Source organism: Cydia splendana, chromosome Z (genome assembly GCF_910591565.1).
Source record: "Cydia splendana chromosome Z, ilCydSple1.2, whole genome shotgun sequence".
Taxonomy (NCBI): domain Eukaryota; kingdom Metazoa; phylum Arthropoda; class Insecta; order Lepidoptera; family Tortricidae; genus Cydia; species Cydia splendana.
This window is the reverse complement of record NC_085987.1, coordinates 47,082,017-47,194,608: the sequence shown is the minus strand read 5'-3', so window position 1 is coordinate 47,194,608 and position 112,592 is coordinate 47,082,017. Positions and strand designations below refer to the sequence as shown.

Below are 112,592 nucleotides of genomic sequence, written 5' to 3'. Positions count from 1 at the left end.
AGGTGTTTCGGCAGGAAAAGCCTTTGCAGACTTATATTCCTGAAATGAGGGTTCATACCTACCGACTGGAATTGGTTTCCTGGTGGTATCAGATGGGTTAATTTAGGATAACCGATGGTGACCGTGCTTACATAATCTTGTCCGTCAACGTGTTTCAGCAGGAAAAGCCTTGACAGACTTATATATTGCTGAAATGCGGGTTCATACCTACCGACTGGAATTGGTTTCATGGTGGTATCAGATGGGTTAATTTAGGGGTCCGATACTCCCGATGGTCACCTTTGAGAGAGTCTGCCAAGCACTTTCGGCAAAAAAAACTGACAGATTTCGCTTTTCTGCGTCTACCAGTAAATTTCTAGCTGCTTCCATAACTATTATTTCGGTATCAGATGGGTTAAATCAGTCCCCCTTCTACCATAACAATTTATAGAAAAAGTTCATGTTGTGTCAGCAAACAGCAACACTAATCCATAGGTACTATATTATTAATATATATAATATTATAAAGGCGAAAGTGTGTCTGTCTGTCTGTTACCTCTTCACGTTTAAGCTGCTGAACCGATTTAGTTGAAATTTGGTATAGAGATAGTTTGAGTCCCGGGAAAGAACATAGGATAGTTCTTATGTCGGAAATGAGAGTGCAGGGGGGTGGAATTGAAATAGTTAATGAATTGACAAATAATTGAAGTAAGCAATGCGCGAATTGAATGATTGCTATTAGCATTATCCAGGCGCTATACCTACTTTAGCTGCTGTCACTAATTCCGCGCAGACGAAGTCGCGGGCCATAGCTAGTACTAGATATTATGTTGCCTTGCTTGGGCTCTGCATCTCTTTTATTTTTGTATATAAAAAAGAGATGCAAGATCTAAATTGTTTACGAATTCCATATAAAATGTTTATGATGATTAGGTGATACATTGGAAAGTCTGTCAAATATCTCTGTCCATGTAATCCATTTTACTGTTTAATCGTGGGGCAAATCAAAAATAAATGTTAAATAACTTTAAAAAACCTTAGACACTTGTTTTTTTTTTACTTTTTTTTCTGCTTAGGTTCATTATATTATCAATAGTACTGGCAACACTACTATCCCGTCCATCAAAATGTTCCTGTGAAATTTCACGGTAATGTCACGTTTATATTTTGTAATTTTCCACATAAAAAGTGTTGGTACATAGCTGTAAATAGTGTCAAGTAAGTTAATCCACAAGTTCCGGAGTAAATTTCCGTAAGTACATGCCTCTAATGCCTTTAAGTTATCACTTATTTAGAGCAAGCAAGCGGCATATAAGAAACTTGTACACACCAGGCTATGGACTAAACAACAATTTTAGTACTCTTATTCTATCATTTACAGGCTACAAAATTGATAGCTTTAAGATCCCATTCTCAAAATTGCTTTACTTATGGCTAAAATACGTGTAAAACCTTTTATTTATGACGTGGTTACGAAGATAACTTACTCAATATTAATTTAGCTTGGTTACTAAGGATACTCAGTAACTATAAATGGGTGATAATCCTTAAGATCTTTAGAATATGGCCCAAGTCGAAATATAAAAACAAACTAAAAGAGGTTGCACCACACTTTTTGGTTATGTAGTGCTACAGGTGTCCAAGGGCTGCAGTAACCGCTTACCATCAGGCGTTATGTCTGCTTATTTGCCTCCTATATTACAAAAAAATACATATATTATGTGTAAATGGCGCAGGAATTGAAAATTTTCTCTCACTCATACTAAACAATACACAAATTTAAATTACAGCCAGGTCAACACAGAACGAACATACACACGAGGCAATTTCCTCGCGCACAAAAGGGCCAGTGTAGATGTGCCTCGCGCGCGCCGCCTCGGCCGAGGCACGTCTACACTGGCCGTTTTGTGCGCGAGGAAATTGCCTTGCGCGTATGCTCACTCTGTGTGGACCTGGCTATTGCGACACTATTGCAAAAAAAACTTTACATTACTCTATGTCCTTCCGTGGAAGTGAATGTATTTCTATACCATTTTTTATCTAATTCACTTAAGTGGTTTTGTGAAGAGGTAACAAGGCAGACAGAGTAACTTTCACATTTCACAGACAATTGGTCTGGCCTAGTGGGTTAAGCATAGACTATTTTTGATGTTCGGAAGAGAAGACACTGTCTGCGAAGGCTGGAATGTGCTGGCTGTTTCCTATGTATATGTATATAATATGTAAGTATGTATTTATCTCTCTATAAGTATGTATATCATCGCCTAGCACCCATTAGTACACTACAAGCTTTGCTTAGTTTGTGGCTAGGTTGATCGGTGTAAGATGTCCCCTAATATTTATTATTTATTTATAATATTAGTAGAGATTGTGGGACCCCACCATTAGGGTGTTTCATTTTTCCGAATTTTCGATTTTCATCTGAATTTGCTTGAATTCTTGTTCTAACTGATAAAAAAATATTATACATTAAAAAAAATTAAAATCGGTCAACATTTAGAGGTTGCACAACATCAACAAAGATTTTTCAAATAACCAATGACTACAGCGGAGGGTAGAAAATGGTTTAAAAGCGACTACCATCAAGGCGGAGAGTAGGGTGATACCGACCCTTCTACATATATAAATACATTTTAAAGTTAGTAGTAAACTTGGATTTTGGTTACTTGATAAATGTTCTAGTTAAGATTTTTCAGTTTCCACCTGTTTCCAAATGAAAAGTGCTTTTATCGTGTTTTAGACCCAAAATTTAGTTTTCTCATTCGATTTTAGTATCAAAGTTCATTATATTTTGTAATTTTAGAACATAGTTCATTTTCACGCAATGTATGGGGTTCTCACTCTACCTTTTCAACTTGTGCAACCTCTAAACGTTATTCAATTGTTTTGAAAATTGAAATAGATAGTTTTTAGGGTAGGGAGACTCCATTGGTGAGCAAAGTCACGAAAAATATTACAACTTTTTTTTCTCCATACTAAAGTGAAACAGCCTACCCACCATCCTTTTATTCTGTGTTGATCTATAGCCCCCCCAATGTGCCTTGAAGATTACACACACACTTTTTGAGTAATTGTGAGCTGTGTATTTATACAGGTGTGGATATAGGGGTGTAGCTAAGAGCTCAAAGCCTCTCCCAAAAGCATTTGAGTGCCTCTACAAAAATTTTGTCTTTACCTGAACATACCCTCATTACGTCCCCCCCAACCCAAACGGGAAACTGTTGGTTGAGGGCAGCAAATGACCATTCGTTGTGGAGATCCTTGGGGGAGGTCTTTGTCCAGCAGTGGACGTCTTTCGGCGGAGATGATGATGATGATGAATGTTTCAAGTCTTCCTTTGTCTTCCACCTTTCATAGTGCCACTTGTACTATCCCACTAGCCCAGAGTCAACCGGTTAAACCACGGAAGAAAGAATGAGCGCGCCGCGGGTTAAACCGTTAACCCAGTGTTAAATTGTACTGGTAGCCATGGTAGCTCCAGGTTTAACCAGTTAACCCCGGGTTAGTGAAATGGTGCAAGTGGTCCTTAGCAAATAAGCTCCTATACTTTGAATTAGTTGTACACAACATCTCTTCCCTCATTTACAGACATAGTCCGGATCTGAAGTTAGTTCAACAGAGCAGGACACTGTGTATTCAAACATGGGCAAAGAGTAAGTACAAGCTATCACCTAACTTTTTAACTTACATTGTCACATTAGACTATCTTTTCAAGTTTTCATATCTTACTAGCGATCATAAATCCCTTTCTAGTTACTACTGAGCGAAAGAGACGAGAGGCACTATTTCGCGAGATTTGCGACTTGATATGCGTCTGATAGCTAAGCGGAAATATGTATACATTATTTCACCATGTTGCTATGGATTAATGTTAAGAAACGTATACATATTTTTGGCCTCGACTGTAAATAGTTATAGCCCACAGCTTTGCGAACTTGGCCCCTATTTAAGAGTCCCCAGCAAGCTCGGCTGAATTTCACCTCCCTGTACAATATACAATGACATGAGGTATAGTCCTTTAACTAGTTTGTATAACAAACGAAATAGACCGAAAACAAGTTTTGTATAAAAAACCTTAAATTTGCTGTATTTTTTAAACTATGGTATCTGAATTTACATAAACCAATTGCAATACTAGATACTAGATACCTTGTCCTATTATAAGCACAAAGTTTCAGAGTAATCTAGCTAGTGGTTTTAAAATGAGAGCGTAACTACGTTTGTATGGAGAACCGAGCTTGCCGGGGACTCTTGACGCTCTTGACTCTATTAAATCTTACTTTCTAGGTGATGGTCTTACAATATATGTGCATGACATTCTATGTGATGGCTCCTCTACACGATGGCCCAGCGCTACGCCAGCGCTGGGCCAGCGAGATGGCCATGCGATGGTTGGAACGCAACTACACGATGGCGACATTCAGTTGTGATCTATCCGGTTTCCAAGATGCACGTGGACCCATTAGCCGTTGCAGCAATTTATCTATACGCCACGTATCAATATTTTCTTCTAAAAATTAAAAAAAAAAATGGCGTAGAAGCTGCAGGAGTTTTTTGATGATACCTACTTCCCGAAAAAAAATTAATGTTAGATTTTTTTAAATAATTAAATATTTTTTTAAATTTCATGTTTATACCTTAATTTCCTTAAATTATTTTAGAGCATATTATAATTTTTATTTAATTTTGTTACCAGCTTACCAACATGTCTGTGCAAATTGTGCAATGTAGATACTACGTATAGTTAGATATGTATCTAATATTCATTTATTTAAGTATTGGTATGTATTGTTATATTTATTTATTTTAATTGTAAATGTACTGTCTGCGTAAATTTCTTATTCCTTAATTACGTCCATAATGAGGCCACGTACTCGTCATTTTTAATTAAAAAAAAACCGTAAATTGATACTGAGCACAAACGTCCACACTCGACCGCGTTTGAGCACGCACTGTGGATTGGGCCACGTGTAGATGCGTACCGCCATCGCTGACCCACTCACACGAAAAACCGACACCGCGGCCATCCCATCGCCATCCCGCGCGCCATAAGCCATCCGACACCACCACCCTCTCTACCAGTTGGCCCATCATATTGGCCCACTATGTTGGGCCAAACGAATCAAGCTAGTTTTATAACATAATAGAATCACACGAGTGTTTTAATGCCTAATCTAATTATGTACAGTTACATACACTGCTTTATCTACACACATATTATAAACTTTCTATGATATATTCATTAACCTCATACTACGAATACAGCCGACATTGGGGCACTTTGCTCTCTGGCGGAACTCGCGGATTTGAGGTGGCTTCTCCGAAATATCTTGATCGCACATTTTACACGAAACTTTTGCTATAAGGTGCAGCGGAGCAATTTCGACTGCGGGTTAATTTCAACTAATCGAAATATCTTCCATGTTATTAACTAGAGTGCCATATAATTATGTCCGGATAGCGAAAAAGATGTGTTGTGAGTGACTAGTTAATAATGTAAAACATGGAAGATATTTCGATTAGTTGAAATTATCCCGCAGTCGAAATTGTCCCGCTGCACCTTAGTTACTTTAAAAACAACAAAACATATAATTTTTTTACTTACAAACGAATTAAAATTTTATATATTAATTAAAAGATAAACAGTACGTCAAAATGACGTCAAATATATGGCGGTAAATTAAAACTTTTCACGCACGTCACGCATCCGTAGTTTTTATTTTAATTCTTAGCCAAACTAGAGTTGGGGTCGATAGCCATCGTTCGATTCCAACTATAGACCGACCGCTTAACTCAGTCCTCGCCTGCGCGGTGCGGGGGCGACGCCACCCTTAGTCGTCCCGCCCCGTCGCCCCCGCACCGCGCAGGCGAGGACTGAGTTAAGCGGTCGGTCTATAACATGCGAGATTTATCAAAATTGTATTCAATTGACATTTCATTTTGAAGTTTTGAACAAAACGTGTTCTCGACTATTGTATTAGAATAGGGGTCAAATCAAATTGCTTTTTTTTATAGTAAAGAATGAAGCTATTACGACGTTTTCATAGATAAGAAATATGCTGTAACAAAATGCTTAGAGTCAAACCTAGAAAAGGCTGCAGCAATTTTGATAGCCCACGCAGTGCAAATGTTATTAATACGTCAAAATTTGATAGAACTTTGACGTTTAAAATAACACTTGCACTGCGTGGGCTATCAAAATCGCTGCAGACTTTTCTTGGTCTAACTCTATCTTAATGTTGGCCATTATTTACGGATTTTGAAGGTATCATAGAGGGTTTATGATATGTGTGTAGATAAAGTGTTAGACGAAAGTATGTTTACCCAAGTTGACAGAGACCTTCGCTAACACTCGGTCACAAAGCCAATTATAACAACAACCTTTGAAACCAAGCCATGATTTAATAAGTTTTAACATGAAATTGTCCTTTTTCCAGAAGCAAACTCGATGCCGATAAGGCTCTAAACGGCTCCAACGTCGACGACGAAACGCGAAAAAAGAAAAAAAGCAAAAAACACAAAAAGCACAAGCGGAGCGAAGAGGACGAAGACAAAGCTTACAAAAAGAAGAAAAAATCAAAAAAGGAAAAACATAAAAGCCCCAAACCGGAAAGTGAGACATCTCTCTCTGATGTGGAAGAACTTATAAAGAAGAGCAGAGACCGAAAACCTCCGCCAAAAGAACCTTCAATAGTTAAAGAGAAGAACGGTGACACTAGAGAAAAAGATGAAGCTTTAGAAATCATATCGTCAAATTCAGAAACAGAAAATTACCAAGAAGACTGCGCCAGCCCTGAACTAAATGTGATCGAAGATGATCTAAATCTTGAAGAACTTATGAAACAAAAGGAACTACTACAAGCGTTCCTTGTCGCTTACTATTCAGATAAAAGTGACGAAAGTGATAGTGAGAAAAAGAAAGATGATATCATATGTATCAACGATGATAAATCACCGGTTGCCAAAAAGTCAAAAACGGAAGAGAAAAGAAAAAAAACAAGCAAGGACAGATCCGCGGAAAGGGAAAAGGAACGACATAGATCAAGAAGGCACGAAGAAGATTTACGAGAGATCATTAATAGAGAGAATAGGAAAGAGATGGAGAAACGGTTAGAACATAGGGAAAGGAAAGAGCGCGAACGACGGAAGCTTCACGAAGCTGAGCGGGAGCGGGAGCGGGTGCGCGAGCGGGAGCGGGAGCGGGAACGCGAGAGAGAAAAGAAGAGAGAGCGCGAACGTGAGCGGGAAAGAGACAGACGTGATAAAGTGGTAAAGCGGGATAGAGAGAGTGAAGTCAGGCGTCGAAGGTCTAGAGAGAGGACGCCGCCGAGACGGTCGAGGCGGCCGTCGGACAGAGATAGAAGGTCGAGAGAGAGACATAGAGATCGGTCGAGGGATAAGAGAGGAGGGAGCAGGGATAGACGCAAGGTAAGAAATAGGTACTAGTTTTTACAGTAAGTACATCTGGTGCTACATTACGATACGATACCTACATTAGGTACTATAATGAGCACATTACGTAACTACGTCGAAAATTTAAACGGCCATATGTACTGAAAAACGTACGATACACGTGCGAATAGGTAATTCGCAACTCGCTTGTGCATAGAAGGGCTATTTAGAGGACATTTGATGTGTGTAACTGAAAAGGGAACATTTTGAGCCTAGCTTTTATGCCTTAATCGTTTTTAAAAGGATGAGATTGTCAACTTGTAAAATTATTCCTTAAAGAAAAGCATAATTTGGAACATTTGATGACTAAATACGTGGGAAGTAAGATGTGGCATTCCATGCTTAAAGTGTCATGTGCATAAGGGCCCTTTATTGTGGAAAGCCACAAATGATGGGATTTTAAACTGTTTTTGTGAGTCGTTTTTTTTTTGTTGTTCAAAGTTATTAAGCAAAAGTATCAAACTATCCATACTTACTAACAATAAATTAGCCTTAGTTCCTTGGAGCTTGGGACGGATGTTAGTGTGGGATGCTACCTGCGTAGACACACTGGCACCGTCCCACCTCCAACGGACTAATGTAAAACCGGGGAGGGCGGAGGAAAGCGCCGAAATTTTAAGACGTAACAAATATAAGAGCCTCGGTAGAGAGTACCATTTCGTACCATTTGGAGTTGAAACTCTAGGTCCATGGGGTCTCAGCGCGCATAAGTTGTTCTCAGAAATCGCGAAGCGTCTGGTTGTGACCGAAGAGCTGGCGGCTACCTCGCACAACGTATCAGCATTGCGATACAGCGAGGAAATGCCGCCAGCATCCTTGGTACAATGCCTCAAGGGCCTATTTTAGATTTAAACTAGTTATTAATTTGTTTTAGTAATACCACTGTATATATCTTGTTTGTAAATAAATGATTTCTGAACAATAAATGATTTCAGAACTCTGGCAGCGAAGTGGCGCACCTAGTGGCCAGTTCATCCGACGAGCTGGACATTTCCATCAACACTGATGATGAGGAGGAAACTGAGGAGCAGATCATCGAGCGACGCCGCAAGCAGAGAGAACAGCTGCTCAAGGTTGGTGCACCAGGTTGTTATGTAGACTGAGGAGCAGATCATCGAGCGACGCCGCAAGCAGAGAGAACAGCTGCTCAAGGTTGGTGCACCAGGTTGTTATGTAGACTGAGGAGCAGATCATCGAGCGACGCCGCAAGCAGAGAGAACAGCTGCTCAAGGTTGGTGCACCAGGTTGTTATGTAGACTGAGGAGCAGATCATCGAGCGACGCCGCAAGCAGAGAGAACAGCTGCTCAAGGTTGGTGCACCAGGTTGTTATGTAAACTGAGGAGCAGATCATCGAGCGACGCCGCAAGCAGAGAGAACAACTGCTCAAGGTTGGTGCACCAGGTTGTTATGTAAACTGAGGAGCAGATCATCGAGCGACGCCGCTAGCAGAGAGAACAGCTGCTCAAGGTCGGTGCACCAGGTTATTATGTAAACTGAGGAGCAGATCATCGAGCGACACCGCAAGCAGAGAGAACAGCTGCTCAAGGTCGGTGCACCAGGTTGTTATGTAGACTGAGGAGCAGATCATCGAGCGACGCCGCAAGCAGAGAGAACAGCTGCTCAAGGTCGGTGCACCAGGTTATTATGTAAACTGAGGAGCAGATCATCGAGCGACACCGCAAGCAGAGAGAACAGCTGCTCAAGGTCGGTGCACCAGGTTATTATGTAAACTGAGGAGCAGATCATCGAGCGACACCGCAAGCAGAGAGAACAGCTGCTCAAGGTCGGTGCACCAGGTTATTATGTAAACTGAGGAGCAGATCATCGAGCGACACCGCAAGCAGAGAGAACAGCTGCTCAAGGTCGGTGCACCAGGTTGTTATGTAGACTGAGGAGCAGATCATCGAGCGACGCCGCAAGCAGAGAGAACAGCTGCTCAAGGTTGGTGCACCAGGTTGTTATGTAAACTGAGGAGCAGATCATCGAGCGACGCCGCAAGCAGAGAGAACAGCTGCTCAAGGTCGGTGCACCAGGTTGTTATGTAAACTGAGGAGCAGATCATCGAGCGACGCCGCAAGCAGAGAGAACAGCTGCTCAAGGTTGGTGCACCAGGTTGTTATGTAAACCCTGACCAGTAATATATGATCATTGTCAAGAGGGCGCTGTTATTCACATGTATAGGGTGACAGTGCAGTATAGTATGAAAAAAATAGTTCTAGTGAAATTACGTAACATGGCGCGTGATCATATATTTATTGGTCAGGCTTTAAAGTGACTTGTTGTATGGGGATAACTTTGTAGTACTGATGTGCCGCCGCGAAAGTTACCAAAATTGTGAATCTTCTCATATTTTTGTATAGGAATCGACATTTTATATTTACAAAATGAACTGTGAGGTAGTGTGAGAAAGTGTCATATTTTACCCCGGCGTGGTCGTGTTAGGTAGTGATGGGTAGGACATCAATTTAAAATGAGTTTGTATGAGTACCTCATTTTCTAAAATGAGGTGCTACAATGTCTTACTTCAAATGAGGTGAGGTACTAGCATATTTTCAGCGTCGACTATTCTATTAATCCAACGGGCCAATGGTGACAAAAATATTTAATGTATATACATATTTATGTATTCATCACTTCCTTTATAAATAAATAAATAATAATAATTAAGGAGTGCAATTCTGGAGGTTAAGAATATAACTTATAGGAGAAAGATCCCACATAGTAACTTAATTTGCTGCTTTTATGAAACTTGTTCTAATTTAGCTCTTTTTTATTGTTAGATTGTTTAGTCCTCCTCCTTGCTACTTGATATAATTTTAAGTATAATAATCCCTAGCGAGAGCGACCCGCTCCGGCTTCGCACGGGTTAGCAAATTATACATACACCTAAACCTTCCTGAAGAATCACTCTATTGATAGGTGAAAACCGCATGAAAATCCGTCCAGTCGTTTTTGAGTTTATCGCGAACATACAAACAAACACACATACAGACAGACGCGGCGGGGGACTTTGTTTCATAATATGTAGTGATATATTTCATAAGTCTTGTACCTATTAACCATAAAACTACCACATTTTTAACAAACTAAGGAGAACAAATTCAATATTTTCACAAGTCATTATAATTCGATTTATTTATTTTACATCTCAAGTTAGGTTATTTATAATATGAATATAGAAGTAAAATATAAAAACACTTACAAAACGATAAAAAAATACATATAAACACATTATAAAAAACCTAACCTAGGGTGCCGCCAGCAGCGGGGCAAGGCCCAAGCTACCGGTGGTCAGGGCCGCAGAGAGAGGAACCGGCGGACTATCCGCGCCGTGTCCAAGATCACCGCCTTCTGCATCTGACCCTTGATCCAACCACCTAGCGAGAGTCTCTCAAGATGTTGGTCGAGACTCTTCGCTATTAGACCGTTCACTGAAACGACTATCGGGACAATGATCGTCAAATCAACATCCCACATGGCGGTTATCTCGTGAGCCAAGTCTAGGTACTTACTGGACTTGTCCTTCTCGGCCTTCACGAGATTCTCATCATGGGGGATGGTGATGTCAACGAGCACAGCCCGACGTTGCGATCGATCTATTATCACTATGTCAGGCTTATTGGCTACAATAGTCCTGTCAGTGATGATAGATCGATCCCAATAGAGCATGGCACGACCATTCTCGAGAACAGGCGCAGGTAAGTACTTGTAGTACGGTACTTCGCGGTCCACAAGGCCATATAGAAGAGCAAGTTGCTGGTGAATAATCCTGGCTACGAGATTATGTCTGTGCAAGTACTCGCCGTTAGCAAGATGAGAACACCCGGAAATGATATGCCTGAGTGACTCTCCGGGACGGCGGCATGCCCGACAAATGTCGACCGTACCGTCCTTCAGGATATATTTCCGATAGTTGTTCGTCATCATCACTTCGTCCGCAATTGCACAGGCAAAACCCTCGGTTTCTCCGAAGAGGTCCCCGAATCGTAACCAGTTCACCGACGCGAGCAGGTCCACATCGGGTCCCGTGAGGGCCTTGTAGAACCGCCCGTGTAGCACCTTACTCTCCCATGCCGCCTTGCGATCCGCAGTACTTAGTACCACAGGTTTGCGCCAGTTCTCGTTTGCCAAGGAGAGCGGCGTGAGGTTCCTGTCTACTGCCACTACATCACGATGCATCCCACACTCGTTGTTAAGGAAATAATTCCTAAGATTGTACACCTCGCGGTTATGGAGATCCTTGGCGTTTAGGAAGCCTCGGCCTCCACACTTCCGTGGGATGTACAATCTCATAACTGACGAGCGTGGGTGTAGCATGCGATGCGCGGTGAGCAGTGACCGGACCCTCCGATCCAGGGCGTCGAGCTCGGTCTGAGTCCACCTTAGTATGCCAAAGGAGTATGTGAGTAGGGGCATTACCCAGGCGTTGAAGGCGCGCACTTTATTGCCTCCTGACAAAAGACTGTTAAGGACTTTTGTGAGCCGACTGAAAAAGCGCTCCTTCACCGACCGTCTAATACCCTCGTCCTCAATACCCAACGACTGTGACATACCAAGGTATTTATAGGTTTCTGATTCAGAGATAGATCTGAAAGACATTGTCTCAGAGAGTTGTAAATTTCTTGAATTTACAACCCTCCCCCGCTGTACATACATAACCGCACATTTATCGACACCAAACTCCATGTTGATGGCACTACTGAAAACATCGGTGATTTTCAGTAGTTCCAACAAGTCTTGGCTATTTGGTGCAAATAATTTGAGGTCATCCATGTACAGAAGGTGAGAGATGACTTCACCCTCTCTCCGAAGCCGGCAACCTAGTCCCAAATCTTTCAGCAGGGTGCTGAGGGGATTCAAAGCTAGGCAGAACCACAGGGGACTCAGACTGTCGCCCTGAAAGATTCCTCGCTCAATCCTTATAAAATCCTGCGGGCCAGGGCGGTCATCCCCGCCTCCTGGTTGACGAAGGACTGTGGTCCACTGCCTCATACACGCGCTTAGGAAGACTCTCAAAGCTGCATCAACTTTATACAACTCTAAGACCCTCCCCAACCATGAATGGGGCACCGAATCATAGGCCTTCTTGTAGTCAATCCAAGCGGCTGAGAGGGCACCCTTGTTCCGCCGGACTTGTTGGCAGATGGTCATGTCTATAAGGAGGAGCTCTTTAGTACCACGGGACCCAACCCTACATCCATTTTGAGCGGAAGCCAGAATATTGTTTGCGACAATGTGCGCGTTGATTTTTGCTCTCAAAATGGATGTAAGGAGCTTGTAGAGTGTAGGCAAGCATGTGATGGGTCTGTAGTTCTTAGCTTCCGTGGTACTACCGGACTTATAGAGCAGGAAGGTGACACCAGTTGTTAAGGAAGGTGGGAGAGAACCAAGCTCGAGGGCTTGTTGAAATTGTGCTGCCAAGCAGGAGTGCGAGCATCGGAACCACTTTAGCCAGAAGTTGTGCAATCCATCCGGCCCAGGACTTTTCCAGTTCTGGGCCGTGCGGATGGCACAACTGACGTCATCGGGGCTGATGGTGACTGCCCCCATAGGTTCGATGGACTCGCACTCACGCTCGACAACACTCATCCAACTCCCCTCGGTGTGTCCGACAGGCACCGACCAGATGCTACGCCAGAAGTCAGTCATGGCAGTAGCATCCGGCGGCTGCGTGTCGGGCGTACGAAGGTTGGTTTCCTCCCACTTTCGGTACACCTTCCTTTGGTCACTTTGAAAAAGGCGATTCTGCTGGAATCGATCCACACGCTCTCTGTAGCGGCGAATACGGTTTGCCCATGCATAGACTTTCTGCTTTAGAAAGTCGATGCGCTCTGTGACATTGGCCATGTAGTCGCGGGGCCTGATATCCGTCCCCGCGAACGCCTGGTTCACAAAGCGCATTACTCGGGGGCGATTGTTGCCCCCCCTGAAGCAGATCAGCTTTGCGATGAGAGTCCTAAACGAGCTGATACGTCGCTCGATCCGCGCTTGCCATGCAGGGACACCTCCGACGGTCCTAGGTGCACGTTCAGCGTCCGGGAACTTGACGCGAGCAACACGGCACGCCGCGATGGCTCCGCAGTACATGATCGAGTGCGTATCATCTAAATCTTTACTAGTCCGTAAATGTGGCTCTAGTAAAGCGTTTAGGGCTCCCATTAGCGCTAGATTCCGTCTATTCATAGGCAGACGTGGTAATCGGGGCCTAGAGTTGGTTGTGGCGCGATACTGCGTAATCGCCTCTTCCAAAGTCCTCCTCAGTTGCTCATTAGCAGTTGTACTCACATTCTGACTCGCGAAGTCCCCCTCGTCGGTACAGAAATCAACCCGTGGCGCCCCCGGTGCCAGGTCGGGTGCGGGCACCGGATCCGGCGACGTGGCGGGCAGATCTCGCACCGAGGTGGAGTCCGCGCGAGCAGAGAGAGCCTCCTGGCGAAGCCGATCAAGTGTCGCGTCATCCAAGCGCTTTAGCCGCTGAATGACGCGCACCTGATCCGATAATCGCTGCTCCGACACGGTGATGGTTGGTTCAAGAGCCTGAAACAGAGGCAGTATTCTCGAACGGTAGGCGGATAGCTGTGTTCCCCCCTCTGTAGCCCCATAATAGGCGCGCATGACATTCTCGTTCATGTCTCGAGTCCATCGCATGCGTCGCACTATACCACCGGTAGCGGGAGCCGTGGGCGGGGCAGGATGTCCCGCAGGCCCCAAGCGTGCCGGCAGCGGTGGCCGCCCTCGTCGCGCAGGTGGTCGTGGCGGCGGCGGCGGCGGCCCGCTCTCGTCACTGGACCCGTCTGTGTCAGGCGCCGTTGCGAACTCGTCGCCTGACGACGATGTGGACGAGGAGGTGGACGAGGCGGGCGGGGGTGGTGGGCGTGCGCTTGTTGTTACCGCTTTAGCTCGACTCCTTGTAATCATCTCTAGTTTCGTAGTTTTGCCAGTGGTGTACTCGAATGACAAATGTCAACACGGTAGTAATGCGACTGCGACCCATGGTCGCGGTGTTTATAGGCAAATATACCAATTGTCCGCATTATTTACTAATAACTCGGTTGACACAGAGCAAATTATCAGTATTTTAGGGCAAAAACCACATGTAAAAATATAATTTACGAAGAGAAATGTAAAAGGACGTCTGTCAGTGTCAGCGGTTTTTTTTTTTTTTTTTTTTTTTTTTTTTTTTTATTAACAAGTCATTATTATTAGGGCTTGCAAATATTCGAAACTTTCAGGTATTCGAATATTCGACTTTATCTGACGAGATATTCGAATATTCGAATAATTATTCGAATATTTAAAAAAAATAAGAAAAGGAACGAAAAATCGGTTTATTATCGTTTTATTCAAAAGCTTTTTTCACATATTGCTAAAATTAATGATATTTTGCAGAAATCCACTTATTGATTAGATTTTATCATCCTACTCTGAAATACCCACGTTTATAAAAGCAAGTAAGTACCTAAAACGCAAAAATTAGACATTTTCAATATTTCTTGATAAAACTTTTTATTATAAATGCGTCGTTGCGTGAATTAATATAACTTTAACCATCCAAACACGTATGTAAGAGAGAAAACATTTTAGTAGGTAATCACTAATCATTTTCTGATTTAAATTAACTTCTTGTCGTTAAGAAGCCTGTAAAATGGCCTTTAATTCCATTGTATTTTGAATCTTTATTGACTTTATTAGTCTTGGCAAGTTTAGTTTTGATTCCTAATGGTCGGCTGTTATATAATAAGTTATATAATTGGTATTGGAATATTTAAGGGAAAAAGTTGGCTGACTACGGGGTGGATCATTCGTTAGCTAAAGGTGCATGGTTAGATTACTTAGTTCGGTAGGTTTGGTATGATCAAATTTGTGAATTGCGATAAAGGGCAAGGTTTAGACTTCGAATATTCGCTTAAGGTACGCTTTTACTCAATAAACAAAATGACCCTTTATCTTAAAACTTACGTAAAGTTACTTGTACCTAGAAAAAGCATTAGCCGCACCGTAATAAAACATACTTTTTGATTTCGTTTCCTTTGAAATTGAGTTAGGTTCTTAGGTTTAACTGTATTCACGATTCACGAAGCCTATTGAGAGGAATACAGTAAAAACATTATTTCCTTCGCATTTGGGTACCTACGGTTCCTCATTCACTGTTAATACCCGGCAAAATACACAGAAACTGTAACTATAACGGATGAAAATAGATTTTACCTAGTAATAAAAAATATTCGAATATTCGAAACCTGAGCGGCCGAATATTCGAATATCAAAACAGGTCGAATATTCGACATATTCGAATATTCGAATATTCGAATTGCAAGCCCTAATTATTATATAGAAGTGACAAACTTACCACCTCAGATAATTTAACAGTAATATCATCAATATGATATTAAACAAAGCACCATTCGCGCCGGCCGCCGCCGGCTACATTTACATTTCATTTTTTCATGCAAAAGGCACCAAGGAAGATCCGCGGGTAAATTTAATGGCGAAAACGATGTCCATATTTTGTTATTTTGGTATAATTATAAGAATTATCACTAGGTATTAGGTATTAGAGAACTAAAATTAGCTATAACGACGTACGAACAAAATAAATATAAATATGTCAAAATCATAAACGTTTACAAATAATGTTAATAAAAAGTATTGCAAATTCAAATCGTTATAATTTACATCTACATGTTTATTTTACCTATGCAAATTATACTTACTTTTTATTTAATAAACTTGAAACTTATTGAAATGATCATATATTGTGTACGGTACAGTAATTTATTTCAATAATATTTTAGTCACTAAAGGATTACTGTTTCTAAGCAAGCTTCGTAAATGCCTGTCTGGTATACAGAGTGCGTACCGCGATCCATGTTCGTCATGTTACCTCCCTGTCACGCTTACGTACGAATTTACAAGTGCAACAGAGAAGCAACACGTCGAACTTCCTTTTGGTGACTGATTCCTCGCGCCATTTTGACAAGTAAGTTAGGATCAAAAAGGCTTAAGATGTATGAAAGCTTGCAGCGCTTACGCTTGTTGTCTTTCGTGTTTAATTTTTAACGTATTTTCGGTGGTGACGCGAGGCGATATTGAAGTACGGCGCGTGTCTGTCTCACTCCCTCTTTGGGTATTTCTAGTTCATTGTTTCATTTTGAAAGGATTTTTGAGGTGTAGTGTTCATTAGGGTGGGTCACTCGTGTATGGAGAAAAAAAAAGTATTAGTTATCCTTCGGGCACAGTTACAAAAAGTTGCGTAATAATGCCAATATACAGTATTTCAAATGATTCTGTAATCGGAATTCATTTTCTGCCTCCGGATCCATTTCAAAGTTTTCGTATAAATATTATTATATTTTGTATGGTCTGCGGAGTATATTTATGTATCGTCTCTTTATTCAAACTTTAGCTAAAAAGTTATACCATTATTAGCTCGAAATAGCATTGTAAAGGTTCAGAGCCAATAAATAAATAAAAAAATACTCAAAAAGAAACATTTTTTTTCATAATGTCCATACATTTAACAAAAACTTTGACTACAATCCGGAGGCAGTAAAATTAAAGCTAAAAATAAAATAAAAATACGTGCAATAATTAATTACCAAATGGCACCTTTTTTTAATTGTGCCCCGTATTAAATTAAAAAAAAGTAAAAATGACCCACCCTAGACTGTTCATGTCACAGAGAGGCAGTGAGTGGTACAAACTCAACGCATTTCTCGGTGGACCTTTTGTCGTTGCAATAAGGTTTGTAGTTCGGCAGTTGACAGTGTGGGCCATTACTCGTTTCTTCATTTGAGACATTTTGAGTTTTGAATGTCGGCGAGCAGGCGAGCACCTCGTGCCATCCAGGGACTCTTTTGCAAGTTATGAGGAGTGTATGAGTTTTTGAGGTTCGCGAGTGAATTTGAAAGGATAAGAGTTTTTTGAAATTTGAAGTGTGTGAATGATTTGTGTGGCAAGAGGTGTTTGTGATGCGCGCGAGTAAATGAGTAAAATGAATAGAGGAGTGAAGTAAGACATTTTTGCGGTATGAAGTACTGCGACAAATTAACAAAATGAGTGGTACAAATGAGGTGCCTCACGAGTGAGCGACTCAACACTAGTGTTAGGTAGAACTGCGACCCTACAGCGCGCGAGCCGAGCGAGCGAAGCGAGCGTGCCGCGCTAGCGGCCGGCGAAGCGCCAGAACCGACTTATCATATATATAAAATTGAAAAACCAGAACGGGATAAAAAACGAGCGAAGAAGAGAGATGGCGCCTTACAAATTTCTAAAAAAGTTTTTGACACGTATCTCGAATACAACGCACGTATGATAAGCAAAAACTGTTTAAATCTATTATCTACATATGAGAATAAAACTAGAACATAAAAACTATCGCTTTCGATGCGTATTTAATTTACAATAAGGAAAAGAAATTTTCATAACAATCTTCATTTTACGACTTCGTCCATTTCTCGGGAACTCTCGGTTGCTTTCGTTTGGCGGTGCTACAGATTAGACCAAATAATCCGTAAGTTAAAGTAAACTAAATTATGTTTGTCATGTTGGTATACAGGTATTTCTGAGTTTTTTTACACGAAGTAAAATAAAAAGTGCTACCAACCTAAACCTTAGTCCATAGCCGAGTGAATTATGCCATTTATGACATATCAATCAAATTAATATTATCGTATGATTATCGTGTTAATAATTTGTATTTTATTGTTTTAAAGCCGCCATCTTGGATTAAAAAATGTTGCTGTTATCATTTTATTAATCGAGCATTGTGTGAATGTCGTCAATTTGGGAAGTGTTTCCGATAAAGCATTAAGCCGTGAGCTGCAGTTCCACGTGTATTAACAACTCTCAAGCATCGTAAACCATTTTAAAGAAAATCTAATACCAGTTTTGCAAATTTTTTTGGTTTGTTATGACAACTGACAACCCTACGTGTTGACGACTTTTGAAATTGTCATGTAAAAGTTTACAAAAAACTCTTTAATTAATGTATTAAAACCTCCGTACATGAATGCAATGATAAGGACGACAATAATTTTGTGATAGTTGTCTCAGTTTTTTACCCCCGTACCATGACATGCCCTGTACCATGTGCGTTAGCGATATAAGTAACGACTATTACGCAGTACACCCATTACATTGCGTGTGCGGATTTTGGAAATTTAATTGAGCAGTTAATTCACATAATTATGATTTGCTAATACGCGCAAACAACTGCTAATGGATCATATTATTATCAGTTTTAATAAATGCCCGCATGCCGGCAGCACACTGTATAAAACTCTCTTGTCAAACCCCACTAATGAATTTAATTGAAATCTGGGGAAAACCTTAAACCACTTCAAATTGCGCAAAATAAAATCATAAAAATGCTTTTCAACCGACGAAAAAAAAAACGGAGGAGGTTCTCAAGTCGACGCGTATATATATATTTTTTTTTTATGTATGACCACGCATAACTTTTTACAGAGGTGTTCGATTTTGATAATTATTTTTTTATTGGAAAGGGTATACCCCGAAGTTGGTCCCATATAAATTTGGAAAAAAAAAACCAACCTTAAGGGTAGGAAAATAGGGGATGATTGATTTTAAGTATTATTTTTTCACTCACCGATTGTAACGTATGACCATACAGAGTAGTCGTAATAATAATAAAAAATTGGAAAAAAGTCCTACCCTAAGGGTGGGAAAATAGGGGTAATTTATTTATATTACAGAACATAATAGTTAAAGTAGGATTATTAATATAACTGTTAATAGCTAAAGCAAGGTAGGTAGCTATTTTAAAAGTAATCAAAAATTAAGCATGTAATAATTTGTAGCCACAGAAAATTATAAAATAAAAACTTTTTAACAAAAAAAATAACCGCCGAAAAAAAACTAAAAGGAAATAAAAAAACCGGCACTAACACGAAACGAGTCGACCAACAAAAACAATAGCACACTGAAAAGAAAAAAATAATTATTTTGTCTTCAATAACGCAAGTGAATACCTATGAACTATGTATATACATACTTCTGAAATCAATCACACAAATCTGCGTATTTATATATTTACAATCTGGATTTTTTGGAGTCGGTGCCAGCCTCAAACAAACTTGAGCACCTTAGTGAAGCACCTGCACCGACTCCAAAAATAACAGATTGTAAATATATAAAATACGCAGATTTGTGTGATACATATAAAACGCCGCCGCTTTTACATATAAAACGCTCACGCCCCGCCCGTAAAACTGTGTGGCGGAACCTTAAATATAGCTAACACGTTCTTTTAATTACAGAGGCTAGGCGGCGCCAAAGACGAAAAACAGGAGAAAGATCCCGAACCCCACACGACGCCACCCAAAATACCCGACCCCAAACCGGACCCTAAACCCGGCACGCCGGAGCCGAAACCCGAACAGAAAGAGAAGGAAGACATACCTAAAGAAGATAAGAAGGAGGAAGACAGAAGTCACAAGGTGGAGAAGAGGACGGGCTCGGAGTGGGACATGTTCGCGGATCAGGATAACTTCGACGTTGATGTAAGTATTGTACTTTTTGTAGTACGCTGGGATGCGTTCGGTTTACTATGTACCCGTACACTGACAGTGTCAAAACTGACATACGCAAACATCTATGTATTCATTTACTTTCTGATACATATCGGTCGCACTAACATGCGAGTACGAGCGAGATGCTTTGAAAGTTAGGTTCGTTATTGATAGCGTTAATGTCAGTGCCAAACTGGTGGTTGCCACACTGATGCGTCAACTAAATCGCGTCAGCGATTTAACCATGAAGAGGTAACAGAGAGACACCATTTCGCATTTATATGTATATTTTGGTATGGTCCGACTTTCAATCCGGAGGTCGTGGGTTCAAATTCTGGCTCGTACTAATGAGTTTTTTGGAACTTATGTACGAAATATCATTTGATATTTAGCACTAGCTTTTCGGTGAAGGAAAACATCGTGAGGAAACCTGCATACATCTGCGAAGAAATTCAAAGGTGTATGTGAAGATTGTGAAGTCCCCAATCCGCATTGGGCTAGCGTCGGGACTATAGCCCAAGCCCTCTCGCGCATGAGAGGAGGCCTGTGCCCAGCAGTGGGACGTACATATATAGGATGAATTATCTCCTTTATTCAATTAGGGTCTTAGGTTAGGATTTTACAATGTGAGTATAAAAGTAAAATTATAAAACACTTACAAAACATAACAAAAATATATAAACACATTATAGAAAACCTAACCTAGGGTGCCGCCGGCAGCGGGGCAGGGTCCAAGCTGCCGGTGGTCAGGGCCGTAGAGTGTGGAACCGACGTACTATACGCGCCGTGTCCAAAATTACCGCTTTCTGCATCTGACCCTTGATGCAACCACCCAGAGAGAGTCTCTCTAGGTGTTGGTTGAGACTCTTCGCTATGAGACCGTTCGCTGACACGACTATAGGAACAATGATCGTCGAGTCAACATCCCGCATGGCGGTTATCTCGTGAGCTAAGTCTAGGTACTTGCTGGACTTGTCCTTCTCGGCCTTCACGAGATGGCTGAATTATTATTATTATGAATATATGATGGATATAGTTTCTGGTGTTATCCACAGAGCCCCACAGTTGGCAGACCGCGAGGCAAGAATACTCTAGAGAATCCCTCTCTCACAGACAATTGGGATGATGCCGAAGGATACTACAGGTATAGTTCATCTTTTCAAATTGACCTTAATATTATATTTATGAGTTATTACACATTAACCCCCTTATTCATAAAACTTTACCGGCCTGATTTAGTTAAATTATGTTCTATCCCTTACAAATATATTTAAGTCAAAATGACAGATAAAGACAAACGATCCTTAGCTAATTCAGGTCAGTAATGCCGACCGACAGTTTTGACGACCGGTCTGGCCTAGTGGGTAGTGACCCTGCCTATAAAGCCGATGGTCCCGGGTTCGAATCCTGGTAAGGCCATTTATTTGTATGATGATACAGATATTTGTTCGTGAGTCATGGTTGTTTTCTATCTATTTAAGTATTTATACAGGGTGGAAAGGCACGACGATCCTTTCCGGAAATGGGAGATAGTTTAGCCTAAGCTCTATATTTTCTCCATAGAAACTATGTTAATATGGGCAACCGTTTCTAAATTATGACCTTTTAAACATCCACGCAAAAAACTACTTTGTTCTAACCCTAACAGGTGACAGGGTCAATGAACTTACTTGTAAACAATCAGTATTCGACAGGAAATTATGCTAATTTGTTGCCATCTAACCATTTTTAGGTCTGCTTACAGCACGGTAAGAATCATTGCAGGATTTTCGCTTTCTTAGTGGTTCCACTTGTTCAATACTTGAATGAAATAGTTATGTTATTCCTTAATATTAATAATACTAACCACAACATTGCTTATATACAACGACAGTTCAAATGGTGACATTGACAACCACTCAAAAGTACGCAATCGTCTTATAAATATCTCTGGTTTCCTTGACTGATAAAAAGGTTTTAGTTTCTTAACACGTTGCACAAAATTATTTTCGAATAATTGGAAACTATCTAAAATAATTAAAAATAACAAGTAGGTTGTGTTAGTTGCACCAAATGAACTTGCAAAAATTAAATACTAAGAATAAATCAAGAATAAATACTTCTTAAATACCTAATTAACAAACCTTCTTGCGTGGTAGGAAATAGCCAGACCGTCTGATTTTTGAAATTAAATGTGCCACAAATTGCAAATTACGCGATAAAACCTAGTTCCAAAATGCCCTTGGGAGCCCGCGATTACCTAAATTTGCTTATGTTATACGGGGAGTGTAATTATAATGCCGCCGAGACGTTACGACGCTACAGACAAAGATATCCTCCACCACACCCAACTAGCCGTATGTCAATTTTACGGGCCATTGATCGCGTGGCAAATAATGAGCCCATAGTACCACGAACGGGCCAAAACGACCAACGGGGAGGAGGTGTAGTTCACATTGCACCAAGACTTGAAGAGCGAGTGCTGCGGTATTTCGAGCAAAATCCAAGGGCTAGTTCGAGGCAGGCAGCCCGACATTTCCGCCTAACTCATACCGCAGTACTCAAAATCTTGAAACGTGCACGTCTTCACCCTTACAGCATTCAGCGAGTTCAAGCTCTGCTGCCCAGGGACTGCCCTGTACGAGCAGCATACTGCCGTTGGCTTTTAAATAAACTGGAGGAAGATCGCCTGTTCATCCGCCGCATTATTTGGAGCGATGAAAGTTTGTTTTCCCGTAACGGCATGTGGAATAGGCGAAATGAACATATGTATGCAGTAGAAAATCCGTTCGAATACCGACATTCGGGTCACCAATATCGGTGGTCCGTTAACGTCTGGGCTGCAATACACGGGGATACACTGATTGGACCTGTTTTTTTGCCTCCAACTTTGAACAGAGCTGGATACTTGGAACTGTTGAATACGGAGTTGCAGAATTACCTTGACGATTTACCAGTGGCCGAGCGTAGAGAAGTATGGTTCCAGCAAGATGGTGCACCGGCCCATTCTGTTAACGAAGTGCGGCTAGCCCTGAACGACGAATTCGGAGATAGATGGATCGGCCGGTTCGGACCGCATCGTTGGCCACCACGATCTCCGGATCTGACGCCTCTAGACTTTTTTCTTTGGGGGACTATCAAGGATATAGTGTACAAAACGGAGAGTGACAACGCCGAAGAAATGAGGCAAAGGTTAACCATTGCTTTCGCCAGCCTGCGCCGTAGAAACGTTCGAGAGCGAATATTAGCAAAGGTACACCGACATACTCGCGCACGGGCTGCAGCCTGCATTATTATGCACGGAGGCCACTTTGAACATAGAATGTGAATTTATTCAGTTGTAAATAAAGTAGTTATGATAATAACAACAACAACAACCTCTTTCATAATAAATATCTCTGGTTTCCTTGACTGATAAAAAGGTTTTAGTTTCTTAACACGTTTCACAAAATTATTTTCGAATAATTGGAAACTATTTAAAATACGTCATTCATACATCATTGCGATACTGTCAACGATCGGAAAAAAGTGTAAAGTCCCGAGCTTTCCCGACGGTGATCCTTAATCTAGCCGTCATGTGCACATGCTATAGGGTTATCACCACAGTTAAAAAGAAGTATTTTTGCAATTTTTATTTTTTACTCAATTAACGATTCTTACCATTACCAATCGTCTCTGTATCACTTAAACGACCTAATACTTCCGGGAAGGATCGTCGTGCCTTTCCACCCTGTATATTATATATATCGTTGTCTGAGTACCCACAACACAAGCTTTCTTGAGCTTACCGTGGGGCTTAATCAATTTGCGTAAAAATGTCCTATAATATTTATTTATTTATTTTATTTATTTAATGCGCTTATGAATAACGCCATAAGAATCATTAATAAATAAAACTATTGAAACTGATTATATTTGCGTATATTGAATTCATACTACATCGTATCATGACATTCGTCATGGACATTCTTAGTATAGTAGTATTAGTTTTCAATTACAAATACATTCAATTGTATTTCTAATTTAATGCATGTTATTATAAGATGTAATGTTTTGAAAAGATGTGTCTCGCCGAGTTTCTTGCCGGTCCCTTATTGGGATACCCTTCTACAATTTAGGAGGGAATTATATCTTCTCGGGTCAGAGGTTGGGTTAGAGCCGGCATAGTTTTATCGCGTATCTTTATCTTTACTTGAAAATAGTTGTAATGTAGAACTAGCCTTATGAACCAATTTTGTATGTATAACTGGCCTTAAAATTTACAGTTTATGATGGTTCATTATTTTGTGAGTGGGTAGTTTGTGCACAGTGTAGTTTTTCCTCAGTCACCCGTTGACCAAGAACGCTGTAAAGGGTTCGAAACGTCGGGATGTAGTATGAATTCAATATACGCGATATAATCCGTTTCAATAGTTTTATTTCATGAGTAACTATCGCGGTAACCGAAGACAGAATTATTAATTGAAGATGGGCTCAATGTACATTCTGACATAAAGGACTCCGAGGGACTTAGTTTTTGGCTTAGTTTTATTATATTTTGAAGTGAAAACTTCTTTAGCGGCGCTGTGCACTTTTTGAGGTGGGGAAAAAATGTTAAACTCGAGACAGCGTAAGGCGTGAGGCATAGGGCGTAACCCTCTCTTTCTACCGCGCGGCAAAAATGTATGCCTGAGCCGGCTGTTTCGTTTAGACGGCGCAGGGCGCTTGCGTGACGTCATGTGTGACGGACAATGTCATTGTTTTTTTATTTAAATGCCATCTAGTGAGTTTCCCTCAAACTGGTATTAATATAACTGTAAGTAGTACTCACAGTGATGTTCTTAGGGGTTTCAAGTAGATAGGACTAGATGGCGTTAACCTCACTTATACACAGTGATGCAGACATTTTGCACTAAATGGCGCTGTTATTAATATTTTGAGTTACAATGTCGTTTAGTTTTCACTTCTGCCGGCACTCCCGGAGTGCAATCCGTTGTTTTTTTTTTATTATAAGAATGCCCCTTTTTAGAGGCATGTTATATGTTTGACTCCAATGTCTGTCTGTGGCATCGTAGCTCTCAAACGGATGGACCGATTTCGATCCGTTTTTTTTACTTGAAAGCGAGTTTCCTTGCGGTGGTTCTTAGCTATGTTTGATAAAAACCGATACGGCAGCTCTTTTCCTATATGATGTAGTTGTAGTATTGTTGGTATTAAAATGGTTTTATTTGGCATAATGCGTAGGGGATTGTTAAGTTGTTTAATTTTATAGTTATACTGGTGACGCTGACTGGTGACTCAGCTCAGATAAGAAAGCACATCAAATTTTATGAAGGCATCTCATGACAATCAGTCAGATTCATATAATATGTATTTTCATTTCTTTTATTGACTCTATTTTCTTTTACTTTTGTAAGAATTTGATATGTTTTCTGAAAGAGCTACGTATTTGTATGATTTCATGTACATATATGTTTTTTTTATAATATTTATATAAAGTTATATACTTACTGAGTATAATTGCATGAATTCTATAGTAAATTTAAATTGTATTTTTCTTATTTACTCGTAATGCATGTTAATTATAAGATGTAATAATGTTTTGAAAAGATGTGTCCCGCCGAGTTTGTTGCCGGTCCCGTATTGGGATACCCTCCTCCAATTGAAGAGGGATTTAAATCTTCTCGAGGCAGAGGTATACGTTTGGAGCCGGTATAGCTTTATTTGACGTTCATAAGCGCATTGTAAAATGCCTACTTGAATATTAGGTCCTTACCTATGAAATTGGCGTTTTTGTTCATAGATATAAGTCTGATCCTAGTTTTTTTTTTTTTACAAAAGTACATACACAATTACAATAAAACTACAGTGCACTCAATAAACAACGATTTTACATACAATTAATTGTTATTTTTTATTGTTAAGTGTTCAGAATTAAGCCTTGAAAATAGGTCTTTTCATGTGCTGTCGGTTCGAGTATTAAAATTACTTATATTTTTCTAATGGTACCAATTTTCAAGAAATGTAGATATTGAAAACATACCTTAAAGGTGTCAAAAATTACTGGAAAAATTTTGTTTGGTTTGAATTAGCCATCAAAAAAATATCCGCAAAATTAATTGTATGGAAATTCGTGTTTCGTTGAAATTCTCCGAACAAAACGCCAATTTCATAGGTAATGACCTAATAAACTATTTTTTATCTTTATCTTATCTTATCTATATATATTGTTTGCCACCAGAGTCCGCATCGGCGAATCGCTGGACAACCGTTACACGGTATACGGGTACACCGGGCAGGGAGTATTCAGTAATGTCATAAGGGCGCGGGACCAGGCGCGGGGCGGCGCTGACGTCGCCGTCAAGATCATACGCAACAACGAGATCATGTGAGTACCTAACCTAAGTGAGCTGTATACACGTGCTCTAGATACACGTACGGGTATAGTATGAACAGAGAGCGAAACTTTGGTGCCGATGACAGACGTATGACGTCAAGCTAAATACAGAGTGTTATTATCTAGATTATAAAGCCTCTTTAGTTTACTGATATTGAAACTTGAGTTGAGAGTTTTTATACGTACTGGACACGTATAAAAACATAACTAACTGTCTTTGTCATGTTAAAAACAAGATTGTTGGAAATGACAACCAATTTCCATTTACTTATTTGTTTATTACTAAAATATAACCGAAATATTATTGTTTGAAGTCGCTATGGAGTCTATGCAGCCGTATTTTCAGAAATTTTCTTTTCTGATTGTAAAAAATTAAAAAAATGTACTGCTCCTGCTGTGACCAAAATTTAACAGCAAAAGCAAGCAATATAGAGAAACATTTGAAAACAACAAAGCATATTGAACGAGAAGGAGAGAAAATGACACAATATGATTTTAACATGGATTGAACAAATTTTATGATAGCTTCGAATATACCTTGGAAACAATTATGTACAAAATAAAAACTGAGGTGTTACAATGTTGTTTTAAAAAAACATCCTATATGCGACTTAACGTCATAATGACTGCATCGGCACCAAAGTTTCGCTCTCTGAGTATGAATTTTCTCAAATGATTTTTACGCCTAAGACCCTAATCTCTTAAACAAAAACTATTGTTTCTTTTATGTGAGCGGTTAGCTCCCGTATTAGACACGTGGCAAAGCAACAATGTCCTTTAAAAAGCAACTGTATCGTGATAGTATTAAATTTCAAATAGCGTAACAATCAGATGAAAAGCTTTTGTACAAAATTAATTTATTTGATTTGCTTCGTTTTCTACAGCTCACCAAGAGATCCTGGGATATATCTGATAAACATTACGCGTCTACGCTATTTAAGGAATTATCCAAAAATATAGCAGACGCCACTGGTGATCGTAGAGCTGGCAGCTTCCTCGCACAAAGAATAAGTATTGCGATACAGCGAGGAAATGCTGCCAGCATCTACGGCACCATTCCGCAGATGATTAATTTGTAGTTTTTTATTTTAAAATTAGTTTTATTTATTTCTAGATTTAGTTTTTAAGTTTTATAGGTTAGGTAGTTATTTAATTATGTTTTATCAAAAAGAATAGATAGAATAGAGGGGTCCTGTCATTGTAAATTTTGTAGTCACTGTAAATTTACTGCCATCTATCGACACACGACTAAAACTCAAAATGAAAACCTATAAAGTTATCAAAAAATGTATATATATGGATAAATGATTTTATTATTTTTATATCATTTTGATCCATGTTCATTCACTGATATCTATGTGTTATAATTGTTAAATATGAAACGGTGTCGTCACGCCATCTAGCCGAGGATAGGCTAAAGGTGTATGCGGCATCTATTTGAGAATGACTTTTACTTGAATTCCGAGGCACGTTTTTTCCTTAGACTTTATTCGTCTTATACGAAGTTACATATGTCTTTGGTTTTATTTATAATCATAATCATAAATCATAAATCATTTATTTTGCTTAAAACATGGTACAATAGATGGTCAACAATTATAACTGAAGCACACATTTCACCAGTAGCTGGCATGCAAAATTTATACCTACAATATTTGAAACTAACAAAGTCATAACAAAAAATTATAATTAATGGAATCACATAAAATAATAAAATACATTAGTAATATTACACATTAGTCACAACACATAAAACGCAATAGTAGGGATTAATTTCAATAATTAAGAGATTCGAAAAATGTCAAGAATATAAAAGAACTTAAGACTACATACCAATTTAACAATTATAATAATCAAAATAATCACTGACATGATAGAAGCATTCGTCTATTAACCATTTTTTTAACCTAGTTTTAAATAAATTAAGTGGTAATTCTTTAATGTCATCATGTAAACGATTATAGATACTAATTGACATACATAGGGCATTCTTGCCATACAATTTTGTTTTTTTTGGTGGAATAATAAGTCTATCAGGGTACCTCGTGTTAAACTTACATATATCTTTCTTTTTACTGAAAAATTCCGGATGAAGTTTTACAAATAGACAAACTTCATAAATATATATGCCAGGTACAGTCAAAAGTTTTAATTCCTTAAAAAGCGGCCTACAAGATGTTAAAATTTCTACATTACATATAGCTCTTATGCACTGTTTCTGAGCTATTAGCACTCGTTCGGCATGGCTCGAGTTACCCCACAGAAGAATTCCGTACCTAAGCAGAGAACAAACGTATCCATGATATGCCTGTATTGCAGTTTCTCTCGTGCTTACCTTTGTCAGTTTCCATAGAGCAAATGCAAATGAGTTAATTTTACTACATACATTTTTAATGTGACCGCTCCAGGAACATTCATCGTCCAGCCATATACCTAAAAATTTTGTGCAACATGATTCTGTTAAGTTTTGATTTTCGTACGATACAGTTAACGAGTGTTTATTGGCATTTTTATTTACAAATTGTATATAAGTAGTTTTGTCAATATTGATATTTAAGTTATTTCTACGTAACCATGTTATAACATCAGTAACCGTATTGTTAATGTCATTATTATATGTGTTAACATCATGGCATGGTATGACGATAGATAGATCGTCAGCAAAAAGCGTACACGTAAAAACAGTTACATTTGGTAGGTCATTGACGTATAATAAGAAAAGAAGGGGTCCCATGATGCTCCCTTGTGGAACACCCACATTGTTTACATTAGTGGACGATTTGTATTGAACTGTGGTATTGGAAGAGTCAATTTGGGTTACTTCCACGAATTGTGTCCTACCATATAAGTAGCTCTTGAGCCAATCGTTGGGTACACCTCTTATACCGTACAGTTCACATTTAGCTAGAAGTGTTTCATGGCAGACAAAATCAAAGGCTCGGCTCATGTCAAAGAAAATGGCAGTTACAGGCATGCTCGTGTTCATATAGCTGAGTATGTTATTTGACAAGGTGAAAGCAGCCAAAGTAGTCGATTTACCTTTCTGAAAACCAAACTGTTCAGTTTTAATAATATTAAATCTATTCAGAAAAGATGTTAAACGTATATGAAATGCCTTTTCAAAAATCTTAGATATTACTGGAAGCAGTGAAATTGGCCTGTAGTTTTCAACACTTTCCTTGTTACCTTTTTTGTACAATGGTTTAATGAGAGATAATTTCAAAGGTTCCGGGAAAATGCCAGCCGAAAAAGATAAATTTACTAAATAACTTATAACTTCAGCTATTTCTTTTTTACAGTCCTTAATTATTTTGGTTTGTATTTCATCATAACCAGCAGAGTTAGTTGAGTTGAGATTAGTGATGATTCTACATATTTCATTTTCATCTGTTGGCGTTAGGAACAGATTGGCATTACTTCTATCAATTAGAGAGAAATCAGGTTTAAAGTTGTCATTATTAATAGAATTCGTTAGATTAATATAAAAGTCGTTAAAAGAATAGAGGGTAGGTATGTATATTAAGTTTGTATGCATCTTTATTATGAAATAAAATGAATGAACATTACTCGCCTGTATGTTTGTATATAAGATAGATTTTCAATAGGGGGTATTACTGCAATGTTCTACCGCCAGAGTGCAGCACTAGCGCCTATAAAATATATGCGTTCACTGATAGTAAACCATAGAGTAACTTATGCATACTGTGACTTTAAGCTGTTTTTTGACTAGTTTTCACAGACAATAAAATACTACATTGATTCATCAAGGCGGTTTGTTAACAAGGGCCTACCGGGAAATGTGAAAATCGAAATGAAGTCCCTGCAAACACTCCCGACAAATGAGAGTAATTTAATTTTGCACTAAATTCATTCCAAATGGGTTTGAAATATACTTCCACCTTCAAAGCAATTTATGCTATGTCTCATCAATCTCATCATGTCCCTATTTACGTGGAATTACTCTTGAACTGAATTCATTTATAGTCCCCGGTTCAATGATATTGTAGATGACGGCCTCCTTTGATATCGATATACTTTTATACCTTTTTCTATATTTTTCTGTTTTACTGTCACTAATGTCATTCGAAGAAAATTACACCTATATTTTGCAAGATTTCCTCGTTTTTATTGCGAATCAAGTTCACGACCTTTTCATTGGTCTTCGAGCCGGTCCTAGTGTTATGTTTGAACCGCGCACAAAGTAAGTTTCGAGCTACAAAATGATTCGCACTCCTATAAGGACAAGAAGTCTCACACGCGCAGAGCGCGATGCAAAACCCGAGGTAATAAGAATGTCCAAGTCTTCGCCCTCGCACTCAACGACTATTCGACCAGCAGACACGACGTTCGTCGCCGGTAGCAGCCACATGGAAACCTCGGCGCACACCGATGTGCCGCACCCGCTGCCAGCGCACAGCATGGTATCTAAATCCTCGTCTGCCATACGGAAAAGGTTAGAATATGAGCGCGCTAAAGAGAAGATTCTGATTGAAGCCAAGACTGCTAAGGATTTAGTAGATTTGAAGTATGAGGCTGAACTAGCCGACCTAAAGTCAGAAAAATACAGTTCACACCAGAGTAGTAAAAGCTCACGTCACAGTTCCCGCATTCGCGACGCCAGTAAGAGCACTCGTCAAAATGTTGAAGACTGGATGGAGCGTAGCGCGCGAGAACTTGATCCGTTGCAGCCCGCCCCCGAGGTTGATGATAACCTGGGCAACCAGCCGGCACCTCCCCTCGCCGACTCTAATGGTACTATCAAGTTACTCGCAGCCGCAGTAAAGAATTTGACGATCGCCTCCACTAAAGATAAGTCACACGCCAACATTTTGAGCCGCATATGTACGCCGCGAGATTTACCGAAATATTCCGGCGATCCGCTCGAATGGCTGCAATTTAAACAAGCGTTTGAGGAGTCAACTGACGTTTGTAAATTTACCCCGAAGGAAAACTTATGGAGATTACGTAAGTGTCTGCAAGGACAAGCGAAAGAAACCGTGTCAGCCCTGCTTATGACCGCCGCCTCTCCTGATCGTATTATGGCGACACTTGAACTTCGTCACGGCGACCCCGAGTGTATTATAAGCAGACTCATTCATGACATTAAGAAGCTTCAGGCCATGTCCCAAGAGTACCAGAAAGATATTGTCAATTTTTCTGTCAAAGTCCAAAACTTCGTCGAGTCTGTGAAGGCAGTGGGGCGCGAGGAGTACGTGCAAGGGCTTAGTATTGTCCCTTTGTTAATATCGAAACTACCTCCAGTACTCGTTTCAAAGTGGTCGGATTATAGCTATCCACTAATCAAGGACGGAGCAAAGTCACGTTTGAATATTATGTCCGACTTTCTCAACATGGAAGCTCTCAAGATTACCACGACCGCCAACGTTCATCTGCAAAGTTATCGCCCTGAGCAGAATAAACAAAAGCAACACGATACTACTACTAAAGTTGCACCGAAAGCGCAAGCAATTTTATTGCAAACTGACCAACGCGACGACGAAGGGAAGAACGATAAGTGCCTCTTTTGCCGCACTCAATGTCATAAGTTGCCTGACTGTAAGAAGTTTAAACGCGCTTTACGTAAAGACAGATGGCGCCACGTTAAGAAGTACGGACTTTGCTACAAATGCATATCGCAACGCCACGATCGTGAGACTTGTTCTGCGCCTGTGTGCGACAAGGATGAATGCGGAGGTGCACACCACAGTCTATTGCACTACGTAGACATCAACAAAGATGGCAAAGCTTCAACTTCGCGCCCGGTTGACGTTAACGTCAGCGCCTTGCCGCAGCCCGAGTCAACCTCAGTCACGGAGTCACCATCGAGTTCCACAATACAGTCATCGTCTGTAACAGAAGCTGCGACGTGCTCTATAAATACTGAAAAGCGCGTACTATTGAAAGTAGTTCCTGTCAACATTCACGGACCGAACGGCGTGTTTAGTACGACTGCCTTTTTGGACGACGGGTCTTCAGTTTCGTTGTTCAGCTCCGAGTTAGCAGCGCGCGCCGGCCTCACCGGCCGCAACGAAACCATGCGCGTGTGCGGCGCCTGGAAAGACGACGAGCTTGTGCACGAAGCAACTCTACTGACTTTACGTATTTCTAGTGCTAGTGGTAGTACACATGATGTAAATGTACGTAGCGTTCAACAATTAAGTATACCTGTACAAAATGTTAACTTAGTAGACTGTGACAAGTATGAGCATTTGAAAAAACTTAAAACTCAACTTCCTTTTGCTAAGATTTCTAAGCCAGAGTTGTTAATAGGTCAGGACAATTATAATTTACTTGTACCTTTAGAAGTATGCTTAGGGCCTGATAACGAACCGTCAGCTACACGCACCCCCTTAGGTTGGTGTGTTCACGGGCCGGTACATGTGCCGCGCGCGTCGAGGGCCGCACGATCAGCGCACGCCACGCTCAACCTCTGCGTGGTGCCTGAGGAAGACGCCGTCGCACACGCACTGCGTGAGCTACACGACGAGGTACGCCGCTCGTTTGCGATCGACTCTTTGGGAGTTGCAGGTAAGCCTAGAGAGAATGCTGACGATGTGAAAGCGCAGGAAATGTTAGAGAAATCTGCAGTGCTCGCTAATGGCAGGTGGTCAGTGGGTCTTCCGTGGAAAGATCCGCACGTCAGCTTGCCCGATAGTTACCCTAGCGCATTTAAGCGGCTACAGGGTGTAGAAAAGAAAATGCTAGCTGATACAGCTTATGGACTCAGGTACGAGGAACGTGTCAACCATTTGTTTGAAAACGATTTTGCACGGGAAATGGCCGACACGTCACTCACGCCTAATACATGGTACTTGCCACATTTCGGAGTTGACAATCCGAACAAGAAGAAGCTGCGTTTGGTTTATGACGCAGCAGCTAAAAGTCAAGGCAAGTCTCTAAATGACTTTCTTCTCACGGGTCCGGATTTACTCGTTTCCTTGTTCGGCATTATGGTTCGTTTTCGAGAGGATAGGGTAGCCGTAACCGGTGACATAAAAGATATGTTTTTGAGAATTAAAATTAATCCCGTAGACCAGAATGCCCTTAGATTCCTGTGGAGAGGTAGGAACCCCACAGGCCCAGTGAAGACGTACGCGATGACGTCGCTGATTTTCGGCGCGAACTGCTCGCCCTTTATTGCCCAGTACATTAAGAACAAGAACGCTAGCAGGTTCGAGTCTACGCTACCAGCTGCCGTCTCTGCTATACGCCGCCAGCACTATATGGACGACTATATTGATAGTCTGCCGGATGAAGCTACCGCCATCAGTATGGTAAAGAATATTCGCGATATTCACAGTGCGGGAGGTTTTGAAATCCGCAACTGGACGTGTAATAGCGCAAATGTGCTCGACACTATACCTAAGGATATTTTAGGTAATACAGCTGTGAGGTTTGGACTGGACGATCATGATGAAGGTGAGCGCACTCTTGGACTGATGTGGTACCCTGCCAAGGATGAACTGGGGTTCGATGTGTCATTCAAGCGCATTCCCGACAGCGTCATCAAAGGCGAACTGAGACCTACGAAGAGGGTTATGTTGCGTGTTATTATGTCAATTTTTGACATTTTTGGGTTCTTGTCACCCTTTACTACACAAGGCAAAGTTATGCTGCAGGACACCTGGCGTCTCCATATCGACTGGGACGATATTATTCCAGATGAATTGTATAAAAAATGGTGCAGTTGGTTGGAATTACTGAAAGTTATTGGAGAGATTCGCCTGCCGAGATGGTACCAGTCGTGCGCTTCCAGGTGTAAAATGGGAGATGAGTTGGCCACTACTTTACCAAGCTCTTCTTTTCATGCCGTGACCGAGCAATGCTACAGTGACTTAGAACTGCATTTATTCAGTGACGCCTCACTTAAGGCAATCTCAGCGGTTGCGTATTGGCGTTGGAAGAGTAACGATCAGATATGTGTCGCGTTTGTTGCCAGCAAAAGCCGAGTATCTTCGGTGAAACCTCAAACTGTGCCGCGATTGGAACTTCAAGCTGCGTTGCTAGCAGCTCGACTCGCTGACTCAATCGCGAAGGCACATCGTTTGCACGTCACACGGCGATACTTTTGGTGCGATTCAAGTACGGTGCTACACTGGATTGGCAACAACACTCGTCGATACAAGACTTTCGAGGCTAATAGATTAGGCGAGATCGACGACCTGTCACAAGCCTCTGAGTGGAGATATGTGCCAACAGGACTGAACGTAGCGGACATTGCTACAAGAGAAACGTTCAATTATCAGTCTTTTCTCAATGAGTGGTTCAAGGGACCCGAGTTTTTATACAGCGATGAGACTTGCTGGCCAGCGAACGTCCTGGAACCCGAAAATGAAGTCGGCGCTGAAGCTTGCATGACCGTAGTACAAAACTCACGTACATGTTTCCCGGTTCCTGACCCTGAGCGCTTCTCCTCGTGGCTACGATTTCTGCGATCTACTGCTTGTGTTCTCAAGTTTACAAATAAATGCAGAGGTATCGCACTTGACGACTACGCTCTGATGGAACAAGCAAAGCAGTTAATCCTGCGGCAAGCTCAAGAAGATTCCTTTGCCAGTGACATACAAGCAGTAAAGGCAGGAAAAGACTTGCCACGCGATAGTCGGCTGAGAAATCTATCTCCATACTTGGACGAGAACAATGTTTTACGCGTGAGCGGCCGCATTGATGCTGTTGCTGACGTACCTCAGGAAGCGAAAAGGCCCATTATTCTTGACGGACGGCATCCTACTGCCAAGCTTTTGGTCAAGCACTATCATGTAAAGGCTGCCCACGGACACCAAGAAGCGGTAGTAAATGACTTAAAACAAGAATTCTGGATAATTCACTTGCGACCTACCGTCAAAAATGTTGCGTCTCATTGCATGCTCTGCAGGTTAAGAAAGGCTACCCCGCAGGTGCCTCGGATGGGTGACTTACCTCAAGCGCGCATGGCGCATCATCAACGTGCCTTCACCTTTTGCGGGATCGATCTGTTTGGGCCCATGGAAGTCACAATAGGCAGACGTCGAGAAAAACGTTACGGCGTTTTGTTTACTTGCCTAACCGTTCGTGCAGTCCACATAGAAGTCGTTCACACACTTACTACTGACTCATTGATTATGGCGCTTCGACGAATGGCGTCTCGACGTGGGTGGCCGTCGCATATTTATTCCGACAACGGCACGAACCTACGCGGAGCAGACGTCGAATTGCGAAGATCCATACAGGAGCTCGACGAAGAACCACTTAGAGCCGAAGCTCTTAACAATCAAGTTCGCTGGACTTTTATTCCGCCCGCCAGCCCCCATTGGGGTGGGGCGTGGGAGCGCTTGATTCGGACCGTAAAGCGATCTCTTCGTGTCATTTTAAAAGAACGAGCGCCCCGAGACGAAACTCTCAGCACTCTACTAGCGGAAGTAGAAGGTATTGTCAACGGTCGACCACTAACACACGTGTCGGTAGAGCCGGGCTCCTCTGACGCGCTTACGCCCAACCACTTTCTTGTAGGCTCTTCATCCAGGTTGCCAATACATGGCGTATTTGACGATTCAGACTTAGCTTTAAGGAAGCAATGGCGAATAGCGCAGCGATTGGCCGATATGTACTGGAAGCGGTGGATGAAGGAGTTCCTCCCGCTTCTGTTACCGAGAAAGAAGTGGCAACAGGAGCAGAAGCCACTGGGAGTCGGTGACCTAGTGCTTGTCGTTGACCCTGACTCGCCTCGAAACGTGTGGCCACGAGGCCTAATAAAAAGTGTCCTGCCTGGAAAAGACGGTCGCATCAGGGTAGTCGACATCAGCACCGCTACCGGCGTGCTGCGCCGGTCTGTGGCGCGCGTGGCTCCTGTACCCTTAGCTAATTAGTGCTAGTTTGCGCACTAGGGTGGGGAGTGTAGATGACGGCCTCCTTTGATATCGATATACTTTTATACCTTTTTCTATATTTTTCTGTTTTACTGTCACTAATGTCATTCGAAGAAAATTACACCTATATTTTGCAAGATTTCCTCGTTTTTATTGCGAATCAAGTTCACGACCTTTTCAGATATAAAAGACTAGAGATGCACCGGATATTCGGTTACAATCAGGTATCCGGCCTATCCGGCCATTATTTCAATATCCGGCCGGAAACCGGATATTGCCTTACTATCCGGCCGGATACCGGATAGTGCCTTACTATCCGGCCGGATACCGGATAGTAATATTGCTTGATTTCGGAGTAAACAAATTGGATTTAAGAAACAGTCACGGTCATAATCGTACTTGTTTATTCTTTTGAAACAATTTAAACATTCCACTGACTTACACGCGCACTCATTTCGATTCGTACCTAGAAAATGAGTCCGTGCGAACGTTAATTAGGAAACTGGTCAAATCTGCACAATGCGCAGCTGAAAAACCGAAATGTAGGTATAGTTCCGCCGGTCGAATATTCGGCGGCCGGATACCAGATATTCGGCAGATGGTCAGGCCGAATATCCGGTATCCGGCCAAACAACTATCCGTTGCATCTCTAATAAAGACACACACTAAGCTCTTGTTTCGTCCCAGGCACAAGACCGGTCTACGCGAGCTGGAGATCCTGAAGCGTCTGAACGACGCGGACGCGGACGACAAGTTCCACTGCCTCCGTCTGTTCCGCCACTTCTTCCACAAGCGCCATCTGTGTATGGTCATGGAACCACTGTCCATGAACTTGCGTGAGGTAACTAAACATGTGATGCAAAATAATTGTCCCACCCGCTATCGCAAAATATCTTTGTCCCTTTCAAAAATGTCCCTTCGTCAGTTCCAATAATGTTCCTTTAAATAAATGTCCCTTAGAAACATGTCCATATTGAAAAGTGTTCCTTTATCGCTTTCGCAAATTATGACCATTTGTCTCTTTGACCCTGTCCCTTTCTTACTAATGTCCCTTTCGCAACCCGGCCTTCCTGTAAAGTGTAAATGATCCTATAGTAGCCTATATAAATATTGAAGCGTCTGAAAGTGGGCGATAAGTTCCACTGCCTCCGTCTGTTCCGCCACTTCTTCCACAAGCGCCATCTGTGTATGGTCATGGAACCACTGTCCATGAACTTGCGGGAGGTAACTAAACATGTGATGCAAAATACTTTCCTTCTTTGTCAATTACTTCATTTCTAATTGAGAAATCTAATAATATGAAGCCGTTACCTAAAAACACAACTGACCTACATTTCGAGACCAAAATAATTCGAAATATATGGTTATTTCGACGTTTTTGCAAAAAACTGGTTTCGATCCCTGGTTCCACCCGCTTTCGCAAAATATCCCTTTGCAAAATTCCCCCTGTCCCTTTCAAAAATGTCCCTTGAGTCCCTTTGTCTGTTCCAATAATGTTCTTCCCTTTAAATAAATGTCCCTTAGAAACATGTCCCTATGGAAAAGCGTTCCTTTGTCGCTTTCGCAAATTATGACCATTTGTCCCTTTGACCCTGTCCCTTTCTTAATAATGTCCCTTTCGCACCCCGGCCTTCCTGTAAATGATCCTATAATAGCCTATATAAATATTGAAGCGTCTGAACGCGGGCGATAATTTCCACCGCCTCCGCCTGTTCCGCCACTTCTTCCACAAGCGCCATCTGTGTATGGTCATGGAACCTTTATCTATGGATCTACGAGAGGTAAGTACTTTACCGCAAAACTATATATGTGGCACGTCCGCAAATATCACTTTTACAAAGTGAACCGGCGGGGACATTGTTTTATAAGGTGTATTTACTAATACACTTTATAAATTAAACAATCAACCATTAGATCAATATGTACGGGAGGTAAATACGGAGCGTGCTTGAACTATAGGGGGCAGCGTAGGAGCGAGGCGTAAATGGTGTAGCCCACAAGATGGCAGAACCAACTATGCACAAGAAAACGTACTAGAACGGTAGATGGTAGCGCATGCTTTGGCAATGTACATGTTTATGTTTCCGATTCAGGCCACAAGATGGCAGACCATGTCCCTATATGTTACATTAAAAATGTCCCTTTGTCTCCTTCAAAAATGACCCTTTTCCTTTTCGCTAAATATCTCATTGTCGTTTTTGCAATATGTTCCTGTGTCTCTTTAACAAAATGTATATTTGCCCCTAAGGGTGGTATTCAACCTGTCCAATTTCTATGTCCAATATTTGAACAAAATTCTTTGATGAGGCCCATTCCACTTAATCGGTTATCTTGGTCCAAGTTTTTATACTATTTGCGTAGGCATTTTCCATTAAATGTCATTCATAATATTTGATCAAATTTCGGTGTTTCTAGCAAATTTGATCAAGTCATCCAATTTCTTTGATCAATGCACATTGGACACTAATTGTTTTTTTTTCAGGTGCTAAAGAAGTATGGCAAAAATAGCGGAATCCACATCAAAGCAGTCAGGAGTTACACTCAGCAGATACTACTAGCGCTGAAACTACTCAAAAAGACTGGGATATTGCACGCTGGTATGTAGAGTAAATGTAGGACCTTGTATATCGTCAGTTGACAAGCAAAACTCACTAATTACTAAAAAAATATTAAACAAAAATCAACCTTATTTCGGTATTAATATGGTTCACTATGGCTATTAACTTGTAGTAGTAATTAGTGAGTTTTGCTTGTCACCTGACGATATGTAGGATTATATGTATTTTTAGTTTTTTAGCATTGAGAGGAAAGGGGACGTCCGTTTCTCCATACAAACGTAGACCCCATTTTCCTCTCTGCATATTGACATTATGGATAGTATTTTTTCATAATTTGATGTGTATTAACCATAACTATGCCCCTAGCTTTGCTTTTTTTTTTTTCATTTTGTATCATTGTAAGAATTAGGGGCGAAAAACAGATTTCATACAAATATTTAAATGATCCTAACCAACTCCTAACTCTTATAATAATTATTGTGGTTGATATACAACAAATTGAGTCAACATATTTTAAATAATGTTAATATCCAGAGAAGAAAAGGTGAATTTCGCGTTTGACGAAATCAAATATAATTTATTTATTGGTAAGTATAAAACAAACTTACAGACGAATCCTCTCTATCATGATTTTACGTCGTCACTATTTAAAATGCCAACTAAAATACAGGTCGCAACCGGAACCGATTGCCATAACAGTTGATTTATATATCATAACTAATTTATATATCATAAAATATTCATGGGAGCACTGTCGGCGCGGCTGGTTGACACCACAGGGGACCCCAGGGCTGCGTACCTCTCTCAACGTATTTACCTTACGATACAGAGAGGTAACGCCGCCAGTGTCATGGGGTCCATGCCGCACTCCGACTTGTTAGAAGGGGTATTCTCTTTGAAATTGATTTAGTGTTTGTAGGTACTGGGTCATTCCACCGTTTCGGGTGTTACACTTGAACTCTTAAAATAAGGTTTTATTCGATATTGTAACAGGAACTAGGAGGTTATGACTATTGATTCATCTACTACTTTGATAATATTTTCTTTTCCTGTACACACATAATTAAAGTATAAGAGCAATAACGAGAGAATCACTAAAAAGTAGCTGTTTCGGGCGTTACGGGAATTGGCCTATACCTTCTGACCATCAGTACCAAAATGCATAATTTAGCGAATTTTGTCAAGTAACCTCCAGTTTTATTTATGTCAAGTAATAATAGTTAGTATAGTCTACTGAAACACCGAAGTAACACTTAGTATCACTTTTCAATTAATTTTAATAAAATAAATTACCTGTTTCGGGCGTTACTCATGGTTCGTTTCGGGTGTTACGAGCACGAAATTAAGACGGATTTATACGAAATTATGGCTCATTTTATTGAAATTATTGTCTTTTTAATAAATTCGATTAAAAACATAAGTAATAAATGCTGAATTATTATAAAATACATTAATCTTAACAATAAAAACTGTTTCTCGAAAATATCATAATTATTTTTCTTTCGATGCGAATATTACCGAAAATATTCACTTAATCAAAAAATGGTCGATGGTGACACCTATTCATTTTGAAAGATCTATCCAACGACACCCCACGTCACAGGATTAAAGTCGCAAAAAAATTAAAAATATTTTGTACAGGAGCAAACCGAAAAATTTTTTTTTTTGTAATTTTTGTGTTACTACTTTGTCGCCATGATTGATTTATGTATCCATGACAAATTGCAGCTTTCTAGCACTAACCATCACGGAGAAAAGCCGGGGACGGACAGGCGGACGATCAACACGTTTCGGGTGTTACACAACTTCAAACTTTAAAACATACGACTAAAGCAGACGCTAAAACAACAACTATTACACATTTGTATAGGTTCACATCATAGCCTTTCTTTGGCAAAACATGTTTGGCTATAGTTAATTAAGGGAAAAGTTACACATACTTTTATCTCTTTTTCGTTTCGGGTGTTACTTTGAGACCACAGTCTAGAATACTCTTCTAAAAACCGATTAATCCATGCTTTTTAATATTTTTAAAGACAAATTATAAAATTACGATATTTTACCTGAAATAACTGCGGGAAATTTGTAACAGTTTACAGTTACTTTCTTTTAATTAGTCTTGCCAATATCGCTGTATAAAATTAGTTTTACGCCTATCATTTAAACGTTGCGATCAAGTACATGAAAAACATATAAAAATTGCTTTTTTTTTCGGTTTTTTTTTCTGACATGAAGGTTTGGTATGTTTTCTATGGAAATAGGTTAGTGTTGACTTCTTAAACTAATTTTCATTTTTGAACCCTTGGTAGCGTTTATTATGGAATGACCCTACTACTACTTGTAGTAGTGGTTTTTTGTAGGTAGGTATACAGTGTGGAAAGATAAGTTGGGCCCTGGAGGGAAACTACCTTAAAACCTTAAGCTGGCTCATTTTACTTAAAGGAAACATTCCTTTATTTTTAAAAAGAAACAAAACTGCATTCAAAGATTTTCTAAAACTCGCTTGCCTCGCCCGGGACTCGAACCGACTAAAAATTCCAAAAACTAAACACTCGCAATTTTATTCTACTAGTCGATACAGTTAATGTTAATGATAACATTTCTCCAAGAAACATTAGGTCTTACACTCGTCTGTCGTGTAAAATATCCAAAATATCTAATATTTAGTACTCAAGATTTTTCTACACAAGCCAAATTTAAGAAAAAAAGAAATATTTTTAAATGCAGTTTTGTTTCTTTTTAAAAATAAAGGAATGTCTCCTTTAAGTAAAATGAGCCAGCTTAAGGATTTAAGGTAGTTTCGCTCCAGGGCCCGACTTATCTTTCCAGACTGTATAATAGTTGTGTTTTAATTTTATTTTATATGTAGGTTTAACTTTAGTTTTAATATTATAATGTTATTAAATGAATGTAACCTAATACGTAAAATATAGTTTCTCAAAGGACTGTCTCATTTCAATCATAGACAGAGAGAATCATACTATCTTTGTCTTACACTAGTACTAGCACCCAAAAGAAAAGAATGAGTATAGTTTTCCTGGTTCTTACTGGCTGACAAATTGGTTTGACGAAAATAATTTTCTTTCCAGACATAAAACCCGACAACATCCTAGTGAACGAAAGCAAGCTGCTCCTCAAACTGTGCGATTTCGGCTCCGCCGCCGTGGTGACAGAGAACGACTTCACGCCCTACCTCGTGTCCAGGTTCTACCGAGCCCCAGAGATCATCCTCGGCGTGCCATACGACTTCGGCATCGACATGTGGTCCACGGCCTGCACTATATACGAACTGTCCACCGGGCGCATCATGTTCAGCGGCAAATCCAATAATGAAATGTTGAAATATTTTATGGACTTGAAGGGAAAGATCCCTAATAAGATTATCAAGAAGGGCATGTTTAAGGACCAGCATTTTGATGCGCAGTGCAATTTCTTGTATCACGAGTTGGATCGGGTTACTGAGAGGGTGAGTTTTGTGATTTTTTTAAGTTTTACTAATAATATTGGACGTAGTTTAGCGAAAGGTCAGGTAGGTTTATCCTTAAGAAATTATCGTTTTGAATGGGTTTTTTTGACAGAAAGTAGACAGAAACGTGGCTTGGGTCCTTTTCCATATTTTGAATGGGTTTTTTTGACAGAAAGTAGACAGAAACGTGGCTTGGGTCCTTTTGCATATTTTGAATGGGTTTTTTTGACAGAAAGTAGACAGAAACGTGGCTTGGGTCCTTTTCCATATTTTGAATGGGTTTTTTTGACAGAAAGTAGACAGAAACGTGGCTTGGATCCTTTTCCATAAATGATTGTTTAGTGTTTATATAAATGCCACGTTTTCACCATTTTGCATACATGTCGCTGAATTTCGTTCATGTAGCGTTCGATTTCGATCGACATACACTTAACACACCATGCCGTAAAGATCGTTTTTCCTAGGATATCGGTGCCGTCATATAGCGGCCGTCTCCATACTAAATAATACGGCTAAATATGGATGTCGTAGTATTTGTATGGAGACGGCCGCTATATGACGGCACCGATCCTAGGAAACCAGAGCATAAGTGACATCGGAATATCAGTTTCCATTTGTAATAATGTGAGAATACAGACTGATTGAATTTCAGATTATAATCCAGTGGCCCTAGTGAAAAAGGGTACAAGTATCTGGCAGCGTGCTTGTAAAAGGGCGTAAGTTCCAAATAACACTTATGCCCTAATATACCTAAGCTTCGCGAGACTTATTATGCCCTTTTTCACTAGGGCCACAGATCCATTACTTGACAGAGTAGTATGATGACACAACTTCATTTATAACTAACAATTTTTCCTCAAATTTCAGGAAAAAGTAGTAGTAATGACCAGCATAAAACCGACACGCGACCTCCAATCAGAGCTCGCGCCCTCCCACCACCGCCTCCCAGCCAACGAAGCGAAGAAGATCACGCAGCTCAAGGATCTACTCGAGCGCATGCTGATGCTCGACCCGGCCAAGCGCGCGTCCGTCAACCACTGCCTCGCGCACCCCTTTATACAAGAGAAGATATAGCATATAGCCGCTCATGTAATACAGAATAAATAATAGTACTAGGTGCAGAAGGTTCACTCTCTAACAAAACGCGACTATTACGACAGATATGACCGCTAGGTGGCGCAAACACGAGCAGGCGTCCGTTCCGTAGCGGTGTGCGGCAACTACTATGGCTAGACACCAAAATTGGTGTGGGCGCATGTACCTAGTACCTACTTGTACTAATGAGATCGTGATTTCAATATTTAGTTGGATGGTGAGCGTATTTTTGTAAATGTAATAATGAAAAAACTAAATATGTCATATTTTACAATGATTACACTAAATTGGTGGTATTATAAGTGAAATCATATTAAGTTAACTAAATCAATCTAAAATGTCTAAAGCTGTTCCAAAAATCACAATTAAATTGACCAGGGCACTGCATAAATCACACTGAATTGAGTGAAGATCACACTAAAATTACTAAATGACACAACCATTCCAAATCAGTTATCTAAATCACACCTAATCAACCAAAATGGCTAGTTGACTACTCGTTCTATAAAATTCCCATAAATCTGCCACCATTGGCTACCAAGGCCTCGCCAGAAGCGAAGAAGATCACTCAGCTGAAGGATCTACTGGAGCGCATGCTCATGCTCGACCCGGCTAAGCATATATTGTATTGAAATGACAGCTGTCATCGTAGCCAAGCTATGTGAAAAATACTATAAACCTAGGGGCCAATTTTATAAAGCTGCCTTTACATTTACCGTTGACACTTGAGAGGTTTTTTGACGACGATTGTTACTCGTAGCTTTATAAAATAAGGTCCTGCAGGCATATTATGAATCGCTTTATCCATGTGATAACTGATAAAACAACTATCACTTTTTAACTCCGCGGGATAGAAAGTGACGGACACCATTTTATCAGTATCACGCTGTCACGCAGACGAACGACCTTCACATCCGTACTGCCGGCGTATTATGGATTGGATGGATTGAGCTTTATCCATCTTTTTCCACGTGATAAAATAACTGTCACTTTTTAACTCCGCGGGATAGAAAGTGACGGACACCATATTATCAGTATTACGCTGTCACGCAGACAAGAACGACCATCACATCCGTACTGCCGGCGTATTATGGATTGGATGGATTGAGCTTTATCCATCTTTTTCCACGTGATAAAATAACTGTTACTTTTTAACACCTTTGGATAGAAAGTGACGGACACCGTTTTATCACGCTGTCACGTAGACAAGAACGACCATCATATCCGTACTGGTCGGATAGAATGTAACACAGCTTATACATATGTGTCGTTAGACTTGAAATGTATCTGAACTTTACTTTGACAACTTTACTTTTAGGTACTTTGACTTAAAATTTATAAAAATTCTTGGCGTTATTGTGCGCGTTGGAGTTGGAGAGTCTGCCACCTATAGTATTATATAACTCGAAGGGAAGTAACGTAAAAGTAACGTAAAAACCCCAAATATCGCAAAATTTTATCCCACCCATCGAGTTTGAAAAATACTATCTAATATTTAAACGGGCAATTCTTGTATATTTATATATATATTTCGGGGATCTCGGAAACGGCTCTAACAATTTCGATGAAATTTGGTATATGGGGGTTTTCGGGGCCGAAAAATCGATCTAGCTAGGTGTTATCTCTGGGGAAACGCGCATTTTTGAGTTTTTATATGTTTTCCGAGCAAAGCTCGGTCTCCCAGATATTAGTGGCTTAAATCAGAAACATAAGTATAAGTACATTAAGAACCATGACTGAAACTTGACATTGACACTTCGACCCAATATAGGTACAGTCATCTGCAATAATATATTACACTTCGAAGGCCGCAAAAATATCTGACACGATCTTATTTGTAGAGCCATAAGAATGTGTCACATATTTTTGCGGCCTTGGAAGAGTAACATATTATTGCAGGTGACTGTACAGGGGGCTCTTGTGCTGCCCATTGCGTCGCCGTAATTGGGCCGACTTTTATTTTGTTGTTCTTTTATTTCAGCGTATGTTCTAAAAAAATCATCGACTGAGTTAAGAATACGTATCGTTTTCGTAACTCTACGAAAAATTGCATACCTACATTGTTTTTATTCCAAATTGGGACATTTATCCCACCCAGAATGAGGAGCTCTTCGAACCAATCAAATTCTATCCAAATCTAATAAAAATACATCAAAATAAAAATCAGCCCAAGTTTGTAAAAAACCCACTACACTGCCAACCCGCGGGTTAATGCTGTACGAATATAGAAATTTTGGAGCTTGGCCATTGACGTATATCTTCTCAGGACTGGTTTACGGGCAATCAGAATGGGGCATGAATGGGGCCAGTACTGCGGTGTGACACCGCTACAACGCGGTTGGTTGATAAGTTCGCATCACGCGCGCGATTGGTCGCAACTAGTTGCGTTAGGCTGCACGATTGGCTCGAATTCGTGAGTGACACCGCTGAATTAGTACCATTTTTAGTGCCCGTAAGGCCCGTCCTGATATACGTCTTTGAGCTTGGCACTCAAAGTGTTACATGATTAACCCTTGTAGTTACGGAATTAAAATGTATATTTTATAAGCTGATATAGAAAATTTGGACTAGATTGCCCTATGTGTTTAACATCAAGGTGAATATACAGGTTGTTTTAATATGATCCAACCTCAAAATCCCGAAATAAAATATAACAACTTTTGTTCGCCTAAGCCTATTTTGGCGTTAGTCTTTCAGTATGGTCTATATATTCACCTGGCGGCGTGGAAAACCCTTTAGTACGGTCAAGCAATTTAATTTGAGCATCATTTTGTAACTTGTCGCAGTGGCAATAGTGTGAGATCCCTAGGGACTTTCATAAATCAATATGAAAATGAGTCACGACAAGGTACGTAATGGTACGAAAATATGAAAATGAGTCACGACAAGGTACGTAATGGTATGTAATGGTACGAAAATGAAATTCTTTGACTGTACATTTCTTCAACTTAACTCAGACGCTAGGCATGGTAGTTGTGCGATTATCTGTAGGATCTAATTTCTTACTGGAAATACGAATCAATTCCATGTTATCAAACAGTAGTTAACCTAAATAAAAAGATCAGACTTCTCACCGAACCGTCTCAGTTAAGCAGTGGATGTAAAGTTAAGTTTAATTATAGTTAGGCGTTAATTTCAGAAGATGTAATGACGTGTCAATGAAGTTACTTAAGTTGGGATGTGTTAGTTGGAAATAATTAAATTATTAAGACATTTATGAGTGCTTTTCTTTTCGAATGAAGTCCCTATACAATTTGGACTGTAATAAGTAATTTACAGTTTCAAGGTTATTAATTCAAAAGCAAATTTTTGACAAAAGCATACGAACGGAGGGGGGATAACATATTCACTGCCAAGAAAGCGCTAGGTGTGTTAATTTTGTGTTTGGAAATGAGGCGCTTGGCAGCTTGGCACTGTAAGTGTTAAGTAAATAGAGTTAGACAAGAAAAGTCTGCAACGATTTTGATAGCACACGCAGTGTAAGTGTTATTTTAAACGTCACACTTCTATGAAATTATGACGTATAAATAACACTTACAACTGCGTATGCTGTCAAAATCGCTGCAGACTTGGTCTAACTTGTTCAGTCGTTTATAAAGCTATTCTAAGGTTATGTATCCATTGGATTACGTCACTGTCGCGGGTACACAAGTCTGCAGGGTTTCCGTCGTATTTGCTAAGTGGGCAGTACTGAATGATGTGCTCGATGTCCTGCACAGGAGCCCCTTTGGAGACTATCCATCCACATTTGTGCAGGAATGCTCGTGAGCGACCGCAGCCTATTCACATGGCACCATTCTTTTCTAGGCAATGAGAAGCCAGATGGTTTTACTGTAGGGCTGATAGTAATCCCAATATTCCCAATCCTTTCGGGAGGGGTTCCAGTCCTCGTCCCATTTGTTCGAGATATTAAAGCTTGCTTTCATTAGGTTTCTGCAGTTCGGTGAGCAGGGTGTCGAGATTTTAACCGGTGTTGGAGAGTTCTCAAATTCAGCGTGGGCAGTTAGTTTGGGGTGGATCAAGATCTTTCGTACCTCATGTACGTCAGCGTCTTATAGTAGGTAGCGTCTTATTCTAATAGCTCGGTAGGTACACAATATTATTTGTATGGCGTACCGAACTATTTGACTACTTTGGATGCTACCTACAATACGACGCTGACTGTACTAGCGTTTGCTGTTTCCTTAAGTGTGGAGGCGGTATATGACCGAGGGTTAGAAGCCACTGGACCGGAGTGCTTTTGATGGTTCCGGAAATGCATCTCAGTCAGGGTTTGCTTTAAGTGTAGATACGTCTACTTTGCGTGTGCACTGTGAAGCCAGATAGGTGCGCAGTATTCCGTTGTTGAGTAGACTAGGCTAAGAGCAGTGGTACGAAGTAGGTACGCCGGCTTTTGCACCCCATGTGGTGCCAAGCCAGTCAGTGCAGGGAGGTTGTTGCGAGTTTGGAGCCTCTTCCAGTCTTCCCCAATTTATCTACGAGTAAGTGCGGAGCATAATTGAGACTGCGGTGCAGGGTCACGGGTTACTACCCTACTCTGTTACTACTACTCTGTTTTTTCACAAGGAACCAAAATTAGAAAAGTGCGATTATCTCTAAAACCACGAAACTTTTACTAGGCATAAAAGTGCATTTTCTAGACCAGCCTAAGGTGCCCTGTCGGTGGTTAGAAAATTACTTATCCATTAATTACTGGGCATCCTGGTATATTGTCCTATTATACTACTCTTTGCTTTACATTTGGAACCATGTATAATCTGTGGCTTTTAGAAGGCAGTATGGATTTAGCCTGTGCCACATCCGGAGCGGAGTAACAAAAAAAATCCCTTGACAGGTTGTGTCACTTGACTTTGACACTGAAGTTCACTGACCTGAATCACAAAAGATTTTCGTAAAATTATACTTTCTAATCGAAATAATGTGCTAATTGAAATGTTGGAAAACAATACAAAATAATGTTATGAAACAAACTGCGATTCATTCTTCTTAAACGTAAGTAATTTTACATGTATATTTTTAGGTTATGTTTACGAAATCGTTCGTGTTTCATAACATTTACGGTCAACAAACGGGATTTATAAATGAAATCAATATTTTTTTCTAGTTACTAAAAATATCTGCTAGTACGTTTAAAGACTATGAGGATAGTCTCTAAACCACTTGAGCATAGTCGTAATTCTACCAAATTAAAAAAAAAGTAAAAAATATACGCTTTTAAGCTCTGGTTTCCTAGGATAGTGGTGCCGTTATATAGCGGCCGTTTCCATACAAAATACGACGTTCATATTTAGATTATTTAGTTGTATTATTTTGTATGGAGACGGCCGCTATATAATGGCACCGCTATCCTAGGAAAACCGAGCTTTAACATCATACATAGTTTTTTTAAATACATTCTTTAACTACTGTGTTTTCTGCATTTTTTTTAGCATGTCGTCAGAGCACGTATCCCGTGTGCGGCAGCTTTACAAGCTGATATTCCGCGTGCACCGCGCGCTGCCTGCAGAACTCCGTGTGATGGGAGATAACTACGCGAGAGACGAGTTCAAAAGGCACAAACAGTGCGGTCCGGAGGAGGCGAGGATATTTCTTAATGAATGGATGGTGTGAACAAGCTACATTAATCTATATACGCTCAAGGAAATTAATTTCTGTACACTTCATTCTCTTCAGTGACAAATAATATGAGAGCTACAAGATTATATGAAGTTGTATACATATCTTATTCTTTGATCATATATTTTACTATTGTGCAAAAAAATCTTTTGTATCATCACCCACACTGTTAACTGAAAGTTTGTACTTAAACCTTATTACAAAAGGCATAAGACAGTTGGACAGTTAAGAGTGTTGCTGGTTGTACAAGGACTAGCTAGCTACAGATTGGGGACTTTACAGCATTGTTTTTCACAGATGTATGCAGGTTTTTCACCAAAGAAAAATCATGGTTCGAATACTGGTGTTATTTTCATTGTATTGGGTAATAATCCATCTGATAACTCACTGCCCTTACTTAAATTCCAGTTTAAAATATCAAAGTATTGTGCAAAGCAAAATTAAGGTTTATAGTTATGCTAGTAACAATTCCATAGGAACTACTCATTAGCTGGGTCCACACGGAGCAAGCATACGCGCGAGGCAATTTCCTCGCGCAAAAAACGTCTACGCTGGCCGTTTTGTGCACAAGGAAATTGCCTCGCGCGTATGCTCGCTCTGTGTGGACCTGGCTAAAACACAATTCCGAGAAACTCATTGATATAAACTAGGGCTCGCGGTCGTGTCCGGGTTTCGTGTACACGTGTTCGGTACCCGTTTCCGAACTACACGTACACGGTTTTCTGACCCGTTCTACACGTGTAGTCGTGCACACGTGTAATTAAGATCCGTGTATCCGGGTACCCGTGTACCCGTGTACACGGTGAAACGGACCTTAAATACACGCGGGCCTAACCCGTCCTTGGCGTGTAGCGGAGATTGTAGTAATGTATATATGGATGTTCAATGTGATTGATATGTGTTGTACCAATTTAATTTATTTTTCACCTCAGCAGCTCGAACAAGGGTACTTTGCTAACAGTGAGCAAAATGCGATTTTGTTAAAGGAAAATATATATTCCGTTCGTGGTAGTTTCAGTCAGAGATGGGCAAAATTCATTTGAATGACGAATTACGAATGAGAATTACCAAATCATTCGCGAATGACGAATAATTTTTTCGAATGATCATTCGTGTTCAATTCATTCGCGAATAATTTATTCGGCGAATAAAATAGCCAACGAATAAATTATTTGCGAATAATATTGTCGAATAGTTAGCTTACAAAATAACTATTTAGCTGTTTTATATCCCAATAGTAAAAAGAAAATGTTTTCTATCGGTTTATCTGGTTGGTTGATTTGAGGTGTGGAAACTGGGAATACGCCTCATGTATTGGCGGTCACGTGGGGCGAGAACAACTGGAAATACACCAATAATGGGGGTATTCCCGTTTGTCCCCTTCGGGAACATGTGGGAAAAGACAAACAATCTTTCCCATTTGTCCCCACTTCATTGAAGCAGGGACAAATAGGAACACACCATTAGCGGGTGTATTCTTATTGCTCCCCGCCGGGAAGAGATGGGAATAGGCGCTGCATATAAAACATTTCCATTTGTCCCTCATGTATGGCGTAGGTCACGTGGATAGGGGACAAATAGGATTATATCAATAATGCACCCATTATAACCAATAATGGGTGTATGCCCATTTGTCCCCGCGGGGAACATATAGGAAAAGAAGCCGCATATAAATATTTCCCATTTGTTCCCACCTTATTTTTGTAAGGACAAAAGGGAACACACTATTTTCGGATGTATTCCCATTTGTCCCCGCCGGGTACAGAAGTGATAGGATTTGCATATAAATATTTCCCATCTGTACCCTCCTTATTGGTGTGGGGACAAATGGGAACACACCATTTTCGGAAGAATTCCTATTTGTCCACGCCGCGTCACGTGACATTGTCACATTGACACGTGTTGTAGGTCACGTGAATCGGGGACAAATGGGAATACACAAATAATGCACCCATCATTACCAATAATGGTCGAATTCCCATTTGTCTCCGCGGGGAACATATGTGAAGACCCTGCATAAAAATATTTTCCATTTTTCCCCACCTTATTGGGGTGGGGAGTGGGGATAATTGGGAACACAATTTTCGGATGTATTCCCATTTGTCTACGTCGGGAACTGATGGAATAGGTGCTGCATATAAATCGTACCCATTTGTCTCCGCCTCACGTATGGCGGCGGTCACGTAGGGCAGGAACAAATAGGAATACACCAATAAAGAGTGTATTCCCATTTGTTCCCGCGAGAAACTTATGGGGGAAGACGCTGCATAGAAATCTTTTGAGGTGGGGACAAATGGCAACGCCAATATCGGGGACAAATGGGAACACCAAAATTCATATAAACATTCCCATTTGTCCCCGCCTCGTGCATGGCGTAGGTCACGTGAATTGGAGACAAATGGGAATACACCAATAATGCACCCATTATTGGTGTATTCCCATATTACTAATAATTACCAATAATGGGTGAATTCCCATTTATCTCCGCGGGGAACATATGGGTAGACCCTACATAATAATATTTTACACAAATATCGGATGTATTCTCACTTGTCCCGGCCGGGAACAAATGGGAATAGGCGCTGCATATAAACAATTCCCATTTGTCCCCACCATGGATGGCGACGGTCAGTTGGGGCCTTTCCCAAAATTTTCCTTGGCTCTAAAATACGCTGCAGTTGCATACCTATTCAGATTTGCCATCTGAGTGTGTATTACAAAAATCCTTCGTGTAATTTATTCGAATAATTCATTTCTTATTCGAAATTCTAAACGAATGGTTTATTCGCGAATAATTTATTCGCGAATATTAATCTCACCATAATTATTTAGATTAAAAATGATTCGAATAATGCCCAACTCTGGTTTCAGTAAGCATAACTATCTACTTTTGTATTAAATAATCATTTAGGTTTATATAACACTTTAAACTCTCGCGTTTTGTACACATAATTACACAAACGGGTCTACCGCGATATAATTTCATTGTTTTTACCTTTAATTCCGACGTTTCAGCTGAGTTGCACCAGCTGTGGTCACGGAAAGACTGACGTCCCAACAAATGGTGACATGGTGGTGGTGGTATTTAGGTTTACTTTAATTATCAAAAAACTACATCAATGAAGAAACTGAAATACCAACAATGAAGTCAACGGTTACTGAGATATTGTTAATTTTAATCTTATGATTATTGAAACAAATTGTACTTACCTACCTATTATTGACATTACAAATCAATCTAGTAAAACTGCAAAGTAGGTAATCGAATCTTCCTAACCTTCCACATATTCAATCGTATGTCTTCATAGCACGAATCTCCGCTACACGAGAGTGAAGGGTCGAACCGGCGGGTAAATAAGATCCGTTATTTCGTGTATCCGTGTACCCGTGTACACGGGTACCCGTGTAAACGTTTCCGAATCCGGGCGGGTTCGTGTAGTTCGGGTTCTTAAGCCCGGCGGGCTTAAGAACACGGGTACCCGTGTCAGCGTGTAACACGTGTATCGGGAGCTCTAATATAAACTGAACCATGGCATATGGCATGCTCGAAATTTCCCTACTGTGATGCAATCTGCCTTTGACTTACTTTATCTCTTTGGGCTTTAATCTTACTTGTCTCCAATTTCAATCCAATGTTTTTTTCAATCACCAGGACTATGCCATAAACCTGGCAAAGCAGATGAAACCACTGCAGCAAGCGAAGAGGAAAGAAGTAGGCAAATACTTGGACCCAAAGCTGCTCGATCACATGAGCGATGAACAGCTGTGCCAGCTCTACGAATTACACAAAGCAGCATCGGTAGCGGAGGATGGTGGAAGTAAGGAAAAGTAGTTTCAATGCACTCAATTGCACTCTTGAGGCACTGCTCGCATGTAAAGGGACCTTGCGAGTTGAAAGGACTGCCATCTTGTGACTTTTAAATGAAACCTTGGACTTGACATGTGACTTCACGCCAATATGCAGTTGCTGCCCCCTTGAGCAGGGGTGCGAAACTCCTGACTTCGGCCAAACTCGGCTCCGCTCGGCTCAGCATTGCTCCGAGCAATTATTAGGGTTGGCACCACTTGACTTCCTTTTGCGTGCACGACCACAGATAAGATAATCACTTGAATTTTGACAACCCTAAATAGCCGAATGGGATAGTGCCATATATTAGAATGGGATAGCCTGAACCGCTGTCAAACTTCGGTTTTGTAGGAAGTTTCCTTTCTGTATGGTAGTACTATTATTTATTCTGTGCCTTGAGTTCATCACTATAGGCCATTAAGAAAGTGCAAATTAAATTATTAACACCTGTAAAAATTTATTGGATATGAGAATTTTCCAAATTAAATAAATACCTATTATGCTGACAGTTTCATGTCTGTACAAGTGTACATAACTTGTGTGGCTATGACGAAGGTTATTGTAATTGTGCCATAGACATAAGATTTAATTTGGACTGTATTATTTAAAAATAAAAATAATTTGGTACTGTTAAGTTAAGGAAAAGTATAATACTTACTTCAGTATAGGTACTCTACAAAAGCACAATACATGCAAAGCGAAGCGAAGTTTAGTTTCAAATAACTGAAGTCAACAACATTTTAAATTACTGTATCTATTGTATTGTATTGTATTGTAGTTCGGGCGATTTTCCGCAACTCGACGTCTTGCGCCTATTTTGCGTGATAGGGGGTGGACTAGTCTTGCCAGCCCAGCTCCTCGAGGAATCCTATCAGACCTTTGATGTTGAGTAGGACCTCGGGGAGGTCACTCGGGGATCCGAGATGTTTTGCCCTGTATGGGGCCAATCCGCTGCATTCCAACACCACGTGAGAGGCTGTTTCTTCTTCCTCCATGCATCCACGGCATAGGGGACTGTCTGTGACACCTGTTATAAAAAGATGTTTGTTAAAAAGTCCATGACCTGTTATGACACTGGTTACCATACTCAGTCGAACCTTTCCTAGTTGAAGGAGCGCCCTTGTGAGCTTACCGTTCATGCTCGGCATGGCTTGCTTGGCCTGTCTGCATCCAGTTTGGTTTAGCCAGTGTTCTGTGTGTAGTTTCCCTGTACGTGCCAGCAGCATTGAGCGTACCTTACTAAACGGTATCGGGAGGATCGGTTCCGGGCCAATCGCCCCCGCACCCGATCCTTGTCTGGCGAGCTCGTCCGCGGCGTCGTTACCTCGGGATCCACTGTGTCCTTTGATCCATTGTAAGGTGATCTTATTGTTCTGACATACCTCCATTAGTCGTTCGTGGCATTCGTGTATAAGTTTGGATGTGACTATATGGCTTTTTAGGGCCATTAAGACTGCTCTACTGTCGGAGAGTATGCGGATGGAGGATCCTACTACCTTCCTTGCAGTGATGGCAGCCGCCGCGTTAATGATGCCCATGCACTCAGCCTGGAATACCGAGTTATGGGCTCCTAGCGGAGTGGTGATTGACATGTTCAGGTCTTCTGAAAAGGTTCCAGAGCCTGATCCGCTGTCTGTTTTGGACCCATCAGTGAAGATTCTCAGCTCCCGGGGATTGAGTCCTTCGTAGTTGTCGTCCTCAAATAATTGTATTTTGTACCTTTTGTCAAAGATGGCTTGTTTGTGAATTCGATCCGTGTCCGCCATGAGCACTGGAAATTCGCTGTATACTTTTTCCAGGCATGCTGTGTGAAGAGCTCCTGTGGTGTTAGACCATATATTGAGGGTTCGTAACCTTACCGCTGAGAGACTGGCCTCTTGTTGTATGTGTAGGTGCAGCGGTGAAAGGTTTAGCATGACCTCCATGGCTGCAGTCGGAGTGGACCTCGTGCAGCCAGTGGTGGCCGAGCATGCGAGCCTCTGGAGTCTTTGTAGCTTGTCTCGTACGTTGCCTAGGTTTGTTCTTGGCCACCAAACCAGAGCACCGTAACAGAGTAGGGGGCGGATTATAGTCTTATAGAGCCAAAGGGTAATTTTCGGGTTGAGTCCCCACCTCCTACCAATCATCCTTCTGCACTGCCAGAAGACTACTCCCGCCTTGTCTATGCGTTTGTTGATGTGATTGTTCCAGTTGAGTTTACTGTCGAGCGTTAGCCCTAAGTACTTAACTTCATCGGTCAGCTGTAGCTCAGTCTGGAAAAGTGTTGGTCTGGTAAAGTTGCCAAGTGCCCTTTTATTGGTGAACATTACCATTTCTGTTTTGGTGGGGTTAACTGATAGGTCAAAATCTCTACACCAGCGTTCTACGATCCGAAGAGCTGCCTGGGTGAGGTCGCATACTGTACTGGCAAATTTACCCGATATTAATATTGCCAGATCATCAGCGTAGCCTATTGTGTAGAAGTGTTCCTCGTTCAGTTTGGTTATGAGGTTGTTGACTACTAGGTTCCACAACAGAGGTGACAGAACTCCCCCTTGAGGGCATCCTCGCACCGCCGCTACGGCCTGCGGTTCACCTACATACCTTATTGTCCTTTGATTTAGCATGTTCATGATCCACTTTACTAGTCCGGGTTCAGCGCCGTGGCTTTCCAAGGCGTTCCCTATACTGGAAAAGTGAGTCTTGTCAAAAGCGCCCTCTATGTCAATGAAAGTGCCGAGGCACATTTCTTTGCCGTGGATGGCCCTCTCAGTGCGGCTTACAACCATGTGTAGAGCCGACTCCGTAGATTTACCTGAGCTGTACGCGTGCTGGTTGTTGTGCATCGGTATGTTCTTTAGCGCTCGGTCCCTCAGGTCCCTGTCGCACAGTTTTTCCAAGGTCTTCAGCAGGAATGATGTGAGACTGATGGGCCTAAAGGATTTGGCAGCTGTGTAGTCGTTCTTACCTGGTTTAGGTATGAATACCACATTTACATCTCTCCATCTCCTGGGCACGTACCCCCAGGCTAGGCAGGCTGCCATGATGTCGGTCAGGGTTTCCTGGATGAGTCCTAGACCCCACTGTAGGAGAGCGGGGAAGATCCCATCCGGACCAGCCGCCTTGAAGGGATGGAAGCTGTCTATGGCCCACCTGAGTTTCTCAGCGGTGACGACTCTGTGCGCCATTTGCCAGTTGTTGTCCGTTGTACTGTATTCCTCGTCCTGCTGATCTGCATCGGCGAGACTTACGCATCCTGGAAAGTGAGTTACCAGGAGAAGGCGTTGGGTCTCTGCAGGGCTAGATGTGTATGTGCCATCGGGTTTACGCAGTGAGCCCAATTGTGATGTGGGCTTGTGCGCTAAGGTTTTCCTTACCCGGTTGGCGTGGTCAAGTGTTTCAATGCTGCTGCAGAAGTTCCTCCATGACAGGGATCTCCAGTACCGCAATCTCTTTTTGTACCTGGCCTTGGCTTCGTAGTAGTTATCCCAGTCCACCTCAGCCGTTGTGTTCATGGCCCTGTTGAAGAGTCTTCTGGTTTTCCCCCGGAGTCTCTCCAGTTCTGGGCCCCACCACTGGTGACCCTTTATGGCAGTCTTTGCCGGTGGTTTTAAGGGGCACGCCTTGTGGTAGCTGTCTACGAGGGTATCAGTTAAGATATTTACCTGCTGTTCTATCTGAGCCGGTTCCCGAAGGTCATCCCTCGGTGGAAGCCGGTCAAGGCTTTCCCCTAGGACCTTCCTAAAAGTGGCTCGGTCCGTTTTCCTGGGATTCCTCCGGGCGGTTGGTGTGTCTCTAGATGCTAGTAGATTGAAGCGAATCCATCTATGGTCTGAGCAGGAGGCCTCCTGGGAGACTTGCCATCCCATAATTAGTTCACTGACCTCCTCCGAAGCCAGAGTCAGGTCGATAATCGTCCTGCATCGTTTGTTTACAAATGTTGGTTCAGCGCCTATATTTAGAATGTTTAGATTAGTAGTCACAAGATATTCAACAAGTGTCTTACCTCTGTTGTTGCTGGTCTCCATTCCCCACAGTGGGTGGTGTGCGTTGGAGTCGGCCCCGATGATTATTGCGAGGCCTGATCTCTCGCAGTGGCTGACCAGTCGTTGTAGTTCGGCAGGCGGTGGCTCGTCCTCTCCGGGCATGTACGCCGAGGCGAGGACTAGGTCGCGACAGCCTGTTGGCTTTGGAACTTGTAGTTTAATCGCACACAGGTCTCTGGAACAGAATTCAGTGAGCGGTTGTGCAATAATATTGTTAGTAGTTAGGATACATGCCCTAGGGACGGCATGTACCGTGGAGTAGTAGAGCTTACCTTTCGTGTCGGACAGCCCGCGTATGTATCCATTGCCCGCCCATGGTTCTTGTAGGAGGGCAACGGCTGTTGGCAAACCTACCAGGCAGCGTCTGAGTTGGGCCGTAGCGGCCACGCTGTGCTGGAGGTTTGCTTGGATGACACTAGTTGGTGTCCATGTTGTCGGTGGTGGGGGCGGCATCTTGCATCTCCCCTCCCTCCTTGAACATGTCGGCCAACCCCGACACTATCCAAGCCGACAAGTCCTCACCCTCGGATGATGACCCGGCTGGTCCCTCACCAGTGCCAAGGAGCTCATCCTCCGAGAGTTCGGGTATCGTCGGCTTGGGTAGAGGCAGGGGGGCAACTTTCTCCCCGGAGACAAACTTGCTCTGCTCGGAGGTGCCCGCGGCCTGTTCGTTGGGGACCTGTACTCCCGTTACCCTTAGGGTGGAACCTTGCAGGGTGGGAGGCTGGTCCAGGTATTTGCCTCCGGGACCCCTGAACCTGAGGTAGACTTTGCCCACCCCACAGTTCAGGGATCTCCCCCTCTCCATGAAGGCGGGGACGAGGTCTTCGGGGATTGTGAAGTCGACAAACCACCCCTGGTCTTGCCGTAGTATTTGTATAATGGACCAAGACCCGACCTTGGCCCATTCGTTCTGGTACCTTAGTCCGTCAGCTGCCTGACGGACGTCTTCCCAGGACGAGTTATTAATGTTGGGTATTAGGAGCCCGCACTTAATTCTCCTTGCCATCTCCGACTGGCGAACCGCCTTAAGGGAGATGTCTGGCAGGGTTAGGGCCTGGACACATCGCTGAGACCAGGCGGCCGAGTATTCGTCTTCTGCGAAGACCCTCAGCTGCCCCTCAGCGAAGATGGGCTTGCCCTTGAATTTGGGTGGCCTGGCTCCTACGAGGTTTCTCCTCGCCTCCTCCACGATTGCTTGGTGCAACCCGCGGAGGATGGCGTTGGAGTGGTCAGCGGTGATCTTCCCCGACTTCGCGTCAGTAATGACCATCGTCAGGTCAGATGCCGCTGCTTGTGCGTACGACAACGGTTGGCTTGGGCTCACTAGTCGCTGCTTTTTGTTGTCTCCTTGCGGGGAGAAGGACTCATCTCGCATCCTTTTAGCAGCGGCTCGTGCGAGCTTACCAGGTCGTCGTTTGGAGGGATCTGCGGCCGAACCCGTAGGGCTGTCGCCCGACGTTCCAGCCTTAAGGGGTAGGGTGGAACCTTTTCCCTTCGGCGGAGGCCTGGCAGCAGCAACCTGCTTGTTCGGCGCCGGTTTGGGTGCCGGCTTCTGGGAAGCCTGCACACCCACACCGGTTGCAGAGTGTGTCGGTGTTGGTGTGTTGTCCAGTTGCTGCTCTCGCGCTAGACGAGCTGCACGCCTCTGGTTCTTGTTTTTCTTCTTCTTCTTAGCCACCCCACCTGTACTGTATCTATCTAAAATTTTAAAATAGTATTATACATTATTATTTATTTAAATAATGATTTCGATATACATATTTTGGGCATGCAATTTGAATGCATAAAAAAATATCTTACAGAAACGTGAAATTAGTTTTTTAAGTGTTTAACTCTTATCTTACTTAATTGTCTTCAAATGCTGATAAATTATGAATTTTAATAATGGTGGGGATAAACATTTGCAAAGCATAGCAAGTATATACCTACCTATGACATACATTCATACACAAAATTTAATACTACTACGTATATGAGCTAGCGTAGGTATGTCACAAAATATCTACACTAGTATATAAGTTATAATGGATTTCAGTAAAGCATGAAATCGATAGTTTAAGTAATTGTTTTTCAATTGAATTTGAAAATTGAACGATGTGAAAATAAACTTTTTACAATGGGTCTTATATTTAAAGAAGTAACAGAGTTTTGAATAAATAATAATACGCAGAGTCGAAATACTCAAAACTGGCAAACATAATGTGATTCAGTTTCACCAAAATACGCAAGCATAAATAAATTGTAAGCACCAAAGGCAAAATGCGCACGCATCTGCATAATAGATAATAATAGTTCAAGCATTGTAGTCAAAATACGGCATAATAAATGCATGAAACACTTGATATAAGATTTATATAAATAAAGAAGACCTTTTTTTGCAAAACGGTATTGTTTTAATAGTAGTTTTTATTGAAATAAGCTATATTATTATAAAAAAATGTGTATCGACTTGATAATTGTATTGTATATTATGATTTTGTATATATTCTGTTATAAACTCCTATGTAGTATTATATAATGATTATTTTACCTTCAACGAGCAGTGTTTCGATACTTGCGTTGCATTTAGAACTAAGTTAGTGAATAATTATATAATTGTACCTTACTTATTGACTCATGATGTACCTAGATATTTTCGTCGTTTTTTGTGAATAAATATTTTGTTTTACTAGTGTGGTTTTATACATACATACCAATGTTAGTATTAGAGTTGCATTTTAGATAGTTCATATGCACATTCATATGGATAGGGACATGCACTTGCACAATTGCACATTTGTAAACATAGCTATGCATTTTTTTTTGTATGCTAGTTTTAAGGTATTTATCTATGGGCCAATAGTTGCCTGAAAATAAATAAAATAAAATAACTTCACATGTTGAACTAAGAATAGATTCTGGTGTTGTAGACAGGAATATTAACCTTTTAACCGCCAGCAATTTTAGATCGAGCGTGCTCGTGTCGCCACCGACAGAAATTGTACCACGCAGAGTAAGCGTCGGTTGCACCAAACTGTTCGTATCGTTAAAGAGTTCGCTAAATTTTTATGTATGGAAAGTTTCATAGTAATGAGCCGGGGCGCGCCGGCTGACGTTGATCAGTCTGTCAAATGTGGTTGGTGCAACTGGCCCTAAGGTTGGCATAGTTACGGGAGTTATAAATGGGCTGTAAAAACCAAATCAGATCTTTGTCTTATTTATTATTATTATGTTTTATGTGGGCCTTTGACTGTCGCTTCGACCAAGCTGTGATCTATTGTGACGGCCCTTTAAAGTTCATTACTAATGCCCGTTGAATCCAGGAAATTCCAGATTCTTTGGGCCGTAATGCTCTGTACCTCATAGGGTTCCAGTATATGTCGCCCTAGGTAGGCACTTCTTTTGGACATTAGTGGTCCGCAGGAGCAGAGGATGTGCATAGCAGTCTCCTCTGACTCTTGGCAGAACCTGCATGTCGCATCTTGTTTTTTCCCAATTTGAAACATGTGTTTGTTCAACTTGCAGTGTCCAGTCAAAATTCTAGTCACCGCACAAGTTTTGTGTCTTTTGAGCCCTAGAAGCTCCTTAGCAGTTTTGCTGTTGAACCCTTTGATTAGAGCTTTCGAGTGTTCTTGTCCTTTTACGAACTTCCACCAATCGATTGCTCTCGTTTTTTCTATGTTATTGAGCAGAGAATATGCATCCCGTTTTGTGGTTCCACAAAACGGTTCTGGGCCGACCAGGGGTTTGTCTGCGCCCTTTCTAGCAAGTTCATCCGCTTCTTCGTTTCCGTTAATGTCGGAGTGCCCTGGTACCCATCTAAGTATGACTTTGTTGGAATAAGCCAGTGCATTTAGGTTTGATTTACAGTTCTGGACTAGTTTTGAGTTTGACTCAAGAGATTCTAGTGCCAGTAGAGCAGCCTGGCTGTCTGAGTTGATGTAGATATGCTGGTGTCTTAGGTTTCTATCCAGGTTGATCTCCGCACATTTGTTGATGGCGAAGACTTCTGCCTGGAAGATTGAGGCCTGTGTGCCCATGCTGACGCTAGCTCTGAGCTTAGGTCTCTCACCATAGATCCCACATCCTACATCATTGCCTTTCTTGGAACCATCCGTATACCAAATAAGGCTTCCCTCTTCGACGAACATTTGGTCGTTAGTCCATTTGTCTCTAGGAGGTATTTCTACTGTGTACAGTTTAGTAAAGTGACATTGAGTGTGCGTGTCATCTGTGGGCATGCTAAGGGTTCTATTTGCAAAAACCCAGGCCTTTAGTTTGGTTAATGCTTGAGAGCGCCATTTTGGCCTGTTTAGCGTGCAGATTCTGTAGACGCACTGCTTGGCCTCCTTTTGCACCTGCAAGTGGAGTGGTATAATATCCAGCAGTGCATCTAGGGCCGCTCCCGGTGTCGAGGAGAAGGCGCCTGTTGCTGTTAAACAAGCCGTGCGTTGCAGGCTGTTTAATGTGTCTATTGCCGTCTTTTGGTTGGTTTTGTTACACCAGACTGCGGAAGCGTAGGTGATAATTGGCCTCACTACAGCTGTGTATAACCACATAGCAATTTTGGGTCTTATGCCCCATCTCGCTCCTGCCATGCGACAGCATGACCACATGGCCATTTTTGCTTTTTGTATGATGTTCCTCAGGTGAGGGTTCCAAGTTAACTTTTGGTCGAAGGTGACCCCCAGGTACTTGACCTCGTCTGAGAATGATATTATTTGTCCATTAAGTCTTGGTTCTGTGAGCTTTTCGAGCTTGCGTTTTCGTGTGAATGGTACTATCACGGTCTTGCTCGGATTAATGGACAAGTCATTTTCTCGACACCATTTGAATATGGTGTTTAGACTTTAGAGCTCCTTGCATTAGGTTGGATATCGTGTGGAGGCATGGGCCTTTGATGATGACTACAAGGTCGTCGGCATATCCTTGTGTGTCATAGTCTTGGCCTGACATAATTGCAAGAAGTTGGTCCACTGCTAGGGTCCATAAGAGTGTACAGTATTGAGGGTTAGAGTGGCTACTCTATTCGAGAGCATGCTATGTACCCATCTGGTGGTGGTTTCGTCTACTCCCTTTGATTTCATACCATTGAGTATGGTCTCTGTGGGCGTATTGTCGAAAGCACTCTCGACATCAAGGAACGCACATAGAGCGGTTTGCTTATCCTCTAGGGTTTTCTGCACCTTGTCAACCAGGTCAAGTAGGGCAGTCTCCGTAGATTTTCCCTTTTGGTAAGCATGTTGGTTTACACTTAGTGGTCTTTCCACAAGGTAATTGGCTCTAATGTGCTGATCAATGATTCTTTCCATCGTTTTAAGTAAGAACGATGTTAGACTAATTGGTCTGAAGGATTTAGGCTGTGAGTAGTCCTTTTTCCCTGCCTTTGGTATAAAGCGTACCTTGACCCGAGTCCATTTATCTGGTATAATTCCCAGATAAATGGACTTTGTCTTATTTATCAGACTGTGGCGAAATTAGCTGGATATGTTATGTCTTATATATCAGACTCTGGCGGTTAAAGGGTTAAACGCCAGAAGAAAATTGGTTGGAAACGCGACTTGTATACGAGAACATCCGGGACACGAATTTTTTTTTGCCCAAGCTGAAACGGAGAACTTCGCTTTCGCTTGGTCAATTAAAATTTACGTACATAATATATAATAATAAAACACGAGAGTAATTTTTCATACATTTATTTGTAAGCACATATAGTACATTACATACAAATACAATGTGTAAAGTTATTGTGATTAGATCAATTGCATAACTTACATAAGATTATAAAATATAAATATAAAGATTAGGTAAAACTGGGTTCTCAGGTATTTCACAATGCTTAAAGGCCTTAAGGCAAATCACGTGTACGAGTAAATAAAATAGGTAGTGCTTAATATCAACTAAACTACTAGAATTGGCCCATGCCATCTCTGGGCTATCAGGATACTACATTATCGTATATTCTGGCTGTGTGCGCAATAGTAGCGCCCGCCTACCGGCCATAGGAAATATTTATTTTACAGTTCATAGATGTGAATTTTGGAGCCCACAAAAGTAAATATTTTAGCTACGTCGAATAATATAGGGTGTATAAGTATTTCCAAGAACTACAAACTTGGGCTGAGCTAATGTCCAACGGAGTAATTTGTAAATATATTAAATATAAGATATATCCATTAAATATCTTTTTAAGATATAAGTAAAGATAAAATTTTAAAAATCCTCGCCTTTTGAACACCACCTCATACTGTCTATCCACAATAATGTAAAGCATACTTAGACCCTTGTCCTTTTAACGTTTGGGGTTAGATTACAGAATGAGAATATAATATACCGAATTAATCTTTAATAAACCTTTTTGTAATATAAAAATAAAGTTATTCTCTAACTCAAACATTTTTACAAAGTGGGCCATTTTATTTCAGAATCACGAGCTCTTACGATCCTTATAATGAAAAAAAAAAGTATTCTCTAAGATTATAATTTCCATACCGTTACCTTTTTTTTCATTATGCTTTGTGTTACGATAACGGAATGGAAAGAACGAAAAATTTATGTATAATTTTTGGAACACTTCCTCTCCTATTAGTATCGAAAGAGCTCGTGAGTGAGTGTTATTAGAAACTAGAAACGTCATACTTTCATAGAAATTTGAATTTCATTGAAATGTGTGTCCACTGTAATAATTTCCTTTATAATTAAGCTGCAAAAATTTTATGAACATACTCGATTTGATTTTAGTCCGTCACCATTTCCGTACGTTTTTAAAAATCTCAGAAATAACGTTTAGTTCTAAAAACATTTTAGTTTTAGTAAATATATCTAGATGTAGTTTAAAGGCCAAATAGTAAATTAATAAAGGAATGCCAAATAGTAAATTTAACTTACTTGTTTAAATAAGGGTCGATTGTACCTATCCATCAAATGTATATTTTCATTTAAAAGTTTACCATTTACTTTTTTCAATAATCCATAAACTTTTGGGTTATTTCTCGAGATGCCACGAATATTTGGCAACTATTCGGTATTCGGCCTGTTCGGCCACTTTGCCGAATATTCGGTATTCGGCTGAATCGTAGGCATCATTCAGCCGAATACCGAATATCTGTTTAGACTTAAAAAGAAAAATTACTCATAAAATAACCAAAAAATAGGTATATTTAATATTTAAAATGTATTCTTGGCAAGTAGTTAGACACGAAGGTACGTTTTTGAGCATTTGTTGATTACAAAATATTTTATTTTTATCATGGGTCTAATTTGATTGACTCTAACTACATTCATTAATTGTTCAACATAAAAATATATATGTATTAGCAAACGTTGTGCTTTGTTGGCGAACAGTTTTCATAATAATTGTGATTCAAAATGTTCGCATATCATGCCGAATATTCGGTCGCCGAATATTCGGTATTCGGTCTAGAGAGGCCGAATATTCGGTATTCGGCCATATTCACTATTCGGGGCATGTCTAGTTATTTCTACTCAGAATCACGAGGATGCAAAAAAACCTGGGTTGTACCGCATTTTACACGTACATTTTGTATGGACCGTCACAAATCTGACACCCAAAATTTGTATGAAAAACTGGAGACTTTTTTCTTTGTTTCATTTAAAAGGACCTACTTGTGATGATTCAGAGTCTAAATAACCCAGAAGTTGATGGTTTTTCGTCAAAAAAGGAAATGGTGCTACTTTTTCTAAAAACCCCCTTTAACGTAATAATTAGCTCCACGTTTCTTTCAACTACTTTAGAATTTTTAAAATAATGCGGAAGTTCCGCGGTTGGGGATGCGGATGCGAATATTCGCATCATCCCTGTTTCGTAGAGTTATACAAAGATAAGTCAGCAGCGATTTCGATACCCACGCAGTGCAAGTGTTATTTTAAATAGAGATGCAACGGATAGTTGTTTGGCCGGATACCGGATACCGGATATTCGGCCTGGTCATCGGCCGGATATCCGGTATCCGGCCGCCGAATATTCGAACGGCGAAATTATACCTACATTTCGGTTTTTCAGGTGCGCATTGTGCAGGCTTTGATCTGTTTCGTAGTGAAAGTTCGCGTGGACTCATTTCTAGGTTCGAAAATGAGTGCGCGTGCAATAGCGGAATGTTTAAAATGTTTTAAAATAATAAACGAGTACGATTATGACCGTCACTGTTTCTTAAATCCAATTTGTTGACTCCAAAATCAAGCAAAATTACTATCCGGTATCCGGCCGGATAGTAGGGTGACTATCCGGTATCCGGCCGGATAGTAGGTGACTATCCGGTATCCGGCCGGATAGTAGGTGACTATCCGGTATCCGGCCGGATAGTAAAAAGAGGGCCGGATAGGCCGGATACCGGATAGTAACCGGATATCCGGTGCATCTCTAATTTTAAACGTAAACTTCTATGAAATTATGACGTATAAATAACACTTGCACTGCGTGGGCTATCTAAATCGCTGCAGACTTTTAGTGGTCTAACTATAGCATCTGTCACCCTGATAGAGCCGGACCAAGATAACTCTGCATGGCATTGTAAAGACAAAGTGTGGCAATTCTATCATTAATGTTAAATTTCCATTAGAATATGGCATTTATAATGACACCTCATCACTTTGTTCTATTTAAATCGGTGCAAAGTTAGTTTAGGCGACCGCTATTGTCATCTTGGTTAGGGCCTCTGAAAAAAATAAAACCCAGCTTTGGGGCTGTCCATAAATTACGTCATCGATTTTTGACCCCCCTCCCCTAATTTGAAATTACGTAATTTATGAATAGCCCCTTTGATACAAAATAATGTTATTAAGGAATTTGAAATTTCACGTGAAAAGAGATTTCTTACTTAATTTAAAACGCCAAGTCGGTGGAAATCTTAGTAATGAAGCGATTTATACTATTAAAGAGCTTTAAGAAAATATTACTAAACTCTAAAGACCACCAAGCTTTAAAGTTAAAGATTGCAGGAATTGCCAATTTTAGCATGCTAAAAGTATAGCGCTCGCTCTCGCACCGAATGATGCTCCCTATGACATTTCCTTTTTATATGGAGTAGCAGTCTCGTAAAATGATTTTAGAATAATTTTTTTAAGTATAGCACAATTATTGAAAAAATATAAAAGAGCACCTTCAGCACTGTCATAGGGACCATCGTTCGACGCAATCAATTTTAGTCTCACTGTCGCATTACTACGACTTACATGGTTTTTTTCTTCGGATTTTTTTTCACAAAGCAATCTAGTATTAGCATATGCCTTAAGGATTGAAACTCCCCGTCGGCACAAGTGTGGATAGCATAACGCCACCTTGGTGATCTTTAGAAATGTCACTTAATAATACTTTTATTTTTAAAGCGAGATCGTTTACAATAATTTTCTGAACTTAATTAACATTTACATTAATTTAATTTTAAATGCATCGAGTATTCGATTGTAAAGCTGGCCATACACATGCGGTTGTAACAAAAAGCCGAGACTTTTTTTTTAACTCAGGTATAACGGCTAATTAATAAAATACAATTAAAAATTTGGTTGTTAATATATTTTTTTATATTAAGTATCAGCGCTTTTTTAGGCAGCATTAAATATGTTAATTGTAAGGAAAATCTAGCTTCAGGTTCGTCACGCACAAATAAATAAGGAGTTCGTACTAAATAAATTTTGGGAGATCTTTTTTATTGTCTCGATCGTAAGTGTTATACGGTTCTAGAATTTTGTGTGAGTAATATGTTAAAAAACATTTCATTTTTTTAACATATATTTTAAAATGACTACTTATGTTGAATCTTGTAGAATTATCTGTTGTTTCAGTATTTTATGGATTTTTACGCGTGTAGGCAGCGTTTACGTTTAATTTTTAGAGTAAGTTCTTAAGCTATGTCATTTACATGAATCATATCTTATACCTTGAATACTGTCCAAAAACTGCGAGTATAATGCCAGTAAATAATTCAAATTAACAATATATATTGTGAAATATCATTAAAGTATTACTTAACTTGATACTTTTATACAGTGCTGTTTTATTTGATCTGTTAATAATGGCAAATATTTAACCATCGATATAATATTTCATTACCACAAAATATATATGTATGAAGATGTCACTTAATTAAAAACTAGTTAATTATGAATATCGATATGAAATCGTCCTCTTTTTACACAAACATAACAAGAATGATGATCAACTGATGATTTAACAGGTTAGCGCACATTTCAGCCACTGCAACAAATAAAAATATTGGTCACAAATCTTCTTCTTCTTCCTCGCGTTATCCCGGCATTTTGCGGCATGGGAGCCTGGGGTCCCAAGAATTGACGTTAGGCACTAGTCTTTACGAAAGCGACTGCCATCTCACCTCCCAACCCAGAGGGGAAACTAGGCTTTATTAGGATTATTCCGGTTTCCTCACGATGTTTTCGTTCAACGAGAAGCAACTGGTAAATATCGAATGATATTTCGTACATAAGTTCCGAAAAACTCATTGGTACGAGCCGGGGCTCTAACCCGCGACCTTTGGATTGAAAGCCGCACGCTCTTACCGCTAGGCCACCAGCGCTTTTTAAATATTGGTAACCAAATGTCACGACTATAACATGTTCTAGCTGTAGTAGCCGTGCTGATATGTTTGAGCAGGTGCCTTGAGTGAAAATAACATAAAGAAATACTTGCCTCAGATAGGTTCAGGTTTATGTAGTTTGACGTGGCCGCGTTTGTGTAAAACACGTCTGAAAAAACAAACGAATAAGTACTTAGTAAAATAATAAGGAAACAGACTGATTTAACTGATTAATTATTGATATGGTTCAATAATTAATGTCGTTATTTCAGATTTGTGAATTTTTATGTTATTTCTACACAGAATCACGAGCTCTTTCGATCCTAATAGGAGAAAAAAAAAACAAGAAGGGTTCCGTACCATAATGCAAAAACGGCAAAAAAAACCGTCACCATCCAAGTACTGAACTGACCCCGCCCGACGTTGCTTAACTTCGGTCAAAAATCACGTTTGTTGTATGGGAGCACCACTTAAATCTTTATTTTATTCTGTTTATATTATTTGTTGCTATATAGCGGCAACAGAAATACATAATCTGTGAAAATTTCAACTGTCTAGCTGTCACGGTTCGTGAGATACAGCCTGGTGACAGATGGACGGAAACCAAAATTAATATTATAAAAGAGGAGGATATTTCCAATCAAACCTTCCATACTTGCAGAACTGTATCTCCATTATTTATACTTTTTATTCAACGCTGAACATAGCCCTCCGCGCCTCATTTTCGAGAAACGCGCGCAGCGTGAATAAACGATTACGTAACATTAAATATAATTAAATATTGAATGAAATTTTTTAAAAATTATGATGTATTTAAAACATGTTAACAAATGTACTACTTGTATAAATTTATCTTAAAGTTATTTTTTCAATATGTTATGCAATTGTTAATCAACAGAATTTTCTCGAACATCCTTCTTTATTGAAAACGAAAAAAATGTATAAATAACTATTGTAAAATTTTGTCGCTTTCTAGAGCCCTTCTCATATACATGTTTAATAATATTAATACTTTTTGAGATATTTGGGAAATAAGAAAAATCTATTTTTTTTTCCCCTAAGTAGTAACTTGCACATCGGTATAGACCGCGGGCCAGGAGCAAATATCGTTAGTCATCGTGTCCCGCTTGATACTTCGTCAGATGATAGTTTAGATGCTATCGTGAATTAAAAATATAGTCAGCCGGTTGTATAGCGGTGGAAAGACCGTCAGTTGATCACATGAATATAAAAAAATATTTTTTTTTCAGTCATCGCCTCCCGTTTGAAACTTTGTCAGATGATAGTTTAGAGATGTTATTATAAATAAATAAAAAATCGTCAGCCGGTTGTATAGCGGTGGAAAGACCGTCAGCTACTTGCATGAACATGTAAAAAATAGGCGCCTACCATTTATGTCCGCAAATCCGTAAGGCGTTTATTGAAATGCCTGATGAAATTACGACCACTATACGAGCTATCACCCGGGAGGCAATTGGTCATGGAAATCTGTTCCTGGCTCGCGGTCTAGTAGGATAGGTTTATCACTACTCCCTGCTACTCCTTATAAAAAAAAGTCCCCCGCCGCGTCTGTCTGTTTGTATGTTTGTCGCGATAAACTCAAAAACTACTGAACGGATTTCACCTATCAGTAGAGTGATTCTTGAGGTTTAGGTGTAAAATTTGTTAACCCATGCGAAGCCGGGCGGGTCACTAGCTAGACAAACTTACTGAACGCTCGATGCAAGTGCATGACGGTGGACACGAAGTCTCCAAACCGCAGCATGCCGTCTTTCCTCATGTATCTCAGAAGCAACAGGGTCATCGCTCTGTCGGGAACAACGAAGCCCACCTGAAAAAAAATAAACGTGACGAAATTAGTGTTATTCCCACTAGTTACCAAGTTGTTACCAGTGGTAAAAACTAAGGTTTTTTTCTTCATTTAGATGATACTGGGTGATTTTGAGGACGTTTTCTCGAATGTCAATAATGTATTTTGATATACTAAAGGTTTTCCTTGGGATCGATATGAAAATAGGAAAAAAAGTATACCCCTGCGCCCTTACGTTTCGTTTACCTACTAGTACTTTTCGCGAAATTGTGGTTAGTCCCATGGGGAAATTTGTTTAGTATGACCATCTTAACAAGTTGTTGACATTCAGGATCACGCCCCCAAATTCACCCAGCGTATAAGCTGTTGGAACTCAATTTAAATACGTATAAATGGCCAGCCACATTAGGGCTCACGCTAGACAACGTCCATAATGTTTATTTGGGGTCGCCGTCATCGAAAAGGAAAGGAATTTCGTACATTATATATTTTGATTTTCGATAATCTGTCTTTAGGAATTTCGTACTTAGGTAATTTGATTTTAGAAATTATGTTACATAACTAAATATACTGGATCAAGCAGATCTTGTCAGTAGAAAAAGGCGGCAAATTTGAAAAATGTAGGCGAGAAAGGATATCGTCCCATAGAAAATTTGAATTTCGCGCCTTTTTCTACTGACAAGATTTGCTTGACCCAGTATAAATAGGTATTAAAATGTAACAAATACCTCTCGTAGCGCATCTCTGAGGCGCTCCGCTAGCAAGACTCCCATCTTCTCGCGGGCGTGGGCCTTGAATACCATCTGCCAGTGCTTCAGGGAGCACATCAGGTCCTTGAAGTTGGCGAGGCTGATGCGGCCGGTGCCTGTTTTCTGGGGGGTGGCTAAGGAAGGTCTATGTACTACCTAGTACGTAGTAGCACGACGAAGTGTGGCTGGATAAGTTATCCAGCTCAAGCAAGCAGCAAGCTCAAGTTTGAGACATAAAAGGCACAGTTGTCATCAGGCTGGTAGCCTGGCCTCAGCTAGATCCAGTGGCTCAACAAATTCATACATGCGACTTATGCGATAAGAAGTGTGAATCTCTAAATCAGCGGTTCTCAATCTTTTTTTTTGACGGAACCCTTTTGGAAAGCGAAATACTTGATGGAACCCTACAATATATAAAACAATCGTTTTTAGAAGTGTGTTTTTTGCATAGTAAAATTTTTCGAGGCGACTAAAGCATAGTGTTCTAAATTCTTGCGGAACCCCTGCAGGGTGTCGCGGAAGCCTAGGGTTCCGCGGAACACACTTAGAGAATGGCTGCTCTAAATAATACGTGGTAACACTATTATGCTTGGATGAACAAAAACATTCAACTATTTACCCCTTTCAACGCCTATCGTGTCCGGCATTTCATAGCAAACCTTGTCTGAATGCATTAAGGTTGATATTCGGCTGTAGCCTCGCGCGTAAGTTGACGTCTTTGGCGGTTACCGATATATTTTTTTGTATTTTCGGCGCTTAGTGCGTATTATAAAGGATACATCAAGCGATAGCACAATCTGTTTGCACGTGTCGATGGACGCGCAGCTCTTGATATAATCGTTGGGCAGGCAGGCGTCAAGCAACTCTTGCAGCTCGAAGGCGTCGATGGTTCGATGCTCGTCGGCTAGCTGGAGGAAGATCGCCTCGTACTGGGCGAAGCTGGACCAACAAGGGCTCTATATGAGCTGTAGTACACGCAAACCAGACTGACGACCGGGATCATATAATATAAATAAATAAACAGGGGACATCTTATACAGATCAACCTAGCCCCAAACTATTAAGCAAGGCTTGAATTATGGCTGCTAGGCGACGATATACATACTTATATAGATAAAATTACATACGTATATACATAGAAAACACTAATAACTAAGGAACAAATTTCTGTTCATCACACAAATAAATACCCTTACCGAGATCCGAACCCAGGACCGTCGGCTTTACAGGTAGGGTCACTAATACTCTCTAGGCCAGACCGGTCGTCAAAAAATATGTCTCTCTCGCAGCCTACCTTCGACCACGCGAGCGGGAATGAGAAGTTTTACGACTCCGCTCGTCAGTTTGGTTTGCGACTACTATAGTTTGACAAGCCAAAGGGATTCTAGTAAAATGTAGGCGCGTAGGGCCGGTCTTCAATAAAAAAAAAATGCGTCTACTACTATAGTTTGACAAGCCAAAGGGATTCTAGAAAAATGTAGGCGCGTAGGGTTGATCTCCAATAAAACAAATTGAAATTTACGTCCTTTTATATTGACAGGTTGACGGACTATATTTCTTTTTTTTCGTGAAAATACTTCTTATTGTGTTTTTGGGTTATCCTACTCAAAATAGTGTCATTGTGGAGAAGACCGTCTATCAGTAAGATCGTCTATAAGCTCTAGCGTCGCTTCTAACTATTTAGAATAGTCTAAAATGGATTCATTCATTAACTTTGCCCAAAAATAAATTATATCGAGTTAGTTAACCACACAAAGATCTTACTATGGATATCATTTTTATACACTGAGCATTCTTTTGAGCGCTCGAGCCTGAAGAAGGACCCATGATGGGCCCGAAACATGTCGCCAATAGCGACTAATACCTCACGTGAGTTAACCGTTGTGATCTAAATATTATTAAGGGGCCCACTGAATTACCAGTTCGCCGGACGATATCAGCGTAGCTGTCAGTTGTTCGGAACCTTTTGCGTTTAACTGACAGGCCGATATCGTCCGGCGAACTGGTAATCTGTGGGCACCTTTAAATACTAACCTGACTGATCGGCTAAGTTCCAAGCCAGGCGGAGCCCTGATGACGGCAGCTTTGATCATCTGCGGGGCGGAGTCCAAGGCCCTCATCCTGATGGTCTTGGTGGAGAAGATCCGGAGCGAGAAGTTGGCTTCCTCGCGTGGCTCGAAGGTGGTCGGCATGATCAGGTAGGAGCCGGGCTGGAGGTCGCATCTGTAACCGTCGTTGAGTTTGTGAACACAAAATATTACCCCTTTAGGGCTGATTTAGACGGCGCGCCACACACACGACATAAAGACAAAGACGTTCTCAAACGCCACCTCGTCGCTTGCGGGATACCGACTGACTGCTGGGAGGGCATTGCATTACAAAGATCGGAATGGCGTTCTAGTGTTCATAAGAAAGTAGCTCAATTTGAGCAGCAGCGTCTGGAAGACCTAGATGCTAAGCGTCATATCCGCAAGACGCGACCTAAGCCCTCCTACACATACACCCGCAACTCGACTGGACGACTCCATTGCGCATCGTGTGACCGCATCTTCAAGACAAAGTTTGGGTTTGCTTGGATTGTTGATGGAGTCGCCATTGCCGGATACGGCAAGGAGGGAAGCTAGCTAGCTAGACGGCGCGCGAACTCGGATGCGATTTTAGTTACATTGCGGACTGTTGGTTACGTCCTATTCAACCGACCTATCAAAAACCGCAATGTAATGAATGCATGCGACTTCTCGCACCGTCTAAATGAGCCCTTTTCATAAAACTTTACGGGCGTGATAGTTAAATGTGTTATCCTATTCTTACAAATACATAATTCAAAATGACAGATAAAGACAAACGATTCATCGCTCATTCAGGCCAGTATAGCGTTTGTGAATAACGCCATAAGTCTGTCACTGTTAAGGGACGCAGATGATAACCACGTTTGGTGTTGTTACTAAGAACTAGAATGACTACAGAGGTCTGAATAGTGCTCGAGAATGAACCCACGTGTATCATGCTTCGAGCGACTCGACCGCTGCGCGCAGTAGATACTTGTGCCGTTCTCGAGAACGTTCTCCATTTAGTTTTGTTTGGGGAATGTTCTTGTACGAAAACATTCCCCATAGTAAACGGAGAACGTTCTCGAGAAAGGCACAACTATAGCGCAGCTTTGCAACGCCGCTTAAAATATTTGACATATACAATTAAATTTTAGCCAATCACAAGTTTTTATTATTATTTAAAGCCTGACTAGTAATATATATATTATATGACCATTGTCAAGAGGGCGCTGTTGTTCTCATGTATAGGGTGACAGTACAGCAGTATAGTATGAAAAAAATAGTTACAGTGAAATTCCGCAACATGGCGCGTGATGGCCGTGCCCCCGCCAAGACGAGACAAAGGGCAAAAGGCAGTGCCATGGTATAATAATATACTCCGCCTGGTACTCTCTTCCGACCACGTGACTGACACAAGCCTACGTCATCGTGCGACAGCGCTATATAATAATATGCAATAGCGCTATATAAAGTGGCAATGTTATTGTGACGTAGGCTTGTGTCTCTCTGGGAAGAGAAGACCATGTTTTATTAGACTATGGGCAGTGCATATATGTTCTCGGCACGTTTCCGCCCATTTGACAGAAACGAAACGGCCAAGCCGTACTGTTTGATCAAGATGTTGGCTTTATACAACACATATACAGTTAGAGCTTACGTAGTTAGGACTCACAGAGTAAAAGTCTTGGTACCTACTACGGGATCTGATAACATTTTAGTGTAAAAGCTTTGTGTGCCTTGGCAACACTTTACATGAAATATTTTTGGTGGGTCATATACACGGTGTAACATGAGGAAACCGAATAATTTTAACAGCGTATTCCTGATCATATTTAGAGACAAAAATGTCCTATAAACTTTTTTGAAATTCGCCTAGTTTCAGAGATAATATTAATTTAAAAAATAAAAGTTTTTATTGTTACATAGTGTAAAAGGCCTTTTTGATGGTGATGTTGCTGCTATGGGACGTAGTCTAAATATCCTTATTGATAGATGTCAAAAAGTGACAAGTAACACTTTGCAAAAAGTAGGTTTTAAGAAAAAAATATGTAAAAATCTATTTTAAGCGACAAGTTTACCGATAACATTTATTTATTATGTACAAATACATTCAAAAATTTGAAAAAAAACAAAACAAATAAAAAATTGTTTTGGCGAAATTGACCTTAACTCATATTACATTTTTTCCTTCTTTTGACCTCAGAAATGCGTGGTTAATAAATTCGGTTTCCTCATGTTACACCGTGTATATTCCTGGCACAGTGTAAAAAGTAACAGTGGATCGACGCCTTTGATGTTTGCGTAAATGCCGACACCGCATAAGCACTCTTGTCACAGACTTTTACACACCAACACAAGCATACCAAATATTTCAAATAAGACACGCTAGCCTTGTAAGTAGTACCGAGCTACTAACAATGGCGATGTTGCAGCTCGGGTGCGCGCGACCCACCCCTCGCCCCTCGCACCCCACACGATTGCCCTGTCTAGACGGCTTAGTCGAATGACTGTATTGTTTTAAAGCCTGACCAGGGATACCCGCGTGATCACGCGCCATGTTGCGGAATTTCACTGGAACTATTTTTTCATACTATATTGAACTGTCACCCTATACATGAAAATAACAGCGCCCTCTTGACAGTGATCATATATTACTGGTCAGGCTTTGTATGTGTAGACTGTGTCCCTGGTCAGGCTTTATATTATGTATATCTAGATAAAAGATAAAATATAAAACATATTTATTCGTGACGTTCACAAAACATGTACGAACATGTACAGACAACAACAGCAAGGAAATAAGACATCAATAAGTGTGCATCACGAAATGGACCCAACTCAGCATGATGCTAGCTGTAAAGCCAGCGCTGGTCTTCCGTAGGGCCCATTCGGTGATGCCACGACAGTTAACACATAAAGATACATATTAAAACATTACAAAGGTCTGGCTACTGAAATATTACACACAGTTTTGGCGGGAAATTCAAAAAATCTTGGGCTGTTCACACTTTGTGTAATAGGAATTATAGTTTTGATACTAGAAAATATTTTTGATTTTCTGTGCACACGTAAGGTACCTAAGGAAATAAATTAAACATACGTTGACGTATCTCACCTGTGACTAACTTGTCTGCTATTCGTATACTGTGAGTTGACGGTACTCTTGAGTTTCTTGAACTGGGTCGGAGTAGCGGTCTCGACGAGCAGCTTGGGCAGTTTGTAGACGCTGAAGCCGATGACCTTGGGCTCCATCACGCTGTGCTGGTTGAGGGACACCACGAGGGTGTCGGTCTCGGAGACCACTATCTGGATTTGGGGGTTCATGTGGAAGAAGTCTGGAAAATGGGGTAAAAAGGGATAATTAATGATACGAATACGACGACGTCATACGACGAATGTGTAACAGTAATCACGATTTCATTGCTTTTAGGAAATCCCTTTTCGGATCTTCACATTTTTGTATGAACTTTATTTGTAATGTAAGATTTGTAAGTATGTACGTTGATGAATTTTACAAGGTTGGATTAAGAGCCCATCAACGTGCTCACTAGCGCCACTGCTAAATAATCGTGATTATTCAAATTTAAGAATAGATATTTTAAAAAGGGGGCCGCTACGTACTGAATTTTGTCTTTACCCTTTGAATACATCAAACTAGGTTTTATGTTGCTGGATTCGTCGATCTATGAACTCAAAACAAAAAACGGCCGTTTTAACTTTGGACGCACAGAAATTCTTATATGTAGATGAATAGGATCCGTGCGTGTTTGCCTCCTTGTGGCCTATATCGGAATATTATTAACATTTATACTTCACGTTAATAGACAGGGGTGCACTTGTGCTGCCCCCTGCAGTTCATACACGCTACCTATGCAGAGCGTCGTTATTTGAGAGAAATACCTTCGAAATATGCATACAGGGCCGTCTTAAACTATGCTGGGCACAATTTGGGGCCCTTTTGAAAAGTAAAGAAAGCGAATTAAACTAATTTTTTTCTACTATGATCTTCTATTTATCATGGGTAATCAAATATACTGTTACAGTCTGTCCTTTTGGGCCCCCCGAGGATGGGGGCCCCGGGCACGGGCCCCGTGTGCCCTGATGGTAAAGACGGTACTGAGCAGAAGTCATTAAAAATATACTCACGGACATAATTCCTGCACCCCCCTGCCGTGACACCCCTCCTCCAGGCCCCCTGATGCATCTTCACCTGCCACTTCATCTTGTCCGCGAGGGTAGGCTCGGGCCAGGAGGTCTCCGCGTCAAGATGGACGGTCTCCACGCGCTGGAATAACCGTTGGAAGTCGACGAAACTCATGGTGAACTCGATGCTTGGCGCGTTGAGGCGCTCGCGGTCGGCACTGGTGATTTTACGGCTGAAAAAAAAAATTATATAAAATAATAAGTTTCTGCCTTAAAACTCTTATTCGTTTTGCACTGTACCAGGCGTGGCTCACTCCGCGAATTCGTCGCTTTGCTACAGGCAGCTAAAAGTACATCCGTTCCGCCCCAATTTTGGGGAAAGCCATAAGCCGCGCGTGGCGCTGTCGCCACCTAGCGGCCATATCTGTGCTGATCGTAACAGACGCGTTTTGTTAGAGAGTGAGTCTTCTCTAGTACTATTATTTATTCTGTGACTATACTAGGTACCAGATGTATTATTATACATATAGGAGTCAACATACTGTTTTTTGCATAATTATTTTCCATAGAATTTTCACGGAAACGCGTGACTCTTTCAGTCACTCTCGGTACAAAAAGTACTGAGGTTGACTGAAGTACTTTTTGTACCGAGACTTGGACCTTGGAGAAAGTTGGACCCACCCATATTGACATGTGATCCTCAAAACAACATCGACTACCATCAATAAAAACTTGTCATTTAGCTTACTTTTCGTGCTTACCATCCTTACTTTAGTTAGACCTACGTATAGTTATTATAACAGTCTTTACAGTCGTTCGACGTGGGGAGACGAAGGGGGTCGCGCGCACCCGAGCTGCATACATCGCTATCATCGCATTGTTAGTAGCTCGGTACACGTCAAGGGCCGTCGGACCATTGTTACTTTTTACACTGTGGTATTATGTTCCCGTTATGTACCGGCGTTCATAAATAATAAAATAGGACTCACTCGGCCTCGTCCCGCTGCGGGTCCCGTGACGTGAGAGGCCGACGCAGGCGCACCTGCTGCACGAGCCCGTCATCCGTCACTATCTGGAAAACAGTAGGTCATTCTCCTTAGGTACAGTCCACGTCAAAGATTTACACTTACAGTATTTACACTTTTGCACCTTACTTTTTGCTCTCAGGTTAAACAAAGATGACGTTCCACGGGAAAAGGTACGTTATCTTACCACATTAGTGAACGTCGTTAATAATAGCGTAAGTGCCAGGCACTACAAGGTACCTTTACTGAACATCTAGCGACCTTCACCAAGGAGGAGTTTTGGCCGAAGAGTGTCAAGTTCCGGCGGGTTCGCGGCCGGCTCCCTGACACTGCGGGGTTGCGAACTGCATCGCTGCCATAATTGTGATTTTAGTTTTAAGATATTTTTTACAACAATATGTCTATAGTTTTAAGGTATAGTTACCTGAAAATAAAATATCACATTTCATTTTTTACCCGTGGAACGTCACAAATAAGCAGGTATACTCTGTATCTTTAGGTTTTTAAATAAAAGTAAACAAAATTTTGCCAGTTGAGGGTACATGAAAACGATCAAATAATGTAGGTTAAATTCAGGTCGTTCAGTGACTGTGGCGGTTATGTAATCGGTGCGGTTACACAATAAATGTCATAACTATCCGAAAATGTACAAATTGTTTGTTTACTTTTATTTAAATTCCTAAAGATACAGATTATAGGTATAGGTAGGTATGTCATTGGACTCATTGGTTTGTTGTTGTCCTGAAATAAATTTGCTAATAACTATTTATATAAATATATACAGGCAATACAGGGTGACCTTAGCCATTGGACAAACCCTGAAATCCCACGTAGGGTTACTTCTCAGAAAAACAAAATATTAAAAAAAAATATCAAAAAAGTTATTTCCAATAATCGACAACAAAAAGAAACACACTGTATTAATCATTGACAGTGCTTTTGACAACTTGTTTGAAAATGTGCGGCTAGATGACATTTGTCAAAAGTCCGAATCTTATTAATGTCATAAATAAAAAAGATAATCAAAACGGTCGAACAAGGTTTCATACTATTTACCTATTACATCAGGAGCTACTAAGTTATTAACACATACAGGTTGCTCCAAAGTAAAAAAAATCGTAATTTTTTAATTTCTTCGTAACCACTACACCGATTGGTATGATACTTTGTATACTGGTTCTAAATACCCTAATGCATATGTACATTTCGGCTTTGTCCAATGGCTAGGGACAGCCTGTATATGTATATTGTAAGGATTTACCAGCCTCGACTTCGATCCAATGATATTATACAACTATAGATAGGTTATACTCATACATAAAGAAAATTGTTAATTAATTTTCGCATGCCAGTTTATCTTTACTAAAGTTATCTTTAGTAAAGGGGCCCACTGATTACCAGTCCGCCGGACGATATCGCCTGTCAGTTAGTAGCAAAATTTGACAGCTCCGAACAACTGACAGGCTGATATCGTCCCGCGAACTGGTAATCAGTGGGCCCCTTTAGAGTTAGATCAAGAAAAGTCTGCAACGATTTTGACAGCATACGCAGGGCAAATGTTGTTTAAATATAAGTCATAATTTCATAGAAGTTTGATGTTTAAAATAACACTTGCACTGCGTGTGCTATCAAAATCGTGGCAGACTCTTTCGGTGAGCGGGAGCACGTGTAGCACGTGCACAATAGGGTATTTGACATTTTTAGGGTTTCGTACCCAAAGGGTAAAACGGGACCCTATTACTAAGACTCCGCTGTCTGTCCGTCCGTCTGTCACCAGGCTGTATCTCACGAACCGTGATAGCTAGACTGTTGAAATTTTCACAGATGATGTATTTCTGTTGGCGCTATAACAACAAATACTAAAAACTGAATAAAATAAAGATTTAAGTGGGGCTCCCATACAACAAACGTGATTTTTGACCGAAGTTAAGCAACGTCGGGCGGGGTCAGTACTTGGATGGGTGACCGTTTTTATAGATAATGGTACGAAACCCTTCGTGTGCGAGTCCGACTCGCACTTGGCCGGTTTTTTTTATGAATGGTTTCTGTCGATCAGGTTTGGTTTGAGGATCAAATATCTGTATGGGACCCATAGTCTTAAAGCAATACAAAAGTCACAAATGATGGTCAAAGTCTGGCACCCGCACTTTACTGACGAAACTTCAACGTGTGTCAAGAACCCTATTCTCGCTCACCTAGGCGCGACTAAAAGCAACTTGTACAATTTTAACCTATCTGGAGTTATAATATCATTGCCATGACCCACTTTGATTTTGAGTGACGTTGAACTAAACTATTGAACTAAGAACTTACATCATCACAGCTGTAGATGCGGTAGTTCATTTCTGGCTCCAAGCCCCTCTGTTCCACGCCCTGTAATAAGAGATCAAAGTTTAGTTACAGTCTATAAAACAATAGTCATTCGACGAAGCCGTCTAGACAGGGCAATCGTGAGGGGTTCGAGGGGCGAGGGGTGGGTCATGCGCACCCGAGCTGCATACATCGCCATTGCTAGTAGCTCGGTACTACTTACAGGACTAGCGTGTCTTATTAGAAATGTTCAGTCTTAAACTTAGCGTTTCATGTTGCAACGTCGCTACGTTCAATCGTCAATATGGGATATAATATGCAAATAGATTACGGTGTTTGTTTGTTTCTTCAACCGTTAGCCGTATTTTGGGAGATTAATGAATACCTTTATTAAGGGTAGTGTGCCACACTAGTGACCACACTAGTAGCGCGGAGTAGGTTGGCGAACGCGTGGCTCAGCTCGCGGACTAGTTGGGACTCCGTGATCCCACCGGTGAGGTCCGCCATGCCGTCTAGTAGGCTCCCGTACTTTAGTGCTGTATCTACTCACGCTAGGTTGGTAGTGTGCAGTGACCACCCTAGTAGCGCGGAGTAGGTTAGCGAGCGCGTGGCCATCGCTCAGGTCGCGGACTAGTTGGGACTCCGTGATCCCACCGGTGAGGTCCGCCATGCCGTCTAGTAGGCTCCCGTACTTTAGTGCTGTATCTACTCACGCTAGGTTGGTAGTGTGCAGTGACCACCCTAGTAGCGCGGAGTAGGTTAGCGAGCGCGTGGCCATCGCTCAGCTCGCGGACTAGTTGGGACTCCGTGATACCACCGGTGAGGTCCGCCATGCCGTCTAGTAGGCTCACTAGGCTCCCTTACTTTAGTGCTGTATCTACTCACGCTAGGTTGGTAGTGTGCAGTGACCACACTAGTAGCGCGGAGTAGGTTAGAGAGCGCGTGGCCATCGCTCAGCTCGCGGACTAGTTGGGACTCCGTGATCCCACCGGTGAGGTCCGCCATGCCGTCTAGTAGGCTCCCGTACTTTAGCGCTTCGTAGGAACCGTGGAGCCTGCAAAAAGAAGAGTCAGGTTTAACTGTTTGACATTGACTATCGGTTTTGTGACGATTGCTCCGAGTTAATGGTACACAGCTAAATAATAACGGCTGTCAGTAAAAGTATGCACCGTCAACACGAAAATTATCTATTCGGTCAAGGAAACCTAGTAGGTATAGGTAGTACCTATAGAGTACGCTAACTCTGTATTGAATTGGCAGCGCCAAGTTATGATTGGCATTTTTTATCAACGATTGTCATCTTGGCTAGGCTCTCGGGTAACTTAGAGTAGGTACGCTTTCTCCAACAGCGCTGGCCATAGCTGTTCGGTGGAGCTGGTCTGCAGGAAAGCCAGCTTCCCGTTGACGGTGGGCAGACGGTCCACGAGGACTTCGAGCCACAACACAAGCCTTATTGAGCTTACTGTGGGACTAGGTCGATCTGTGTAAAAATTGTCCTATAATATTTATTTATTATTATTTATTACTGGGCTAGTATAGCCACCAAGTGGATGCCGCAAAAGAAGCGCGGACGTGGCAGGCCCAGACGGAGATGGCGGGACGATTTAGATGCCTTCATCAGTAACTGGCCGGAAAAAGCACCAACGGGAGTTGTGGAAATCAAGGGGAGAGGCCTTTGCCCAGCAGTGGGACACTATACTCGTAATAGACAAATAAAATAAAATAAAAACTAATAATTAATAATAATAATAAAAAACTGGCCGCACCAACAGAGGAACCTGTCACTAACTAGTCTTACTTACTTAGCGTATCCTAAATTCCCTTCAATTTTCTTCCGAGCTGTTCTGCAGTGTTCAGCAGCTCCATAAGACCTATACCTGACTTACTTGGCGTATGCCTTCTCCAACAATGCTGGCCATAGCTGTTCAGTGGAGCTGGTCTGCAGAAAAGCCAGCTTCCCGTTGACGGTGGGCAGACGGTCGTCCACGAGGACCTCTAGCCACTGGCCACACCACCAGATACGGAACCTGCCGAAAATGAGATCGTGAGATGAACATGTTTTATGACGTGTTTGGGAAATTATAAATAATAAATAAATACATAGGGGATATCTTACACAGATCAACTTAGCCCCAAAGTAAGCAAAGCTTGTAATATGGGTGCTAGGCGACATAGATAAATACATACTTATATACATATACAAAACACCCAAGACTGCGAGGTAAATATTAGTGTTCATCACACAAATAAATGCCCTTACCGGGATTCGAACCCCGGACCCACGACGGCGTTAGACGATGGAGTGGGTAGTGACCCTCTTGGTCGACCAAATTGTTTAAAACACTAAATAGCTTTAAAACTCTGAGATTCAAAGAGGTTAAAAGCCATAAATATCTGACCTGAAGATGCCGGCGTACCCGGCGTCCACCCGCTGGTCGGCTGGCACGACTCTGTAGAGCAGCCCTTTGCTCAGAAACAGGACTGATAGACACGACACCAGCCACTTATCGCCTGTGGTCAAACGGTAATGTCAGTAAAATGTTATTGTTAATATTAAAAAGTCTGTGTTAATGGTAAGCTAACATTCCCAGGGGTACTCACAAAGTTGTTACCACTGGCAACAACCGGTAATTTTTCCCCAAACCGGGTTGGTGGTAACTACTGGTTTCTTTTCCCAGTAGTAACTAATAGTAGTTTGGATAGTCAGAAAAAGAAACTGATTTGGCTAGCAGACAAGTAGGTACCCTATAATAACGTAAACTATAAAAAATATGAAAAATAAAGCAGCTGTTGGTACAGAAAATGTTTAGATTATGTTAATATACTGTGTATGTCACGTAATTATAGTTCTTAAATATTTCGCCGAGCAGATAACACCGTTTATTTATACACACTCGCACCCTGTCGGTTAATGGTAACTATTCCTAAAATTATAAATATAAAGATAAATACGTAATTAAATAGTCATGTCCAAAAAACACTCATGAATAATAAAGACAAACAGCCTCAGGCAAGACTCGAACTTGCGACCTATCGGAACACTGGTCCGATTGCTACTAAATACCAACTAAGCTACGGAAGCTTGCCAGAAGCGTGCGAATCTCTCCATTCCTTCCTTTACGCTTACACGCATTGGGGCGCATAACAACTGAAAATTTGCATGCATGTGTAAGTCGGGTAACAATGCAATATTATGGTACCATGGAGCTGATCTGATGATGAAGACAGGAGGTGGCCATAGGAACTGTGTGATAAAACAACGCAACCTAATTGTGTTTGGGGTTTTCAGAATTATCTCGATGACTATGTTGTCTGTGGAAAGAAAAGTACAGTCAGCGATAAAAGTTTGTACCAAAAAAAACATTTGCCAAAAACTTATTTAATTAGTACACACACACAATATATAGTAGTAGTAGTATCGCTCGCAGATGCTTCATAAAAAAAAAACTCTCATTTACATTACGATAGATAGATTTACAAATCAAATACGTTAAAATTTGTTTAGATTTGACAATCAAATAAATAAATAAATACCTAGTTTTCCTGGTACGACGTCAAATATATCGCAGTTGTCTCTCACGAAGGTAGGGTCGGTATATATTTCCTGTAAGAAAAACAAGATTTTAGTGAAAATGTAAAGAACTAGAAAACCCCCTTGTGAAGCAGACATACTAAAATTATAAATGCCAAGGTAACTGTCCGATTTCGCGCGTGAACAGGTAACCAGACAGACAGACACACTTTCGCATTTACAATATTACTAGTAGTACGGATATAAGTAAAGCCTGACCAGTAATATATGACCATGACCATTGTCAAGAGGGCGCTGTTATTCTCAAGTAGGTTGACAGTTCAGTATAGGTAGTATGAATAAAATTAGTTACACTGAAATTCCGCAACATGGCGCGTGTTCATTTGTTTCTGGCCAGGCTTTAGTAGGGATATTTAGGGGATTCTAAGAGTCGTCCCCTAACCTACTTAGTACAAAATGAATTTTAGTGCAAATGAGAGTGGACACATGAAGACCACATCACGACCTGACAAGTCAAAAAGGGCCCCAATGTCAGAGTTAGACCAAGACAAGTCTGCAACGATTTTGATAGCACACGCAGTGCAAGTGTTATTTTAGTTAAAATAATTAAGTACCAAACTATGAATTAAACGTAGGTAGTAAGGTCCAAATGTGCTTAGAAATATTAAATTAGTATCGTTTTTTACAGTTTTTACCTGTTATCTATTTGGCTAGTGTAAAACATTCCCGCACCGAAAACCCCGATGTATGTTTATATGTATGTTGGTTGACATTTAGTCCCCCAGTAAACAGGTGTGTATGTTTCTTACACCTGGCCTGTGGTTAATGCATTAAGAGCTGTAGGTAGTCTCAGGTCAATAATAATGATGGCCTCTACGTGTTGGATCTATATCCCCACGCACCCCTCATAAATGACCGGGCTTGAAAACCGGAGAGTTTGTAGCGGAGATACAAATAATATATAATAATATGTGACGTTATCTATGAAAAGGGACCTTATTGTCGATGGCGCTTACGCCATTATTAACGATGCTCCGTTATAAATACAATGCCGCGCCACGCTGTGCGGCGTAAGCGCCATCGACAATAAGGTCCCTTTTCATAGATAATGCCCCATATGATGTTGACACAAATAATTTTATAAAAAAATCTAGTTAGATACGTACAAGACATCAATTTTAACTACCTATAGAATTCCCGTGAGACTCGAAGCTCGACCAAATTAAGAATGATTACAGTACATCTGGTGCTTCATTACGACACCTTGTGCTATAATAAGCACATTACGTAACTACGTCGAAATTTTAAGGGGCTATATGAACTGTAAAACGTTGTACGATACACGTGCGAATAGGCAACTCGCAACTAGTGTCGTTTTAAAACATTCCCTTCGGTCGTGTTTTATAATTCGCCACTAATTGCGATTTTCTTATGACAGGTGTCCGGACTTCTTTACAATAACCCAGTCTCATTGTCCACCCAAACTTCAATCCATAGACCGGTAATACTATTCACTTTTTCTACAACCTACCAATGCCTGTTGCGACCGGTTCATGGGTGTCTGTTGTTGCGCCTGTGGACGGCTTCCAGCAGGCTTTCTATATGACATTAAAGCTCTCCAAGGGGACTCTACGTGTTGGATCTATATCCCCACGCAAGCCTATCAAAGGACCGGGATTTATAGACCCGTGAAATCCAAAATAGTGAATTTGACACAAATAATTTTATTAAAAAATCTAGGGTCGATGGCAAGAGGCCTGACGGAATGACGCTGGTGCCTTGGAGTATGGGACGGCCACTTTTGTCTGGGACGCTACGTGCGTAGATACCCTGGCGCCGTCCCATATTCCAGGCACCAAAGTTGCCGCTGGTGCGGCCGCATCCTCGGCCGAAAGCCGGTCAACAGTTTAAAAGTATACGTCTTAGGAACAGAATAAATTCAATGCCTTCCAAAACAGCGTTATATAGGAAAAGTATATTTGGAATGGCTCCACAAATTTTTAATAAAATACCGAATGAATTAAGAAATTTAGAGGATATAACAAGTTTTAAAAGTAAAGTATTTAAATATTTAGTTGACAAAACATATTATAGTGTAAGCGAATTTTTGTTAGACTATAATTAATGGTAACTGTGCACAGCATGTAGTCACAGTCCATTAAAGACAAAAAAATTGTACGCCTTACGGCACAACATAGTGATACAACAGCAATACTATAAGATCTGTACTTATGTACTATTCATACCTATGTTGGACAAATAAACGATTTTGTATTTTGTATTTGTATTTAAAGCCTCAAACGCCGCAAATATGTCACACTAGGTAGTAGCTACATGTTTGCGGCGTTTTGAGTGGAAACCTTGGGGCCGTGGGGACCTAGCGCGTCGCCTCTATGAGGAGCTGTCAAAGCGCCTCATAGAGGCCTCCGGTGACCAGAGGGCTGGCCTATATTTTGCCCAAAGGATCAGCATTGCCATCCAGCGGGGCAATGCGGCCAGCCTTCTGGGCACCCTACCGACGGACCATGACTTAGGGCTTATTTATAAGTTTTTGTGTTTTGTTGTAAAGTTGTAAAAATGTTATTAAATAAACCTTAATAGATTATTCAAGACCACAATTGTAACTGTAAAAAGAATTAAAACATAACTCCGGCAAACAGTTTCCCTTTACATTCATGTTTAGTTGAGTCACACTAACCTGGCCGCCTCCATACAATCGAAATTACGCTCTCAGTTTAAAACGACATTCTGAAATAACATAACATAACATTACGCTAGTTATTCATTTCTTTTAGTAATACCACTGTACCATAAAATGGGGTGAGTAGGGTCAAAACTGAAATTCAAACCTCGATTACATTTTATTTTTACATATGAAAACTGAATGGTGTATATAATAGTGTTCCGGACGATTGTATTTTAGTTTTTATTATTTTATTATATTTTGGGTAGTTCCATTTCATAACTTTGACGATAAAGAGGAAAACCCACCTCACCCCGTAGTGCCTCGTATTTGGGGTGAGAGGGGTTTACATACAAAGGTGATTTTGGAAGATTGTTGGATCGATTTTTTTTATTATGCGTATTACTATAGCCCCATTTTAAATTGGAATACATTATTTTTGTAGCAGTAGCCTTAAAATCCCTTCTCACCCCCCTCTCAAACCTTCTCTCCCCATTCATAACCCAACTCTCCCCGCGAAACCTACTCACCCCGTTTTAAGGTACGCTCTCAGTTTAAAACGACATTCTGAAATAACATAACATTACGCTAGTTATCAATTTCTTTTAGTAATACCACAAATATCTTATTTGTAAATAAATGATTTATTTATTTTTTTAAATAATAAAAAAATAACATATCATTTGACATGAACATTCTACGTATATACTCGTATCTACGTCTATATATGTCTATTGTCTACATATGGGTGGTACCATAGTCTAATAAAACATGGTCTTCTCTTCCCAGAGTGACACAAGCCTACGTCACAATAACATTGCCACTTTGTATAGCGCTATCGCATATTATCATATAGCGCTGTCGCATGATGACGTAGGCTTGTGTCAGTCAGGTGACCTAGAAAAGACGAGAAGAGAGTATCAGGCGGAGTATATTATTATACCATGGGTGGTACTAGTTTTCGTTGCTAGAAATTGTAAACTAGTTCGTTCTTATGTCTCTTAGCGCCCGCACTTGCACCATCCCCCAAACCCGGGGTTAACCAGTTAAACCGTTAACCCAGAGTCAAATTGTACTGGTAACCATGGTATCTCCAGGCTTAGCCGGTTAACCCCGGGTTAGTGAACGGTGCAAGTGGGTTGTTCTTATTTAAGTAGTTACGGCAGTTGATATCGAAGAAATTTGAGCGTGGGTACCAGTTCACCTTGGGGATACGTAGATTACGTATAGCGATTCTGAAACACTTACACTATCTAATGTTATAAATGCGAAAGTGTCTCTCTATCTGCCCACTTCTTTAAGACGAAACGGAAGCTGAGCTAAAAGTCAATTTTGAGATTTCAAGCTGAATATACCCGTCGCTCTGACGGGGCGTGAGAGACTGTATTTGTGTGTGTAATGCACGCACACAGATGCGTACGCTTGCACCCGCGCGCGCCTCATTGCCGACAATTTGCAATGTTATTTTTCGTGCGTTACTGCCACGAGGCGTTCACTTATTACTTACTGTGTTGCGATTGAATTTTTTGACCCGGCTTACGTTTACGGAACTCGATAATCTTTCTACTACTGTGACTTGGCTTTGTTTACTTGACTTTGCTGATCAGCTTATTGTTTTGGACTCCGTGAGTTGTGGTTACCTATTGGACCGCACGCAATTCATCTACCTTTATTCAAGTAATTAAGCGTAATTAGCCGAAACCTTTATAAGAGTGTAATTCATAAGAAGTACATAAGATATAATTTATGTACTGGTTTGCTGTTAGCTTTTAATTGTATCACTTTACATATATGTTACTCAAATAACTAACACGGTTACACTGTTGTAAGAACATTATTTTTCAGGTAGGCCTTATTATACCTACTATAGGCCTTATTACCTCCTAGTACCTTAGTAGTACTAGTACTACTACGGAAATTGATTCAAAGACTCAAGACTGACTTAAGTGGCAGTAGGGTGTAGGGTTTTTTCTAGGCTTAATGAGTTCGCTGAAGCTTATTTTTTATACTTAGCGCACAGAACCACTAGTTTAACAGTATCAGCTCTAACCACATGTCACCATTTTGTCCTTTACGTAACAATCTCAGGGGCCCAGAATATCCGATGTACCTATCAAATCAAGGTTCTGTACCAAATAAGGCCCGGTTATTATAGTTCGTTATTTTTTAGCATTAGAAAGAAGGTAAACAATCATGACGTGTCTTTTTATTAATAATTATTGAAAAACGCTTTCAAAAATTAGTTTATATTACTTATGAAAGCAAAAGAATATAAAAAAGTATATGATTAATACATACATACATACAATCACGCCTATTTCCCGGAGGGGTAGGTAGAGACCACGGATTTCCACTTGCTACGATCCTGACATACCACTTTCGCTTCCTTCACATTCATAACATTCCTCATACACGCTCGCCGGTTTAGGGTGCTCTTGCTCATTAATATGATTAATATGATTTATAATTCTAACACATTTGCTATGACTTATTTTTCAATGGTAATTTTTAATAAGACATGTCAAAATCTGTTATCTTAATGCAAAAACTAGGGTCCCGTACATAAGTCCGACTCACGCTTGACTGCACATTTCTAATAGGTTTTCCTGTCATCTATAGGTAAAGAACTATTTTGTGTATTTTTCAATATTTTAGACCCAGTAGTTTCGGAGATAAAAGGGGGTGAATGGTAATTTTTTGGCTGTTTTCTTAAATAACTTCGAACCTATGTATTTTAAAATTATAAAAAAAACATTTCCATCTTTAGGTCACTAATTTACATATGTGTACCAAATTTCAACTTAATTGGTCCAGTAGTTTCCGAGAAAATAGGCTGTGACAGACGGACAGACAGACAGACGCACGAGTGATCCTATAAGGGTTCCGTTTTTTCCTTTTGAGGTACGGAACCCTAAAAACGAACTTTAAGCGTGCTAACTTTCAAAATTTCATTTTTTATAAGATAGTATAAGTAGATGGGCAAAAATTTTGCGTCCATGTCCACCAGTGAGTAAGTGATTGAGATACCTAAACATTTAACTTTATAATGTAAAATGATATAATTTACTAACCTACTCGTTTAATTTCAGGTAGGTTGAATAAGGAACCAAGTAACCATGGGGAGGAGCAGTATTTACTAACATTTTCTTTTTGGGTCTTCAGAGTGTATCGTTTCCTTTTTTTTGCACATATTACACTTAAATATATATTCTCTGTGTAAACCCTTACGTCTTTCAATGACAAAGGCAAGATCAGCAAATGTACAATTTGTATGATCGTGCCTGATATTTGAGATCACAGAAAATAAATATTTTAAATCCACTATTCTGCGACCTTCTAAAATTTTGTTTTATCATGATTCATGATCAAAAAGCTCGGATTCAATAGTCATATCAAACGTCGATTATGCAGTTGATGATGAGCTTGCATTTTCTACCATTGGTGCTGCAAATGCATCAACCGGTGGCGATAAACTTTGCCCTCTTGTAAAACAAATTATTATTGTGATTGTGTCCAGCAAAAGGCCAAAATTCGGTTTACTTTCCTGTTTAAAATATTACTAATTTATTCATATTTCAGATTAGGTACATAGGTAACTGTCTGAATGTTACAATGCCAGCTGGCAAATTCTATCACATTTGTTTGTTTGGTAGTCATGGTAACATTCACTTACATTGATATCCTTATTAAGATCTGTATCTTATTATCCAGACCTTAAAATATTGCCACCGTTGCCCTTTAAAAAAATACTGTTTAAATAATTGGCTACTCAAACAATGCTTCTATAGTATAAATAATGACTACACAAAAATGGGTAGTATTGTATATAATGCACGAAATAAGGCCCGATTCTTAAGCGGGTTTAAATTTTGAGGCCATGTCCGCTAATACTATAGACAAAATATCAAGTTTAATAAACACAAAAAAAAAAACATTGATGGGCCTTATTTTATAATTTAGGCCTTACTTTGTAATTTAAAGTAGAGTTAGGCCAAGAAAAATCTATAGCGATTTTGATAGAACACGCAGTGCAAGTATTATTTCAAACGTCGCTTCTATGAAATTATGACATATAAATAACACTTGCACTGCGTGTGCTATCAAAATTGCTGTAGACTTTTCTTGGTCTGACTCTAAAATATTCTTTATTACACCACAAACATAAAAACAAATTTAAAAAAAACCGGCGAAGTGCAAGTCGGACTCGCACACGAAGGGTTCCGTACCATTATTTATAAAAACGGTCACCCATCCAAGTACTGACCCCGCCCGACGTTGCTTAACTTCGGTCAAAAATCACGTTTGTTGTATGGGAGGCCCCACTAAAATTTTTATTTTATCCTGTTTTTAGTATTTGTTGTTATAGCGGCAACAGAAATAAATCATCTGAAAATTTCAACTGTCTAGCTATCACGGTTCGTGAGATACAGCCTGGTGACAGACGGACGGACGGACAGCGGAATCTTAGTAATAGGGTCCCGTGTTTTACCCTTTGGGTACGGAACCCTAAAACCGATTTACAATGTAGATAAAGGTAGCAACAGGCGGTCTTATCGCTGTTAGTTCTTATTCTTCGTTTGTTTAGCATTAGAGTGAAGGTGACGTGTCTTTTTTAAGCATGCAATCGTATAATTATTTAGCTTTTTTTGTAATAGTTATGTACTTAGTGGTTAATATTAGTATTTACTATTTTTTTTTTCAATAATGCTTAAAAACGAAGTATAGATGTCGTAGTCAGATCGTATAATCCGCCGTATTACATTACGGCTAGCCGTTATCAAAAACAGGGGCGTTTTGAAATGCGGCGGTTCGACGATTAGCCGGATTGTCATTGCGATACGTTCTTCAATAAGGCGGCCAACGTTTAGCCGCATGGTACTACTATTTTAGATTGTAGTGACCAGTTCTTTCGGTCGCCTACGTAACCGGAGTTTGACAATGTTTGCAATTTAATTTATTTTTACCATGGTCCCACCGCACTACATGTGTTTCTTTTCCAAAACATTTCCTTCACAACTTAAATAGACGGAGCCCCGCAAGCGGGGCTCCTATTTCTGGGCGGTTTGCCCTTCGGGCATCTGAAGCTACCTAACGAACCTAACCTACTTACCTACCTACGCTTTTTTCCCCAAAGTGTAATGTTTTCACGGACGTCTCACTAAATCAATAGGTAGGTAGGTTAGGTTCGTTAGGTACCTAGCTTCAGATGCCCGAAGGGCAAACCGCTCAGAAATAGGAACCCCGCGAAGCGGGGCTCCGTCTAGTTAAGTTGCGAAAAAAATGTTTTTTGAAAAGAAACAGTCCGACGAACTCCAGATTTGATGGACACCCCAGCGTTTGTCAGGCAGCGCCACGGGTGTTAAAAATGGGAACTAAAAACTGTCAAAGCGGCGGCTAATGACTCGCTGTATTACATTACGGCTAGCCGTGTTGAAGAACGTATGGCGCCGAATACATTCCGGCGGATTCTCATTCAGCCGCATTCAATCCGGCTAATCGTTAAACCGCCGTATTTCAAAACGCCCCTGTTTTTGAAAACGGCTAGCCGTAATGTAATACGGCGGATTATACGATCCGACTGCGACATAGACATGACAACCAAATATTAACGCCATTGTAGGGCAGGATATACAGAACATGAATCATTAGTACTGTCACGCTCCGTGATTGTTGAGCCATTTAGGGTTCTAGCTAAATTAGACATTCCATAGAGCACGAGTAAGTATGGAACAACCAATTCAGCTAGGACCCTAAATTGCTCGACAATTACGAAGCGTGCCTGTAGGTACCTAAAAATTTTGTTAACCCATTTTAACCATGCAATAAAATATTTTTGATTTTGATTTCTAATTTGAAATATTAGAATCAAAAAGTTCATAATAGATTGTATATCATAACTACAAAAATGTGTTCCCTACTCTCAACCCAAAACCCCTTGTATCTTAGGATCTAGATATTTTCACACAAGACGGTTTATCGATAACTTCTTACATCACTAGATTATCGACATTAAATGTCGACTATTGCCCATCACTTTTCTGGCTGTGTACGTATTTAGAAACTTGACTCCGCCCCTAAAATTAGTGCGATAGGGACAACTGCAGCTGAGGCGAAAAATCCTGCGTAAAAATGACAAAAATCGAGGTTTCGTAGTCCTCTTTTTCCTCCCCCAAAACTTAACCAATCGTAACCAAATTTGGAAATCTAAATGATTATGAAATTATCTGTGTCGGACCGTTTTGCTTTTTTGGCTAATTGATATCAGTTTTGAATACCACGCCTCTCATTGCGGCATAGTCTATTAGGCCATTTTGGCCGTTTTTGAAGGGCTCTAGCGCCTTAAAAAACAAAAATATCAAAAAAAGCAAAACGGTCCGACACAGATATTGACAATATTAATCTGTGTTGAAAAAATCATTGCTCTAGCTTCAAAAACCACGGAGGAAAACGAGGACTACGTTTGTATGGAGGAATGACCACTCCTGTTGGCTCTTAAGGGGCTTCGAGACGCCCAAGACGAACCCAAATATGTAGATTTCTTATATGTGAGATCCTTCGCAGTAATCTAGTTACGAAAAAAGTGTTTTTTTGAATAATGTTTAAAAAAATCATTCAAAAACCGGTCAAGTACGAGTAGGACTCGCCCACAGAGGGTTCCGTACTATTTAGTATTTGTTGTTATAGCGGCATCAGAAATACATCATCTGTGAAAATTTCAACTTTCTAGCTATCACGGATCATGAGATACAGCCTGGTGACAGAGAGACGGACAGTCAGACGGACGGACACCGGAGTCTTAGTAACAGGTTTCCGTTTTTACCCTTTGGGTACGGAACCCGAAAAATCCGGTAGACAAAAATGGAGATAAAATGGAATGGAGGAAAATACTAACTTTACCAACAAATCAGATGCGTAACATCTAGAGTTATACCAAGAAAAGTCTGCATCGATTTTTATATAGCCCACGCAGTGCAAAGTTGTTATTTTAAACGTCAAACTTCTATGAAATTATGACGTATAAATAACAGTTGCACTGCGTGGGCTATCAAAAGCGCTGCAGATTTTTCATGGTCTAACTCTAAAAGTCAATTTCATGCTTCGAATTTGCCAGGTAATTAAACAAGATGGCGCTGTACACTTGTACAGTTCCATACATTTTGCGGTAACTCTTAAAAAATTCTTGAGCAGGTTCGATGATTACGATTAGTTACGTATAGATGTTTTTGTCGATTCATTTTTTGGATTTTTTTTTCAAAACGGCGCAGCCATACATTTATTCAGGTCTACAAGCTCACAGAGCCACTAGTATTAGCAAATTAGCAAGTATTAGTAAGCATAGACGGCACATCAATATCAGAATCGAACATTCTAGTAAATATATAAAACTTAATTTAAGAGCGCTGGTGGCCTAGCGGTAAGAGCGTGCGACTTTCAATCTTGAGGTCGCGGGTTCAAACCCCGGCTAGTTTTCGGAACTTATTTACGAAATATTATTTGATATATGCCAGTCGCTTTTCGGTGAAGGAAAACATCGTGAGGAAACCGTACTAATCCCAATAAAGCCTAGTTTACCTTCTGGGTTGGAAGGTCAGATGGCAGTCGCGTTCGTAAAAACTAGTGCTTACGTCAATTCCCGAGATTGGTTGTCAATCGGACCCCAAGCTCCCATGAGCCGTGGCAAAAATTGGCAAACGTGGCGTGGACAACGCGAGGAAGATGATGATGATGATATAAAACTTAATATAAACTAAATAGGTTTGCACGAGATGAAGTTAACGACCCGAGAGACGCTTTTGGAAGCCTGTTTTATTAATAAACCGGCCAAGTGCGAGTCGAACTCGTCCACCGAGAGTTCCTTATAAATTTAACTTATTTTTTTTTACTAAATTTTTCCCTATAGGTGGGTACGGTATCGTCTTGGGTCGTCCCATTCGTTTTTCGTCAATTTCTTAAATTAGTCCTAGTCTGCTTTCGTCACTCATTCTACATTCGTCACAATCGTCGGTGGCTTTCAATGTAGAATGAGTGACGAAAGCAGAATAGAACTAATTTAATAACTTGACGAAAAACGAATGGGACGACCCAAGACGGTACCGTAGGTACTTACTTATAGTTTAAGATGCGTTCCCGATATAAAGGGTCTTGACAGACAGACGGACGGACAACAAAGTAATCCTATAAATGAGGATTGCGATTATTCCTTTTGAGGTACGGAACCCTAAAAACCATAAAATGTCCTTAAAAAACGCATAGTCTATGCTAAATATGGCCACTGTTAATAACTAGGGGCAAAGAGAATAGATAGTATAGAGGGCTATTGCCATAGTAAATTTTGTAGTCACGGTACATTTACTGTCATCTATCGACACACGATTAAAACTTAAAATAAAATTGAAAATGTATAAATTAATAAATAAATAAATATTATTAATATTGATTTTTAATTAATAAATAAATGATTTTTAATTTTTATTGTTCCATACTGACCCATGTTCTTTCACTGATATGTGTTAAAATTGTTAAATATCAAACGGTGTCGTCGACGCCATCTAGCCGAGAATAGGCCAAAGGTATGGCGCCATCTATTCGAGAATGACTTTTTCTTGATTTCCGAGGCACGTTTTTTTCTTTGACTTTATTTATCTTATACGGAGTTACATATATCTTTGCTAGGGGGTTCTGAGTATTCTAACTGGCTACGGACAACAAACATAAAATAAAGCATCTGAGCACAGGGCATAGCAAAGGTGCCAATCGCTTGCGCCGTAGCGAACGAAACTGTGATGTCTCTATCACTCTTCCATATTAGTGCGACAGAGAGACATTAGCGTTTCGTTCGCTGCGGCGCAAACGATTGGCATTATGGCTAGGTCCCTGGTCTCCGTGGTCTCAATAGTTTGGATTGGATAATCGAGGTAACCCTCTTATTGATAATCGCGCTACAAACCTCTATTAGCTAATAGTTTGTCCTTATCTGTCATTTTGACTTATGTATTTGTAAGAAAGGGATATAACATAATTTAACTAAATCAGTCCCGTAAAGTATTTGGAATAAGGGGGTAAATCTTTGGCTCGTTGGGTGGACGACATTCGGAAGATCGGGTCACTTCTGGATGAGATTTGGCTCGGCGTACTCGAAGCAATGGGCTATAAAAGGCTGATATGATGATGATGATCATCATGTATTAGCAACCCGGTTAACCCCGGGTTAGTGACCCTTATTAATTTAGTTTATAGTAGTACCACTGTATATATCAATTATGGAAATAAATATGTTACATAATTAAAAATGAAATACCATCTCCTAAAAATCAATATATCATTTTACCACAATTACTGTCCAATCAAAACTAGTTCTCATTTCGTACGCAATACGGACATGACCTTAAGTTTTTACGCAAAATAAATTAATACTCGCACAAGCAATATTGAACTGTATCCAATACCGTTAAAGTTCATTTTCCAATTATATAACTTAGTCGTGTTAGCAATCTTTGCACGCCGCCGCCGTGCAGTACCGTTAACACGAACTCTGAACTAAAAGGGCGTCAGTACATCACATTATGTATGCACATACGATGTTTTGGAATTAAAGTTTTCAACGCTGAAGAGTAAAGGCTTAAGCGCCTTGTATTACTATGCACTTGTGTCGTTTTTGAATTGAGAGTGTAATACGGTGGAATAGCAGCGCGCTTGTATAGGAATGGACCAGTTTAAACTGGTCCCTCATTTAGTACTACAGTGAGGAAATTACAGATCAAGTTATTTTGGAAATAAAAGAATTTGATTTAGGTGGGAGTAAATTAGTGTCTATCGGAGTTTGTTGATTTCTAACTGAACTCTGATACGGCAAATCTAAATCTCTGTTTTTATATAATATGGATACTGATATAACTACTTGAAATGAAAAGTCTATGTAGAGAAGCTACTCATAAAATTGCATCAATTAAATACGTTTTGTCTTCAGATATAGGTAATTATTTGTATGTAGATTAACAAAGTATTTTATAAGCGAGAATTGTTATTATCATGAATTCGATATTCGGCCCCTGTGGCCCCTGTTAAAAGACTAAAGGGGCCCGCTGCGCGATTCGAACTTAGATGCGTCAATAGGATATTTGACTACTATTCAAATCAGTTCTTTTTTCGAACTGTCAAAACGCTACTAAAATGGAATTGATATGAATATATGAATGAAACACTAGCATGTGACGTCACGATCAAATTACTTACTCTTTATAGTTTTATACGGGTTTCAAAATATAAATTGTGCCCGACGATATCAGCCTGTCAGATGTGTTGTTGGGAACTGAAACCATTATCGTCCGGCGAACTGAACTGGTAATCAGTCTACCCCTTAAGGGATGTAATGTAGGTACACTAGGTAAAATAAATCATCTGAAACCGCCAACCGCACATTGCGCGACCATTTAAGTTCAGTGTGTGTGAGAGTAAATGCTCTACCAACATTTATCTCTACACATAAAACAAAGGCCCCCGCCTCGTCCGTCTATCTGTTCGTTTGTATGTATTATGTTCGCGATAAACTCAAAAACTACTAAACGGATTTTCATGCGGTTTTCACATATCAATAGAGTGATTCTTGAGCAAGGTTTAGGTGTATAATTTGCTAATATGGTTTTGTGTAACCCGTGCGAAGCCGGGGCGGGTCGCTAGTTTGATTCTAGAACAGAACAACAGCTGATTTTCATACGGACCTCAGTTTTAAACAATCAGGGCAAGTTAAAGCAGGTGAAAGTTTTGACCAACTTAATACATTATAATGTAATCGAAATAACAACCGTAAATCTTGTAACGCAAGGTCTCATTCACTTTGACAGATGTACGGAACATTGTTTTTAATGTGGATTATATTAAGTAGGTATACTTGGTCAAGCAGATCTTGTCAGTAGAAAAAGGCGGCAAATTTGAAAAATGTAGGCGCGAAGGGATATCGTCTCATAGAAAATTTGAATTTCGCGCCTTTTTCTACTGACAAGATTTGCTTGACCATCTATAGTAAAAGATTTTGAGAGTGACGTCGGCGAGGTCTACAGACTACAGACTACAGACTGTACAGTCTGTACCCCAAGTGTACAGACTGTACAGTTATTCGATAGGGTGACGAGCGTTCGCGTTTGCGTTATGTTTATTAACAAGCTTTTATTAGGTCGACCTGTATGTAACTAACTATGTAATGGAATCTAAGGTAACTAATTTAACCATCTTCCAAGGATCGTAGCGTCATGAAAATTGGCAGCTGTATGTATTAGTTCTGATGACAATACAATAATATGGTACTGTCGAGGCTGATCTGATGATGGAGACAGGAGGTGGCCATAGGAACTCTGTTATGAAACAACGCAACCTAATTGTGTTAGGGGTTTTTAGAATTGTCTCGATGAGTATTAGTTGTCTGTTGTAAGAAAAGTACAGTCAGCGATAAAAGCTTGTACCAAAAATGAAATTTTTGCCAAAAACTTATTTTTGTATGGGATTTCGAACAGCGCGCCAAGCGGGACGTTTTGGAAACTCCCAGACTAGATGGCACGCAAACGTGTACGTCACGTTACGCTGTCGAATTAAATGTACAATAGGGGTAATTAGGTTATTAATTATTTAAGTTTAGGTTCTAATTTTAAGTCAAGTTTAGTATCATCTTCAACTAAAAAAAAATATATATGGACCTAGATTTCATCTAAATCGGTTCAGTGGTTATTGATTCCCCATACAACCTTCTTTTCCACTTTGTATTTCACAAAAAAAAGCATAAAATTCGTTGACGTAGGCTCAGGACTTCAGAGGCAACCGAACTATATTTTTAGATTTATAAGAGATCGTTAGTTCGGTCTTCGTGAAATCCGTAGATTTTAATCATTTCCTTTAATTAAAAAAAAATACGTGAAAACCGAAGGATTTTGGTGAGTTATTTGGGCGGCAGGTGGAGTATAAAATGTACATACACTCAAGGCAATTACAAAGTTACTTCAGGAAGTAATTAGTACGAATAATTACTTTATGCTTTGCACCAGTTTCTTATCGCATAGGTAAGTAGGTACATTAAATCTGCATTTGTTTACGTTACATTCAATAATACGTAATAGTGTAATTAGATTATGTTGCTATTTATCAATGTTTTTTTATCTTATTCTACTTTGATCTACTAGTAGTTTTTAGAAATTATGAATGTATTGAAAACGAGTTCCAAAATTTCCATCTAAAATGATATTTCCACAGGAAAACGCTTAATTAGGTAGGTAGGTAGGTACTAATACTATTTTTTTTCTCAAATTAAATTAGTCATCTTAAAGCAAAAAAAGTTTTACTGTGTTCTTACCGACAACGGAAGGATAATAGTAGCTTACCTTTGTTTTGGTAAGGAGTCTAGTCTATACGTTTGAAAAACTTACCTCAGTTTTACGTAAGCGCTACGCTTAAAAGACTTCAAACTTTTCAGTGCGAGTCAAGTTCAATTTTGAGTATTTTTAGAGCGTGACTCAGATAGACTTCCGAGTCTTTTGAGCATGCGTTATGCTTTTGTCGAGTCTTTTTGGAGCATGATTCGAAAGATAAATTTTCGTGTGCAAACAAGCCTGCAAGGCCCGGAGCGTCCAAGATATACTCGCGCTATCCACGCGAGGCCAAGGGCCGAAGGTCAAAATGCTCTCCGCAAGTGTGTTTAGAGAGTCCGTTTTTTAAGCATAGTTAGAGTTTGTTTTTGTTATTTTTCCCTTACCTTGGCCCTCTTCCACACGAAGTGGAAGGGCGGGGTCTGGTGGTAGAACACGGAGGCCTGCGCGGCCGGGAAGTCCGGGTCCTCCCACAGCTGCCCGCGCTGCTGGCACTCCGCCTTTATCTTCTCGTAGTCCGTCATTCTAGGACGAGAAAAAAAGTTAATTACAATGTGTTTGTGTGCGTCCGTCTATAAGACTACTTATCTAATATTAACACAAAACAAGAAATACTATGGAATAGGGAATATTACGCAAAACTCTGCGTAGGGGGCGCCACTTCCACTATCCATCGCAATCTGGGGGTCTACCGCGAAACAAGAAAATCGAAATTGCATTATCTAACCTCTCTATCACTCTTGCATATATACATAAATCGCGGGTGTTCGGGTGTTCGCACTTAATCGATTTTATCAATAAGAAAACAGACTTATATAGGGTAATTGCGCTAGTTTTCGTTCACTTCACGATATTTGAATATAAACCTACATTGCTGCACAAATTTGGACTTATTGCAACCCTTCATGTCTAAACAATATATCTATCTACAAAACAATGATATTTCGCAAGTAGCAAATTAAAAATTAAATATATTATTTGCTAATCCGTCAAGTGGACGAAAACTAGAGCATGGACACAAACTTGGGCAATGACCCTATTTAATCAAAAAGTAACCAAAAAGGTAGATATTTTGATATATTATATGCCGATTTAAATTAAATCTATAAAATAAGATCATACATATATGTATGTATATGTCGCAGACCGTCTATAATGAATGTATGACGGCTGCGTTTGATGGAATGTCAAGTATTGAAGAGTGATTCTCAAGAAAGTGGCATCGACAGGTTAAAGTTAATGAAAACAATTTTTTTGTATTTTTTTTACTTTTAAGAATGAAGAATATGTTTTACTACTTCAAGTACTTATCCCAAATTTTCAAGAGGGAACGGAAATTGAAGAAGTTTTTTTTCAAGACTTACAATTACCTATACATTGAATACAGGTTAAAGTTAAGCAGGTAAAGCAGGTTACAGTGAAAAATACATTCTTTTTTGATTTTTTCTCTTGAACGGATAATAATACGAATGTCTCACTTTTAGCATAGATGAATAAACCTTCATACAATATTAAAATGATATTATTGCATTAGGCCCCATACCAAATTCGTAAAATAATCGAGACTAGTTAAAATTAAAATTTGCACCCCAAGACGAACTTTCATCCCCTTTTTAATCCCCTTAGGGGTTGAATGTCCAAAAACTTGCAATTACTTTTTTTTGTAATCAGCTATTACGCCTTTCTAAGAAGTTTCTAAGCATTTGTAATGGATTCAAACTTTCAACCCCTTTTTAACCCTGTTAGGGGATGAATTTTACAAAACGCTGAAATAACCTTTCCTGTCTTTTAATAATATCCCCAAATACAAAGATTCAAGTCCCGCGTTCGAAAAAATTTTTGATATTCATACAAAATTTAACCCCTTTTTCACCACCTTAAAGGATGAATTTTCAAAAACGCTGAAATTCGTTTACTTGTATTTTAATTTAATACCTTTTTACAAAGTTTCAAGTTCCTAGCTTAAAATAAAATTTGCACCCCAAGACGAACTTTCATCCTCTTTTTAACCCCCTTAGAGGTTGAATTTCCAAAAACGTTGCAATTACTTTTTTTTGTAATCGGCTATTATGCCTTTCTAAGAAGTTTCAAAGCATTTGTAATGGATTCAAACTTTCAACCCCCTTTTAACCCTGTTAAGGGATGAATTTTACAAAACGCTGAAATTACTTTTCTTGTCTTCTAATAATATCCCCAAATACAAAGATTCAAGTCTCGCGCTCGAAAAAATGTTTGATATCCATACAAATTTTCAACCCCTTTTTCACCACCTTAGGGGATGAATTTTCTAAAACTCTGAAATTCGTTTACTTGTATTTTAATTTAATACCTGTTTACAAAGTTTCAAGTTCCTAGCTTAAAATAAAATTTGCACCCCAAGACGAACTTTCATCCCCTTTTTAACCACCTTAGGGGTTAAATTTCCAAAAACGTTGCAATTACTTTTTTTGTAATCGGCTATTATGCCTTTCTAAGAAGTTTCAAAGCATTTGTAATGGATTCAAACTTTCAATCCCTTTTTAACCCTATTAGGGGATGAATTTTACAAAACTCTGAAATTCCTTTTCCTGTCTTCTAATAATATCCTTAAATACAAAGATTCAAGTCCCGCACTCGAAATAATGTTTCATATCCATACAAACTTTCAACCCCTTTTTCACCACCTGAGGGGATGAATTTTCAAAAACGCTGAAATTAGTTTTCTTGTATTTTATTAATATATCTTTTTACGAAGTTTCAAATTCCTAGCTTAAAATAAAACTTTTACCCCATACAAACTTTCATCCCCTTTTTAACCCCCTTAGGGGTTGAATTTCTCAAAATGGCTTCTTATCTCTTGTACAATTTATAAATGTAATCTATTGTGCAAATTTCAACTTTCTATCATTTGTAGTTTCGGCTCTGCGTTGATGAATCAGTCAGTCAGTTAGTCAGTCAGGACACTTGCATTTATATATATATATAATAATTAAAATAATATATAAGAAGATAGATAGATATCGATTATTTGAGAATTACTCTGAAATAGTCTATGCTTGAGTGTGTTTGACTGCGATACAGTGACTTTTATTTGAATGACCCGAACAGCTTCTTTAATGGATTGGTTCCTGGCTGATTCTGAGGACAGCCCGAAATGAGATGGCATCCTGAGTGGAACCGTCAGTCAGATTTGAATTGGAAAGTATCGCGGTCAACCTCACTACATTCCTGTAATAAATATTTTATGAATTCTATCGTTTTAGCTGTGCCGTATGTGCTCCCCGTAATATACAGGGTGGAAAAATCGAGTGCCACATGGATGGCAACTACCTTAAATATTGTAAATAGCACATTTTGTGTAAAGGAGACTTGCATTTGTTTTTAAAAACAATAAATTCAGCATTTGTAGTGTAGTAAATAAAGGTAGTGGACCCCGCAGTAATTCCTCAGCCAGAAAAAACTTTACAGTATGATAAAGTATCAATAAATAAAAAGTATTGTATAAATTTCCAAAGAATAATAATAATAGAATTAAAGTAAATACCTAAAGTCTTAAATCGTTAATATCTTTTTACGGAAAAATGCTCCGTTCAAACTTTCTTCACCAGACATATTCATGTAACGTATTGCAACAATATATGAAATATCAAAAAAATATCCCAGCAGAAATACCAGTATTAATAAAATAAAATTTTTTGGCGTGTCTTGGACCGGAAAATTGCTCAGTCTAATTTTTTCACTGGAATGCCATTTTATTGCCGTTTTATACCTACAAAATGAAAATCTAAAAATTTTCCACTCTCAGTTTTTAATAGTTCTATAATACATACATTTCGATACGCATTTTTTTTGGATTTTTTTACCCACTGCGCCAAATTATATTCTAAGATCATATAAGAAGAAAAAAATGACAGAGCAATTTTCCGATGAAAATGAGCGTCAAAAAAAGGAAGTATCATAAAAAAATATTCTCATGTTTGACAAAATTTTAGATTTTTTTCTAGTATCACATACTGATACAAATAACTTATTTTGTAAAATAATTTTGGACTGAGGAATTACTCGGTTCAATATATAATCAGATTTGTGTTTTTACCTAACTTAGGACTGTTTTTTTTTTGGATATTTATGATGTTAGTCTCGGCTCATACTATACAATAACCAAGCTAAATTTCATCGACTGAGAAATTAATGCATGGGTCTCCATACAACAACTTGCTTCATTTACTACACTATTAAGGATTTATGAAAAATCGGTTGCCTCAGTCGGGACTAGAACCGGTCAAATGTGTTAGTTTTCGTTTTTCATGGCCTTCCGTTATTCTGATTGTATTTGTTATTTAGAGAAAAATGAACCTTATCAGTAACCCTTTCAATCTGCTGATGCAGATAAAAAATAATATACGGCAAAAATACGGCACGTTATTTTTTGACACATTTGATCGGTTCGAGTCCCGACTGAGGCAAGCGATTTTTCATAAATCCTTAAATGCAGAATTTATTGTTTTTAAAAACAAAGGAAAGTCTCCTTTACACAAAATGTGCTATTTACAATATTTAAGGTAGTTGCCATCCATGTGGCACTCGATTTTTCCACCCTGTATATATGTAATCATGTTGCAACGCCTAAATGAGGCTGTGAATGTGATATAGTTTTCATAATATTCATATTTCATAACTGCCGGAGTAAAACTACCCAGCGGGAGCAATGTACATACATTATACGGTATAAACATTAGGGCAACACTTTATCTTAAAGTCATACAATTATTATAATAGTTCTTTGGGAAAATGGAACTCGGTAGCGTTACGTACGATTGTTAAGATTGAATGTGTGTGTGTGTGGCTGCCTGAGAAATGAGTCACCCTGACACACATGTGCAACTCTCCAATGTGTGGCGCGTCGCATGAGCGGTAGCGGGGCAGCCCATTTGTTTGGCTTATTATTAACCGGGCAACTAAAATATTAAACAGGAACTTTCATTGGGCATATAATAATATAAATTGGCTGTGCATTAGTATTTTAGCGCCAATAAAATTATATTAGCCTCAAATATAAGCATCATATTATTAAAAAGTGGCAGCAAAATCAAGCTACCCTAAATAATTTTAGGGAACTTCAAGTGATAGGTTCGCGTCTAAAATAATAAGTTGGCAACTAATATTGTAAAGTTGTAAATTGAAAAATTTCGTAATCCACAAAATAAATCAAATTTATTTACCTATGGTCAGTATACTTAAGGTCGAAATTCCTAATCATGAAACACCTAATGGCCATTATACGATTTGGTTTTTCAATTTTTAATTACTAATTTTTCAATAGTTATCACGGTGTTCTGCCCGAGTCAAAAGATAGGTGCGACGACGAGCGAAGCGAGGAGGAGCGTGTTAGGTTGACCGTGTTAGTGACCAAACAAACTATTTTAAAAGAACTTCATCTTTTTTTAAATGTGCTTCATAAATGGTAATATAGTTTTGCGGCAAATATAGTTTTTTTTATTTTATTATTGATTTAGGAAACAAACAGTCACATAGAAATATGTTTATAAATACTTGTAGATATACAATTAGACCTATAGGTTACCAACATATAAACTAGTTTGATGTATTCAAAAGGTACTGATACACAATACAGTACGTAGCGGCCCCCTTTTTTAAATACCTGTCGTTAAATTTAAATAATCACGATTATTTAGCAGTGGCGCTAGTGTGCACGTATTTACCTATCAATGGTCAGTATACTTAAGGTCGAAATTCCTAATCATGAAACACCTAATGGCCATTATACGATTTGGTTTTTCAATTTTTAATTACTAATTTTCAATAGTTATCACGGTGTTCTGCCCGAGTCAAAAGATAGGTGCGACGACGAGCGAAGCGAGGAGGAGCGTGTTAGGTTGACCGTGTTAGTGACCAAACAAACTATTTTAAAAGAACTTCATTTTCTTTTTAAAATGTGCTTCATAAATGGTTAATTTTATATAATTTTAATAATTTAGGTGCCAAATAAATATTTGGTACCTGCCTATTAATAAACAAAAGTCGGTGGTAAACGAGCTCACGGCCGCCTGATGGTAAGCCGTTACCGTAGCCTATTCGTTACACGCGCGTTGCCAACCCTTTAAAAACCTGTAGGTACACTCCCTTTTTGAAGCCCCTCGAGAAAACCTCGGCAGATACGAGTACTATGGGCGCTTTGTTTTATCCGCTACTATTGATGCTGACTATATATCAGATATATCGGAGCGGCCAAAGCGCTAACAAATATCTAAACACGCCCCTATTGTCAAGGCGTTAGAGCGCGTGTTCAGATATTTTGAGCGCCTCGGCCGCTCCGATATATCTGATGGCGACTGTACATGAAACCCTTAGTAAAATGTATGTACGAATCGTAAACCATTAACCACTTGCACCATCCTACTAACCCGGGGTTAATCCGTTAAACCGTTAACCCAGTGTCAAATTGCACTGGTAACCAAGGTAACTCCAGGTTTATCGGTTAACCCCGGGTTAGTGGATGGTGCAAGTCAGAACAGCGACCGCCCCCGCGCCCGCTCCCGCCGCCCGCGCGCGCCGCACGGATGTCGTCGACGGATGTACCTATCTGGCGCAGGTTTCACGACGACGCCCACTCTTCCTACGCTACCCGCGGCTCTCATACAAATGGTCAACTAGCAAGGTTGACAGTAGGTACTAGGGTTGCCAACTTTTTTTTGGTGAAATATAGTATTTTCCAGAATAAGGCATCAAAAAAATAGTACATTTCAAAAAATATAGTACTTTTAGATAAAATACTAACCATGAGTGTAATATACGTTTAATCGGAAATATAGTATTTTAGCGTACTATATATTTTTCCAAAAGTATATAGTACAGAGAGCCAAAATATAGTACAATACTATATAATATAGTACGGTTGGCAACCCTAGTAGGTACTATACTTGCCGCAATACCAACTATCTCCTTTACCCTTGTTAAGAGTGAAAGAGATGGCGTCATGACCTGACTCGCCACTTAGTTTTGCGGCAAATATAGTTTTTTTTATTTTATTATTTATTTAGGAAACAAACAGTCACACAGAAATATGTTTATAAATACTTGTAGATATACAATTAGACCTATAGGTTACCAACATATAAACTAGTTTGATGTATTCAAAAGGTACTGATACACAATACAGTACGTAGCGGCCCCCTTTTTTAAATACCTGTCGTTAAATTTAAATAATCACGATTATTTAGCAGTGGCGCTAGTGTGCACGTTGATGGGATCTTAACACAGCTAAATACCTAGTTGGTTCGTCATAATCTTCTTCTTTTTCTCGCGTTGTCCTGGCATTTAGCCACGGCTCATGGGAGCCTAGGGTCCGCTTGCTTGGCAACTAATCCCAAGAATTGGAGTAGGCAGGCACCAGTTTTTACGAAAGCGACTGCCATCGGACCTTGCAACCCAGAGGGTAAACTAGGCCTTGTTGGGATTAGTCCGGTTTCCTCACGATGTTTTCCTTCACCGAATTAAGCGACTGGTAAATATCAAATTATATTTCGTAGGTACATAAGTTCCGAAAAACTCATTGGTACGAGCCGGGATTTGAACCCGCGACCTCCGGATTGAAAGTCGCACGCTCTTACCACTAGGCCACCAGCACTTTTTAAATATTTGGTTTGTCATAATAACTATATTAATTGGTAGTAAAACGTCCACGGTCCAACACTTTGACCGCAGTTTGTGGTAGTTTCTAGTTAACAGTTATAATTAGGTATAGTGTGTAGCTTTCAAATAGAGCTGGACGACTAATCCTATTGTCTATTGTTAAGTAAAACCGCTCGTGCCACGTGCCACAACCACCTGCATAAAAAATACGTACTTCGGTTACTGAGTGCTGGCGAGTCGAACGCTACATAACCAGTCTAAAATGTGTCATCGAGATGCGTAACAAAGGCGCGTTATCGGAGAGCGCACCTACACTGGTTTTTTGAGCGTTGGACTAGCCCGCGCTCAGGTGCCAAATAGAATAACTAAGACCCTTTTTTGCAGGTAAGTAGCACGTGCGGTTTTACTTAACAATAGACAATAGGATTAGCCGTCGAGCTCTATTTGAAAGCTACACACTATACCTAGTTGATTCTGTGCTACACCATGGGCCCTGTAACGCAGTAGACTACTACGGGTAACGTGATAGAGTAGAGTAGTAGTAATGTAGTAGACTACGAGAAATATATCTCGTTGGAAACCCGGGTAAAGTCTACTGCGTTTGTGATTATTACCAAAACCAAATATTTTTAAATAATTCACCGAAGCGTTAACGAAGGTCCCCGTTTTGACTTGAGCAAAATTCACTTTGACTTGAGTGGTTGCGTTAATTCAACAAGGGGGAGGGGGAGTAGAAATAGGCCAAATAATGATTACGTGACCCCTGGACGACCCCTAAGGTAATGGTATCCTGATACTGTTTGTCTTGCCCCGAGCAAAATAAACTACGTTATGCTTAGGGCCACTTGCACCATCCCACTAACCGTTTAAACCGTTAACCCAGCGTCAAAGTGTACTGATAACCATGGTAACTCCAGGTTTAACCCATTAACCCCGGGTTAATGGGATGGTGCAAGTGGCTCTTAATAGGCCACCTTACCTTAATGTAAACCAAATGTAAACATATCGTTTTAAAATTAGAGCATAACTCCGGTTGTATGGCGGCGGCTAGGTTCGCGTAGGTTACAGTTACACTTAAGTAATTATATCCGCGTTCATTGTACAAATAAACTACACACCTTTACGGGATTCGAATTATTTAAAGACAATCACTGCCATGTAGGCTAAAGCCGTTAAGGATACCTTGTACGAAAAACAGTCCATAGACAACAGATTGACGATAAATAAAGAATGCGACGGAAAAGGTAGTGGTTATGCTAATGAGGGAGACAGATGTCGTGCTGGCTCTGTAGTCTAGCCTTGTTCGATAGAGCTATAGATACTTCTTTATTATTTTATTTTATTTTATTGGTATTCAGGATAACAACAGCCGTAAATATAACTAGTGGCTCTGTGAGCTGTAGACCTCGCGAGCAGAGTTTAAAACTGAATAAATGTATGGTTCCGTTGTTTTGAAGAATTTAGAGAATCTAATTTGACCATAAAAACTTAACTATCAATTGCTTACAAAATTCGGGAATTGGTTTAGATATGCGACCTGTAGAGTAGAACATATGGACATACGAAACAATTTTTGGCTAACAGGCCAATTCAAACTTACACTGATATCAGAAAGACATCTAACTGATGTCATTTAGTTTATCGTGCATTTCACTCGTTCTTGTCCGTACATGTATTGGCGCAAGCGAGACGCACGATGACTACTAAATAACATGATAAAAATATCATCCCGATGTCAGTGTACGGTCGATGCCCCTTAAGTATACACGTCGCCATACTAATTGTATAGAAAAGTGGATAGAGTTAGACCAAGAAAAGTCTGCAGAGATTTTGACAGCACACGCAGTTCCAATGTTATTTGTGCCAGTGTCAAAGTCTCTGCAGACTTTTCTTGGTCTAACTCTACTTATGTTAGGAAACCAACATTACCTTTGAATTAAGGGGTCATCCATTAATTACGTCACACTAATTTCTAGGTTTTTTTACCCCTCCCTCCCTCCTTGTCACACTTGGTCACATTTGGCAAACCCCTCCCCCCTGGTGTGACGTCACATTTCTTCAACGAAATCGGCAAATATTTATTTAATATTTTATCAAAATATTTTTGACAAAAGAAATATTAGTAATTTTATAACCCAAAACTGAGAAATAAAATTAAACGAATAAAAACGAGTATCGTTTCAAAACCTTGTTATTTAAATGATAATTAGCGTATAAAATAATTTAAATACATTTTCGGTTACTGATGAAGTTAAAGTGACGTCGCAAAGTTTATGACTCCCCCCTCCCCCTTGTCACAACATGTCACATTTTCTTGACCCCCTCCCTCCCCCTAAACGTGTGATGTAATTAATGTATGACCCCTAACCTGTAAACTGCAACTAAGAAGCTTCGTGCGCGAGTGTGGCCCATAATTTCCGAAAATCATTTTTTCTTCGAGGCAATTACTCCGTTCTCATATTTTGCGTTGCCCATAATTTCCCGAAATCATTCATTCTCGGTAGCAATTACTCCGTTCCCATATTTTCCCAATGGTTTTCTTCCGCAATCGCCTATTTTTAATATTTTTAAATTAATATTTTCCTTATAGTTTTCGTTCTTTTAAATATCTAGGATAATATTTTCTTGTTACTGTATGTTAATAGTGTAGTAATTATATTTGTTACTTGTAGGTATTTCACATACAACAAATATCAAAAACACTAAAATTAAAACATAATCTAAAAAACTGCAAGTAAAAAACCAAACGCTGTCAGCCAATAACTCTAACCTACCTATCTCTGGGAGCAGATTCGTTTTTAGGGTCATCAAAAAAAAAATAACCCTAACCTACCTATCTCTGGGAGCAGTTTCGTTTTTAGGGTCATCAAAAAAATAACCCTAACCTACCTATTTGTACTACCTAAAACCTGGTTATATAAACGTAAGTGGAAATTGACTCCTGGAACAGCCATGCCCTTGAACTAAAACCGCTAACAAAATGTTCAAACAAAAACTCAAACGAATACGCTTACCTCGCGCTTCGCGCTCGCTTGATCAATCAGCAATACGATGTTTAAGTGCAAAAAATAAATAAAAAAAATTGCATTTACTGGGGATCGAACCGGGTACCTATCCCATATCCTTGCTTGTAAGCGTCTTTCCAACTGCGCTATGATAGCATTTAGATGAGCTGACGAAATTTGGTTACTTATTCTCGAGTAAGAATTTAAATATCTAATCTAAAGAGAATAAAGTGTATAGGGGACGTGCATGAACTATAGGGGGCAGCACAGGAGCCGTCAGATCTTTGGCGCGAAGCGTAGATGTGTAGTTTATGATTCCGATGTAGCTCACGAGATGGCAGAACCTACTATGCACAAGGAAACGTACTTACGAGAACGGTAGATGGTAGCACTTGCTTTAGCAATGTACATGTGCACATATGTTTCCGATTCAGGCCACAAGATGGCAGGCCCTCCAACGCGCACGGTCCCTATAGTGGGCGTGCGTGAACTATAGGGGGTAGCATAGGAGCCGTCAGATTTTTGGCGTGAGGCGTAAATGTGACGTTTATGCTTCCGATGTAGCCCACAAGATGACAGAACCTACTATGCATAAGGAAACGTACCTACAAGAACGGTAGATGGTAGAACTTGTTTTGGCAATGTACATGTTTCCGATTCAGGCCACAAGATGGCAGACCCTCCAACGTGCACGGTCCCTATATGTAGTAGAGGGTTATTGTCATACTAAATTTTGTAGTCACAGTAAATTTGCTGCCATCTTTCGATACAGGATTAAAATGAAAATGAAAAAAAAAATCAATAAATGTATAAATGATTTTTTTTATTTTTAGAACGCCATATGATTTTGACCCATGTTCTTTTACTGATATGAGTAAAAATTGTTAAATATAAAATGGTGTCGCCATCTAGACGAGCATAGGCCAAAGGTATGGCGCCGTATATTCAAGAATCAAATTTTCTTTAAAGCGCAAAAAGCCATCATCTCTTGCAAAAAATAAACGAATGCGCTTAGCCCGCGCTTGATAAATAAAAAATACGATTTTTTTAATTTTTTCAAAATAAAAAAATAAAATATAAAACAACAATTGATACGAAATTTAAGTATAAAAAAATGCAAAAGGTTATGTAGCAGCATACAATTACTGGGGATGGAACCAGGGACCTCCCTATGCAAACAAAAAAGCGAACGTTTGCAAAATGCGCCATGATAGTTCTTACTAAAGCTGACGAAATTTAGCTACTCATTCTCAAGTAAAAACTAAATATCTAAATACCGCCGAAACCAGCGATACAAATTTTTTGAATTTTTGGACAAATCCTGTGGACGTGACAACTTTTTGCTTTTTTTATTTTATTATTATTAATTTCTTTCACAATGGATTGTATGGCGTGTACGAGACCGATCACGAATAACCTAGAGCTGCTAACATGCGTAGCCTGCAAAGGAAATTACCATTACCAATGCCTAAACATGACTTCGGCGACTTTTAGGGAAAACCAACATGAACTGATTCGGGCGTGGCGTTGTCCTATATGCGTAAATGTCACAACAAGGCGGAAGAATGATTCCACTCCAGTTCGAAAACAGTTTGATACGACCTCATTAGACAACACAACCATGTCAGTTGACGGTGAAGCAGAAATGAGCCTGATAGAACTAGACCTGCATGTTTCAAAACAGCCGAATCATTCGCCCAGTAGCCCAAGCGCAACAATTGAACAAATAAGTGCATTGTTGGATGCCAAATTAAATAGGAACAACATAACTATCTTCGACAACCTGAAGCAATTGATACACGCAGAAATAGGCGCCGCAATAAACAACCTTAAGACGGAATTTTCACAAAAAAACCAACAAATCCTAATAGAACAGCAAGACCTGAAGAATGAACTTTTAAATACAAAGATCAAAATAGAAAAAATGGAAAAGGATCGTATATTATTGCAGGAAGAATTAAAAGAGCTTAAGACTCAATATAAAAACTTGGACAATGCAGAAAAAGATGATACATCGAAAAAATTCGTGTTATACGGCCTTGATGAATACTACCATGAAACGGACCAGGATCTATATGAGCGAATTAGTAACATGTTTGGTGACATTTATAATATAAACATATATGGCTCGATAGAATCAGTTAAGCGGATAGGAAGGAAAGGCAGTCGCCTAAAAAATCATATCCTGCAGAATGCGTATCTATTCAGGAATACCGGTTACGCTATTACAGAAATCCTTGATAGTGAATCGCTGAAAAAGAGAAAACACCTACGACACTGTCTCATCATGGCCCGCCGCAATGGACAACACGCGATATTGCGAAATGACCGCTTATTCATAGATGGAGAAGAGTATATCCCCACCACCCACAAAGAGCAAAGTCTCGATCGAGCTGCAGAATGCGCACCGTCTGCAACAAATATGGAAGTGACAGGCAGCCCCGAGATCGACGATGTGGAGCATGATAAAAACGGCATTCGGCCGTTTTTTCGTGCAGAAACCCCCCAAAAGTCGTAAGATTGATATTTTCTACCAAAACGTTCGAGGGCTTAAAGGTAAATTGGCGACCACCAAGAATCTATTAGCGACATTTGAAAGTGATATAATAGCCTTAACAGAAACAAGGCTAGATAACTCAGTACACGACTCCGAACTGTTCCCCGGCGACTTCAGAGTGGTGCGCGGCGACCGCGCCGGCCGCGGAGGCGGGGGCGTGCTGCTGGCCGCGCGCGCGCCCTACTCGCTGCGCGCACTGGACTGTGGTGCGCACCCGCAGGACGAAATAATTTGCGCATTCGTTACGAAAGGACATTTCCGTTTTATTCTGTGTGTTATATACTTAGCGCCTCGAATACCCGAGAATCGATATTACTCCACTTTCCAATGTATAGAGAGAATCATAAATACTTACTCTTATCCTATCATTATTGTAGGTGACTTTAATATGTACTCGACCACGATAAGTGTACGAAATGCCTTTGATAGTGTCTTGTCTTATTGTAATCTTACACAGCAAAATACTGTATTAAATAGTCTTAATCGAATATTGGACTTAGTCCTGTCAAATGAAATGATTACCGAGTTGACTGTTACTGAGGCTACCGCGGGGCTAGTATCATTTGAAAAACATCATACTCCTATTAACATAGAAATGACCTGTCCTACGATATTTAATAAACGACCTACTCATCAAATCCACAATCGACCTACTAATATCACACCGCGAGAGAGAAATTATCGAAAAGCAAATTTCATTACCCTATATCATATGCTGGCAAATTGTGATTGGTCGGAACTATACGACATAAGTGAAATGAATGATTGCGTCGAGTGTTTCTATTCCATATTGAATGGTATATTGTCCGAATGCGTCCCATTAAAAAGCCCCCAAAAAAATAAAGCTCGTCAAAACTATCCTGAATGGTTTACACCCGATATTATACAGTTAAACAAAGTAAAAAACTCATATCACAGACTATTTAAACAAACGGGACATCAATTATACTACGCTCTATTTACGTACTATCGAAGAATGATAAACGTCCAATCGGAATCTGCTATGCTAGCTTTTATTAACAACTTACAAATTAAAACTTATTTATTTTTATTTATTTTATTTTATTTTATTATTTTAATATTACAACTGACCCATCCTCTTTCTGGGCATATGTTAAAAACCGCCGTGGTTCTAACCAACCTGCTATGTTTGGCGACATGTCTCCACAAGAAGTCGTAGACTCATTTGCCAAATTTTTCAAAAGTGTTTTCCTCCAGAATCCCCCGGCACTGGACGTAACGGCAGCAGCACTTCTGCTACGGCAGAGTCACAAGATACAAATGGTCGGATCGTTAGCATTGACTATATTAGTGATGCGGATATCCGCACAGCTATAAATCGTCTGCGACCCAAGTCTACTCAGGGCCCCGATGGTATTCCTCAATTCGTAGTGAAGGACTGCCGTGAAGCATTTGTCGAGCCACTCAAGTATTTGTTTAA

The 112,592-nt window shown here is 40.2% G+C and overlaps 4 protein-coding genes across 5 annotated transcripts; 3 read left to right on the top strand and 1 right to left on the bottom strand.

Moving 5' to 3' along the window:
* Window positions 1-1,085: 1,085 nt before the first annotated feature.
* On the top strand, window positions 1,086-46,501 carry LOC134804049 (serine/threonine-protein kinase PRP4 homolog). 2 transcript variants are annotated; one of them, XM_063776929.1, is made up of 11 exons: window positions 1,086-1,231; window positions 3,568-3,632; window positions 6,417-7,407; window positions 8,367-8,504; window positions 19,714-19,956; window positions 21,021-21,109; window positions 26,165-26,311; window positions 36,853-37,006; window positions 38,648-38,762; window positions 41,813-42,189; window positions 43,057-46,501. In XM_063776929.1, the coding sequence occupies exons 2-11, from the start codon at window positions 3,622-3,624 to the stop codon at window positions 43,261-43,263; spliced, it is 2,472 nt and encodes an 823-aa protein (XP_063632999.1). In that variant the 5' UTR covers window positions 1,086-1,231; window positions 3,568-3,621; the 3' UTR covers window positions 43,264-46,501. The 2 variants fall into 2 exon arrangements, with proteins under 2 accessions (XP_063632999.1, XP_063633000.1); XM_063776930.1 differs by having other exon boundaries at window positions 1,095-1,127.
* On the top strand, window positions 32,959-36,165 carry LOC134805158 (uncharacterized). Its single transcript, XM_063778458.1, has one exon. The coding sequence runs from the start codon at window positions 33,019-33,021 to the stop codon at window positions 36,163-36,165; it is 3,147 nt and encodes a 1,048-aa protein (XP_063634528.1). The 5' UTR covers window positions 32,959-33,018.
* Window positions 46,502-48,132: 1,631 nt separating the features above from the next.
* LOC134804478 (succinate dehydrogenase assembly factor 3, mitochondrial) lies at window positions 48,133-52,875 on the top strand. The gene is made up of 3 exons (XM_063777526.1): window positions 48,133-48,276; window positions 48,714-48,888; window positions 52,553-52,875. The coding sequence occupies exons 2-3, from the start codon at window positions 48,715-48,717 to the stop codon at window positions 52,730-52,732; spliced, it is 354 nt and encodes a 117-aa protein (XP_063633596.1). The 5' UTR covers window positions 48,133-48,276; window position 48,714; the 3' UTR covers window positions 52,733-52,875.
* Window positions 52,876-67,346: 14,471 nt separating this feature from the next.
* On the bottom strand, window positions 67,347-98,481 carry LOC134805157 (calpain-C). Its single transcript, XM_063778457.1, has 15 exons — window positions 98,344-98,481; window positions 82,927-82,996; window positions 81,792-81,903; window positions 81,279-81,419; window positions 80,278-80,446; window positions 79,396-79,455; window positions 77,047-77,129; window positions 76,061-76,290; window positions 75,030-75,249; window positions 71,898-72,086; window positions 70,643-70,802; window positions 69,843-69,986; window positions 69,015-69,135; window positions 67,418-67,473; window positions 67,347-67,385 (listed from the first exon to the last, which is right to left on the bottom strand). The coding sequence occupies exons 1-15, from the start codon at window positions 98,479-98,481 to the stop codon at window positions 67,347-67,349; spliced, it is 1,932 nt and encodes a 643-aa protein (XP_063634527.1).
* Window positions 98,482-112,592: the final 14,111 nt, after the last annotated feature.

Excerpts from the sequence above, each read along its gene's own strand:
- LOC134804049 (XM_063776929.1), top strand. Across the intron at positions 8,505-19,713 it reads AGAGAGAACAGCTGCTCAAG|AGGCTAGGCGGCGCCAAAGA; the intron begins GTTGGTGCACCA and ends TTTTAATTACAG. Across the intron at positions 38,763-41,812 it reads GACTGGGATATTGCACGCTG|ACATAAAACCCGACAACATC; the intron begins GTATGTAGAGTA and ends TTTTCTTTCCAG.
- LOC134805158 (XM_063778458.1), top strand. The coding sequence starts at position 33,019 with ATGCTAGCTGATACAGCTTATGGACTCAGGTACGAGGAACGTGTCAAC.
- LOC134804478 (XM_063777526.1), top strand. The coding sequence starts at position 48,715 with ATGTCGTCAGAGCACGTATCCCGTGTGCGGCAGCTTTACAAGCTGATA. Across the intron at positions 48,889-52,552 it reads TATTTCTTAATGAATGGATG|GACTATGCCATAAACCTGGC; the intron begins GTGTGAACAAGC and ends TTCAATCACCAG.
- LOC134805157 (XM_063778457.1), bottom strand. The coding sequence starts at position 98,481 with ATGACGGACTACGAGAAGATAAAGGCGGAGTGCCAGCAGCGCGGGCAG. Across the intron at positions 80,447-81,278 it reads TTGGAGAAGGCATACGCCAA|GCTCCACGGTTCCTACGAAG; the intron begins GTAAGTCAGGTA and ends TTCTTTTTGCAG. Across the intron at positions 76,291-77,046 it reads CCGCAGCGGGACGAGGCCGA|CCGTAAAATCACCAGTGCCG; the intron begins GTGAGTCCTATT and ends TTTTTTTTTCAG.